Source organism: the organism of the source record quoted next, unplaced genomic scaffold, assembly GCF_019419815.1.
Source record: "Pyrus x bretschneideri cultivar Hongxiangsu unplaced genomic scaffold, Pyrus_bretschneideri_v1 Contig77, whole genome shotgun sequence".
Lineage (NCBI taxonomy): Eukaryota > Viridiplantae > Streptophyta > Magnoliopsida > Rosales > Rosaceae > Pyrus > Pyrus x bretschneideri.
Window position 1 is genome coordinate 132,939 of NW_025999817.1, and position 144,179 is coordinate 277,117.

Genomic DNA, 144,179 nt, shown 5'->3' on the forward strand with positions numbered 1-144,179 from the left:
TTCTGCAAATTAAAATGGTAGTTAAGAATGCTAATTAGCGGATTCTTTAAAAGGATATTGTTTGTGTTCCCCTCAAGGAAGAAACGTTTATTTTCTTTATCATGTGAATGACTAAAAGATCTTTAAATTGAATATTTTGTACATGTATGAGCTTTACCTGATAATAAAAAGAATGAATGGTCCCGATTATGATGTTCATACAGTAAAGATACGTTAATCGTAAGTAGGAGACAAATAAGTTTTCCACGTCAGGTGATGAGCATTATCCTCTTTACAAAGTGGAACATATGGGGAAGATTCTTTGAAAAGTAAGACACTCTATTTGTTCTATACATTGTGCTAGCTCATGGTATACGTACATTTTGCACGTGGCATGCATGTGTGTGGCTTGCTCAATCACACCCATATATATACATAGAAAAATCAACTATTTCCCTAGTTCTAACTGTATTTTAAAAAACAAAACAAAACAAAAAAAGAGAGATTAGATGGTGGCTTCATCAAGGCAGTCCATTTTTTTGGAGGTCAAGAAGGCTTACAGAGTCATTTCAGCTTCTTTTGGTCACCATCGTTGATTCACCAATGTCAAAAATTAAACACAAGAGGTGTCATGTGACAAACGGCCGGGTCTGAAATTTGTCTCCAACCATTTAACCACTTCGTGATAATTCTAGTCCTAATAGTATCAATAGTGTGTGCAGAGGTTGTTGGATAAATATCAACAATCAATAATAATTTTATGTATACTAATAAATAATAAATACGAATAAATAAATAACTTAGTATTAACAATGCGAAATAATATTGAACTGACAGATTAAATATCAAGGCTTGCGTACCGCAATGTCCTTGAAACATATATTTCGTTCCTACTCAGTGCTTGTAACTTTACGAACGTCTACCTCATCAAGATTCAACGATCTAAGTTAGAATTCCAACACCGAAAAACTAACTTCTGGCAAATTTCTATGTGGTTCTCTCAGTAAGAAGGTTTAGGATTGTAGAAGAAGAATTTGACATTTTCTGTGTTCTAAATGCTATGAAGATGAATGTACATATAATAGGTTTATACATGTTCGCAACATGTATGAGAATGAGGTGCGTCTATTGGAGGTCATCTTTCACAAAGGGGTGTTTTACTCTGCGTTCTTTCATCTCAACAGACTTCATTTGAAAAGATGAGTCTGTTGATAAAAAATTAATTAATTAATTAAATTCGAAATTAATTAAAAATAATTAATTATATATTAATTATCAATTAATTAGTACATCTCAAGGTTGAGCCTAATTTCTTTCTCTATGACCCATTACTTCAATCACTATCTATAAGAGACAAAGCCTTATAAAGTGAGGAAACCTTTTGGTAATGGTCAATGTGGAACAATAAAATTTCAACTCAAAAATTCCAACAATACCCTGCATTTGATTTGAAATTTCATTCAAACTCTAACAGAGGCAAAGCTACAGAGGAACATGGAGGATCGGCCACCCTCCCCTCCTCGGAATGAAGCCCAGGAGTGATGGTCCTGAAGTCCTTCCCTACTGCTGCGCCTCTGGATTGTTTGTAATGAAATTGAAAAGAAAGTAAAGGGAAGACGGTGGGAAGCTTACAGGTGGAGTTGGAGCGTTCTGGAATTTTTGGAGGGAAGGGTTGGTTCGGGAAGGTAGGCTTGAATTATATGGAATTTACATGGGTGCCATCGCTTTTGTTAGGTGAGATTGGTGAGTAAGTGGGTGGCATTTACATGGGTGCCATCGCTTAGTGATGCGCTGGCCGGTTGGCTTCTGTGTTTGGTTAAGAGCAACTCTATCGTAACTTATTGTTTTGAGAATAGGTAATCCAATTCTCTCTCTCTTCTCCTTAAAACATTCTAGCCCACTCAAACATTTGGACACAAGGCGAATCCGATGGAGAAGTCAGGCAATAATCGTCTAGTTCAGCACCTTGCTTATGTGACGAAGGCTGATGATGATGTCAGACACGATTTAAATTATTAAAAAATTATAGAAATTATAAAAAAAAATAATTAAAAATATAAAAGATTATACTTTTTTCTATAAATTTGTAATCATGTTCTTTCACTTTACAGTACATTTTAATATTTTCGAATACTTTCAACTAATCTTCTATTATTATCCGAAATTAAAAATAAAGTTATGTTTTATTATTTTATAAAATAAAAAATACTAATATTTTAATACGAATTGCTTGAGCTATTCAATTAGGATGAAGATACACTTGAGCAGTTATTGTTCATTGCAGGCAGTTACAATTCATTTAAGGAGATTGAGTTACCTATTACCTAGGTGCTCTAACACGTTGTGCCGGTGATTAGTTTTTAGGTTTTGCATTTAGCAAATGTATGTTGTTTGTGCTTTTGGATTTGTTGTATTGGGCTGGTCAGACGTTGTAGAGTTGTAGGCATGAGCTAATGTTTTTTCATTAGCCTCAAACAAATTTGCACTATAAATTTATGAAAAGTGTAGAATGAGATTTTTGAAATACTAATACAGTTTCCAATAAAATAAGCGTTTAATTATTTTTAAGGGTGAACTGTCAATTTAGTCTCTGAATTATCATCTAAGTGAAAATTAGGTCTTTAAACTATTTTTCAAAAAAATCATTCCTTAAACTATAAAAATCTGCCAGTTACATCCCTAATATTAGATTCAAAGCTACTATATTCAATTTTCCGTCAATTTAAGTCATGTTACTTGCATGTGATACACATTGGAGGGTAAATTGGTAATTTTTCATAAAGAAATAGTGTATGAAGTTAACTTTGGATGGTAAATTAAACATTAGATTCGTAACCTATATGAAATGTTAAAGGCTTATAGGCAAAAAAAATGACGGTATTACACTCTAAAGTATGTCAAGTGACTTAAATTGACGAAAAATTGCTTTGAATATAATAATAGGGATGAAATTAGCAATTTTTATGAATTTAGGGACTAATTTTACCGAAAAAATAATTTAGGGACCTAATTTTAACTAAGGTGATAATTCAAGAACTAAATTAGCACTTCACCCTATTTTTAATTCTATTATTTTGTCCTTAAATTTTGATTTATATATGCGATTAATGCAATTGAAATAGACTTTATATATAATTTTGTGAACAAAAATATTCAACTGGCAGTTTAACCATTATTTCAAAAATCTCTATCCACGACTGAGAAATCGTTCTACGGTGTTCTTGGTCAATAGTACCCTTTTCACCCTTCTCCATGACAATTCATGGTTTCGCCATTGAATGCATATATATATATATATATATATATATATTCACACGTACTATGTGTGGAAAATATGGAAGAGAATGTTTTTTCTCATTATGTTTCTCTACAAGATTACAAGGATATATATACATGATACAAGTGTGTAGGTAGGACAAGGTAGGACGGTTGTAGGACGGCTAGTGTGTAGGTAGGACAAGGTAGGACGGCTGTAGGACGGCTTAGGTAGGACGGCTTATTCTTCCAATACTCCCCCTCAAGCTGGATCAAGGAGGTTAATTGATCCAAGCTTGGAGAGCAGACTTTGAAACTGAGGAGAAGCAAGAGACTTCGTGAAAATATCAGCAAGTTGATCTTGGCTTCGAGTGAATGTGGTTTGAATTACCTTGGACTGGACTTGTTCCCGAACGTAGTGACAGTCAACTTCAATGTGTTTGGTGTGTTCATGGAACACCGGATTGGAGGCAATATGCATAGCTGCTTGATTGTCACAGAAAAGAGACATAGGTGTGTTGATTGAGAACCCCAAGTCCGAGAGAAGGCCCTTGAGCCAAATGAGTTCACATGCAGTGGAAGCCATGGCTCTATACTCAGCTTCGACACTTGAGCGAGCAATTACATTTTGTTTTTTGCTCTTCCATGTCACGAGGTTTCCTCCAACCAACGTGCAGTAGCCAGTAGTGGATTTTCTATCAATAGCATTCCCTGCCCAGTCAGCATCGGTGTAGGCAATGATTTGAGTATGCCCATTGTTTTTCATGACGATTCCCCAACCAATGGAGCCTTTGAGGTATCTGAGAATTCTTTTAACAACATTTAAATGAGCTTCAGTGGGTGCATGCATGAATTGGCTTACAAGACTGACGGCGTAAGTTATATTCGGTCTGGTGATGGTGAGATATATAAGCTTACCCACCAATCGTTGGTAGTAACTGATATCACTGAGAGGTTCTCCTGTCAAGTCCAACTTCAATTTGCTATCAAGAGGAGTACGAGTTGGTTTGCAATCCATCATCTTCACTTCTTGAAGTAAGTCAATCACATATTTCCTTTGACTCAAAAAAAGTCCCTTGGGGGAAGTGGCCAGTTCAATCCCAAGGAAGTATTTTAAAACTCTTAAGTCTTTAATGGCAAATTGTTGATGAAGAGAATGTTTAAGAGTGTGAATCTCATCAATGTTATCACCTGTGATGATGATATCATCAACATAGATTAGTACAACTAATTTGCCAACTGATCCTATTCGAACAAACAGGGAGGAATCAGCATGACTTCTCTTGAACCCAAAATTTTCAAGTACCGAGCTCAGTTTGGCATACCAGGCACGAGGAGATTGTTTCAAGCCATAGATTGACTTATGAAGCTTGCAAGCCATACCTGAATTCTGTGCTTGTGGATGACCCGAGGGTAGTTGCATGTAGACTTCCTCTTCGAGGTCTCCATGTAAAAAAGCATTTTTTACATCCATTTGGTACAATGGCCATTCATGGTTCACTGCAACAGATAACAAAACCCTTATTGTGCTCATCTTAGCCACGGGAGCAAATGTCTCCTTATAGTCCACTCCAAAAGTTTGAGTAAAACCGCGAGCCACCAATCTTGCCTTGTGTCGTTCAATTGAGCCATCAGAATTAAACTTGATTTTATAGACCCACCGACTGCTTACCACCTTCTTGCTTTTGGGAAGTTGAACTACACTCCAGGTTTTATTTTCATTCAAGGCTTTGAGTTCTTCTTCCATGGCTAGCCTCCACACAACTTGACGATTGGCTTCTTGAAAGTTCCTTGGTTCACTTTCATAGGACAGTTTACTGAGGAAGACTGCATGAGAGTGAGAGACTTTGGAGTAATTTACAAACTTGTGAATAGGGTACCTTGCATGGTAAGTTTTATAGTCTTGCAGCCTTGATGGTGGATGTCGATCTCGAGTCGGATTCCTGCGGGGTTGAGCTGGGATCACAATAGGTTCAGCTCCACTCTCTTCTATAGATGTTGTGTTATGGTCATGGGGAACTACTTGTGCTTCTGAGGCTTCAGTGTCGTCTCCAATAAGCAGGTTGTCATTAAGAGTTGTATGAGAGTCCCGGTTGTGAGGTAGTGAATGGACACAGTCACTTGGTTCGACTGGATTTGGCAATGGGAAGAGATCTAGGAAATGCTCCCCCTGACGATTTTGATCTGATGATTTGTTGAAATATGGTTGGTTTTCATCAAACCGTACATCTCTTGAGACAAACATCTTCCTGGAGCACAGATTGTAGCATTTGTACCCTTTTTGGGTGGAGGAGTATCCCATGACAACACACTTGACAGCTTTGGGATCAAGCTTGTCTCGGTGATGGGATTGAATATGAACATAACAGGTACATCCAAAGATTCTCAGATGGGAAAGATTAATTTTTTTGTTTTGCATAACCTCAGATGGTGATTTTGTATCCAGAACACGACTAGGCAGTCTGTTGATAAGGTAAGTGGTTGCAAGAACTCCTTGAGACCAAAACCTCTTAGGCACATTCATTTGCAACAATAGCGCCCTGGTTTTTTCAAGTAGGTCCCGATTCTTCCTTTCGGCAATTCCATTTTGCTGAGGAGTACCTACACAACTTGTTTGATGTATAATTCCATGGGTGCTCAAATAGTTAGTCATATTTTTGGATGTATATTCAGTGCCATTATCAGACCTTAGTATGTGGATTTGGGACGAAAAATGGTTCATGACAAGATTATGAAAGTCCTTGAAAGCATCCATAACTTCACTTTTGAATTTTAGGAGGTACAACCAAGTGGCTCTTGAGAAATCATCAACAAAGATAACGTAGTACCTATAACCATCAAAAGACTCTAGAGGTGCAGGTCCCCAAACATCGGAGTGCACCATTTCAAACAACTTGCTAGTCCTAGACATGGAAGAATTGAATGGGAGTCTAGTAGATTTTGACAAATGACAAATTTCACATACAAGGGAGGATTTGCATAAACTAGGGAACAACGTAGACAACATAGATTCTGAGGGATGGGCTAGGCGTTGATGCCACAACCGATGTTCTAGGTTTGAGCTGACTTGGAACCCCTTTGGAACATTGAGGTCCTCTGAAAAATAGTACAGCCCATTTAGGTAGTGACCTTCACCAATCAGCTTCTTGGTGGCTAGATCCTGAAAAACAACATTGTGGGGGGAAAAAATTGCACGACAGTTTAGGGAGTTTGTAATCCTTTCTACGGACAATAATTGAAAAGGAAAAGATGGAACATATAACGCTGTGGACTCAACAGTTTCTGAGATCAGTTTAACTTTCCCTTTACCTAGAACTGGCACACCTCTACCATTTGCTACAGAAACTAGTGATGGTTTAGTGTGGCTTTCAAAATCGTATAGCTTAGAATATTGATTTGTCATGTGATCTGTGGCACCTGAGTCTATAATCCAAAAATCATGAGAGTGACTAACATTTAGAGCAGTTGAAAGAGCACACATGATACCTGGAATGTCTCATTGAGGTACATGACCAGATTCAGCTAAGAACCCTGCAAACTGTCCAAGAAGAGCAGTTGGCTGTAAAGTTCATCGACCCACCGATGGATGTAGCAGCAGCAGCATGGTACTTGTTTGTATGTGGTCTAGCGTGTGAGCCCTTATGATCTCTTAAAGGCTTGTTCTCAAACCTTAGCTTCAACTCAGGGTGCAATATCCAGCATCGATCTATTAGATGTCCAACATTATTACAATGTAGACACTTCGGATCTGGCCTTTTTCCCTTGTATACTTTATCTCCAAATGACTTGTGATTTGTCACAAAAGCTCTAGCCTCAGACACACTAGGTTTTATGTCAACATTCATGACTTTTCTGCGTACTTATTCTCGCTGGATAGTAGTGCAAACACTTGCAAATGATTGAAGTTCGGGATTCATTAGAATATGGCTTCTAAGATCTTCATATTCAGAACCCAAACTTGCAAGCAAATGAAAGATTTTGTCTTCCTCGGACCTTTTTAACAGTACGGCAGTATCGATAGTGTGTGGTCGATACATTTCTAGTTCGTTCCACATGTTTTTCATGCAACCGAGATGATGAACAAAAGATTTATCACCTTGTTGAAGACTTGCAAGATTCCTCTTAAGCTGGAACACTCGAGCAGCATTGTTTTGATTTCCATACATGTCCTTGACTGCCTTCCAAAGAGCACTAGAGGATTCTGAAAAACTGAAAATTTCAGACAGCTTAAGATCCATGGAGTTGAGGAGCCACGACATGACCAGCTGGTCTTTGCACAGCCATGCTTCATACTCCGGCGATGCAACGTTAGGTGCTTCAATATTTTGGATGCGAGAACTATACGCGCACAAATTAAACCCTCTTTTTGACAATTGTAGTATGGATGTAAGTAGGGATCGTTCTGGACCGGGGATTAGGAGGGCTTGCTAAAACCTTCTAAATTGACTTAAGAACGTAAAAACAAAATAAAACACTAAACCAGACTCAAAGAATGCAAAACTAAAATTTAAAACATTAAGACAAACCAAAAGACTCAAAACTAATTTTGGACGAATTTAAGATTATGGCTTGATTCAAAATACTTTAAAACACAAACTAAACAGATTCTAAGCACTAAAGAACAAGAAAGTAAAAGGGGGGGAAAAGTTTTGATTTGACGAAATTTGAAATAACAAAACAAGTTAATAAACTGAGCGGAATGTAAATATGAAATTGTGATGGAATGAATGGAATGAAGGCTAGCTAAGGGGTTCTTCTCTACACATGTTATACTTGCATACAAGATTGATTCTCAGTTGGTCTTTCGATAAATTATGATACTCAACACTCCGGATTAATTAGGTCCGCTTAAATTAACCGTCAAGTTTTCCTTAAGTTAATGAATTGGATGGGTTTGCGCAACGCAATTCACAACATTCTCCAAAAGTCCTTTACGTGAACAGCACAATAAAGATACAATCAAAGATCATTAAGCATTATGAAAACTATAAGTGTTGACGAGGCATTCGTTACTATGATGAGCATGAAACTCGTGCCAAGAATATGTTTAACACGATTGTTTATAAGCAACCTCCACTACTTGTGAATATAAGTTCATAACGATTAGGTGAAATTCACTTATATTCTAGCGTCATATTTATGCATGAAAATTAAGCGCGCATTCTTAATAAACATTCATAAATAAGCTATCAATCAAACGGTTAAACAAATTGAATCCACAACTTATGAAATTCCAACGAAAGTTAATCAATTCATATTGCAAATATAAACATAGTTTCGAATCACCCCCTACCTAAAGGGGGTTTAGTTCCTCATAACCTTGAAATCAAAGAAACACCTAAACATTCCAACAACTCAAAGCTTGAATTGTATGAACGTTTAAGCACTCTTCTCTTCCATACATACAAAACAAAGAGAATTAAAATGAAACTTTGAAATCAAAGAAACACCTAAACATTCCAACAACTCAAAACTTGAATTGTATGAACGTTTAGGCACTCTTCTCTTCCTCGTTGTTGTAGCACAAGGTTTAAGGGATGTTGTTGGTGTGTTGAATGGATTGGGGAATTTATGGAAATGGAAGAAATGGAGGAGAAATGGAAGGGAAACTCACGGCCAAAGGGGGAAGAATGGATGATTTTGAAGAGTGTTGTGTTGTGAATGAGATGAAGAATGCCTTGAATGATGAGAGTGCAAGGGTATTTATAGGAGTAGTGGAGGGAACATATAGGGAGAGAATGGATGGGAGAGCATGTGAATGATAGCTAAGAGAATGATTAAAGGGGTGTGAATGGTTGGAAATGCATGTGGGTGAATTGGTGGTGCAATGATGAAAAGTGAATAAATAATGCATGTAGGGTTAGCTAGGTTGGCTTTGTTTGGGTGCATGTGAGTTAAAGAGGGAGAATGTGGTGAAATGATGAAGTAGGAAGGTGAAAATGCATGTGAGATGTTGGAAAGGAAATGGGAATATGAGTGCATGTGGGTGAATGATTTGTGGTGCAATGATGAAGAGTGAATAAAGAGTGCATGTAGGGTTAGCTAGGAAAGTGGGAATATGGTTGAATGATTAAAGGGACATGCATGTGGCTTGTTTGATTGCTTGGTGAGATGATGCATGCTTGTAGTTTAGGGTGTTGAATATGGATTTGCATGGCATTTGAATTGATTGTGGGCTTTGGAATTGGAAGGAAATGCATGGCAAAGGGCTTGGTTTAAGAGAGAATGGGCTAGGCCCTTTGTTTTATGTCCAAAGTGAATACAAGGCCTTCAAATTCGTCCAACATTTTGGCTCCAATCATATGCCATCCATTCCAAGCCCAATTTTGCTCCAAAATGCTCCAAAATGCATCTTTTTTCTTCCTTAAGCCCTTAGAACCTGAAAACACACAAAAGAAGCATAAATGACTAAAATAACTAGAGAAACATAACGTAAATGCACGAGAACAAGCCATTTAAGTCGCATGAATATGCTCCTATCATATTTCCATTGACGAATCCAAGTTTGGATCTTACTCCAAGGGCAAGAGATATTGATCTGGACCATGGAAGATAGTTAAACTCATTTAACAACACAGAACACAAACGTTGGTTTGGGTTGACTTCAGCTTCTGGAAAACTAGGGCGAAGAGCTGTGAAGCTTTCAGCTTCTGAGCCAAAAAGATTATCTTCTGCCATTATCGAAACGAATGTGCAAAAGAAGAGAAGGGACAACAATGCAGTCAGGCCGGTTAAGGTTCCGGCTCTGATACCGTGTGGAAAATATGGAAGAGAATGCTTTTTCTCATTATGTTTCTCTACAATATTACAAGGATATATATACATGATACAAGTGTGTAGGTAGGACAAGGTAGGACGGCTGTAGGACGGCTAGTATGTAGGTAGGACAAGGTAGGACGGTTGTAAGACGGCTAGTGTGTAGGTAGGACAAGGTAGGACGGTTGTAGGACGGCTTGACGGCTAGTGTGTAGGTAGGACAAGGTAGGACGGCTGTAGGACGGCTTAGGTAGGACGGCTTAGGTAGGACGACTGTAGGACGGCTTGACGGCTGTAGGACGACTTGACGGCTGTAGGACGGCTTATTCTTCCAATACTATGTGTATATATGTATATGTATAACTACACTTTTGGATTTGGAGGAGGAAGCAACCATTTGGAACCCTGAATATATCCAAGGCTAATGAAAGGCTTGACTTGTTCGTCTGTCAGTTCTTTGCTCAAATTTCTCTTATTATATGTACTTGAACCTGGACCCATGCACTTGTACTCTCCGTAGGACACAGTGCTGCAATTTCAAATTATATTATTAACTCTCGAAACTAATTATATGAAAATGCTTAATCCTGTACTAATTAACATAATTTGCTTACTTGTCACGTTCGGGGTGGTTATCATTGCTCCAACCGGCAGGGTTAACCACCTCAGTCATGCTGGTGTAAGCATACACCACCTGAGGTCTGACTCACCAAGCCCTGCCCAAATATGTGCCACTGCCTATCCCAGTTACGTTGCAATGAACAAATGAGTATCCAGTGTCCTCCGAAGCTGAGTCCCTTGCTTGTGCTGTTATCACTGTTATTCCAGTATCTCCCAGCACATGCAACTCAGTGTTCTGCACCCATCAATTATATGTTATATTATTAGTCACCAACCATCAAGAGTTCAAAACCAATATGACTTGTATAGACAAACAAAAAGATTAACTATATATATCTTCTTGTTAATCCACCCAAATTATGTTTTGAGAGGGGGAAGGGGAACAATCATGGAATGATCCACTGTTTATATGGTGAGATTCACACAACCCACTTCACTAATGTCGTTCTTATATATGACCTAAATTCATACATAATTTCTTTTACGAAGAAAAAGATAATTGTATGAGTCAACCATATTTAGCTTTTTGTTTCTCACAACATGTACGTAAAATACACCGTTATGGTGAGATCGACTCGTCCATATAAGGTTAAAATCACCGGCTTTATTTGGGAATTATAATGTTAGATAGGGATGCCTTACCAAATAGAGAGACTTTCCACTTCCCCAAATGAAATCCACAGTGCCTTCAATGTAGCAGTCCTTGAACAAATGATTGCCCCTGTCATCACAAAGGGTGTCTTGAAATCCAACCAGCTTGCAATTGTACAAGGCTGAATTGTTGCCCGACACCCTCAATGCCACTGCCTGCACTCCCACTCTTTTCCCATCTGGCCTTGGCGAAGAGTTCTACACAAACCAATCCACCAAGAGAACGTTAATGAAAAATAATTGTATGATGGTAATATCACGTGATATGACATAGTTAGTACTTACTTTAATAAGAAGGTTAGTGGCAATAAAGTAGTTAGATTCTGCAATCACTGTAGCACTGTTTACAGTTCCATACTTTTGGGCCGTACCATCAAATGTCAAATTTGGCATGTTTGTTGGAGAACCATATAAGGTGACAAATGGTTTATTTCGTGGAATCGTAATTTTTTCGTTGTACTCTCCTCCGCCAATGTGCACAATGACACGTTTGGTGTTCCCGGCCGGAATGCTATTAATGGCGTCAGTAACGGTCTTAAAGTCTCCTTTTCCATCTTGCATGACCTTGATGACTGTTTGACCAGCCTCGGCCGTGGCAACGGCAGGGTCAAGCGTGCTCTGCCGTTCTGTGTATGGCTTCACATTGTTATTGAACCATGTGTTGATTTGGGAATGGTCGGATGGTATCGGTGTATTGTCGTCCGCTGTGGCAACGGCGGCGGTGAGGAGAATTGTCATAATTAGAGCTGCATGGACGCCCATGCATGTGTTTTTTCCGGCCATTTTATTTTTTGGGGTGCTATTGATTAAAATGGTGAGTAGAAGGTTTTGATTTTATAGTCCACAAAGCATTAGGTGCTTTAAGGTAAAGTGCATGATTAGAGGGGTTATTAATCCAAAATATGTGAGACTTGGAGAACTTTCCGGATAGTTTGGATGTCGTTTATGTTTGGGATTTCATATCCACCTTTTGTGTTAACTAAACCAAAAAAAAAAAAAAAAAACCACTATCTATGGAAGATACAGCTTAATTTGAGAAAGAACATGGATAATTATGGTTTTATGATTGATATATTTATCGCAACATTCTTAAAACTCGAACGCCATCTAATATCTCTTTTAAAATTCTTTTTTCTCACACTTAATTCTCTAGAAGTATACTTCATCTCTCACTATTTCTCATTCCGTCAAAGGAATGTTAGAATAGTTTGCGATGCTATATATGTCGTTTATATTATAGAAGATTAAAATTATTTAGTTAAGATAACTACTATTGTCACTCCAAAAATCTAATCATGCACTCTTTATAAGAGTAATTTTCTTTCTAAATAAAAAAAGTTTAGAGTGCACAATTAAATCTTTAGTCCTAGTGGTGGTGTGCTGAAACGGAGGGATGGAGGAAAGTGGTGGGTCTTTAATTAAGAAAGCCCCATCGACATTAATAATTTTTGGAAAACCAGTGGGAGGTTTTGGACTCCTGCCACCGGCTGATAGAGCGGGAAACAACCAAGTTAGGGCCTTCATACTTACCATTCCACAGAAGCTCATTCCTTGCCCTCCAAATAAACCATAGGAGCATAAGGAAGCACTCGAAATCACAATTGGACGAGCTACTTAAGGTGAAGGAGACCCAATCCATACGGACACGTCAATCTGGTGCCTATCCCGTATCCAATGCAGTATTGGTTACGCGTATCAAATTAACACAATAATTATTAGATTAAACAGAAAAAGATGTTTTAAAAAAAAATTATTTTGAAAAAAAACTCTCTATCCATACAAAAACTGGAGAGTTCAAGAGAGCAATATTTGTGATTCATATATTAGGCGTATTGTTGGGATATATTAACGGTTGTATATTTTAAAATCCAAAACGATATTATTGTGAAGACAAATACAAAACACATGAGTCGCCTAAAATTTATCAAACACAAGGTATATAATCCTACTTAAATTATGTTTTTTATTTTAACAAACGATATTATATACACTAAAAAAGAGGGATGAACTTTGCCTCACAACAGACTAACAATACCGTGGTTCGGCGAGAATCGAACCTAAGATCTTTCACTTACAAGTAAAGAGGAAAATCACTAGACCGTAGTGTTAAGTAGCTTAAACTAGGTTTTATTAGAAGTCAATCAAAACTAGCTAGCCCAATGTCACATTGAAATCTTTCCAGGAACCCTCACAGTTCACATGGTTAGTCCATTTCAAACTCGATGTCTGGTTCGAATTCGATAAGATCTCGAACTTCTTCCAATCATGAATCACCGCCGTCAGATCAGCCACCTTGGCGCTTATGGTTCGGCAGCAATTGGCATGAATCGTCGTGACAGCTTTGAAGTCCTTGCTGACTTCACAGAAGCCACTGAAATAAATTGTGTCTAAAAATTTCACACTGAGGCCTAATTCTCTGAAAACACCTTCATGCATCAGGCTGTCTAAAACATCCTGCTCTTTCACTCCGGTGGAGTTATTCTTCCTGTCGTACCACTTTTCAAATAACGAAATTGTTCGGTTGTTGGATCTGACCATGTAAAAGCCTGTGTTGAGGGGGTTGGATTCAGACCATTGATCCCCATTGAACTTATCAGCACTGATTTGAAGATCCATGCTCTCATTGAAGCTATTTAGCCTTGGAAATGGATTCCTTAGCCACATCACATCTATGTCCTGGAATTGGAAATTGGATATATATATATATATATATATATATATATATATATTTAAGCTAATTATAAGTCCAAACACAAAAATAAGGTATCATTTAAATTAAAACATAATACTAATTGAATTTTTACAAGGATATGACATGTTATGATGTCAGAAAATTCTCTATATGATGATGATCAAATTAATTATGTTGAGAAAGCTTACCGTGAATACGAAACTGTAGCCCCGCTTGAGCAAATCTTTGAGGAAGAGAGTTCTCCTCCACATCATCTTAATAAATTCCTGTGACATGTAGAGTTTCTCAGCCTCAAAATTGGCGTGATCATCTGCTTCGAGTTTGTAGCAGTGAAGGTGGAGAAACCTACAACGTTCGAAAGATGTTTGGTCGACCGCAACAAGAAGTAGGTGAGAAATCAAGCCTCTTGTGTCTTCTCCAAGCCAGAAACTGATAGGAGCATATTTATGCGCCTTAGTTTGTTTGTTTTCTTGCATTTACGTTGCTAGTACTTAGTAATTTTAGTACTTTAAGCTATTTTCGTGTGTTTTCAGGTTCTAAGGGCTAAAGGAGCAAAGAAGTGCATTTTGGAGCCTTTTGGAGCACTTTTGGGCTAAGAATGGATAGCTTATGCTTGGAGCCAAAGTGTTGGACGAAATTGAAGGCCTTGTATGCACTTTAGGACATAAAACAAAGGGCCTAGCCCAATCAAACAATCCATCAAAGCCATGCAAAACCACCATTCACACACACTTCACACAAACAACATCCTAGCCGCACTCCCCCTTGCATTTCCAGCCATTCCACTTCATCATTGCAGCCACACTCTTCCATATTCCCTCTTTAAATCCACATGCATTCATCATCATTCACCCTAGCTTTAATTCACATGCAAACACATTCAATTTCAGCATCCACAAGCCCTTGCCGTGCACTCCCATCCCATTTCCAGCTTTCTCCCTTGCAATTCCAGCTTTCCATTTCATTATTGCAGCCACCATTCACTCTTTAATCCACATGCATTCATCATCATTCACCCTAGTTGTTTTTCACATGCATTCCCTTCATTAATTCAGCCAACACATGCACCCATCACCTTAGAATACCTTTGCCGTGCACTTCCATCCCATTTCCAGCTTTCCCCTTTGCATTTCCAGCTTCACTCTTCATGATGGCAGCCACATTCTCTCCTAGCTGTCATATTCCCTCTTTTAATCATTCATCCACCTATAAATAAGCATCCATTGCAGCCACAAAACATTCATTCAATTGTCATTCATTCCACACCTCCATTCACAACACAAACACACACCATCTTCCCCTTAGAACACCCCCTAGCCGTGCCTTCCCTTCCATTTCTGCACCATATCTCCTCCATTGCAGCCACTCCAACCACTCCCCATCCCTCCAAACCTATCCTTAGACCTTGTGCCACAACAAAGAGGAGGAGAAGAGTGCCTAAACGTTCATACAATTCAAGTTTGAGTTGTTGGAATTTTTAGGTGTTGCTTTTCCTCGATTTCAATGTTTAATTTCAATTCTCTTTGTCTTGTACGTATGAGGAACTAAACCCCCCCTTGGCTAGGGGGGATTCGAAATACATGTTTATGCTTGCAATATGATTTGATTACTTCTAATTACGTTTCATAAGTTGTGAATTCAATTTACTTATCTATGTGAATTACATTGATCTGTGTGTGTTGGTTGAGAATGCACGCTTAATTATCATGCATAAATTGGATGCTAGGATATAAGGAAATTTCACCTAATCGTTATGGAATTATATTCACAAGTAGTAAAGGTTGATGATCTCAATCGCGTTAAGTAAATTCTTGGCATAAGTTTCATGCAATCATAGTAACAAGTGCTTCGTTAATGCTTATGATTTTCATAGAACGTAATGATTCTTGCTTGTATCTCTATTATGCAATCATGTAGGGGACTTGTGGGGAATGTTTTGGGTTGTCGTATGCAATCATCCAATTCAATAACGTTAGGAAAATCTGAGGGTTAATTAGTGCAATTCACGGTTAATCTGGGGCGTTGAGAATTCATGGTTTATTGAAAAGCAATTAGAAATCGTTTTGTGTGCAAATATAACATGTGTGGAGATGAACCCCTTAGCTAGCTTCCCATCCATTAAATTCCATCAAATTCGTATTTACAATTTGTTTTCTTTACAATCTGTCCATTTTAGTTTAATTTCGTCAAAACCTCAATCACCCCATATTTTGTTTAGTCTTAGTCATTACAATCTATCTTATTTTGAGTTTTGCATTCTTTGAGTCTAGTACAGTGTTTTAAACTTGTTTTTTTACGTTTTTGAGTCAAATCCAAGTGATTAACAATCCCTCCTAATCCCCGGTCCAGAACGATCCCTACTTACATACTTACTAAAATTGATAAAAAGAGGGTTTAATTTGTGTGCGTATAATTCTCGCATCAGAAACCATCTAAAAACAAATCAAGCATTGGCTTGTCTCCTTCTACATAGGCCTTATTTACAATTGCAATTATCACAGTCTTGTTTGCCATGGAAACCTCGGATAAAGCTGATTCAAGCGCATCTGTATAATTTCTTGTGTTGCTCTTCAAATTTAATATGAACAGATTAATCACCACAAAATTATAGATTAAGCAAAATAAAAACAACAAAACAAAAGTAGAAAAAGATGGTTGATATTACCTGGGTAGAGGGATTACAGTATTGGCTAGACTGGAAGACAAACAGTGGTATCGATCCACATGAGGTCTGGTTGAATATAAAAACCAGTACCAAACCAGCAAAGAGAAGGCATAATATTGTAGCATGTCTACTTTCCATGTCTCAGAACCATTGACTAGCTAATTAAGGTGTGATTAGGGGCTTCTTGTATTATATGATGGCTTAATTTCTAAACATTATCACGGAATATTGCAGTCTTTCATCCTTAAAACTGAAGAATTTCACGAAACCACCGAGTCACGCATTTTGCGACTCACAGTAATTAGGAATGATATAATAGGGGGATACACTGTTTGTTTTAAATTCTGAATACGATAAACTCTAAATTTGAAAACGGTTTAGCTATTACATGAATATATATATCAACACAAAAAAGATAAAAAGAAGGGCATTACCTATCATTTTTGTATTTCTTTTCTCTCTTCTTGTGCGCAATTGAAATGTGCTCGATGAAGTACTTTAGTTGACAAGCCTTAACAGTATTCTACATTACTCCACAGTATCCTATATCCACCTTCGAAAAGCCTCTACAAATAATACTAAGGGGTTTTTGAACTTTAATCCTTCAAGAAGATTAAAATTTAATAAAAATTTGGTGTTAGATTGGATATTCATTTTAGTCCCTTAATGTGTACTTAATTCAAATTTATATTATAATTTTGTTTTGATATTTAATACATATCCTATTTAATGTCATTACATTAAATTTTAACTTTATTATTATACACATTTTAATTCATTAATTTTGTTTAACTTCCTCTAATTAGTGTTTCTAAACGTTCGTATCATAATATATTTTCGAAAGATTAACTGTAAACACATCAGAAAGAATGCAACCTGGAGTTATGGAATTAAATTAGAACCAAAATTGTTGAACAAAAATGAGCTAGAGATACTACTACATAAAGCGGCAGCAGCCACGGTTTCATGGCATGGGTCACCAAACCATGGCTTTTTTCACTCAGTAGCCATGGCTAGCTATAGTGGTGTTTGGAAGAAGTTTGTTCCTAATTGTTCATTCCGATTCACTCAATAAAAAGTATCGCCAAACACGTAGGTAGTGGCGTTCTAAGACTTAGTGGGATCAGACTTTGTTATTGTTATACATGGATTTCAAACATGGATGGAAAAAGACAAATGATACTAACGCCAAACATATATAGCTTAAACCAAATTTAGAAACTCTCTAACATGAACTACTCGATCCATTCAAATGATACTAACGCAATTTCATGAAAGCAAATGCCGCGACATGTTGATATGGTTGTATTTCTCTTCCACAATTAATGTTGGAAGTTCTCTGAGTCCAAATTTCCCTTCCCATGATCGAAAACAAAAATGCCATGACATGTAAACTTTCGTTAACCATTCGACGATGAACGTTTAATGTGGGATTATGCATGCATGCATGAACGTTAAATAATGTTTGTGGAACTGAAACTTACCCTGATCATAGAATGTATCAGTATCATCGGGATTGGCAGCAAGTGACGTAGAAGGAGCCAAAGATTTGTCTCTGAGTCGATTAGGCCGGGTTCAAAGCCGGTTCAGAACGTGATCTAATTACACCTCTCTGATCTTTAGGCATAGTAATTACTCAGTCTCTCCCTTGATCTGTCTGGACCTGGAAGCAATGTGCAGTTCCGGTTTCTGTATCAACGGCGATTTCAACGTACATTTGGATCTGGAAGTGGCAATCAAGGGGGAAAATAATTTTTATTTTTATTTTTTATTTGATGAAATACTCGATCTCTTTTTTCGGTTTTGGGGAAAATGAAAACGTTTAGAATAATAATAATAATAATACTATTTTAATTTCTAAATAACTTTGTTTTAAAATTATTTATGTAATACTGATAAACCCACTAAGGATAATATTGTTTGTCATTAAGCCAGTTAATTATAAATAAATGATTGTTGTATTTTTAAGTAACAATTTTTGTTTTGTATTCCCTTGAACTCATTAGCTCCTCCAATAAAGTATAGACTCAATGTCATTAGATCATACCAGATTTATCAAGTAATGATTTTATATATAAACGTGGAGATGAATATTGATATGAACTATCTCATTTTATGGTTGGTTATGCTATGTTCCTAGTTATATAATTTTGATTTTACTTGTCTATTCTTTATATTTCTTCCCAGTGTGGTAATAGTTTAGGACTCTAGGAGTTAGAAACATAGATTTTTTGTTTCTATTTTAATTTGGTTAGTTTATTATTTTACCTATGTTTGATAAATATTTTTTCTCAACTATTTATGAATTGGATTTTAAAACTTTGTAATGGCCTTTTAACTTTATATACTCAATTTTAAATGAGTGATGTCATCCATACACCCTTTTTCATTCCAGGTAATTTCTATCATCATTTTTTTTTTTAATTCATTTGATCCGATGCTCTAAATAAAAAGAATATATGAAAGGTAAAAAAAGTTTTGTAAATAGCACCAGACTTTTAATTAATTGAGTATCAAGAGGTCCAATCCACATCATGCCCATGTGAAGCAGTATGTGACACGTCAATTTTAATTTGGAGCCTATTACCCGTCAATTTTTTTCTACAGCATGTGACATTACTAATTTCCTTTTTCCACATTGCTGAATGCGCGACTAATAAATTCCTTTTTACACGTTGCTGACTTCTCGACTAAGAGAGGAACAAGAAGTCATCTCGCACATTTTCTCTTCCACATGAATACAGCAATTGAACAGATCATAGTCTTGCGTACGTTAATTGCCGGCGGAAAGATTTATGGAATATTGGTTAGTTAAAATGATTAGAAATTAAGTTTTGATTAAATATAAAATATTGCCGATACAGTGATTAAATATTCAAATATCAACAATATAACAATTAATTTCAACATTTGAGATTTAAAAATGATCATTACGGTGTCATAATATCAACCCAAAAAACTTTATCGGACCATTTCTTCGAACACCTAGTAAGCTCCTGCCAATTCCTGTCAACATAAGCTGAAAGCTTATGCCAACATATGTCAACAACTATTCGTATTATAGAAAACTAGATTTTAATCCCTAAATAAGATGAAATTTAGAAAAATGTCTTATACAAGATTAAAAATTGATTTTAGTCCTTAGACTCTATTAAATGCTTGCATATGTATTCAATGTCTCTCTTTTTTATTTATAATTTTATGGTGTTCATAAATTAAATTTTATGAAAATATTATAAATTTTAATTCTCATTATGCTGAGTATCTTATAAAAGAAAATATTTTCGTAGAGATTTTTCGGTACACTTATGTTTTTGCATATTTTCTTATGTGCCACTAATTCATTACAAAATATTTAGGTACGACCATTTCAATATACTGGGTTAGTATAATATGTTTAGGTATGGACATTTAGGTAACTAGTTTTATATCATACAGTTAGGTATGGAATTTTTTGTACACTTATATTTTTGCATATTTTCTTATGTGCCACTAATTTACTACAATATATTTAGGTACGGATATTTTGGTACACAAAATATTTTCGAATGTACGTTTTCCCCACAACAATTGTGCAGCGGAATCAGCTGGTACAAGTTGCAAAGATTCAGATGTTAGATGCTATGGTGATGAAGTGCATCTTGGATATCATGGTTCTACAATCAGAAAGGGAATGAATTCTTCTGTGAAGTCGACGATGATTACATCCTCGTTGATTTCAACCGTTCAGGTTTAAGAAACCACGTACCATTCTATGATTATGCACTGGATTTAATGTTGGACATTGAGTCTTCCAATGGTAAGAATCGGATAAGTCCATCAGCCAAAATTGCTTTGATGAAGATTTCAGCTTTCATTGCAATACGAAGTTATTAAATTCTTATGTAAATTCCAATGGGATCAACTGATGGCTTAACTGACGAGGAACAGAACAATCTGATCGAATCCGCGATGGAGATGCTCTACGGTTTAATTCATGCCAGATACATAGCAACTAACAAGGGATTGTCTGCAATGGTAAGGTGTTTACAATGTACATATTAATATTGCTTTATTTTCTTTCAAAATATTAGATCTCACACCCCGAAAATCCGGTCGTGTTTCGAACTGTGGCATTATATTTGAGGCTTCCTAATTTAACAGTGTGCAATTCAGTTGGAGAAGTACAGGAACTATGATTTTGGCAGATGTCCAAGAGTGAACTGCAGTAAACAACGTTGTCTGCCTGTTGGTGAGTCAGACATCCCAAGATTAAGCACTGTAAAAATCTATTGTCCCAAGTGTGAAGACATATATTCCCCACAATCCAGACACCAAGAAGGTATCCTTATGTATCACTTCGTAATTGACATGACGAGTGCCTTCTATACATCTATGAATGTCTCAGAATTATACATTGTGACACGCCCCGACCCCGATATTCCCTGAATATCAGGATAGGCACGTGCTGGCCGACACCCGAGGGTGACGAAAGCCATTTATTGAATGCAAATGCTGAAAACAAGGGGTATATAAGGCTTATAAATATAAAAGAATAATTAATATTTAAATAAGAACCGTGTTCAGAGCACACCTCTAATCTAGAACACTAAAAGAAAAATAATATAACATTGAATGAAACAAAGGAGTAGGTCCTACACCGAGAGGACTTGAAGATGCCGATGTGGAAGTGCTTGGATGTCGGGATTGTATGCCTCGATTCTAAGTCCTGAAGGGGGTGCAAAACAAACATGAGTGAACCAAGTTGATATATATATATATATATATATATATAATAAAACAGTTATCAACATACTAACCCCTAGGTTTTATGAAAACACATATATATAATGATAAACATAGGTTTTCCGAAACCTAGCATGTCGTGCACTGTCTCAAATCATATTTCGCATAAATAATAAACACTATGAATGTCCAATAACTCTTCAGGCCCCATGCCGGCTTCCCGTCTCTGAGCCGACAGTCAAAGGAAAATACACTTCAGGCCCCATGCTGGCTCCCCGTCTCTGAGCAGACAGTTAGAGGAAAGCACACTCCAGGCCCTATGCCAACACCAAACCGTCGCCCGGAATGGACCGGATCTATCCTTACGTCCCGTAGCGGAAATGACCACTAGGTAAGTACAAAACCAGTGAATATACATATATTGAAAATCAACTTCATAGTATAAAGTCATGCATCATCTATACTACAAAGAGGTATTCTAAACATGTTCTAAATATCATATCGTCATCCATCAGATATTCTATAAGAACATGGGTTATAGGAAAAATAGTAATAATTCAAACTAGCCTCAGTAAGCATGTTATCTCGTAAAACGTTTCATAAAACATAACCATCAAATCATGCTTTTCATGTATGCATTTATACTATCAAAACATGCATTTTTAGAAGGGATCCACTCACAATACTTCGACGTCGAAAGACAACGCCACTAGCGAAGACGGAAACGCCACAAATAATTGCCCCTAAGCACATAAATGGTACATTTAGTCAAAATCTACTCAAACGATTGAATTTGGGAAAATGGACATCGAAAACAGGTTCAGAACGTCGAAATTAGCCTAGGAGGGGTCCCGCATGAAAACCCAAAAAGTCAACGTTGACCGTTGAACGGTCAAAGTCAAAGCTGACCGTTGACCGGGTCCGGGTCAGCAGGTCAAACGGGTCCTCCGGGTTGGGTTGAAGGGTTTGGGTCTAATGGGTTTAGGGTTAACAGGTCGAAGGCCCTAAAAGAAACGGCCCAAAGGCCTTTAAATTAACAAAACCAAAATAAAAATAATAAAAAGGTTGGGTTGGGCTGCTCAGGGTTTTGGGCTTGGCAGGAACGGCCCGAAAGCCTGGGTGGTTTCTTGGGCTGGGTTTCACGCCGGAGAAGAAGGCCGGAATTCGGCCGGAATTTAGACAAACTTTGAACGTCTATAACTTTGTTAATACTCGACGAAATCAAGTGATTCAAAAATGAAAATCGTAGCTCTCGAAGAGACGAAGAGAATGGTACCTGAGGTCGCCGGAAAACTGGGTAAGATTCAAATGAGTATAACTTCTTCAATACTCAATGAAATTGGGTGAAACAAAAAGGAAAGTTGTAGTACTCAGCGAGACGAAGAGATTGATACCTTGCACGCCGGCCAACTCATCATGGTTTGGCCGGAAATTGCCTCGAAAGGGGCGGTGCTCGCCGAAAAACTGGGAAAATGTCTCCGAGGTGGTTTCTTCATGGTTTGACGTTCAAAACACACCACGGGGTCAGAACATAACTATAGGGATGAAAAGAAAAGCATTTGGTGTGTTTTGAGGCTTACCCAAAATGGAAGGACGAGGAACTCGTCCGAGTTCCTCTGTGCTCCACAGAGACAAAGAGAGGGAGAGAGTTGACATGGTGAAGATGGTGATGTTGTTGTCGTTGTGATGTTTGATGATAAGGGAGATGAGGGTTTGTTGGTGTGTGTGTGTGTGTGTGTGTGTGTGTTCTGCTCGGAGGGAGGGAGAGAAAGACAGAGAATGGATGAGGGAGAGACCGAGAGAGTAAGAAGAAATAAAAGAAAAGGGAAAGGGAATCGGGGGAAACAAAACAGGGGGTGGGCCCCTTGGGCTCACCAATTAAGACTAAAAAAAAACAATTTTAAAAAGGAAAGTATCCCCAAACTTAGTGAAAATACAAAAATACCCATTTTATTCCGTAAATTCCGGGACGGGTTGTTACACATTGTCTTTTAAGTGGCTCAGATTCACCCGTTAAATTTCATGGGATACATGGTGACTAGAATTTTTTACGACTACAATATGTTTTGAGTTCAGTTTTTCAATGTTTGCCTTGACAACAATCTTAGAAATTGATGGAGCATACTTTGGAACCACATTTCCTCACCTTTCCTTCTTGACCTACGGGCATCTCAAGCCGCAGAAGGCGATTCAGAACAATGTTCCAAGAATATACGGCTTGAAAGTCCGCAACAAACAATGAATCTTGCCCCTATTGGTGAAGAAAATATAAAGGGGTCCAAGCAAGCAGTGTTGTTGCCTTGTAAGAAAAGAAACCGAGGGGCAGTTCCCTTTAAGGCCCATTTCGTTGTACTTACTGAGTTTTGTTCATAGAAGTTTTTGTTTTACTTGCCCTTAGGTTGTGGATCAATGACTCTTGCAATTCTTTGTGTAAAAGTTCTTATTCTTTGGTTTTAACCGGACAGCCAAGGTCGCATTGTCCCAAACCAATCACTCGTTATCATGTTAAAAAGGTAAAATACATAACTGCACATGGTTGGTTTGGATACCATCACCGTGACGTCACAGTTGTGCAAGTTTCTCTCCATCAATCAAGGGTAGCAAGAAAGCTCAAATTTTTTTTTTTTTGGTAAAGAAGGCTCAAATTTTGCTGAAAGGAAGCTAGAGGCTAAAGATTTACCAGAAAGAGGTGAAAATAAAAATTTTACAGGAAACCAACAGAAAGTGATGTGGGGGTTGAACCCGGTCTATAAATATATGGTAATACTGGCTGATGACATTGCAGTACAGATACCTGGTGCCAGAATTTCTAGGGCTAATAGCTGTTACAAAAACTACAGATTAGCTTGGTATCACTTTCAATTCAGTTTCCGTAGACAAAGCGGTAATCAAAAGAATGCTTTCACAAGGATCACCATGCTTTAGCCAGTGTGTCATACGGCGGATGCTCTGAATGCTTTCAGTGATAGCGTCTGCTTCGGATTGCAACCTGCTAATTTCAGAACCTTTGGCTGCGTCCTCTGACATCAGCACCACGAGTTGATCCTGCAAGTCCTTAATCTGCTTAGCAACCCCACATATTATTTCATTATGTTTCTTTCTGTCTTGAGTTTGCTCCGCGATCTTGATTTGAACTTCCTTTGACTTATCCTGAACGTGCGCCAACTGAACTTTAATGTCTAGCAAAGAGTTCAGTCGATCTCGTACTGCCTTGACATCAAATCCAAACGTTTCCAAATCACCTAGTTCTTCAAAGATGCTATCAAAGAAGTCGCCAGGATCCTCAATGTTCAACTTGGAGGTCTTCTCTACCAAAGAGGCAAAGGTTAACATCTTTGCAACTGCTAATGATTCACGACTTAGCTCTCCACACTTAACTAAAGGGTAAAAATGTGGTTTTTGCGGATATCTTTTAAATGCATCCATAGATTCAACTTTCTCCCAAATTTCCGGATAAGATTTCACAAATGGCAAATCTGGATTGTCTTGTTGCTCAATGTTAACAGTGACACCAATTTCAACTTGTGTTCCTGTAACCTCATTTTGTGGGTTGGCAGTCTCGGCAGGGTTACCTACAACAAGTTTGACGTAAATCAAAATAACTAGAGTCAAAGGAAACTATTGAAAATGTTCACATTTGCTTACTTGAGCCCTCTGTAGGTTTTACAGCAGCCACCTTAAGTTCTCTTGTCGAGCAATCTACTGGAGAATCAACAGTTTCCGCCTGTCTCACTGCATCTTGAGAACTTGAAATTTTAGACAACACAAGATAAAAATAAATAGGATAAATAAGTACTACCAAATGAGGGCAAAAGGAAAACCATAAATAAGTACTGTTATTTTGCTCCGCATCCACCTCACCTGTGACAACGGTTTCAACTTGTCTTCCGTTAACCTCGTTTTGTTGGTTGGGAGTCCCCGCAGGGTTACCTAGAACACAATCTTGAAATTAGTCAAACTTGCTACACGCAAAGGAATCCATGGATTCAATTTTTTTTTCCATGAACCAAATGTGTATTGTCGTGTTGCTCCACCTCACATGTGACACCAGTTTCAACCTGTCTTCCATTATCCTCATTTTGTTGGTTGGCAGTCCCAGCAGGATTACCTAGGACACAAACTTGACGTTAGTCAAACTAACTACAGGCAAAGGAATACATTAAAGAAAGTAATGCTTGATTGTGTGGACAAATATCGTGTACATGACTGTTTATGAGGGCGATCGATATTTTTACGATGCAATTTCAGTGGTCTGCCCCTCCTATCATGTCCTAGTCTAGGTCATGGGATATCACCTTGAGATTTTTGTGGTTTGCCTTTTCTTTTAGAATGAGTTAATGCTTGATCATCCAGTCCTCCAACCTTCGCTTTCTCAATCTTCTGCAAGAGCAATGAACGCATTTTAATCAGGACCATTAGGAAACAATGCATATGAAAACAGTTGATCCCAATTATCCTTGAATGGACTAAAAGAAGGCAAGCCGCTTGGACTGCTTACTCAAGCAAAGAGGCCTCCGAGAATATGAACCTAACCTTAATCTCAAAACATTTCCATCAGGCATTATCATGCCATGCAAACCAAAGAGGCAACAGATGCCTAGTTTTTGTTGTTTTCCTTTTAAATATCATGCAGACATTTCCCCAGTAATGAGCACTAGTTAACCTTGCTCTTGGAATCACTTGAGTTGGTGAGTGTTGTCAGAATAGTTTAAGTAGTGCTGATAAAACTCACCGACTCAAGTACGATGACCGATACTGAGTGAACCAACACACTTCTCTGTGATTACAGGATTTCTTGAGTAAAATGCATAGAATATAGCAAGTTAATGAGGTTTAGAACGGGAAGACTCTGGAATCATGATTTTGTTTACCACAATGGAACACTCAGCAATAGGAGAATAAATAATTTAATACCAACAACATTTTTCTGAGAGTTCACTTGCCACGACATCAGTTACTGGGGATTCTTTGTTTTGAGTTTTAGCAGGCGTTCTGAAGCTTTTATTGTCGGCCTTAACATCCTTCACGACTTAAGTGCGGCCCACGTCCTCGTCCTTGGTAATTCAGAATTTCTGATTAACCAACTCAATGTCACTTTTCGTTGCATGAGTTCTACTTTGGCGCCCTATCCAATGGTTGCCACCTATTTGGCCGAGTCATTTGAGGGAATTACATTTGAACACATCTCGCGTGTTTGAAACACTGATGCGGACGAACTGGCACAAATAGCCTTCGGAGCACAACCCCTGGGGGGCAAACTAGGCAGGGTAATACAAGTAGTACAACGACCATACCCAACTCTGGTTAATCACCAAGTTCTCAAACACGATCGTGTGATCCCTACACCAGTCATGTCCCTACCTTAATTGTTGGAACGAGAGGTTTCTGTAGATGTCTGTGTTGTTAAGACATTACCAGACGATTGGAGAAGGCTGATTATGCGATGTCTCGATAACCCCAATGACAAACATGACCAGAGAACAAGGGTCCATGCCACAAACTACGTGTCATACTAGAATGAGTTGTATCAAAAAGGTGATGATGGTTTATTGTTAGTGTGCCTTGGCCTATAGGAGGTAGCCCAAGAAATTACATAAGTACATGATGGAATTTGCGGAGCTCATCAATCTGGACGTAAGATGCGTTTCCGCTACTTTGCCGACATGGCTATTTCTGGCTGAGTATATTGAAGGATTGTATCAAGTACGCAAGGGGATGTGTATAGTGTCAAATTCATGGGCCTATACAGAAAGTCCTAACCAAATTACTCCACTTTGTCACCAAACTATGGTCGTTCAGAAGACGGGCTATGGATGTAATCGATAAAATTACACCATCTTCTGGAGTAGCAAAACATGCATGGATATTTATGGCAACCAACTACTTCACTAAGTGGGTCGAAGCAAAATCATACGCTGAATTGACATCCAAGGAAGTTTGCAATTTTGTAGAAGTAAACATCGTGACCAGATTTGGCGTACCAAAAACGATTATAATTGACAACAGCACGATCTTTACAGTCGAAAGGTTCAAAGAATATACAACGAACTTGAAAATCCGACTTGAACAATCCACGCCATATTACCCACAAGCAAATGGATAGGCCGAAGCAAGTAATAAAGTTTTGATTGGCATTCTTGAAAAAATGATAAAAGAAAAGCCTGGTATGTGGCATTTGAAGTTGCGTGGTGGCTCGGTCCACCTTCAGCTTCTTTTTGACTTTCTCAACCAAAGGCTCATTTTCTTCGTCGATTTCTTTCTTTGGTGGATCAACCTTTGGGTTAGCTTTCTCGTCGTGATGCGCCTTTAGACGGTTGACGAGTGTAGCAATTTGCAGGTCTTTTTCTTCCACGGTCCTTGTCAGCCTTGCAATTACTTCACTCATTTGAGCCAACTGCTCTTTGATTAAAGTCACACCAGTAGTCATGACTTGCATGGTTACAAGACATAAGATGTTGCTTGAGTCGGCATCGAAAGTTAACGACTCGAAGTACCTCTTCGGGCTTTCTTCCTTTGGCGCTCTTAGTGAGGTCAGGGTGATCACGGGCTCATGGCTCGGGTGTTCTTGCTCATTCGGCAAAATGGAAGGAATAACAGAGATAACTCTTGCCTTGCTTTGGGTTGTGACGCCCAAAGTGCCACCACTTACGGCAAGTATGTTGTTTTTTGCGTTGGTTGCAGGAACAACTTGATCCTTTCTTGATGCCATATGTGTTTCTTGTGGATTTGAAGACAGAGATGAAAGGCAGAAAGATCCTACCGTGTGTGCCAAATATGTAAACATGAAAATTCTGTAACGAATGAAACGAGAACACATGTACAAAGTAGATTTGTATTGATGAATTTGTAGGGTTACAATCTTTGTTTACAATTTTCCTCTGATTCAGTCTTCAAAATTGATGTAGATGAGTAGGTTGTTGATCCAAGGGTTGCGGTGACTTGATCTCGGACGAAAGATTGAACGATTGCTTCAAGTTTTGAGCTTGAAACAATGCATAGATAGTCTTCACCTCTATGTTTGTGTATAACCTGCGGCACAGGTGATGTTAATGTGGGATTTTGTTGATTCAAGGGTCTTGGCGACTTGATCTTGAATCGAACGTCGTAACAAGTTTTAAGTTTACAACAAAGTCTTGAAGGAATCAGCACAAGTGCTTGTTGATTCTTCAAGGGAGTGTTTCGGCTTCGGTCAAAAGAAAGCTTTGACTTTGGTTGTATGTTCTTCGAAGAGAGCTTTGGCAGCGCATTAGTCTTCAAAGATAGCGTATTAGTTTTCAAAGATTTGGCAGAGGTTTTCCTTTTGTGAGAATTTCGGTCCTTCAATGTAGAAATTGTCAACCTTTATGCTTGTATGAGGACCTTGTATTTATAGACTTCTCAAAGCATGCCTTTGGATGGATTTGGCTTTGATTTGTGTCTTGATTCGTCCATGGGAGAATTTAGGCATGTTTTGTGTCTTAATTTCAGCCACTTTCCCTTGCTTGGCCGAAATATATTGGGCTTTCTTGCCTATTTTGAGAGCAATCTTCAATTCTTGCTTGTTTTGTGAAGATGCTTTAGCTTTCTTTCCGGTTTTGGGAGCAATTTGGGCCCCTTACCAATTTTAAGGAGATTTGTTCCCCTTTGCCGGATTTTAGGAATACTTTTGAGCTTCCTTTGTTTGATTTGTGCCACATGTAATTGATGACTTGTCCATTTCTGACAAGTCATATGCCACATGGAGCTTTCTGATGCATCATTTGTATGCAACGAAATTTACATGTCTACAAGCGGCTAGTGTTGGAAATGTGCCCTAAAACCAATCATATGATGATACTTTATGGACATTTCACCTGTTAAACTAATCTAGTTTAATATAAAGGGCAAAGATTATTGTTTAAAGCAGTCTCATATAAATGTTATATACTTAAACGATAAGTCCAAGGAATATGTAATTGGGAGAATGTGATCTAAAGAAGTTAGATTCATGAGATCATTCTCTTTCTTATACATATCTTAAAAGTTCCTAATCATAGGATTGCCAATTGGGTATTGACAGTCCGTTAAGATCAGTACGTGCTATGTTTTCTCTTAGGGAAAGTGACTGGTCTCGAGTCGTTAGTGTGGCTGACACCAAGACAAACATGTAGGTGCTCAATAGAGAATGAGTCCACTGAATGCGATTAACAAGGAGTTCTCATACTCATGTCACATGAGAACTCATGGTTGGGATAATGCAAAGTAGTCATTTGACATGAGGCATTATAGTTGTCTTGTGGTTAGGTCTGTGATCTTTAACTATGTTAAAGTCACTCCGTCCTAGGGTGTCCACAGCATAGTTGGGGTTAAGCCACTTAGCCATGGAGGTAAGTGAATGCACAACAAAAGATCTCTAACCTTCAAACCGTTTGAGGGAGAATACTGTATGATATGATTAAGAATCTGTCGCCAGAGTATGAAGGAGATTTAGGAAGTCGTTCCAAATCACATTCAAGGTAATCATATAAGTAAATGAATCACATTGGATAGTAGACATGAATAAACTATCAAACCAAACAATGTGGTCAAGAGTATTGTATTAAAGAAATACCGTATTGCATTGTAATCCTAAACTAAATAGGTTCCCCACCTCTTCTGATTAGCTTGGGTAGCCATGGCATACTGCTAGGTGTCACTCATGGTTTATGGAAGCCTTAAAGGTGAGTAATCACTAAAGGGAGAATTGAAAGTATGTTTCAATTCACAATCGATCATTAAGAGTAACAATCGCCCACTGCCTTGCTAAAAGGAACCTAATGGATCATACACCGTGTAAGGTAGAGATTGAAGAAACAACGGAGTTAAGTAAGAACAATTGAATGGTTTAATTGTTTACGGCTAGGATTAATTAATAAGTTAATTAATCAAACGAATAAGTTTGTTTTAGACATCGGGTTAGTTTTGGGCCTTAAGGCCCAATGGGCTTCAAATGTCATGCCCATTAACTTAAGTTGTATGACAACTTAATTTACTTGAGATTTAAAAGGGCCCAAACATCCCAATGCCTATGGTAGGCCGGCCATATGATGAAAAATATGGTTTTGTTCTTTTAGTCACTTAAGTGAAGTGACTATATAAAGAACTTTATAGCCAAATTCATGAGGGTTCTTTTTTGAGGAGATTGGAAAGAAAAGTCTCTCACTTTTCTCTCTAAGAGGCCGGCCTCTTTGGAGGGTGATTAGCTAGTAATCTCTCATCCTCCAAGTTCACTCATCTATTCTTCAAGTCACTCCTTTAGTGTGGAGACTTAGAGGTTCCCTATTTTGGGAACTTAGAGAATCCATTCTATCATCCTCATCCAAGAAATCCATGGAGCTAAGAAGTAAGGAATGAAGGCCCTATCTCTTGGGTGATTAGTCTTTTGCTTATGCAAAAAGAAATCCACAAAGGTATAATATTTCTCAACTCACTTTGTTCTTGAGTTGAGTCTTGGTTCGCCACAATTACTAGGCCTTGAATTTCATGGGTAAAGTTTTGTTTTTGAGTGTATACAAGCATGATTTCGCATTTTAATTGTTAATTGCATGTATAGATGTTGCTTAAATGAACTAGTTTTCACAAATATTTCCTTCAACTAGCCTTCATCAGATGCTCCGACCTCGCTGGACACTATCAACCCTTCAATCAACTCATGAAGAAAGACGCTATGTTTATATAGGATTACGCCTGTCGCAATGCCTTTGAGAGCATAAAAAGGTACCTGGCAAGCCCACCTGTCTTAGGAGCTCCCGTGCTTGAAAAGCCACTCATCCTATACATTGCCGCACAAGAGGGTTCCACTGGAGCACTTTTGGCATAAGAAAATGAAGACCAAAAGGAAAGAGCACTCTACTACCTAAATAGGGCTCTCACTGGTGTCGAGCTTAACTATTCACTAATCAAGAAGATGTGCCTTACCCTAGTCTTTGCCGTCCAAAAGCTAAGACACTACATGCATGCTTACACCATCCACTTGGTTGCTGAAGCCGACCTAGTCAAGTACGTTATGTCCAAACCCGTTATGACAAGACGACTAGCTAAATGGGTGTTGCTTCTCAATCAATACTAGATCATCTACGTCCCAGCTAAAGCCGTTAATGGACAAGCACTAGTCGACTTCTTTACCGATCATCCAATCCTAGCAGATTGGAAAATCTCAGATGACTTGCCTGATGAGGAGGTGTTCTACATCGACATCTTCCCGGCATGGACATTGTTCTTCAACGAATTCGCACAAACAGACAGAGCGGGGGCAGAAGTAGTATTCATGTCGCCACAAAGACAAGTACTACCTTATTCCTTCCGACTAAGCGAACTATGCTCCAACAACGTTGCTGAGTACCAATCGCTGATCATTGGACTCCAAATGATGATCGACAGGGAAATCACAACCCTAGAAGTGTATGGCGACTCCTAACTCATAATTAATCAACTCTTGACTTAATATGAAGTAAGGAAAGATGATCTCGTCCCATACTTTCGGTTAGCAACTCAACTGTTACAAAAGTTCAAGGTCGTGACGCTAAAACATGTGCCAAGAAAATAAAATAAAATAGCGGATGCTCTCACTAACCTAGCCTCAAGTATGGTGCTAGGAGAAGACAAAGTTGCGGATGTGCCAGTTTGCCAAAGATGGGTGATCCCGTTCATCACTAAAATGATACTGGATGATACAAACGTCATCTCAGTACTTCCAGTCGACACTGAAAAGTGGAGACAGCCACTAATCGGCTACTTAGAGCGTGGAAAGCTTCCAGACTATCCTAGACACTGCTCTGAAATGCGTCAACGAGCACCTCGCTTCCTCTACTACAAAGGAACACTCTACCGACGCTCTTTTGAAAGAGTACTTCTAAGATGCCTAGGTGAGGAAAAAGGCAATCAACCCATGGAAGAAGCACACTCAGGCGTATGCAGGGCACATCAGTTTGGACCAAAGCTACATTTCCAGCTCAAAAAAATGGGTTATTACTGACCAAACATGGTGAAGGATTGCCTGGAATACACCAAAATGTGCCAAGCCTGTCAATTCCACGCCAACTTCAAACATTAACCGCTTGAACCATTACACCCTACAGTTGCTTCATGGCCATTTGATGCATAGGGATTGGACGTCGTAGAACCAATCACACCAAAGTCATCTGCAGGAGAAGCCTACATCCTAGCCACAAGGGATTACGTTTCCAAGTGGGCTGAAGTTGTACCTCTAAGGGAAGTCAATAAGGAAACTGTCGTCCGTTTCATCAAAAAAACATATCATCCATCAATATGGTGTGCATTGCTACATCATCACCGACAACGGAAAACAGTTATCCAACCGACTCATGGACAAGCTCTGCGAGAAATACAAATTCAAGCAGCACAAATCTTCCATGTATCATGCTTCGGCCAACGATTTTACGGAAGCATTCAACAAAATGTTGTGCAACCTCCTGAAGAAGGTGATCAGCCGAACAAAGAGAGACTGGCACGAAAGAATAAGCGAAGCACTTTGGGAATATAGGACGACACATAGGATTACTACCCAAGCTACACCTTATTCTTTCGTATATGGCATGGAAGTTGTTCTGCCGCTCGAAAGTCAAATCCCCTCACTAAGGATAGCTATACAAGAAAGCTTGACTAAAAAGTAAAATGCAAAGTTGTGACTTCAAGAGTTGGAAGCACTCGATGAAAGAAGGCTCGAAGCTCAACAACACTTGGAATGCCACCAAGCACGACTATCCAAGGTATTCAACAAGAAGGTCTGCCCAAGGTCTTTCCAAACTGAAGATCTTGTCTTGGCATTACGAAGGCCCATCATCACAACTCACAAAACAAAAAGCAAGTTCACATCAAAGTGGGATAGACCTTATGTAATACAAGAGGTTTACACCAATGGCATGGCGCCTACTTAATCATGACGGAAGATGGCTTAAAGATCGGCTCCATCAACGACAGGTTCTTAAAGCACTATTACCCCTAAACCAAACATAAAGCTTCTTGCCTGCATGAGCCTAAACTGCACAACACAATGCTCCTTGTTCACATAATCTTAAAAGGAAACACTCAAATGCTCCTTGTTCCCATGAGCTTAAAAGGCGACACTCAATGCTCTTAGCCCACAAGAGCATAAATTGTGTACGATGAAAATCAAAATCAAAAAATCAAAATCACCATCAAAACCGTCAAAACCATAAAAAATAATACATCAGTCTCCTTGCCACAAAGAAACATACCCTGAGCGAAGACTTGTAAGATAAGGCCCCAACTTGTCTAAAGTCAACGAATCAAAACAAGTGCCAAAGTACTCACCCAACCAACCATACACATAGTGGTAGAGAAGTACTGCAACACAATCTTCGGTGCTCGCCGAGTTAGAAACAACACTCAAGCCTTCATAAATATTGGCTAAGACCGGAATAGCATGGCTAAAAGATTCATTTGCATACATCTTGCTAGCTACTTTAAAGACTCCAGGACGGATAAAGTTGACGTCATCTTTGGGGAAAACAAACCTACAAAGCCAACAAGCTAAGAAAGTGGCTAGGTAAGATTCTTCTACATGCTCTGACACTACACCAAGTTCGTCAAACATTTTCAACTTGCCAGGAGCACGGTGCTTAGCTGAACCAATGGCACCTGACAGATCTAAGTCTCCATTTGGCTTGGTTGTCTTGTTGCGGCCATTTTTCTTCGAAGGTTTCTTGTACTTCATGGTATCCCAATACCAAAATCGGATCCATGAAGAAATCTTCACGCCCGACTTACCTTGAGCCTCCTATGAAAGTTTGTAATACACTTAAAACAAATAGTGGCAACTCGTAGGCAATCCTTGGCTATTACGATGAGAAAATTCCTCCACACTAAGAACAACCTCGTCGTAAAACTTACCCTAGATCGGCAAGCCTCCTATCTTGTGGAGATCCTAAAGTGAAATTGACATCTCTTCTTGTGACGTATGAAGTGTGTTGGTCTCTGAACACCAACAAATATGCGATCATAACAAAACAAAGATGCGATCATAACTAAACAAAGATGTAATCATAACTAAATAAAGTTGCGTACACGGCGTGATAAAGGCCCATGTTGGTAAACACATCTTTAGATCGGCTCAAGACATCTTCAAGCCACTCCCAATAAAACTCAGCAAAAACAGCCTCTCCAGTAGTAGACAAGATGCTATTCCAAGTCATAGCTTCGCTATGGATTCGATCACAAGAAGCTTAAACGAAGCTGGTGAATTGTCACGAACATGGTGAGAAAGATCTCGACGTACACGCCTTCTTCTTCCTATTTGGTCAACCAAAATCTATCACCTCCCAAGATACTTCAGAAGACCACAACTTGATATGCATCGAGTTATTTTTTGCAGGAAGAACAAGCGCCTTAGGGCTAGTCAACAGTGCACAAAGCCTCAATGGCCCTTAAAAAAATGTTTCTTTCAAAAAATACGCCTTAACGGCCCTAGACAAAATTCATCATCTCAATTCAAGAAATACGCCTCTACAACCCTTGAAAAAGCAAACTAATTCAAGATCAAGTTTCAACAACCCTTGAGTTAGAACATTCACATTGCAAGACTTCAAAACACGTTTCTTACATGTGACAAGCACATGCCTACAATGCACCTTGAATCAACAAAATCCCACATCAACATCACCTTTGCCGCAAGTCATACACAAACCTAGAGGTGAAGACTATCCACACATTGTTTCAAGCTCAAAACTTGAAGCAATCGTTCAATCATTCATCCGAGATCAAGTCATCGCGACCCTTGGATCAACAACCTACACATCTAGAAAATACAATGCTCTAAGCACAAAACACATAATTGATATTCACATTAATCAGCTATGCTAGAATCACTAACCAAGAAAGACCTGATAGTAAACAGTTTTAGTTATGTACAAAGTTTGCATCTGCTGTAAGTCTGCAAGTTCTTTTGCCGGGACTGCAGTGAAGGGAAGGGAAAAAGAATTAGACTCTAACATAAAGTATTTTATAAATATCATACATTGTCATGAATAACATGTATTTTGAAATTATAGATACAATTTATACATAAATAGAGTAGACAACGGGAACTACTAAAGCATCAATATAAAAAACAAAAAGCTTTTGTGGACATAAGGCCTATGATAAACGTCAAGTAATTGACATTAAGTCAAAAAGGTATCTGCGAAAGTGTAATTAACCCAACCTAGTTTAATTCATGAACTCAACTCGATTATCCCATCATATTCTTAATAACTATCCAAACCATGAATGAGATATTGTTGGATCATCATCCAAGAACTGATTCAGATGATTCCCATCATCAAATAGATTTTCCCTGGTGCAATATAAAAGCATTGTTGAGAACCAGTGGAAGAAAATATATATGTTAACAACAGAACCATATATGCGAGGCAGGTTGGTTTGACATGAAAACAAAAAGTGAAATTGTCCGCTTAAAAGTCATGCATTATTGTTTAAGAAATATGTCAGGGCGTCCATTCTTCTAAGATAACGACAACTCATGGCCAGCTGAGACCTCATTTTCAAAGATCTCCTCTTGTAAATCAAATGTAATTTTTCTTGAAGGTAAATCTTTGGTAATAACCCATAACCCAGAACAATGTTTAAAAGCCAATTTATACACTGAAAGCTACATAACTTTACGGGTGCGTTTATTGCACTGGACTATCTTGGACTGGACTAGCTTCAAGGACTAAGCTGGACCGCCTTAGATTAGATTAAGCTGGATTAACTTAGTGAAGCGTTTGGTGCAATGTCAGACTAGGAGCAAAATAATGACAAAAAAAAAAAAAAAAAAAAAAACCATGATCTGTAACAAAATATTCTCATCTAATGAAAGTGAACCCCAACATGAAAGTTTCTGCAGAATTATCCCAGAAAAAAGCAGAACTAAATGAAATAATTCAATTTGCTATCCCAGAAAAAGCAGAACTACTAAAATCATTCAATTTGCTCAACCACTCCAAATTGCTCAAAAGCTCTAATATACCAGAAAAATCAAATCCTTCAATTTGGTATTTCACAAACAACTCACAAATCCAACCCAATTCACATAATCATTTTCCTGATACATGAGAGTTCATCTCCATCATAAGTCCTTTGTTTATTTTCTGCTAAAGTAGTTAGTTGAAGATTTGTAGTCGAATAGCTCTTCAATAACAACAACAAATTCCTTCTCGACCTTTCATCAAATACTTTGAAATCCTCCGCAGTTGTAATCCTTCGAGACAAAACACAGAGTGCCCAACCCATAATCGTTTATCTTGTTCAAAATTCAGAAACCCAATTAGGGATTCCACTCGGAAGGAAAGCCAAATCCCAGAAAAAACTAATTGAAACCTAGAAAAATCCAATCCCAGAAAAATCGATTTAAAAACCCAGAAAAATCAATTCGAAAACCCAGAAAAAGGGAAAATACTTGCAAATCAAGTCTTGCAAACTTGGAGATCTTCTGGACAGATGAGAGAAAGGTGGAGAGAGAGACAGTGGGAGGGCAAGTTCTCAGGCTTGGGGCAAGGCGAAGCAAGGGAAGAGGGGAAACGGGACTAGCAATCCCCTCCTTTCCGGGGGCTCTCGCTAAGCCTAGCTAATGAAGGATTTAGTCGGCACAAGTCCGGCTTATTCCCATTAAACTCAATCCCAGCTTGCACCAAACACAGAATAATAATCCTACCCAAATAGTCCAGTCCAATGAAACTTAAGGTAGCCAAACAAACACACCCTACGTCTCTTCTAGAAAGTAACTTTTTGTTCTAATCCATAACCTAGAACAATGTTCAAAACCCCAATCTGAAATTTTATCTGGATACTAACTTCTATAATTTCCAATTCACAAAATTCCAGTAAGGGTATGCCAAAACACAAAATCAAAAATTCAATTTCTTTGTGTACAGGACAACATAAAGATTGAGACTTTTTTTTTTTTTTAATTTCTACAACTCTACACACTTTCAAGCCCTACATTTTTCCGGAAACAAACAGAAAGTGAAAGAAGTCGTACCTGGTTCGAAAGAGCGGACGCTATTGGCGAGTTTGGTGGAACAGTGATGGCAGAGATCTCTGGTGAGAAGGCCAATAAGATGGACCAAACCATTGAACAAAAAAACCCATATTTTTAAAATTAAAATCACAAAAATTTGAACAAAAAAAAAGAGATTCCAAAAACGAAACCGAAACAAATATGTTCGAGAACTCACCAGGAAACCCAAGCTTTCTGGGTTTAAAATTTCTTCAAATCAGAACGAAGGCAAGCTTTCCAGTTTTCCTAGGTATGGTGGAGTGGAATTGGACTTGGATGAGGCGAATTCAAGGAATTTTAGTTTTGTTGTGAGGTTCACATGAACAACCCCTTGAGGAATTTCTTCGAATCGGAATGGATAGACAGCATATGTTCTAGTTCGTGCAAAATAGGGCGAGAGAATTGGAGTTCGTGTAGCAAATGGAGGACTACCGGAAGCAAATGAAAAGCCTAGCTTTGTGAGAGAAAGAAGTGGAAACGGAAGGAAAATTTGAGATGTAGGGGAAACGGAGCAGTCGACGATGATCGACGCGTGGGCAGCGTAGACAAATAAGTAAATCCATTGTGCCAAGGAGGAAAAACAATGGAGAACAAAGAAGAAAATCCATTTCACTGTTCTTTAACAGTGCAAAACAATACCGAAAAACTGGGTTTTAGTATATGTATAATTTGTTCTGTTCATGATAAATTTACATATAAATTGCATTGCCATTCGTAATTCTCTGTTTTTTCATTCAAACATTGTTTATGAAAATTGAAGCTATAAAATATTTCATATAATTTTCAATCCTGCAGCAACGTGTGGGTACAAATTTCTAGTGTATAACTTAGACTCTTTTAAGTTTTAGACTCGGTCCATTTCATGTAATTTTACACTAATCATCTCATGTGTGTGGATTTCTTTTTATGCATCCATTTAATGCAGTAGCTAATGAGATCAAAGCTTCCTTCTCTTTCTTCGAGATTGCTTTTTTGCTCATATGTATCATATTAGCTGCTCACTTTTTGTTCCGTTGCAGTGTTTCCTATTTCCAACAGCGATCACTTCTATATCACGTGGTGGTTTATTCACATCGTGGATAGCTTGTTCACTCCAATATGTGCTCAACTTGGAATCAACATTTTTGGTATGAAGTATTCTGAAATGCATTCCTTAACCATTAATTGATCGGTACATTCTAACTTACATTAGTTATTGGTCTTGGGGTATGACGTTACTGAGCTAAGTATCTAGTCCATTTTCTCTCTTCATCTAATCTTAGAGACACAAATTTTGGTGCGATAATCCGAATTCAGTAAAGACAGTTTCTATCCTTAGAGAAAGGAAATCCTCGGCCTTAGACAGTGGTTTATCAAAAGAATGCCGTTTGTTCGTCATATCTACAATGCCTGCAAGCAGATTAGTTCTGCCATATCCCTAGGTGAGCTTTATAGAAATTCCCCTTGGTTGGACTGAATGAATTATTTTGCAGAGCTATTTTGGAGATGAAGAGTTGTGCTATGTTTATGTTCCCACGAATCATCTTTACATTGGCGATGTGATCCTGGTCAACACCAAGGATGTTATCAGCCCAAATTTGTCCGTACGGGAGGGAATTGGTGAGTGAGCTTATGTATTCTACTTCAACTAGAAATAGAACGACAGGGATGAATAGAATTGAGCCCTTAGCTTGAATCTACCTACCACGTCCCAAACGTGAAGGAAAATAGTTGCTTTTATCTCCATGAAGTTGTATTTATCATCGATGCAGTATCTCATCTGCGTTTAAGTATGGTTACTAGTAACTTGATTATATAATGTCCAGTGTTGACTATGAAGTATGGTCATGCCGGTAAAATGAGAATATGCATTTGACGAGAAAGCATTGGATGCATTTGTAGGGCAAAGTATTTCTGTGAATTTGAGTGGTATTTCTCGAATCATCAAATGCGTGTCTTATATCAGTTTATTGTAATGTTAAAATGTTTCTAGGTGCAATATATCTTCAAAATTCAAAACAATTATTTAATGAAAAATCATAAGAATCTGAAAGAAGTATGAAATACTGACTTACTGATGATGAAGGTGGCGGTGATTTGTAGTCCAATAGTCTAGAAACTCAGATATGTGATGGTGAGCCTGATGATGAGCCTGATCCTGATGATGAGTTTGATGATAAACTAGCATAATCATGATGAACGTGCCTTTCCAATGCAAGGAAACCATAGGCACGCAGAAATTTCAAATTTGTTGGAAAATTAAGGATTGTATGAAGATTCTTGCATCCACTTAAATTCAATGTTTCAAGCTTTGAAATACCACCGAAGCTCGGTAGGGTATGAAGAGATGTGCATCCACTTACATTCAATGTTTCAAGCTTTGAAAGACCACGGAGTCTCGGTAGGGCACAAAGACATATGCATCCACGTAAATTCAATGTTTCAAGATTTGAAAGACCACTGAGGCTAGGTAGGATATGAAAATCATTCATTTGAAGATCCAAAACTTGTAAAGAAATTAGACGTCCAAGATCATCACCAGCTAGTCCGCAAGATGAGAGATCTAGTTCTTTTAAAGAGTTTAAGCCGTGCAACGAACTAGGCAAATGAATATTTTCAAAACGTTTTGCGAATAAACGAGTGAGAATATTCAATCCTGCTCTAGAAGGTAGTACTTGACTTAGAGATAAAAGAGTGAGATTCTTTAGTCTTACTATAGAAGGTGGTACTTGTCTTGTGGCTGTGAAATCTACGTCAAGTATTCTCAATGATACCATTTCCCCTAAATCCTCATCCAATTCTCTGAATTCTAAACAGTCAACAAGAAAAAGAGTCTCAACAGATTTCGACTTATAGAAATTCCTTGGAAGAGAAATAAGCTTGAAACAACGTGTAAGGTTCACCAAAGAAAGTTTTTTAAGATGATCAATGGAGGGGTGAATCTCCGACAAACTCTGACAATCTTGCAACATCAACTCTTCAAGATTTGAGACTTGTGAAAAGTCCAGTGATTTTTTTTAAGTTATAAGAATAACTGAGATTAATGGTTTTCAGCGTTAAAGCGATTGTTGCACAAAATCAAAGGAAAATTGAAATCAATATCCAAAGGGAAGATCGCATAAAATAAAAAAAATAAAAAAAAAGAGAAGGAATCAAAAAACAAATTGAAATAAAGCATTATCATGTGTAATTGATTGTACCTTGTAACCCTCCCAAACTTGTACCAGTTTGCTTGACTGCATGTCTAAAACAACTAATCTTGGTTGATTAGGAAAGTCATCTGGTATGGACTGCAAAAGGAATCCATGCCAGCACAACCATATTAACTCTTTGGTAAGATGATTGTATTCTCCATTGAGCTCCACGTTGTTGAGGTGAAGCAATCTCAGTTTCTTCATATTGGCAAATATTTCTGTACTGAAACTAAACTTTTCAAAGCTTCGCAAATCTAGAACAAGCCCTTCAACTTCTTCAGTTCCCTGTTAACAAAAGGTTATATTCATGTGTAAGAAAGGGATTATTTGCATATGTTTACATGTATTGTTATTCATTAGGCTAAATCACGTATGGTGAATATATGCAAGTAATATTGTTTGCTAATTGAGCTTCCCTGTGCAACCGCATATATTTACACATGAATGTTGTTTAAAGTATAATAGATATATGCTTTTCTTGTACAATGCATTAATCCAAAATTTAATTGGGAATGTACTTACAGATTTATATGTCAACACATCGGTGACCTCTCGAGGATTCCACAACCTATTACTTTTTCCAGGGTGACTAGAGAATTTTTCAGAAATGATTACTCTAGCCATTTCTCGAAGCAAATCATGCATATCCAACCAGTTGCCTTCAACAGTTACAAGGTATCGTTCACGAAGGACATTGATTCCTATTGTTGCAAAAAATCCACATCCATCTAGTACTTTTGCAACATAGTCCTTGTTCCATCCAATAAAGAAACAAGATATGTCAAGAAATATAACCTTCTGTGTATCATCTAGCCTTTCAAAGCTTATTCTTAGTGTTTTTATTATTTTTCCACCAGGAGTTCTTTTCAATTTCTCCAGTTGACTTTTCCACTCTACAATGCTCCTTTTAATAAAAGAACCTAAAACTTCAAGGGCTAGTGGCAAACCTCCACAGTAAGAAACAAACTTTTTTGAGAGTTCAAGATATTCTTTGTTAGGCCAACTATTTCGAAAGGCATGCCAACTAAAGAGCTCCAAAGCTTCTCCTTCATTCATTTCTTGAAGTTTGTATGTCTTGTCCACTTCCACATGCTTTAGTAAATGTTCATCTCGTGTCGTTATAATAATTCTACTTCCTCGACCAAATCAATCATGATTTCCAGCTATTGCATCCAATTGTTCCCTTTGATCTATGTTGTCCATAACGACAAGTACCTTTCGATATGAAAGTTGATCTTTTATTCGACCGATACCTTCATCATCATTGCTTATTTTAGACTTTAGATTCAAGATGTCAGAAATAAGTTTTTTTTGTAGATAAGCCAAACCATGTTTACTTGTATTGTCGCTAACGTCAGCAAGGAAACTTTTGAACCTAAACTTATGATGAATTTGGTTTAAAATGGCTTTGGCAGCTGTAGTTTTACCCAATCCACCCATCCCCCAAATTCCAACCATGAGAACATCATCTGACCCACCACTTGAAAGATAAGCGATAATATCTCGAACGCGACAATCGATTCCAACTTAATGTTTGGCCACATGTAATTTGTTTGTGCTAGGCAGCCATTCCAAAATATTGTCATCAATAATTCTCTTAATAAGCTTGGCTTCATGCCTAAAAACATAATACTTAAGAAAATACAAATGGAAGTGCAGACTTGCAGTGACTTATACCGGTAACACCTATTATTAAATGGGTTATTATGCCATTAACCTACACAATCTAGACAATAAAAGCTAATTATTTTCTTTGCATGTTTTTAAATATTGTATTGCGTGTTCAATAACTCTATCTGCAAGACTATGTACATTAATCTATGCATTTTGAGCTTCTCATAATTTACCTAGATTTACACTAATTTACCTATATATTATATAGATTGCATATTCACTAATTTACCTTTTTTAGTTGGTGGCATTGTGGGCTTTTTGTATTGTACAATTTGTTTTTTGAGTAATTTACCTATATATCATATTCACCTAGATTGTACAAGCAAGTTATTACCTATATCATCATATACAACAATTTATCTGGCACTAATATGTAAATTAGTATCATACAATTTTGAGAATTTAGTTTGAAAATTTCTCCCACCAATGTCCATGCACGTTAAATCAACTTGAAATTTTAATTATTATGAAATTAAAAACAATCATTAATTATGAAATTTAAAACAATCATTAATTAGCCAACTTGAAATAAATTACAAAGGGGCATTTTTAGTAGGGGTGGGTTCAGTTTCATTCGGTTCGGTTTTTTGTCAAAACTAAAATCGAACCGAAACTTTGGTTCGGTTCAATTTTCTTTCAGTTTTTTTCGGGTTGGTGTTTGTTCAGTTCGATTTCTGTACAGTTTCAATTTTTTTTATTTTATAAAACTTGATATTTTTTAATATGGAATTTAGAAAAAAGGTTTGCATTGGTAGACTAATAATAAGAAAATGGGGAAATTGGAAAGTGGGAAGGTAACTGCATATACAAGATCATATAAACCAATCATATTCTATCAACAACCTCAATTGCAAAGAAAAATGATCACCGTATCCATTCAAAAAACAAACCAATTGAGAAGCTCTTCCAAGTTCCAAAACTTCCCTCTAACCAATTAAATATTCTCCCTAATTGAACCCAATATGCTCCTTGAACAAACCCTAGGCTTAGTTTCAAACTTGGCAACAAAGTTTCACAAAGGAGACACCATGGGCATCAAAGTGTAAAGGGATTCGGTTCAGTATGGTTCAATTCAGTTTCCAAACCACCAAAACCGAAACCGAACCAATAAGACTCCGTTCGGTTCGATTTTTTCTATTTTGGTTCCTTTCTTTTTCGGTTTTTTGTTTCGATTAGGTGGTCAGTTCGGTTTTTTTCGGTTTTCGGTTTTTTGATACCACCTTTAATTTTTAGTACTGTAAAGTTAGGCATAAAGTAGATTTAATGATTTTTTTTTTTTTTGTTAAAGCCCAATCAATGTGTCTCTTCACTTAACTTCAAAGTTAACCTTGTTAACTATTATATATAAGAGTAATGCTAGGAAGACTAAATTTATAAACTAAATTTTGTAAACTAAATGATGTAGAAGTTGATGATTGGGTTATCACTTAAATGTTGATAAACGTGCTTATTTTTTATTGGTAACACATCATTAAGTAGACGGGCTCATGTCAAAGACTAGTAAAGAAATACAAAAGAGACGTGCAATTAGGGACAGCAGACCCTTGGCTGGGTTCTAAGTCCGGAAAAAAATATATGATGGGTTAAAGGCAAAGAAAAATGAGTTTTAAGGGAGAAAGATAAATTTTCAGTTTAATAATTAAAGTTGAATAAAAAATAAGGGAAAATTTGAAATAGGTCCAATTTTATAGACTACCTTTTGAATAAGTCCAATTTTTAGTGACTTTTGACTTTTGAAATAGGTCCAATTTTTAGTTACTTTGGACCCATTTCAAACCCCATAAAATAAATGGTTACCCATTGTCAGTGTTTTTAAGATCTTGACCAAACAAGTTTGCAGCTGTAGTAAGAGCCTCACTCCATTGTTGTACCCTTTTTTTCTTGGCTTCCCGTTTTTCCTCATTTTTTCTTTACAAATGCCCTTTCCGTGCTTCTTAAATATTGGGCCTAAACTACCTTCCTGCTTCCTGATGTCTGAAGCTTCAACACCATAAAAGATTGGCAAAACCTCTTGCCCCAAATTTTTCCTGCACTCCAGGATCTTCACTAACTCGAATCTGCATACCTCTTTGAGAAGACATTGATAGAGATCCTTGACTCTTCGAAAAGTTCGGGTTTTTATTTCTTCCCCTCTTTTCAGATAGTCCTCATCAATAACGGCCTTGTAGCCCTTTTCTTCCAATGCTGCATGGAGATGGCCCGTGAAGCCCTTACGTGTGACTTCGCCTCTAAAGCTCAAGAACACGTCGTACTTCCAGAGTTTTGAGGAGGATGATGAAGAGGAGGCTTCGCAGGCTGTCATGGTGATATCCACACCATTATGGCACTGCAGTGGTGCAGATTACGATTGAAAAAATGCAATGGTTGTGTTTGTGTTGCCGAACCAACGATACTTAAATATCTAAACATAAGTCGAGCTCCTTCAGTCAACAAATACAAAAGTTTATAATATACTAAAATTTGGAAGCATTTGAGAAGTAACATGACAACAACCACATAATAAACAAAAGTGATTAGAAAAGAAACTCAAATGTTAACGAATAATTAAGGGTAAAGTACAAAAAACTACCTCAACTATTGGTATCACGACACTTTCATACCTCATCTTTTAAAATTGACAATGTCATACCTCATCTTACGAATTTGTGCCAATGTCAGATCTCCGTCAGTTTTTCTGTTACTTTTTCTGTTAAATGCTAACGTGGCCAGAAACAAGACCCATTTTTATTTTAAAAAATTAAATATTTAAAAATATTAATTAAATATTAAAAAAAATTTAAAACAATAAACAATAAACCAAAAAAAACCCATCAACCCGTGTCCCCCCTCCCCAAAAACCCAAATCCCCTTCTCTAAGTTCTCCCCCACCCAACCCTTTCTCTCTCCTCTCTCTCTCCCCTCTCTCCTCTCGCTCTCTCTCTCTCTCTCCCCTCTCTCTCTCCTCTCTCCCTGCAACCTGCATCCCTAAAATCCCAAAACCCAGAAACCATTCCCACCCGAGTCATCATCGTCGGCGAGCTCTCAATCCTCTGAGCCAACGATTGCCGATTAACCCCAGACCCTTCCCCGCCACTCCCGCTGGCGTCGAAGCTCTCCTTCTGGCACCACAGATGTATCTGGTTCCCCCACTTCAAATACCACGGCAAGTTGAAATTGTGCAGAGGCTTCGCCCTCTCAGAACCCTTCGCCATGGACTTCACCTCCACTATCTCCTCATCATCCGACCCGCTTATATACACCATTTATTGGAAACTTATACCAAAGAGAGCCACTCTCAGATCACAACTCTCTCTCTCTGTTTCTCGCACCTCTTCTGATTTTCTCAGAAAATCTTGGAATTTTCTGGGAAAAACGGAGAGTTTTTCTATTGGGATTGTTGTTGTTGTTGTTATTGTTTTGTTTTTCTCTCACAAATCGCCGGAGGGGCAAACTTCGGGGGCGAGGAAGAGAATGGAATGTTGTTGTGAAGGTTGTGGCTAGAGTTAGGGTCTGGGGGCGATTGGGGTTGTGGTTGTCATCGCTGGAGTCAACGACAGAGGTAGGGTTGTCATCGGTGGGATCGAAGAGGAAGGTTAGGGGGGACGGGTAAGAAGGATTTCTAGGTTTTGGGATTTTAGGGATGCAGGTTGCAGGGAGAGAGAAGAGATAGAAAGAGAGAGAAAGAGAGATGAGAGAGAAGGTTGGGTGGGAGAGAACTCAGATGAGGGGATCTGGGTTTTTTGGGAGGGGGACACGGGTTGATGGGTTTTTTTTTTTTTTTAATTTTTAATATTTAATTAATTTTTTTTTAATATTTAATTAATTTTTTAATAAAAAATGGATCTCGTCTTTACCCATGTCAGCATTTAACAGAAAAAATAACAGAAAAATTGACGAAGGTCTGACATTGGCACAAATTCGTAAGATGAGGCATGACATTGTCAATTTTAAAAGATAAGGTATGAAAGTGTCGTGACACCAATAGTTGAGGTAGTTTTTTGTACTTTACCCAATAATTAAAAACAATTGTTTAAAATAGGCAGTGAAGAGTCAGTAGTATTTTATATCTTTATCGTAATCTTAGTATAATTTATTGATTATTTCGATATTTTGTTCTATATTTCAATTATAATACATGTGAATTTACTTTAGGCAAAAAAAAAAAAACGATGAAATGAAAGAATTTCATAGTAACTTCAATTGGAGTGGATTCATGAGTCTTTGAATATGATTGTGTCAAGATCCTTCAGTCAACAAAAACAAAAGGTTTATACTATAATATAGGGTGAAGTACCAATTTAGTCTCCGAACTATCACCTCAGTAAAAATTAGGTCCCTGAATTATATTTTCTGTAAAATAAGTCCCTAAATTCATTAAAAATTGCTAATATCATCCCTATTATTATACTCAAATCTATTTTATCCAATTTTTTGTCAATTTAAGTCATTTGACACACTTTAAAGTGTAATACCGTCATTTTCTCGCCTATAAGCCCTTAACATTTCAGATAGGTTGCTAATCTAACTTATAATTAACCCTCCAAAGTTAACACTACACACTATTTCTTTATGAAAAATTATCAAATACCCTCTAATGTATGTCATATATACGTAACGTGACTTAAATTGACAAAAAATAAAATATGGTAGCTTCGATCCTAATATTAGGGATGTAATTGGCAGATTTTTATAATTCAAGGACAAATTTTTCTAAAAAAAAATAATTTAGAGACCTAAGTTTCACTTAGATGATAATTTAGGGACTAAATTGGCAATAATATAGTGAGTTTGAGTATGGACTTGGGAAGGTGATAGGGATAAATAAAAAAATAAAAATAAAACGAAAGAAAGAACAAAGACTATCCAAAAGATTATTGGCAGTGATTACAACTATTCAACTGTCAATACTTATCAAATATGGTTTGATTATATATGCAAGTAACGATTCCAAATCTTATTGGAGCTAATTAACTAATGTAGTAAATATTTTTTTTTTTAACAAACGGTATTATTTACATTAAAAGTGAGTGAGTGGACTATGCCTTACAATGGTCTATAGTTCAAATTAGCCTTTGGCGAAAATCGAACTTAAAATCTCTCACTTACAAATAGAGAAAAATATCACTAGACCATATTATTAAATGACAATAAAATAATAATCTTATTAGACATTGAATTCCTTAGCAAGTGGTTAAACTTTTTTTTTTTTAAGTTTAGAAGTAATAGTAATTAATTAGTTGTGATTAATATCTTAAGATTTTTTTTTTCTTCATTAATTGTAACCAATAGTCTAGCAACAGTCATCATTTGTTAATAATTTGTGCTTCGGCAAGTTTGTTGCAGGATGGATTGAGGCAAGAGGCTTTTTTTTTTGTTTTTTTGTTTTTTTTTTTTTTTTGTGGCTGATTGTTGGGACGCCTTCAAAAGGAAGTATCGTCATGAACTCCTTCTTGCTTTAGGACACTTCATGTATTGATGTGCTCGAAAAATTGACCCACCAAAGTTTCTAGCCTCCGTCGAGTGTTCTATTTATAGAGTAACTCGTATTATTACATTTTAAAATTTACATCACATAACTTTGAAAATAAGATCCTTTTGTTTCCAAAGTCTACATCACATTTGTGAACATTGATAAATCTGTGTGTGCATTCAAAACAATGCCAATGTTTTCAACACTTACCATACAGTTTCGCATAAATTAAGAAGAAAATTAAGGTTCACAAAAAATAAAAAAAGAACTTACCAAAAAAATTGAAAACATACGTAGAGAGAGCCGTCATCACAAACCCTAGAAACAATGAGAGCAACCTTATTTCCCGCCACATATTCCCCCTGTCGATGTGTATGAAGATGTCGGAGCATCCATTCCACGCCCTCTTTCAAACTTTTGCAAAAGTCTCCAATTCGATTCAAACCCAACTCTCGAATCTCATCGCCCAGTCTCTCGAGCCATCACCCACCGCCCAAAAACGCATCCTCTCTTCCTCCTCCAAAGTGGCAGGCTCATCAGACAATGGCTCCACCCAATCCCAGCCTAAAGATATCCTCAGCACGAAAATGGTACTATTGCTCGTCTATAATCTTTAAACTCACTGATTTGCAGTGTTTTTGCTCTTAAAGTTGCAGCCTTTATTGGACATCCATGTTTATCTTATGTGCTAGAGATATGGGTAGTACGAAAAGTATTCGATAAAAGTCCTCAACGAGAGTCTGATGCGGATTTGTATGTATCAAATACAAATATCAATGCATGTGGCTTCTTCTCTAATTCGCATAGAGTGAATCCTATTGAAATATGATTTTTATCTGGCGCTTTTGTTCGGTGGATTGTGTACGTAAATGTAGAGTTCGGGTGAGGTTTTGTGGTTGCAGCAACTTAGGACAGCTTAATCGCTGACCGGGTTGAATCGTTTTCTTGTTATTATCATCATTAATTCTATAGATAAAGGGAAAGATGGTGTGGTTTTTTTGGGGAATGTATGCAGGTTGGGTTTAGGGTTCAGCTTCTGAGAAGGCCACCTATATTGTGACTCCTCTTTCACGTCTTGCAGTCCATAGTTAGCTTCCATGACGTTTTCAAGCCATATTATTCAGTCAAAAGTTATTTAGGATTTCAAAACGAAATTGAATTGTTGGTAAATCTGAATCGATTCCTTATATTCAGGGAAAATCGGTTTCTCCTTTGACTAAAGAAGAACTCGGAAGATCCACTTGGACGTTTCTTCACACTCTTGCTGCTCAGGTAAAGGAAATAGTTTGTAGTAATTATCCAACGTGTTGTAAATTTGTTTAGTATTGTATGTGTGATTACTCTCATCTGGGCTAGGTACCTAGTCTCAGTACTTGCTAAAAAAAACAGATTGCTAGAAAATTACCATTGTACACTGCTTCTTCTGCACTTGATCACAACACTTCTTAAACAATTAGTTGATCCACGATTTATGTTTCGTCTTTCGTTCCCTTTTCGTTTGTTTTGAGAAATATATCAATCAATTCCAATTCTTTCTTTTCTATTGATTCTTTTCCGATCGAGATGTATGGATCCATGGGTCTGTGTCTATATAGATCTTGTTCATGGATTAACGAAAATGTGCAAAAGCTCTATTTGCCTCTGCCATTCTCTGAGTCTCTTCCTTTTTGTGCATGGCATTGCAACTCCCAAAATGATATTTAGTTATTAGTTGTTTAATGTAGATTAACTTCGTTAAGACTTTTTCGAAATTTTCAGTATCCAGATAAACCGACAAGGCAACAGAAGAAGGATGTAAAGGAACTGGTATGCTACTCTCTCTCTCTCTCTCTCTCTCTCCATATAAATATACACAGAAAATTTTACGCACTCTTACATTCTTATTTCTTTTGGATGGAGTCTCATCAGAATTTTAAGTGAGTTATGCAGAGAAAAACAAAAGGAAATTTCTTTATATATTTTTGCAGACGATTTCTCGTAATACACGGGAATGTTTAGTTCTGAAAGTGATATTACACAATGTAGAAGAACTAGATTAGGCACTCGGGCCAACTCATTTTGATGGCGTTTACCATGCAGATGTCGATATTATCACGGATGTACCCCTGCAAGGAATGTGCAGATCACTTTCAAGAAATTCTGAGGTTCACAATTTCATCTTCGTTTCAACTTTGCTCATCATTTTAGTTTTAATCTAGTTCCTCGTAGTAGTTCTCAACTACGTCATAGGGTCATTCGCTATTAAATAATTAAATGCGATTCAAATGCTGCAGTCGAACGATGCCCCTCTAGTATAATTGTGAACTTATAGATGTATACGTGTTTGGCAGATCAAATCCTGTACAGGCTGGATCGCATGCTGAGTTCTCCCAATGGCTGTGTCATGTGCATAATACAGTTAATAGAAGGTAAGTTCTGTAACTGTTCTGGTTTGTAATCCCAGAAACCGGATTATGTTTATGTTCTAGCAAATTATATTCTTTTGAGATCTAATATGCGGAGTTGATGCAGCCTTAACAAACCGGTTTTCCCCTGTGAACGCGTTGATGCACGCTGGGGCAAGTTAGAGTGTGAACAGCGTGCTTGCGATCTACTAGGAATTACCGGAGATTTTGGCGACAATGCATTTTAAGTACTTTGTTGAATGATTCGAGTTGATGGTATTATTGCACAAATCACTGATTGTAATCAACTTCCGTATAAGGAATTTCATGAGTTGCAGATAAATTTCATATTTATAGGACCATTTACATCTTTTAAATCCTTTTATTTTAAGCAAACATTGTCATGCTATTATCTAGCTATGCACAAAGAATCCAACAAAGTGAGATTAATCCAACTTGACCTCGCTACATGTCCTTACAGCTGATTATAAATAGCACAACGCATACTTTGCGGTTTTTGTAGCTATGCTCTCATGGATGTGACATCTCATAAAAATGAAACTTGGTTTTAGATTGTACCCCAGTGGGGAGGTTGTGCAGGGAACTTAGATGATAGATTAAATAAATAACAAATGAATCTTTCGGTTCAAAATATTTCACATCACAGTTTCCTTGCTTATGTCTTCGTCATTAAGTTGATATTATTTCATCACCTCTATGGTTGAATTTTGCCGTTGATTTAGTGATGGCCAGCACATTTCCACCCTTAGCTGGAAGGCTAATTGGGTCGAGATGTGTCGGTTTGATATAGCGAACGTCCTCATGAACTTTTCACAAATCGGTCAAAATTATGAGCCTTGTTCATGGTCATCACGGCAGTAATAAACATTTGATAAGAACATATCTTTTTAAAAACACCTCATCCGAGACCATCTGCTAGTTCGAAAAATAACGTAACGACAGACAAAAAAAAAAGCTCCCAGAAGAGTAGTGTGACAATTTGACTTCCAGATCTAAACCCTCAGATTATGTCCCATGTTGGCTATTAAACCGTACGGAATGATGGGGCCCCGCCAAATTTCAGAATGTAGGCAGTTTCATATACAGCCCGCAGTTATGGGATCAGTTGAGCATCCAAATATGCAACACAGGAAAAACACCAGAAGGATAGGTCACTGCACGAAATGTAAACCTTGGCAAGTATTGGTAATTGTACCTATAGCTGATAGCAAGACAATGATTTGCCCGCTGATAATGCTGAAGCATGTGCTTGTTCAAGTAGCGGCTGCAGAGGACGTCCTTACAAGTTACAGCACAAACATAACCAGTTCTCATTGGGGTGCTGGCATCTAGTATAATACGAAAACTGTTCCCCAGATTAAAGACGTTAGGTATGATTCAGGAATCAGGCGCTTGGACTTTTATTAATGTAAAGCATAAAGAATCAACAGAAGCATGCTACACATCTTCGCAATTCAACTATTTCAAGATTTTATTCAATGACAAAACTTTGAAATTTTCTTTCGTTTGAAGTTCTCTTTTTATCAATGGCACTTGGAATAAACAGGCAAAGCACACTAAGTTAAGAAAAGAATGATCACCTTCAAACTAGGCCGAGTTTCCTTTCTATCCATATTACAACCAAGCACGATGGTACAAAAGTTCAAATTGGTGACATGGTCTTCTATGAAGTACACAAAGTACATTCAATGTACTCTATGTATAGAGGGTAGGGTACTAGTACATCTGATATATAATTTAAATGTGGGAATTTATCCTATAAAAAAGGAAATATTGAATGAATTGATCTTAAATTATAAGATTTTATGATTACTGTTGCCTCTAAGGAAGATACTACAGTTCATTTAAACTAGTACACCATCATGCTGTAGAAGAGGCACCTCGATCATCACATTTTCAACAATTAGCTACAAATACGGATGCAATTCCCCCTTGCTAACCCAAAAAAAAGAATGTAAGATTCCTTTTGGGTAAGAATTTTATAGTTTTTATCCTACTTTTGCAAATCTTAGGGCAATCAACTGTAGCATCCATTGATATGCTTCAGAAACAGCATATAAATTGAGAATGCAAACCCTCAAGGATGGGTTATGAAATTTTTTGAGAAAAAGTAAACACCTTGACCAAGCTAGCAGCAAAGTGGGATTGACCCAGGACTTCAGGTGCAAGAGTATATGCTATTAAGTATAAATATTAAGTGATCAAAAGCGGAATTAAGAACCGGGCAAACTTGGCACAAATCAAACAACAAACAATTTAAAAAAGATCAAATCTCTGAGAAGAAAAAAATAGGAACCTGTTGCAAGCAGTATCAGGAGTGGGAATGTGAGCGAGATCAGACGACAGGGAAGCAAGGTGATCGTACGATGTTCGGAATGGTGGGGCCTTGCCAAATTTCAGGATGTAGGCAGTTTCACAAATCAATCAACAAACAATTAAAACAAAAAAGATCAAATCTCAGAGAAGAAAAAAATAGGAACCTGTTGCAGGCAGTAAAAGGAGTGGGAATGTGAGCGAGATCAGTGGACAGGGAAGCAAGGTGATCACATGAAGTTCGGGCTGGTGGGGCCTTGCCAAATTTCAGGATGTAGGCACTTTCATATACAGGCCGCAGTTGTGCGATCAGCTGAGCATCTAAATATGAATGACAGGAATAACACCAAACGGATAGGTCACTGCACGAAATGTAAACCGAGGCAGCTTTGTAAAAATCACGCTATAGAAGTCAAGAAAAATACTTGTGGATGCCTTAGTAGAAAGCATTGTTAATTGTACCTATAGCTGAGAGCAAGACAATGATTTGTCCGCTCATGATGCTGAAGCATGTGCTTGTTCACATAGCGGCCGCAGAGGACAACCTTACAGTGCAAACATAACCAGTTCTTATTGGGGTGCTGGCATCTAGTATAATACAAAAATTGTTCCCCAGATTAAAGGCGTTAGGTATGATTCGGGAATCATGAGCTTGGACTTTTATCAATGTAAAGCATAAAGAATCAACAGAAGCATGCAACAGATCTTTGTAATTCAACTATTTGAAGCTTTTATTCAATGACAAAACTTTGAAATTATCTTTCCTTTGAAGTCCTCTTTTTATCAATGGCATTTTGGAATAAACAGGCAAAACACACTAAGTTAAGAAAAGAATGATCGCCTTCGAACTACGCCGGGTTTGCTTTCTATCCCTGTTACAACTAAGCAACTATGGTAAAAAGTTCAAATTGGTCATATGGTCTTCTATGAAGTACACAAAGTACATTCAATGTACTCTACGGATAAAAGGTAGGGTATTAGTACATCTGATACATAATTTAAATGTGGGAATTTGTCCTCTAAAAAAGGAAATATTGAATTAATTGAAGGTAAATTATAAGATTTTACGATTTCTGTCACCTCTAAGGAAGATACTATAGTTCATTTAAACTGGAACACCCTCACGTTGTAGACGAGGCACCTCAATCAGCACACTTTCAACAATTAGCTACGAATAAGGATGCAATTCCCCCTTGCTAACCGAAAAAAGAATGTAAGATTCCTTGTGGGTAAGAATTTTATAGTTTTTATCTAATTTTTGCATATCTTACCAAGCTAGCGGCGAAGGGGGATCGAACTCGGGACTTCGGGTGCAAGAGTATATGCTCTTAAGTAAAAATATTAGGTGATCAAAAGCTGAATTAAGAACTGGGTAAACTTCGCACAAATCAATCAACAAACAATTAAAACAAAACATCAAATCTCAGAGAAGAAAAAAAATAGGAACCTGTTGCAGGCAGTATCAGGAGTGGGAATGTGAGCAAGATCAGAGGACAGGGAAGCAAGGTGATCGCATGATGTTCGGGCTGGTGGGGCCTTGCCAAATTTCAGGATGTAGGCACTTTCATATACAGGCCGCAGTTGTGCGATCAGCTGAGCATCTAAATACGCATGACAGGAATAACACCAGACGGATAGGTCACTGCACGAAATGTAAACCGAGGAAGCTTTGTAAAAATCACATGATAGAAGTAAAGAAAAATACTTGTGGATGCCATAGTAGAAAGCATTGTTAATTGTACCTATAGCTGAGAGCAAGACAATGATTTGTCCGCTCATAATGCTGAAGCATGTGCTTGTTCACGTAGCGGCCGCAGAGGACGACCTTACAGCGCAAACATAGCCAGTTCTTACTGGGGTGCTGGCATCTAGTATAATACGAAAATTGTTCCCCAGATTAAAGGGTTAGGAATGATTCAGGAATCAGAAGCTTGGACTTTTATCAATGTAAAGCATAAAGAATCAACAGAAGCATGCAACAGATCTTGGCAATTCAACTAATTGAACCTTTTATTCAATGACAAAACTTTGAAATTTTCTTTCGTTTGAAGTTCTCTTTTTATCAATGGCATGTTGGAATAAACAGGCAAAACACACTAAGTTAAGAAAAGAATGATCGCCTTTGAACTAGGCTGAGTTTCCTTTCTATCCCTATTACAACTAAGCAACTATGGTACAAAAGTTCAAATTGGTCATATGGTCTTCTATTAAGTACACAAAGTACATTCAATGTACTCTACAGAGAGTAGGGTATTAGTACATCTGATACATAATTTAAATGTGGGAATTTGTCCTCTAAAAAAGGAAATATTGAATTACTTGATCGTAAATTATAAGATTTTATGATTTCTGTCGCCTCAAAGGAAGGTACTACAGTTCATTTAAACTAGTAGACCCACACGTTGTAGACAAGGCACCTCAATCAGCACACTTTCAACAATTAGCTACGAATAAGGATGCAATTCCCCCTTGCTAACTGAAAAAAGAATGTATGATTCCTTGTGGGTAAGAATATTTTAGTTTTTATCTTATTTTTGCATATCTTACCGAGCTAGCAGCCATGGGGGATCGAACTCGCGACTTTGGGTGCAAGAGTATATGCTCTTAAGTAAAAATATTAAGTGATCAAAAGCTGAATTAAGAACTGGGTAACCTTGGCACAAATCAATCAACAAACAATTGAAAAAAAAAAAAAAAATCAAATCTCAGAGAAGAAAAAAATAGGAACCTGTTGCAGGCAGTATCAGGCGTGGGAATGTGAGCAAGATCAGAGGACAGGGAAGCAAGGTGATCGCATGATGTTAGGGCTGGTGGGGCCTTGCCAAATTTCAGGATGTACGTAGTTTCATATACAGGCCGCAGTTGTGTGATCAGCTGAGCATCTAAATATGCATGACAGGAATAACACCAGATGGATAGGTCACTGCACGAAATGTAAACCGAGACAGCTTTGTAAAAATCACACAATAGAAGTAAAGAAAAAGACTTGTGGATGCCATAGTAGAAAGCATTGTTAATTTTACCTATAGCTGAGAGCAAGACAATGATTTGTCCGCTCATAATGCTGAAGCATGTGCTTGTTCACGTAACGGCCACAGAGGACGACCTTACAGCGCAAACATAACCAATTCTTATTGGGGTGCTGGCATCTAGTATAATACGAAAATTGTTCCCCAGATTAAAGGCATTAGGTATGATTCGGGAATCATGAGCTTGAACTTTTATCAATGTGAAGCATAAAGAATCAACAGAAGCATGCAACAGATCTTTGTAATTCAACTATTTGAAGCTTTTATTCAATGACAAAACTTTGAAATTTTCTTTCCTTTGAAGTCCTTTTTATCAATGGCATTTTGGAATAAACAGGCAAAACAAACTAAGTTAAGAAAAGAATGATCGCCTTTGAACTAGGCCGAGTTTGCTTTCTATCCCTATTACAACTAAGCAACTATGGTACAAAAGTTCAAATTGGTCATATGGTCTTCTATGAAGTACACAAAGTACATTCAATGTACTCTACAAATAGAAGGTAGGGTATTATTACATCTGATACATAATTTAAATGTGGGAATTTGTCCTCTAAAAAAGGAAATATTGAATTAATTAAAAGTAAATTATAAGCTTTTATGATTTCTGTCACCTCTAAGGAAGCTAATATAGTTCATTTAAACTAGAACACCCTCATGTTCTACACAAGGCACCTCGATCAGCACACTTTCAACAATTAGCTACGAATAAGGATGCTATTCCCCTTTGCTAACCGAAAAAAGAATGTAGATTCCTTGTGGGTAAGAATGTTATAGTTTTTATCTTATTTTTGCATATCTTACCAAGCTAGCAGCCAAGGGGGATCAAACTCAGGACATTGGGTGCAAGAGTAAATGCTCTTAAGTAAAAATATTAAGTGATCAAAAGCTGAATTAAGAACTGGGTAAACTTGGTACAAATCAATCAACAAACAATTAAAAAAAAAAGATCAAATCTCAGAGAAGAAAAAAATAGGAACCTGTTGCAGGCAGTATCAGGAGTGGGAATGTGAGCGAGATCAGAGGACAGAGAAGCAAGGTGATCGCATGATGTTCGGGCTGGTGGGGCCTGGCCAAATTTCAGGATGTAGGCAGTTTCATATACAGGCCACAGTTGTGCGATCAGCTGAGCATCTAAATATGCATGACAGGAATAACACCAGACGGATAGGTCACTGCACGAAATGTAAACCAAGGCAGCTTCGTAAAAATCACACTATAGAAATAAAGAAAAATACTTGTGGATGCCTCAGTAGAAAGCATTGTTAATTGTACCTATAGTTGAGAGCAAGACAATGATTTGTCCGCTCATAATGCTGAAGCATGTGCTTGTTCACGTAGCGGCCGCAGAGGACGACCTTACAGCGCAAACATAACCAGTTCTTATTGGGGTGCTGGCATCTAGTACAATACGAAAATTGTTCCCCGGATTAAAGGCGTTAGGTATGATTCGGGAATCAGGAGCTTGGACTTTTATCAATGTAAAGCATAAAGAATCAACAAAAGCATGCAACAGATCTTTGTAATTCAACTATTTGAAGCTTTTATTCAATAACAAAACTTTGAAATTATCTTTCCTTTGAAGTCCTCTTTTTATCAATGGCATTTTGGAATAAACAGGCGAAACACACTAAGTTAAGAAAAGAACGATATCCTTCGAACTAGGCCGGGTTTCCTTTCTATCCCTATTACAACTAAGCAACTATGGTACAAAAGTTCAAATTGGTGATATGGTCCTCTATGAAGTACACAGTACATTCAATGTACTCTACAGAGAGTAGGGTATTAGTACATCTGATACATAATTTAAATGTGGGAATTTGTCCTCTAAAAAAGGAAATATTGAATTAATTGATCGTAAATTATCAGATTTTACAATTTCTGTCGCCTCTAAGGAAGATACTACAGTTCATTTAAACTAGTACACCCTCACGTTGTAGACGAGGCACCTCGATCAGCACACTTTCAACAATTAGCTACGAATAAGGATGTAATTCCCCCTTGCTAACCGAAAAAAGAATGTAAGATTCCATGTGGGTAAGAATTTTATAGCTTTTATCTTATTTTTGCATATCTTACCAAGCTAGCAGCCAAGGGGGATCAAACTCGGGATTTCAGGTGCAAGAGTATTCTTAAGTAAAAATATTAAGTGATCAAAAGCTGAATTAAGAACTGGGTAAACTTGGCACAAATCAATCAACAAACAATTAAAAAAAAAAAAAAAGATCAAATCTCAGAGAAGAAAAAAATAGGAACCTGTTGCAGGCAGTGTCAGGAGTGGGAATGTGAGCGAGATCGGAGGACAGGGAAGCAAGGTGATTGCATGATGTTCGAGCTGGTGGGGCCTTGCCAAATTTTAGCATGTAGGCACTTTCATATACAGGCCGCAGTTGTGCAATCAGCTGAGCATCTAAATATGCATGACAGGAATAACACCAGACGGATAAGTCACTGCACGAAATGTAAACCGAGGAAGCTTTGTAAAAATCACGCTATAGAAGTCAAGAAAAATACTTGTGGATGCCTTAGTAGAAAGCATTGTTAATTGTACCTATAGCTGAGAGCAAGACAATGATTTGTCCGCTCATAATGCTGAAGCATGTGCTTGTTCACGTAGCGGCCGCAGAGGACAACCTTACAGTGCAAACATAACCAGTTCTTATTGGGGTGCTGGCATCTAGTATAATACAAAAATTGTTCCCCAGATTAAAGGCGTTGGGTATGATTCGGGAATCATGAGCTTGGACTTTTATCAATGTAAAGCATAAAGAATCAACAGAAGCATGCAACAGATCTTTGTAATTCAACTATTTGAAGCTTTTATTCAATGACAAAACTTTGAAATTTTCTTTCGTTTGAAGTTCTCTTTTTATCAATGGCATTTTGGAATAAACAGGCAAAACACACTAAGTTAAGAAAAGAATGATCGCCTTCGAACTTGGCCAAGTTTGCTTTCTATCCCTATTACAACTAAACAACGATGGTACAAAAGTTCAAATTGGTGATATGGTCTTCTATGAAGTACCCAAAGTACATTCAATGTACTCTACGGATAGAGCGTAGGGTATTAGTACATCTGATACATAATTTAAATGTGGGAGTTTGTCCTCTAAAAAAGGAAATATTGAGTGAATTGATCGTAAATTATAAGATGTTATGATTTCTGTCGCCTCTAAGGAAGATACTACAGTTCATTTAAACTAGTACACCCTCATGTTGTAGACGAGGCACCTCGATCAGCACACTTTCAACAATTAGCTACGAATAAGGATGCAATTCCCCCTTGCAAACCGAAAAAAGAATGTAAGATTCCTTGTGGGTAAGAATTTTTTAGTTTTTATCTTATTTTTGCATATCTTACCAAGCTAGCAGCCAAGGGGGATCGAACTCGGGACTTCGGGTGCAAGAGTATATGCTCTTAAGTGAAAATATTAAGTGATCAAAAGCTGAATTAAGAACTGGGTAAACTTGGCACAAATCAATCAACAAACAATTAAAAAAAAAAAAGATAAAATCTCAGAGAAGAAAAAAATGTGAACCTGTTGCAGGCGGTATCAAGAGTGGGAATGTGATCGAGATTAGAGGACAGGGAAGCAAGGTGATCGCATGATGTTCGGGCTTCGACCCAACCCGATTCAGCTCCATAAAACAATTCTTCCTCATTTTCTAGAAATGGGTCCTCCTGATCACATAAATGACTGAAACCCTTTGTTTCAAATTTCAAAAGAATCAAGATTTCGAGTTCACACAAAGCGTAAAGTGATAGATTTTACCTGAGCACAAGGAGAACGAGCTTGGGCTGCCATGATGAACGCTGAAGAGTTTCTCAGTGAACAGATTCGCCTTTGTTTTCAAGCAACCATTTATTTAGCTTGGGTTAATTACAGATTCGCCCTTGAACTTTTACAATATCTTTTCGTCTTTTTATATTTAGTCCTCCAAATATACTTTTCGGCTCAAGTTTGTCCTTAAACTCTTTTTAAGTATATGTAATGAGGAGATCGTTTAGTTAAAATGGTTTCTGAAATTTGTATAACTTCTCACTTTAGTTCTTATGATTTGAAATTGATAGAAGTAATCTATGAGTTTGTACATCATCAATTATTTTGGTCCTTTCATGAAAAATCTTCATTAAATAAGGCTAAAATGACAAAAATACCCTCATTTTTTATCAAATCATTTGGTCCATTGTTCATTAAATTGAGGGTATGTTTTTCATTTTGCTCCTTATTTAACATAATTTTTCATGGAAGAACCAAAATGATTGATAATAGACAAACCCAGGGACCACCTCTATTGATTTCAAATCTTAGGGACCAAAGTGATGAATTATGCAAATCACAGGAACTATTTTGGCTAAAAAGTCTAATGAGGAAAATAGTGGATTTTGCTACATACGTTGATACCCCGATCACTAGAAGGTCCTTCATAGGGGAACTAGATTAAGAGGGTTGTGAGGGGAGGGTGAGAGAAAAAATGGGTCAAGTGAGCATGATAAAGTAGGATAGAGTATTAGGTGAGCACTTTTATGTTTGGAGCTGCATAAACCATTAAACTTTTGAGGAAATTGTAGAAATAGTCCCTTAATTTTAATTCAATTGGAGCAATGGTCATTCAACTATATTTTCATGACCATTGGTCCTTCAACTCATCAAAAAGTGCAACTATGGTCATTTTCCTTAACACCGTCAATAAATCCATTAAATTCAGTCACGTGTGTGGCACATGAGATTGACTGTAGGGGCAATTAAGGAAACATATTATTTCCCAGGTTGAAGTTGATACCCATCCCCAATTGAAACTTCCTCCACGCCCAATTCTCAAAATCCCATGTATTGTAGTAATCAACTTTTAATGAAGAAAAACAACCACATAAACTCAATTTCAAATCGATTATGGACGATGTGGTGTGGAAGAGATTTACTGCACTAGTATAGAGGAGAATGAAGAAGGCTTTACAACATTGGTATAGAGGAGAACGCATGGAGGATAAGGCAGTTCACTAAACCCGAGAGCAACATGAATAATTTGGAAGCCATTGCCAATGAGGACCACAAACACTATAATATCAACAAAAGTTGCATACAAAAGAATCTCAAAAGAAAGCATGACAAAGATGAAGAAATCAACTAATAAAAGGTACATCTTCTCCTCAAAAACACCCATATAGAATAACAATTATAAAAGGTTCAAATTTTCCGGAAAACCTTACAATATTTCAGAGGATCTCCGATCCACCTCATGACATCCGACAACTCCATCGTCCTCTACTAAACTAACCTTGAAATCGAACCTTAAAACACCCAAATTTCCGATTGCAAACCCAAGTGCAATGAGTATTATCAGTTTTGGAGGGATTGAACACTCAAACAACTCATAAATAACCCTCCTCACAAAACCCTATCCAACCCCCTTTGCTACGTTCGATCGACTCCAACCCAAGAGAAATAATATGTTTCCTTAATTGCCGCTACAATCAGTCTCATGTGCCCCGCACGTGAGTGATTTTAACAGAATCATTAACGGTATTAAGGAAAATGACTATAACTACACATTTTGACGAGTTGCGAGACCAATGGTCATGAAAATAAAGTTGAGGAACCATTACTACAATTTCCTCTTAAACTTTTCTCCAATCGCATGCCTGGCGCTCATGGATGTTGTATGAGTTGGCTATGACTTAGGGCAAAGCTGCCCACCTCATCAAACTATCTATTCGAGATTATTTTAGAACGGACGATCAATAGCCGACAATGTAAAACGTATTATACATGTTAAGGAGGAAGAGATATGAGTGATTTAGGAGACCCCAATGAATTAGTTCAATTTTGAGCAGCTTATCAATTGTTATAATCAATAACTAATTATATCAATCGATTTTCTGTTCTTCCCAAGCAAATATTGATTTGAGAATGAAGAAAAATCTAACCAATGGGTTTGATTTCGACGGGTTTTCAATTTTTTAAATAAGTGACCTAATGGCTGGCCTATACCTACACTTGCATGTGATTACTACTTATGTCTACTTTTGTAATGAAAGTCACTACTTGATCTCAATTGACACTCTTTAAAGATTTTAATGACCAGTTTGAACTTAACAAAAAAAAAAAAAAATCTTTCAATGACTAAAGTGAAAAAATCCCTCAGTTTCGTGCTAAAACTTGTAACTATACCGAAAGGTGGGTTCAGGGTATGGTTATGATACAAAAACCTCCATACCGACTACCATACCAAACTTTCGGTATGTCAAATAGTTCGGTTGACATGTTAATTGCCACTTTGTTTTGTACAACCTTTTTGGGCCAAAATTTGATTTTTTTTTTTTCCAACCCAATTTAAGGGCAAGACTTTTTTTGTACCTTTATCTCATATATTATAGCCTAAATTCATATATCATTCATCATTCACAATTCACACATAATAAATCAAATGATGCATCAAGATTCATGGTGGAAATTAAGGTTACAATCCAAATAGAAATTACAAACCAAATCAAATACCAATACCATATCATAAAATTTTGGTTTGGTACAGTACTGTGCCATTGCTGATTGACACAAAATCGTGTATGGCATAGTAATACCGTGATGATGATATCGAATACCAATACCATATCATAAAATTTTGGTTTGGTACAGTACTGTGCCATTGCCAATTGACACAAAATCATGTATGGTACGGTTGATAATTCGGTTGGCACGGTAATTTGACAAAAAAATCCACCCCTAGCCCTTACTATACCATTTCTCTACAAGGTCCGGGTCGGATTGTTTAAGCAAGCTCTGACCCGGCCAGATTACCTCCGTGCTTTCTGAAGCCTAGGGAGAAAGCCTAGGGTTTTGACTCTCCCTACTATATATACCAACTGCAAACCAAAGTCCTCCTCCTACACGCCCCCTGAGTGAATCCGCTGTGACCGCCAGAGCTTCTGCTTCCGCCGACGAAATCATGGGGCACTCGAACGTTTGGAACTCCCACCCTAAGAACTAAGGCCCTGGATCCTGATGCGAACTAAGTAAGCACACAAATTAAAACCCTCTTGTGACAATTGTAGTAAAGATGCAAGTAGGGATCGTTCTAGACCGGGGATTAGGAGGGATTACTAAATCACTTGGAAACTGACTCAAAAACGTAAAACAAACGTTAAAAACACTAAACTAGACTCAAAGAATGTAAAACTAAACAATAAAATACTAAAACAAATCAAAAGACTCAAAGAATACAAAACACTTATAAACACAAATTAAGACACTTTCTAACTAAATTAGACACTAAGATAAAGGGGGATTGAGGTTTTGACGAAAATAAATTAAATGCACGGATTGTAAATTTAAGGCAGAATTTAAATATGAATGTGATGAAATATGGAATGAATGCTAGCTAGAAGGTTCTTCTCCACACATGTTACACTTGCATACACTTTGATTTTCAGTTGGTCTTTCGATGAATTATGGAACTCGACACTCCAAGTTAATTAGGTCCGCTTAAATTAACCTTCAAATTTCCCTAGAATCATTGAATTGGATGAATATGCATCGCAAACAAATTATTCCTAACAAGTTCTCTATATGAACAGCATGATAAAGATACAAGTTAGAATCATTACGTTCTTTGGAAATTATAAGCATCGACAAGGCATTTGTAACTATGAAAAGCATGATACTCTTGCCAGGAATTCAATTAACGCGATTGTTTATAAGCAACCTCCACTACTTGTGAATATAAGTTCATAACTATTAGGTGAAACTCACTTATATTCTAGCGTCAAATTCATGCATGAACATTAAGCGTGCACTCTCAATAAACATACACAAACAAGTTATCAATCAAACAGTTAAATGAATTGAATCCAACATTCATGAAATTCCAACCAAAAGTAATCAATTCATATTGCAAGCATAAACATGGTTTCGAATCACCCCCTAGCTAACTAGGGGGATTTAGCCTCTCATGTTCACAAAAAGAGAAATACAATTGAATTTAAACATAAAGCACAAAGGATTGATTACACCTAGAACGCCCAACGAATCCACTTGAATTTCTGTACGTCTAAGCCCTCCTTCTTCTTCTCCTTGCTGCGGCAGTGAAAGTCTAGGTGAGTTTTGGATGTTTTTCTAATTTTGGGATTGGGTTTATGGAGGTTTTGTGGTGCGGCTGTAGGTTCTTTTTGGGTGATGGTGGCTGCGTGAAGATGGGGGAAGGCTGGAAGTAATGGAGAAGGCACGGCAGAGAAGAAATATAGGAAATGGTGGCTGCGGCTGTGTTGTTTTGTTTTTGAAGGCTGCACGGTTTTTTGGGAGAATGAATTAGGGTGTAAAAAAAATGTGGCTGAATAGAAAATATGAATTGCCACGGCTGGAATGATTAGGGTAGAAAACATGCACGGGTTTTGGTGGAATTTATGGGATGGTGCTGCTAAAGGACAAAAGAATGGGATATGGTGGCTGCGTGAGATGGAGGAAAAAGTGGAAGTGGTTGCACGGTTAGTGTTAGGGTTTTTTAAGATGGAATACACGGCTAGGGTAGATGATGCGGCTAAGAAGAATAAAAAATGATATATGGTGCTGAAATAAGAAATGGCATGCATGGGATTTATGGGAGAATTTGGGAGAGTCTTTTTGGGAAGTCACGGCTGAGAAGAAAATATAAAAATCTAGTGGCTACGGCTTAGGGAATGAATTATGAGAATGAATGGATTCAATGGCTTACGAAAATAGGAAATTAAAACATAAATATAAAGGTGCGGCTAGGAAGGGAAATAGGGCTAGGGCCTTGGTTTTGTGTCCTAAAGTGCCTATAAGGCCGTCAAAGTGGCTAGAAAATACGGACGTTTAAGTTTAGGAAAGGTTACCAAAACGGGAAACTTAGGGTTAACTTTCCTAAAATAGGAAACCTTGTTTGAGTAGGATTCCTCGTTTTGGTAAGAATTCATCGTTGGAGTAGGATTTCGTCGTTTCTTCAAGTCTTCAACTCATTCATTCCTCTTTCGCTCCAAAAGACTCCAATTTGCATCTTCTTGCACACTTTGGCCTTATAATCTGAAAATACACAAAAGTGGCCTTAAACACTAAAACAACTAAGTAAACACAACATAAATGCACGAGAACAAGCTAATTAAGTCGCATGAATATGCTCCTATCAGATCCCGTACCTGGTAACTCATTTTTCAACCCTACTAATTTGATTCATGATTTCAACTTTCTTTGTTAGGTTTTTGAGATTTATATGTGGTACTGCTACGTATTCAGTTTGCCGAAAAGATTGTGTATTCTGGGGTATTCGAATCTCATCATTTTTGGGTTGTAAAATCTTTCATGCTGCTTTGTGGGTTGCGGATTTTGATTTTGCCAATTGGATTTAATTATCATCCCTCTCTTATGTCAAAAGAACAATTTGACAAAGTTTGATTCTGTTTTTTTTTGGTGTGGATGTGTTGAATGCTTTGAACGTTTTTTTGTGTATCTACGTTTCGGATTGAGTTCCGATTCGATGCATTTTTTGTGCATTCGTGCATTTTTGTGCTCTGATTTAATGCTTGTTTTGGGTTTGCTTTTGTTAAAATTGTTATTGAGTATGCTTACTTTGGTTCCTTTGTACAGTCACGTGTGTGGAAACCCTCATGGTTTGATCTGGAAGTACAGCCTCATGTGCTGCAGGCAGTGCTTCCGCAGCAATGCCAAGGAAATCGGCTTCATCAAGGTAAAGGCTTCGAGAACCCTTAGCTACCGATCGTGTTCTGATTCCGTTTACTGAGCTGAGATTATACCGTATCCACAATGTAATTGGGTTTCATTTTTCAAACTTTTTGGTTGCAGTACCGTTAAGTGGATGATATTCAAACATTCCAGGAGTCGATGATCTGGCCCAAGAAGAGTACTAGTAGTAGTGGTTTCTGAGTTCTCATGAAATTTTAAGAAGATATTTTTGTTTTAGCTGAACTTCTGTTGAACTTGATTTGGTTGTCAGACTAAGAATATTGTGTTATTAATGAATTAAAGTTTGATTTATGTTCTCTTTCGTGTGGCTGTTTGTTGTTTCTCTTGTTCTTTTCTTGGCATCTCGAGTTGCTTGCGTAGCATTCCTTGGTTCCGAGTAGATTTTTGCTTAACAATCTATCTATTATTGAACTTGATACTGGCCGGCAGTGGTTATCCACATTCTATGTGTAGTGTTTGTTTTGAAAGCGATGTGCGGTGTTCTTGCTATGTTCTTTAGGTTGTAGTTATGATGCAGACTAAAGTAGTTTAAGCGGATGGGAAGGCTTGAGGAAACACATGAGGATTTGACATATGATCACCCCTTGCACTTGCTTTAATTGCAGAGGAATTCATTGCTTTTATCGTTGCCTCTGCCAAAATTTAGTAATCTATCAACAGTGGCAAGATGATTGACATTACCATTTCATTTCTTATCAGATTGTTTGGTTGGAATTTTAGATTATTTGGTTGAAATTTGAAATATTTCTGGATTGCATTGGTGAAGATTTGTAGTAGTCCATAAAATGAAATACTTATTTGTAGGTAGTGAAATTAAAAAAACTGTTATGTTGATTTAGTAAGAATTGTTTTGAAGTAAGAGAAGTTGAGATTTCATGTGCTGATTTGATTTGACCAAAACAAGTTTGATCAACAAGCGAAGGGAACCCAATATGGTTCCATTGTGAAAGAACTTCATTTCACATGTTTCATAGGCACTCGAAATATGTTCTAACAAAAGAAATGTGCTTTCACAAAATTGGTGTGCATGAAATATTTTGGAGCGTCTGATAGTTGTTCAATTGATGGTCTTCCACTCGCACAAGTGGGCTAGCCCACTAACCCAAACCTAAACTTTGACCGGGAAGTTAACCCCATTTTGATCAAGGTTTGAATGTTTTTTAAGTTTTTTTGGTTTTGCGGCCGGGGGGTGAAGAGAGGGAATAGAAGCCAAATTTTGAGACTGAACTAAACTGGATTAATTATTAGTCTAGTCTGTGTTTGTTGCCTTGTAGGACTAACTTTAGTGGGACAAACGAGGACTCGCCTCGATTAAACACTTCACTAAACAGTCTTAGCGAGAGTCCCCGCAAACCATGGGACTCTTTAAGACCTTTGCTTCGTCCTACTCTCTGCTCGCCCGGCACCCAATCCGTCTACCTCTCGCCTAATTTTTTTTCCTTTTTAGTGTGATGTCTTTGTAACAATCATGATTTCCTTACACAGGCAAGCCAAGAAGCTCAGCTATTCACCCTAACTTCAGATTTTACATCGTCGTTTACAAGCGAGAAAGAAATGAATCACTGCATGATTCAGCAAGGAAACGCCCAATCACAAGCAAGATCTCAAATTCGAACCTACCTACAAGCTTCGTCATCCGATTCACCTTAGACTTGACCTCGATTTTCAACGGCACGGGCTTTGGGCTCCGTCTTTCTCTACCTTGTTGATTGCTTCATCCTCGACGAGGACCTCGTTGATAGCATCATCTCCATTGTCTGCTTCACTTTTTGGGGTTTTACAGAAAAACTCAAAAAAAAAAAAAAAAAATCGGGTTCTTTATTGAATTTTCTCTCTATGTATAATAATTTTTGTTTTGAAATTCGTTTTTCGAGAAAATTGTAGCAATGGTCCCTCAACTTTTACCCAATTGGAGCAAGGGTCCCTCAACTAAAAATTTATGACCATTGGTCCTTTAACTCATCAAAACGTGCAGTTATAGTCATTTTCTTTAACTCCGTCAAAATGAGTTATGTTGGAAGGACCATTGCTATAATTAGGTTAAAGTTGAGAGACCATTGCTTTAATTGAGTTAAAGTTGAGGGACCATTTCTCCAGTTGAGTTAAAATTGAGAGACCATTTCTCCAGTCAGGTTAAAAGTTGAGGGACCACTTTCATATTTGCCTCTTAATTCAACCTCATGTGCATGACACTTGACTCATTTTGACGGAAATTCTGACGGCATTGAAGAAAAGAACCATAGCTGCATGTTTTAAGGAGTTAAGAGACTAATGGTCATATATTTTTAATTGACAAACTATTACTCCAATTGGGTTAAGTTGAGAGACCATTGCTAGAATAAATTTTTTACAAATTTATCAGTGAATTTGGTGTTAGAATTTGTGTAAATTGTTGCCATTGTGTTGTGGGTGTGTTAGCAAAATGGGTATATATTTTGATGTGCTTACATATTCATGACTGAGTTAGATTTTTTCAGTGGATACAAACTCTTCATTAGTCAGCAATCTTTATCCAAAAGGAAATTTGTTAGGTCTATTTGATTTTTGAATGTGTGTTGTTAACTAATATGTGGTTGATCATGTTGTTTGCTTGTACTTCAAATACGTACCTTGTATATAGGTATTCTCTAATCCTAATGTAATCTTGAATATAGTATAAATAGATTGCAGCATTCAAATTGGAAGGCATGCAATTGATGTGAAACTTGCCGTCTGTTCTAAACACTTCCCAGCATTCTCGCTTGGCTCTTTTTCTCATGCGTTTACATATTATGGACACCCCGTAGCCTGTGCAGTTGCAATTGAAACACTCAAGATCTACACAAAGTAATTGAAGGGCACTGAAGAATATGTGAAGGAGCTTAAGTTTAAGCACAAGTAGTTGCAACTTATAAATGTATTAATAGCCGATGATGGTGAAAAAATATGTAGACTTCCATGTAAACGAAATTCCTTTTTCAGTTGTGTTTTCTGAGATGAATGATATTCTAAATAAAGCATTTTTTTTTCTCTTAAAAAAAGTTTTTTAGACAAGAAGGTAGAAGTTTTCAAAAGAAAATAAAAAATAAAAATTTAGTCCTAACTAGTCCACCACTGCACCAGATGTTTCACAATTCTAGTACTGCTTAGTTCATACCAAGCCAATCCAGCTGAAATTAGTCTAATCCAAAATAGTCCGGTGCAACAAAAACACCCTAAGAGTATAAAATTGTCTTGGCATTTCCTTATGTAAGATAAATGGGAAGCAAACTATAGTAAGCAAATGATTTGGGATTTTTCATGGCATGGGGCCTATTTTATTGAAAAGGAGGTGATGCAAGAGAGAGAGAGAGAGAGAGAGAGAGAGAGAATGGATAGAAAAAGGCTTAGGAAATTGTAGGATGTTATTCTCCTGTGTCAATACCTTTATTATGGCAAACTATAAGGAGAGAAAAATTTGCTCTCCAAGTAATACAAATCTAGTAGGAAAAAATCACTAGAATAAAAAGTAATCCTAAACCAAATTTACCAAGGATTTACACATGCACACTATGTGAAATATTAATTACAATACACTCACTTGAGTGTGTAAGTAGATATCAAATCAGATTCTACAAAGATAGTTGATGAAGTCGTCTCGTAGACACTTGATAAGTAACATGCAAAAGAAAGTAGGTCTCACAAAATCTGGCTATGGTAACATGTATAGAGTAAAATGAAGTTGTCTCAAACAGGGGTAATATGAAGTCGTCCTATTGATAAAGTAACATGAAGTCGTCTCAAACAAGGAACTTGCATAAGAAAGTAAGTCTTACAAAACCTGGCTATGGTAAAATCCAAGGTGGCACAAAAACTCATGGTCTAAAGAAAAAGATGAGCTGATGCAAAGTCAATAGTAAACATCTGCAAGACGTACACAAGGGTACGACCATCTTTGGATATGTGCCACATTAAAAAAATCTAGTTAGGTAGCAAAAACCCAAAAGAAAAATGCTCATAATTGTTGGGAAAAAAAAAGTACATTAAGGTAAAGTGAGCATATTTCAGAATACTCCTCTTGAATTTGACAAAATTCCAAATGAGAACTAACAATGTTGCAAATTAGAAAATTTACGCATACCAATTCCTCGAACAAGCTGTTGGAAAGTTGACTTCGGTAATGACTTGGTGAAGAGGTCGGTTAGGTTGTCTCGAGATCAAATTTGTTTGACTTCAATCTTCTAATATTCTTGCTGCTGATGGGAGAAGAAGAACTTCGGCCCAATATGCTTGGTGTTGTCTCCTTTGATGTATCCCTTCTTGATTTGGTCAATACATGCAGCATTATCTTCATAGATCGTTGTAGGGACGTCAACAACAGAAGAAAACCCACCATTGTGTTTTTTTTTTTTTTTTTTTTTTAATGCTCAACAATAGCTCTCAGCTAGAAGCATTCACGAGTAGCTTTGTGTATGGCAAAAATTTCAACATGGTTTGAAGAGGTAAGTTTGGTTGACCTCCAAGATATGCAGTATCTCCAACGGTAAAGACATAACACATTTGAAAACGTGCCTTGTGCAGTTCAGATAAGTAACATGTATCAGCATAACCAACAAGACAAACATCATTTCGAAGGTTAAGATGTGTGATCTATTCTAAGATGCATAAAGAACCCAAATTTGAAGTACTCTTGCGGTAATGAAAGATGTCTTTAACACCAGTTCAGTATTTGCGTGTAGATGTGTTGCTATACCTTGCTAAAAGATTAATAGTGAAGGAGATGTCTGGTCTAGTGCATTGAGTTAAGTACAATAAAAACGGTAATTGCACTAAGGTAAGGAATTTCAACCTTCAAAATCTCATCCTCATTATCTTTAGAACATAAAGAATTTTGTTTTGCATTTAGAGTTCTGACAATCATATGAGTACTTGAAAGCTTCTCTTTATCCTTGTTAAAGCATCACAACACTTTGTGGGAGTAGTTCAATTGATGGACCAAAATACCATTTGAATAATGCTCAAGCTCTAGGCCGAGGCAGACTCAAGTTTTCCCAAGATCTTTCATCTCAAATTCTGACTTCAGGTGCGCGACAGTTTTCTCAAGTTCTTGAGGAGTCCCAATGAGATTCATGTCATCAACTTAAACTGCAACTATTGCAAATTCGGAATATAACTTCTTAATAAACATGCATGAGCATAATTTATTGTTCACATATCCCTGGTGTGGGACCATGAATTTCCAACGCCGGAGTAAGGCGGATCGAAATATGAATACGTTAGAAGTCCGATTATGGACTCATCAACTTTTGCAGTGGAGCTGCACAGACGGATCAACGATGATGATGAACTGCTGTTTGAAGATGAGTGGATCGGGAATCTAACCCAGTGAAGAAAACGCCTACTTATTAGTCAGGCACACTAGCGCACCAAGCAAGAAAACGGCTGGATTGACTGACTAGCTCATGCAATCAACGAAAAATTCCTTTGCGTTAGTAAGCCAAGCAAAGCCAAGTTTTGTTATTCATTTTGGCATTCATTTTCAAACTGGTACCTTAGATTTGAGACAGAAGATCAATTTCTGATTTTGTTTTTCTTCTCGATCTTAAGCTCATTTCCCGGTGCTCCAGGAAACAGCATACCGTCTCTAATATCCTCTGTTCTTCTCTATGATTTTTGGTTTATGATCGTTATCAGCGTGGACTGCGGAAATAAATGATCAACCACTCGAACTATAAGTTGGCAATTCATAACTTGTATTTTGATCCTTGTACTATCATCATATTTTATATCGATCCCAACTCCTGAACCACTTTGTACATCACAACTGAGGCTATACATCTTAAATGATAGGGAGAGATCAGATCACCTAAACTAAAGAAAACAAAAGCAAAAAGTTAAGTACCTGCCTGCATAATAATCTACTTCACCAACCAACTTGATTAAAATTTCTTCTTCTCCAAGTTATTTTACAAATCCTCTTTTTCAGATCCCTTTTTCCAACGGTCGATTCTCTATCATTCAGGTAAAAGCTTCTGCAAGTCATGCGATTACTCAACCTCAGCAGTGGATTTATTCAAGATAAAAAATTAAAATACTTTCTATTATTTTTCATGTCAAACTTGTTGTACATGACTGACATGCAAAACACCCGGAGGGAATTTAACCAAGATGATGATTGAATGTAATACAATGAATGATTGTTGCCAATCATTATGAGTAGTGGGAGCATGGCATTTAAAAGAATTGGTTATACTAAAATTTAAAAGAGACAAAATGATTTATGATTTTATGATGATTCTTTCTTAGATTCTAAGAGAACTAAAATTTACATATAATACACACAAAGGGCAGGAAATGTTGCCCTAACAAAAAATTTACATATAATACACACATGTTGGATTAATATCCAAACACCACCTTAACCACACTTGTTCTAATCGTATCTCTCTTCATAATGTTGGAAAATGTTCTAATCGACTTCAAAACTCTCATTCACTGTTGATAATAAAACTATACATTGTTAAGATTGCATATAGGTTGCCCAACAACGTCCCACTACTAACTAGTTTGGAACTAATATTGTCTCTAACTTAACGACTTGCACAGCTCGTACTCCATCATATCCGCATTTTAGGGCAAAATTAGTCACAATTATTTTTTTGTTTGGAGAAGAAATGGTCACACTTGTTTTATTAGTGGGGTTGGAGAGGAAAGGGGAAGCAATGTTTTTGGAAAGCTACAAGGAGGCGCAGACAAATCATTCATTGTAGTTTATGATCACTTTCGAAACAAACTAACTAATACACTATTAAACAAACATCACCTCTAGTGGGTGTGTTACTTTTAAACTAGTTATTCAACTGGAGTGTACCTTAAGTCACATGGCTCAAAATAAAAATTTCAAAGCTATCATCATTTGAGGATATATAGTAGCCTTAGCTAAAACCAAATGATGCTATTCCATAATTGGTGAATCCGTATTCTATAGGTGACATGGGGTTCTTAACAGATTTGTTTTGTAACAAACTTGTAACTCTAGTAACTAAGAACATTTATTTATGTTTTCGAAACTATGTGTTTGATTTTCTCTTCTCAATATCGCATCTATACGAATGAAAATAAAAAGTCACGTATTTTCTTTGGTTAATCACTGCCAAAGTTACAAACCACTTTAAGTGTAAAGTCTACATTTTAGTCAACAAGGTTAAATAGTAGTGAATGCACAATTATGTACGGATCATACCACTTTACTAGTTTTTAATTAATAAAAATGAATATGATTAATAAATAACCCGATGTGGGACAGATAGAGTTCTGAATTTACAAATTGGCTTGAGAAAATATTATATCTGCCTGATGGCAAGCAAATTAATTTGATAACTAAAGTTCTAATAAAATCTTAATTATTATGCAGATGGATTAATGAGTTTCAGTGTTTAGGGTTCATTTCTTCTTCTTTCTTTTTTCCTCCTTTTCTATTTTAATAAGGAAGTCTGGATCAGTAAGATTTGTACTTGGTCGGATCACGGATTTTATTGACTTTTTATTTTTTCGTAAATGACGAAGTCCATGCATGGAATCAAAGAATAAATATTACATACGTCCCGCATTTTTTTAATAATTCCAATATAATATGAAACAGAGATGGGAGGTGTTCCGAGAGGGTAACAAAGGAGTAAAATTATGATTTGAATAGCTTTGAATTTATCTAATTTTTTACAAGGATGAATAATGATTTGACATATGACAGTTTGGATTCTTAAAATAAATTATAGATTGAGCTTTAAGAAAGTATTTCAAAATGTATGTCACAAAAATATGTGTCTCCCGATCTTAATCCTATATATATTGTTATGTTTCTAATTAAACCGTTTCGAGCCTAAACGTTTGGGAACATAAGTCATCTTCTTCCATAAACAATCTCGAAAGGCATTAGCAAACTACAGCAAAGTTACCAGATGTAACTTAACTTCTTGACCAAAGTGCAAAAGGCTTTTAGGGTTACATGGCCTCTTGACCTAAATAATTCTGCGTAGTGCATATAGCTTTACAGCCAAACTAAGTTAGATTTCATTATCAGAGTAAGAATGTTGGAAAGAGAAGTTAAAAACAACCGTCCTTGTATATAAGAAAGTTGGTTACACTAATCATGTTTTGTTTGTTGCTTTTTTCAATTTAAAAAGGAAATTATTAGGTAGTTGGGATAATTTGACCACAAAGTATTAACTAATTTCCCAATGGACCATCCAAGTTCTTCTGAGATCTAATGTAGTGCTTGTGATTTGGGATAGCAATATTTAGCCAAAAAAAGGTTAGGAAGTGGGTTTAGCGTCACAATAAGTTACTAATAATATGCTTCAAATTCGTCTTTAACGAGAATCAAATCTAAAATCTTTTACTTACAAGTGAAGAAGAATATCACTAAACTGTAATATTAAGTGGCTGAGGGAATACGTTGAAAGCAAAGGCATAACTATAAAAATAGAGAGTGAGTGAAAAAGATGTGGCAACTCTATACACAAAACTAAAAGAATTGAAAGCAAAGGCATAACTACAACAATTGAGAGTGAGTGATAATGACTTAGCTTGCAAAAATGACACAATGCTTTTTAATCATACTTTAATTTTGTTTAAGCTTAAGGCATCATTAATTGATGTCATCAACCACTTTGTTTGCTTGAATGCTGTTTTCACGGAGGTTAGCTCATTCCTATATGTATGTATATTTACCTCATGTGCAAAATTCTGCAGCTTATGTATACATTATACATTATTATTTTATAACCAATAAGGAGAATTGTCTCTATCTCTCTCCCTTTTTTTCTAATGTGAATCACATTATTATGTTATTAATTGACAATTATGAAACTTATTTTGCTCGACAAATAGATGCTAAGATCATCTCCAATGAAGAGGGTTAAAGGTTCAAAAGCCAAAAAATTGATTTGCTCAAAAACTCATATCCAATCGATGACTGGAGTATAATTATGTGGAGCCCACAAGACCATTATTTGGCCAAAAGGACATCAGGCTGACCAAATGTAACCCTCGTCTTAGCCTTTTTTTTGGGGCCCATCTCCTCAAATGCAATAATTGATTCAAATTCAATTGTTAGAATTGAAAACATCCAAAGGTAGTTTAATTAAATTAACCAATAAATTTAAAGTATAAACTTAAAACTAATAAATTATTGAGTAGACTATGTTTAGCCCTTTTGGTTGGAGATAATATATGAGTATGGTTTGATATTGGTCATTTAAAAATAATTTTTGTTAGGGCTATAATTCTGAACGGAATTATATTTAGCCTTCTCAATTAGAGATGGTCTAACTAATTGTTTTGTGCAGTTGCCTGAATCATTATGGGAGCTTTTGTTTAGTAGAATTAAAGGCCAATACATAAGGATGAGAAAAAATTAAAGCCAACAAGCATCGGCTGGAAAATAAAAGATCTTTTAATCCATCTGTCATGTATGTGGGGTTTTTCTTTAAATTGGATTTTCCACACGCATCACATCAATATATAAGAGACAAGATAGCAAAATGTACAATCTAATTGATAAAAAATAATAATTTTTTTTTTGAACGAACGATATTATTTATATTAAAGAGGTAGGAGAGTGGATAAAACCTCATAAAAAATTAATAGTAATGTAGTTCAAATTCGCCTTTGGCGAGAATCGAATCTAAAACCTCTCACTTACAAATAAAGAGGAATATAACTGAACCGTAATACAAAGTGAAATAAAAGGAAAACTATAAGATGAGGAGAATTGAAGGCCGAATTAATACATAATAAGGAAAAGTGAATGTGAAGAACTAGATTAATAATAGCAACTAGAATTAATAGGATTTTGATTCAAAACCTCTGTTGATAAAGCCGAAATTTAGTGTCACGTAACCAACCAAATATATTTATTAAGCAAAACAAAAGGACTATTTAACCTCTTCACATAAATAATTAAGGGCGATGACCATCTTTTTAGACTATATTTGTAAACAACATGATATGGCGATTGATAGTTGAATTTTTCTTTAAATCAGTACAAATGGAATCCAACTATCAATTACCACATTATTTAATTTATAAAATTTCGTCTGAAAATATAATCTCCCTATAATTTTCGAATAATTAATCTATACTAGTCGTGTTTCACTAGTTGTAACTTGTGATTACCGTATATTATGTTGCTCATCATTATCTATATGTCACCATTTTACTTTTGATCTAAAACCTCTTTGTTTAATTCATGATTTACGAAGAAGCTCTCATGCCACATCATAATTCCCTATAGTAATACTTTGAAGTTTTATACGTATGCTTGTACGCTCAAATATTCTTGTATGTTCTTAATTAGGACAATATTTTTCTTTCAATATGACCCGACCCATTAGCCGTTAAAGAAAATATATTTGAATGAATAAATAATAAAATAAAAATGTAAGTGAAATCAAAGAATTCAATGATAAGATTGTGAGATCGTATGGCTATTGTTATAGTAAGGTTTTTTATTAGTTTTTAATTAATGTAGAAGTGTGCAGAATATGAAAAAAATATACAAACGCTTGTAATGATAAGTTCTACAACTTTTATGAAAAGATCAACTCCAAAATTCAGCATCATAATCCCATAAGCCATGGATTTAAATTTTACCATTGATAGTTGTGTACATATAAGCTCCATTCTTCTTTCATATTTTCATTTTTTCGAATTTCGTTCATCTTTAGTGAATGCAAAAAAATGAAATGTTTGGATTGTTGATATCACTTTCAGATTTTTACGGTTAGTGAAAATATTGCTCGAAGTTTATAAAGTGTCTAGAAACTATTTAGCAACAACTCATATTTTAGTTAACCATAAACATCGAAAGATGAGATCAACGATCTGAACCGTTCACCTTTTGCATATGCTAAAAGATCAGGTTTTCAAAAATGAAAATTTGAAAAACGAAATCTGGTGAGAAAAATAGAGCGTAAACAACAATTGACCGTCAAAACGTCAATACCATGGCTATTGTAGTATTTTAATCTCACTTATGTAAGATAAATTCTATGTCTATTGTAGTATGGTTTTTTTAGTAGTTTAAAATTATAAAGCAAACTTTTTTCTTATCCGGCGGGTGAACCTGTTAAGAACTCATTAATAACGGATTCTTAATTTATGATCTGATAATAATCCGATTAGTTAACGTGTTGATTTGAATCTCGTCATTTTCATGTCAATTTGGATCGAGTTAATAGGTCGTGTAAGAAATTGTCAGGTCGAAAGGCATGTACTCATTAATTTAATCTGCTCTTTTATATTTGGTGTGTTAACAAATTAGTGACCAACAATAGGAGTTCCGTAAAACAAACGTCCATCAATTAAGCAGAAAATGCATGAACATAAACACAAAAAAGAAATCGGTGCTGTTAAGTAAATCTATTATATTTTGTGTAAACAAGTGTCCGTTTACACTTAATATATATATATATATATATATATATATATAATTTCATCATAAACTACAAAATAGAATGACATATATACTATGAAGTATTGGAACATAATGAAAACATGGAGAACAAGCATATTAAGTGTGTTCATTTAAGTATTCAATAAGTCTCTTACAATTTATTGAAAAATAAAATAAAATGCACAATGAAAGTTATCTATTTTGTGTTTAAGTGAGTTGCAACCTAGGTGAGTCTGGGCGGGCTAGGCATGTGCCTAGGCGGTTTAGGCGGGCACCTCAGCAGGTCTAGGTGCTCTTTCTTAATTTTCAAATATGTATGCATTAATTGGGGCGATGACCAACCACCTAACACCCAGGCGGGGCCTAGGCGGTCCTAGGTGGAGATTTTTAGAACAGTGAACACAGGAGAAAGCTTGAGTGATAGTAAGGGTCTGATTATTGAGTGTGGGTTTATTAATACATTTTAGTTTTATTGTAAGTTTTATCTTGTACTTTGTGGTAATTACTCATTCACAAACATAACTATGTGGAGACATGTTTCCTTAAGAAGGACAATAAAAAATTATAACTTATTTTTCGACAATATGTGTAATACTAATAGTAGAAGTAAATCAATAACTTAGTATTACAATCTAGTGGTAGTCAGCTTCACTTGTAACTGAGAGGACTTAGGTTCGATTCTCGTCAAAGGTGAATTTGAATCACATTATTACTAATCACTCCCACACTCCTTAATATAGATAATATAAAACAGTAGAAGTAAACCCACTAGTAAAACAAACAAAGCTGAAACCACAGCAAATCGCTGTATGAAAAAGAAAAATACTAATTTTGAAATTTTTGGCCTTGGACAAAATATATCCATAACTGTCACATGTGGAGAAAATTGTCGTAACAAAATCGATGAAAAATTGAAGTGCATAACGTAATTAAATCAACATAAACGCATAACGTTAACGTCCCTCTAGGTTTCTCAGAAAACGAATTCTCCAAAACGCGGAAAGGAAAAAGCCCCACCTCCAGACACTCTCTCATTTTTTCGCCCAGACACTCTCTCGTCTCTACTCTCTAATACCGTACTCTCATACACTCCCAAATCTCACCTCTCCCCTTTACCTACTCTCTCTCTCTCTCTCTCTCTCTCTCTCTCTCTAAACCCACAATCTCAGAGATAGCAAAGCTCGTTGCTTTTCCCTCTCTCAGATTCTCCTGCAATTTCTTAAATCTGCATTGCTATATTTGGGGAATTTACATGGCGGGTTCCCAAAAATTCAGTCTCTGAGACGCAATGTGAAGAGGATTTGAACTGCCCCTATCATGGTGGCTGCCGTTTCTGAAGCAGCTCCGACCGGCCCACCGCCCAACCCCAAAGCCTCATCGGACCACCGCTCACGGCCCCATCTCCAAAACCCATCGAGGCCTCCTCTCTTACCTTCCGAGAAAGACAATGGCTTCGTTCAGAAGCGACCCAGAGGCCGGCAAGTCTCGTCGAAATACATGTCTCCTTCTCCTTCTTCTTCTTCAACCTCGACTTCAACTTCTACGGTCTCGTCCTCTGCGTCTTCCAGAAGATGCCCATCTCCATTGCTCTCAAGGTCCATAAACTCCGTTTCGAACTCGACCCCGGTTCCGGCTCAGAAAAGGGCTCAATCAGTGGACCGGCGGCGACCCATTACACCTCGGACCTCCGGCGGCCTCCCCGAGGCGAGGCTGAGCAATGCCGGTTCTGAAGTCTCTGCCGCTACTCGGCTTTTGGTCACTTCCACTCGGAGCTTATCGGTTTCGTTCCAAGGTGAGGCCTTTTCGCTTCCGATTAGTAAGACTAAGGCTGCAGCCTCGCCGAGTGGGACTGCGGCGAGGAAAGCCACGCCTGAGAGACGCCGGTCGACCCCTGTGAGAGGAGATCAGGCTGAGAATTCTAAGCCCGGTGATCAGCACCGGTGGCCAGCCAGGACTAGACAATTGAGCTCGGGTGGGACTAATAACTTGTTGTCCAGGAGCATGGACTGCCGCTCGGACAACAGGAAGCTCAGTGGGATTGGATCTGGGATTGTGGGTCGACCATTGCAGCAATCCATGATTAATGAGAGCAGAAGAGCTTCTTTTGATGGTAGATTGAGCTTGGATTTGGGGAATGCTGAGCTTTTGAAGGATGCTAGGCAAAACCCAGATGCTAATTCGGCCCATGAGTCTTCTGTGCCATCTGATCTCACTGCTTCTGATACAGACAGTGTTTCTTCTGGTAGCACCTCAGGTGTGCAGGATGCTGGTGGTGCCGAAAAGGGTCGAACCTTACCTCGTGGCATTGCTGTGTCAGCGAGGTTTTGGCAGGAGACTAATAGCCGGTTGAGGCGGTTGCAGGATCCCGGTTCGCCTTCATCAACAAGCCCTGTGTCTAGAGCAGGAGCAAAATTCGTTCAATCTCAATCGAAAAGGTTTAATGGTGATGCCCCATTGTCATCATCTTCCCGGACAATGGCTTCCCCCACTAGGGTACCAACTCGGCCTGCTTCGCCGGGTAAACTTTGGTCTTCTTCATCATTGTCACCATCAAGGGGTTATAGTCCTTCTCGGAGAAGTAGTGTTGAAAGTACCTTGAATAGGAGTTATTCTGGTCCTGCACCTTCAATTCTCAGTTTTTCTGTTGATACTCGGAGAGGGAAGATGGGGGAAGACAGGATTGTCGATGCACACATGCTCAGGCTTCTGTATAACCGTTTTCTGCAATGGCGGTTTGTAAATGCAAGATCAGATGCTACCTTCATGGTGCAGAGGCGAAATGCCGAGGTATAATCTCTGTGCTATAAGTTGCATTGCTTTCTGTCTTTTGATTTCAGTAATGTTTGTCCAGGAATTTGTTGTGTTGTATGGTCATAGACTCCTAGATATCGTTATCCATATATACATCACTTCGTTATGTACTGAACTTTATATCCATTTGTATCTATGTAGCATGCTTGCTGTTTGTGGTCTATGTATTCCATATTAGAATGTGAAAGCATCCAACCCAAAACCAACTGGCAATAGGAGGGAGAGGCTTAAGATCATTAAACTATTAGGCAAGGTTTTAATTCCCCGATGTGGAAATTCACACTCCTCAAGCTCGCCCCCGCAAGTGTGGGGTCATTTAAGTCTAGCATGTGGACAACACATATTAGGTGACATGGGCTGTTTGGCTCAACACATGGTAGCTTGGTTTGGTACCAGAGCAGAATGTGAGCATTTAACCCAAAGCCAATTGGCATTAGGAGGGAAAATGCCCAAGATCTTTAAACTGTTAGGCAAGGGTATAATTCCCCAATGTGGGATTTATACTGTCAACATTGTATACACTCCTGATTAGTGTTTCGTTTCCCCAGTAATTACAATGAGAAGGCTAACTTCTCTTTCAGCTTAATTATTTTGTGGCAGGTCTCTTTTGTTTTTTCTTTTTCTTCTTGAGGAGGACGTCTCTTTGTTCAGCTTGAGTATGCCATTATATTAATTCATTTCTGGGTAATACAAGGAATGAAGATCAGATCTTAAATGAGGGGTGTCACTGTCATTGGTTTTCACTGTCATTGGTTTTTACTTAAAAGGGAAAAAACTGTGTTGCTGCAATTGGGAACGTGTGGAGTTAGTTAGGAAAGTGAAAATAGAAAGGTGATCTGTGTAGTCTTTGAAGTGATTTTTAGTTAACCAATTGGTCTAGAATGGAGATAAAACTATGGATGGCTCTTGCCTAGCATGCAATGAAGAATTCTCTGCTCTTTCAGTTTCATAGACTCCATGAATTGGAGTGTTGTCATGTTTGGGGCTTCATTGGTGTCCTTAGTACTTTTTGCGAGATTGATTCATATCCTAAACTTACATCAAATAAATATCTTCAACTCATGGCATCAGTTTCCCATGTGCTTTCTCATTCAGTGAAACTTTAAAAAATTTCTGTTGGATGAAGTCAAATGAAGCACTTATCTGACGATTTGTTATCGATAACATTATAAACTTTACTTCTTGGCTTGGTCATGCAAACCAATCCAGAACCAATGTCTTGTTAATAATTTTGGTTTCCGGAGAATCTTTCACTTGATTACTTCATTCTAGTAAAAGTCAATTTCGAATTGGACAGGCTTGATATTAGGAGTGGAGCATAAGGTTATGAGGTTGTTTTAGTGGTTTCCTCTGGTTCCAGCTCTTGTTAATGCTGTGAACTCATTGCGGAAGTGATTGATGCTGGTATATGTGGTTTCCTCTGGTTCCAGCTCTTGTTAATGCTGTGAACTCATTGTGGAAGTGATTGATGCTGGTATATGTATGGAGAAGAAGCAGATACATTTAAATAGGCTTGTTATTGACGATAAGAACTGTATGATTCATGCTAGAAAAGTGAAGTTAATGTATCAAATTGGTGAGCATCTGTCATATTGCATCTCAACTCATTTTAGAAACAAACAAAGTGTGATCTATTTTTTAATTGGTTTGGTTTTGGATATTTAGATCTCTGTCCTTTGCCCTCATACCCTTACATTTATTAGAATAACTTCTACAGTTTTAACTTTTCGTTTTTTTTCTTCTTTTGGATTAGGTCCCTCATGTAATTATCTTTCTGCCGATTCTATGGGTTTCTTGTACATTTGTTTGAAAATGGCGTTCATACCCTACCTGGTGAACTATTTTTCTTTTATATAACTGTTTTAACTTGTCTGACAGTTTGAACTTGGCTGAATGTAAGATTCTACAAGCGAGTATGCTCTTTCACTTCCATTTTGTGACTTCTTTGTTTCTGTATGAACCATCCATATATACATAGTGACTTGATACATTGTGTCTGGTTTTGATATTTTGACAGTTTGCATGTGTATTGTGATGAAATAAGTTAGTTGCAAAATGGTCAGGTTGGTTACTGTTTACGTAAATTTTCTTGTGTCTAAATTTGTATATTCTTGGGTGCCAGAAAAACATGTGGAATGCATGGGTAACAACTTCAGAGCTCCGGCATTCTGTCACACTCAAAAAGATCAAGTTACTCTTGTTGAGGCAAAAATTGAAGTTAACTTCTATTCTCAGAGGACAAGTAAGTTTCAACGATTTTTTTCATCTTCATAGCACTTACTTTATGCTCCAATCTAACATGTGATATTGACTGGCATCCGCAATGTAATAGTACATAATATGGTGGTGGTAGCAATTTTTTCTAATCATTTCTCCAATAGATTCATGTTTCTGAGATGTAACTAAGTTTTGTGCTGGCCTTCAGATAAACCTTTCTTCCACTTTGTTGACTCCTTATTAGAACTTTTGACTGTCTATGTTCAAAGAAGAACTGATACCATCAATGTTGCTACCTTTGCCCTCTTCTGGATTAATTCCACTCTCTTTCTTTCGTTAATCTGCATGAATGTCCAAAAAGCACTATGAAGACAGTGTTGATAAGATTGCCACTAATAAATTCTTTGCAACTTGTATCCTGATTAGTCAAGTTCAAATGATTTGTATTTAGGCATCCAATAAAAGGAATAATGTTGAAAAGAATTTTCCTCCAACTCCAAATTTCATTGTCCTACTACGTGAAGTAGCTGTTTGGATAGAACTAAACTTGGTGTTTATATGGAACCTTTTTGTATGTGTTATGTTCCAGATTTCCGATAACCAAATAGGAGGATTAAAATTTCTTAAAAATGCTCATGTTGTCATAACTTTATAATCATAATAGTATTAAGGATGTTTGCCCTTTGTAGTGAGGATGAGTTATTGTTTATGGATAATGGTGATGGTAAAAGGTGTTATCTTATTAGTTTTCTTACTCGAAACCTTATATTGTAAAATGCTTGTTGGTGAACATTACTCCTGGATAGCTTGGGGCAATTAGGTCTCTCATATAAGATGGTCTTGTTTCCAATAAAAAAAGAGATGTTTAGGAGTTGGGGCACACTACGGATGAGGGAAAGTTCTTAGTGAAGTAATATGTTTTCTACGAAGACAGTGTGCTACATCTTCAGATCTTCTGTAGGAAGACTTGCAAATCTCTTGTCTGCAAAGGCATTGTGAAAAAACAGAAAGTGAGACTTTGTTTTGGGAAAAGAAGGGCTTGCTTAGTTACTAATACTAACCTTGGTTGAGATCCTGGTTACCTCAATTGATTGCCACTAAATTATACTTATATGTTCTAGACCTTGTGTTCTTGTCAGAGCTACAGAGTTTCAAATGTCAATCTCAAATCTGGTCCATCGAATGCAGAAGATGGACACAATTAACTCATTCTACTACTATCAATGTAGGTGCTGGTGAAGGGAGCATCCAAACGTCCTCATGGATGTTCCCTGTGGGTGTATGTCTGCGTGCAATATAGTTAAATGTCTTTCCAAATAAAGCTCATCTTCCTGAGTTTGTATGTCTATTCTTACCATGAAATACTATTTATTTTCTTACCAAATGATTTCCTTGCAGAGATTACAACTGAATACATTGTATAAACCTTTGATAGCTATATCATGTAATCATACCATGAATTTGCGAGTGTTGTATTAAATACATACATCCTCTTTTCTTTTAGTGTGTCTACTGTTTGTTTTGTTATTTATCTTTTCCTTCATAATGAATGAAGATTTTTTGTGCTTGGTGATTGTAGATTAGTTATTTGGAAGAATGGGGTCTTCTGGAAAGAGATCACTCTAGTTCTTTGCTAGGAGCAACTGAAGCTTTGCAGGCCAGTACTCTCCGTCTTCCGGTTGTGGGAAAAGCAATAGTATGAACTTTTTATTTTTACCCTTAGTTTAATCAAAGGGCATGTCAAAGGCCTAAAGGAGCCATTACTGTTCAAAAGACTGACAATGCTTATTCTGTGTTAGGTTGACTTTCAAAAGCTGAAAGAAGCTGTGGGTTCGGCAGCTGATGTGATGCAGACAATGGCATCCTCGATATGCTCTCTTTCGTCAAAGGTAACCTATTTCTGTTTCTCTTGAATCTTACTTTTCTTGGTTGATGTCGCTGTTAATGTAAAACATTTCACAGAAACATTACATTAACATCCTGTTCCTCAAGCAGGTTCATTTACTTATAGGTTCTAATTATAGAAGTAAATAAGGTGATAAATGAAGTCACTGTTTCTGAACATTAGCGCCGGTTATTAAACAAAACCATAAAAAGTCGCTCTTCTCCATTGCAACACCTAGGTCATTTATGTTATTTTTTGAATTACGAAACATAGCAATTGGATTGAGCTACAACAGGTGCTTCCTGATCTGATAGAAAGTTATTGACGTCCACACCCCCACCCCAATCACTCTTGTTTTTTGACAGTGTGTGAGATTTGATTCTGGCATGTCACCTAGCCTCTATGCATGTTATCTATTGATGCCTGGTAGATGTGACTACTGTAACCTCTTTACGAATAGCTTAACAATCTGCAAAGAAGTTGAAACTGTTTTAAGGAAGTTTCTGAAGCACTTCCCTTTTACAGGTGGAGGAAATGAATTCCTTGGTGTGTGAACTTATGAAGGTTACCACGACAGAACGGGTTGTGCTTGAACAATGCAAAGATTCTTTGTCCACGTTATCTGCCATGCAGGTAATCTGCCCGTCCTTTTCATTTTCCTTGTCCTTCCAATCTCTCACTTTTATCCTCCGTTTTTCAATTGCTTTCTTATCCAACGTAACAGGTCAAGGATTGTAGCTTGAGAACCCATATAATACAATTACAACGTGTCCCAACCATCCGAAGCCTGACAACACGTGTGTAGAACTGATCTTATTTGACTACTCACTCCTAATGCTAACACATTACACGGAACCTTTCTTTTTCCACCGGGTGGATCAGCAGAGGTAAGGATTGATCAAGTAGCTAGTTTTGGCTTCTGATATTCGCATTTGGCATTTTTGGAACCTGGTTGTGGTCTTCGGTGTCAAGTATGTCGGCTCATGTGTCTTTGTATCTGAAGAATACAGAAGAGGGCTTTTCCCTCTCACTAATTAGCTGTATACAAGCACTGTTTTCTTTCCTTTGGGCCAAAAGGAAATGTATATGTATATGTGTATGTAATGTTCTCCTGATTACACTTCAGTTTGTGGTAATTCTTCATTCTACCCTCTCAATGTGCCTCTTCTTTTGCTCGTGTATTTGTTATTTCGCCAATCCCAAGAATGTGGGATCTAGTAAGAATGATTGAGATTAACTTAGGCGATGATACGCGACTGATCCTATCATTCATCTTTTCTCGAGCTCTTTTATTTAAGTAAATGCATCAACATGAGATTGAAAATTCACGAATCAACTTGGCACATGCGTTTGCCTCCATCGATGGAAAAGGGGTCAAGTTGGTAATGAGAAATGAAGAATATTATTAACATCACTCACTCACCGTTGATTGACTGAGCTCATATCCGACGCTTAAGATCGTCCACATATTCACAAATCTTCTAAAGAGAAATGGGACGATAGTAGTCAACTGGAAAGAAGACTTTGACTTAATCTGACTATTTTGGTCTACGACAGCCCTTTTGAAGTTCCTCCTAGGGATGGTTTCGGTACGGCTATCGTATCAAAATTTCCGTACTAATTACCATATCAAAATCTTGATATGATAAAATTTATTACCATTATCATATCAAACTTTTGGTATACTGAATTATGGTATTGCCAAACAGTTCAGATGGCAGGTATCGTAATAGTAATTGCTAATTTGTTTTGGGCCACTTTATGGACCAAAATTTGATTTTTTTTTTTTTCCTACCGAAGTCAAGGCCCAAGCTTTTGTTTTTTTTTTTTTCTATTTTTACGACTCATATAGTGTGGCCCAAATTGGAAAACCCAAATAGAATCCTTGCAGTAAGAAACCACAAGCAGACCACCAACACCAATCCCTGTAGAGAGTGACAGAAAATGTTGAAGAGAGACAGTGTAGAAGGAATGAGAGATAATAAAGGGTTTTTTTCCTAAATATTATTGAAATATTATAAAATCATATATATATATCATATAATATATTTATTTTTCGGTACGGTAATAGTATTGTAATGGTATTGAATACCAATACCGTACTAAAAATTTTGGTTCGGTACATGTCATTACCAATTGACACAAAATCAGTATTGTACGTTTTGATAATTTGACAATTCGACTGCATGATAATTTGACAATATATTCCAACCCTAGTTCCACCACATGAGGATGTGATGGCCAACCATTAACACCCAATTGAAAATACTGAAAGTGAAACTGTCGGTTTTATAACCTTCGACTGAGGGTTAAGAAAATCCGATTCAGATCGAGTTCAAAATATTTTGTCCGATTTAAATTCGAAATCCAAACACTCCAAGAAGAGTTTGATAGAATTGGAATGTATTTGAATATTTCAAGTTCAATCTAAAAAATTCCAAAATTTGCCCAACTGTTTTCAATTTTTTTTTTTCACATTGTGTCATAAAATTATATCAATTTATGTCTTTTATCTATTTGACTATATGATCCTCTGTTAAATTAACAATTTGGTTGACATGAGACTCGTTTCTAGGTTGCTTAGAAGTCACACTTACATCATCTAGACCAAACTATGTGATTCATTGTCGTTTTGAAATATGAAGTTGAGAAGAAGTTGAAATTCCATGATAATTAGTTTTTCTCGATGTTGTGCAAGCTTAGCTACCACATCAACTCATAAATAGGCACATGTTGTTACGCATGATCAGACAGTCAATAAGATTGAAGACATAAATTGATACGATTTCAAAATTTTATGTTGCAATATGAGAAAAATTGAACCTTCTTGACTCATTTTATTTTTCACTCCAAACATTATGAATGTAGTTAGTCTTTATAGGGTAAATTATATAAAACTACCTCAACTATTAGGTCATTAACAATTTCATATCTTGTCTTTAAAAAGTTTCAATGACATACCTTATCTTCGAATTTGTTGCAATGTCATATCTTCTGTTAGTTGTTTGTCAATTCCTCTGTTAAATGTTGATGTGGCATGAGGTGGGGCCCACTTTCTATTAAAAATAATTAAAAAAAGTAATAAAATATTAATAATTGAACCCCAAAAATAAAAAAAAAACAAAACAAAACAAAACCCAGATCCCATCACCCCACTCCCTGAAACCCCATCCTTTTCATCATCTTCCCCATCCGTCGTCTCCCCTCCCCCACCCCTTGCTTCCCCCTCCCGTCTTCCCTAAACCCACCGCGCACCCATCCCCCACCTCCTCCTCCGCACCCACCCTTGCACCCATCCTCCACCTCCTCCTCCGCACCCACCCTTGCACCCATCCTCCACCTCCTCCTCCGTCCCCTCCCTCAAATCCTTCAAAGCCTCCTTCCTCTACGACTTGGTTCTGGTGGTATTTGGGCGACTTCTCAGTCTACACTTTCGCCCTCTCTGGACTCACTTGGCTATATTTCTTCATCCTACCCTCCATTGCTTCCTTCGTTTTCTGAAAAAATTTAAAGCTTTTGGGTTCTGGGTGTTGGAAATGTGCCCTAAAACCAATCATATGATGATACTTTACGGACATTTCAAACTAATGTAGTTTAAAGGGCAAAGATTATTGTTTGAGTCGTCTAATATAAATGTTATATGCTTAAACGATAAGTCCAAGGAATATGTGATTGGAAGAATGCGATCTAAAGAAGTTAGATTCATGAGACCATTCTTTCGTTGACACATCCTAAAGGTTCCTGATCATAGGATTGTCAATTGGGCATTGACAGTCCGTTAAGATCAGTACGTGCTATGTCTTCTCTCAGGGAGAGTGACTAGTCTCGAGTCATTGGTGTGTGTGACATCAAGACAAGTACGTAGGTGCTCAATAGAGAATGAGTTCACTGAACACGATCAACGAAGAGTTCTCATATTCATGTCACATGAGAACTCATGGTTGGGATAATGCAAATTAGTCTTTTGACCTGAGGCATCACAGTTGTCTTGTGGTTAGGTCCTTAATCTTTGATTATGTCAACGTCACTCTATCAGGGTGTCCACGACATCGTTGGGGTTAAGCCACTTAGCCATGGAGGCAAGTGAATGCGCAACAAGGGATCTCTAACCTTCAAACTATTTGAGGGAGAATACTCTATGATATGATTTGGAATCTCTGGCCAGAGTATGAATGAGATGTTGGAATGCGTTCCAGATCACATTCAAGGTAATCATATAAGTACAAAGATTCACATTGGATAGTAGACATGAATAAACTATCAAACCAAACAATGTGGTCAAGAGTATTGTATTAGAGAAAGACCGTATTGCATTTGTAATCCTAAACTGAATAGGTTCTCCACCTCTTCTGATTAGCTTGGGTAACCATGATATGCTGCTAGGTGTCACTGATGGTTTGTGGAAGCCCTAAAAGTGTATTATCACTAACGGGAGAATTGAAAGTAAGTTTCAATTCACAATCGATTTGAAAGAGTTTGAATCGCCCACTGCCTCGCTAAAAGGAACCTAATGGATCGTATACCGTGTAAGGTAGAGTTTGAAGATTCAACGGAGATGAGTAAGAATAATTAAATGGTTTAATTATTTATGGCAAGGATTAATTAATATGATTATTAATCAAACGAATAAGTTCGTTGAAGACCTCGGGATAGTTTTAGACCTTAAGGCCCAATGGGCTTCGAACGTCAAGTCCATTGACTTAAGTTGTATGACAACTTAATGAATAATGATTCACAAAGGCCCAAATAGCCCAATTAATCCCCATAGGCCGGCCATTTAGAGGAGGGTAGTGAATTTGGCTTAATTGCAAGTTTGCCACTCTATTGTGAGGTGGTATAAAGACATCTTTATAGCCATTTCATCCTTAGGGTTTTCTAGGGAGTAAAGATGAGAACACAAACTTCCCTTTGCTCTCAAAGAGGCCGGCCAATCTAGAGGGGAATAGCTAGCAATCGTACTTCCTCTAGGTCACTCATTTCTTCTACAATATACCTTGGTGTGGAGACTTAGAGGTTCTCAATTTTGGGAACTTGGAGAAACCTTTTCATCCATCCAAATCCATGGATCCAAGATGCAAGGAATGAAGGCCCTCTCTTTGGGTGATTAGCCTTTGCTTATGCAAAGAGGAATCTACAAAGGTATTGATTTCTCAACTCACTTTGTTTTTGAGTTGAGTCTTGATTCACCTATCTACTAGGCTTTGAATTTCATGGGTAAATGTTTTGTTTTAAGTGCATACAAGCATGATTCCGCCTTTAATTGTTAATTGCATGCTATTGATGTTGCTTAAATGAACATGTTTTTCACAAATCATCTTTCAAGTGGTATCAAGAGCCTAAGTCTAGTAGTTGATGAATCCTTTTGGGTTTTGTAGTTCATAGTTTGTGATTTGAATGTTGTAATTGTTACAAGCTTTATTCTTGCTTCTTTGAATGTAAATTTTGTTAGAAAATTTGCCATCTCAAATGTTGTAGATGTAGTTCATATGAGCATGAATAATGGAACTAAAAGTTGGTGCCAAGTGTTTTGCGATTTTCGGCCAAATCCAAAGGGTGATTTTTTGGGTTCATGTTAGGCTTGTTAAAATGGTTTTAAAGTGCTTTTTGGAACCCCTAAGTACCCTAGGATATTAACCCTCTTTTGAGTTGTGAAAATTTGAGTTTTTGATGAAAGAAAACATCCATGGAGCTATTATGAGTTTTCATGTATGTTCTTCATATTTCTTGAAGTTCTTATCAAGAACAAAAAGTTTTGAAGTTTTGATTCAAAAGTTTTATGTTTTACATAAAGTTTTGATTATTAGTTGATGGGTGATGATTATGTTAAAGATATAATTTTGATTATTAGTTGATGGGTGATGATTATGTCAAAGATATAATTTTGAATATTAGTTGATGGATGATGTTTGTTGGTAAGAAATGATTAAATGTTTTTAATTATATCAAAGGTATATTTTCTTTTCAAACCATCCCCACCATCTTTAATCTCACCCACCAAAATCCACTTACAAAATTCTTTTTATCAAAAATCTCTATGTTACTATCCTATGGCCGGCCACCCCTCTAGTGGGGTGCTTTGTGCAATTAAATAAAGTTTTGATACTTTTGTGTATTTGTATTTTGACCCAAAAGTTTGTGTTTTTGCAAAATGGCCCAAATAGAATGAGAACAAAAATTGTTTTGTCTCTTTAATGAGAATTGGATTTTCATTATATTTAGTTCCATTTAAATCAATTCTATGGATACAAAAACTAAATGAAAATGTTGCATTCAAGTTTAATTAGTTAAAGCATTAATTAATTAAAGAAAGGGTGATTATGAACCTTAGCCTACGATAATTGAGTTATGTGAAAGGCCGTTTCAAATTTGTTTGAACCATGGGAATGTGTAGATTAAATTTTGGTTGTAATTTGATATGATCAATTGTTGTAAAAGAGCATAAGCTCTTCTTTACTTTAAAGTAATTTGATTTGATCAATTGTTGTAAAAGAGCATAAGCTCTTATTTACTTTGAAGTACTCCTTTCTTGTTTTATTCGATATGCATGAAATTGGAGTAGTTGGGTCCAACGCCCAATAAGACAACACGCCTTAATGTGATTAAACGCGTAACTAAAATCAATCTCCATCCCTAGACCGAGATTCAACACTAGGCTCGTGTTGAATCGAATCAAAGGTTCATAGTCATCCTAAGGCCCTAAGGCAACTATATAGTCCATCAATGAATGCAAACCTTATGTTAGTAGTATCATATACTCTTGCTTTAAAAACCGTTTTAAAAGCTTAGTGGGAGTATTATATACAACTAAATCAATCAAATGGACCAATAGTTGTAATAGGACCAAAATGTTTTAATTGGATTAAAATGTATGTTTATATGTGATGAGACCTAAAAACCCTCAACCAAATCAATATTAAGTTGATAAGCGAGAGATGCTTTGAATATCTCTTCGTGGCCTTCCACCGTGGTAGGCTTCAATCGTTTGTGACTTGTACACTGGCTTCACCCTATCATGGGGGAGTACAAAGTGCATGCTTACATTTAGGAGGAGTCTATACGCATATGATGAGGTGAGTGTAGGCAACGAGGATAGCCAACATCGTATCATCGTGAGGTTATTCTTGAACCCCTACACAAACTAAGCATGGTGGGAATAACTTAACTAAGTGCAATAGTGCCAACATCGTATCATCGTGAGGCAATATTCTCTAGAGGCCAAACAAGATGGGTAATTACAAACGTTGTAAATGAGTAAAGCGTTATTCTCTCATCATTATTTTTGCTAACCAACATCGTATCATCGTGAGGTGGGCTTGGTAATGGTGAGCCTCCCATACCCTACTAAGAGTTTCTTCCAAAACTCTCGAATCCCGATGAGGGATATGGAATTTGCCAAAAATAGTGGGTGGTGCTAATTGATTTAAAGACCCGGATCAAATAGCTTAAAATCAATCAATTTATATTCGTTATGTATTTGTTTACCAATATATTTGCAAACGCTATCCAAAACTTGACAAAGAAAAACCAAACGCTTTAATTTCCGGACTTAGTTCTACAATCCCATAGATTGTCTTTAATGACTTGTAGATGTAACTAAGTAGTCTCATCCTCACAATCTTCCTATTGATAATGTATCAATGGAAGAACATGTTAGCTAAGTCTACCATGAAGAGGACAATGCAAACTCTAGTGCTTATCTCTTTGTTACACGAACAAGGAACTTGAGAAGTAAGCACAAGGGCATGGACACTTTATGTGCCATGATTCTTCACTTACAAATTGTTGTATGAAGAAATGAGAGTTGCCTTGAACAACTCTTGAGAGTTTGTTGTTATGTTTAGAACATAATGGTTGGTTGACAAAAATAGTCCATTTATATGGACTTATGATGATTTTGAATCATTGAGTGTTGAAGTGTTAAACCACTTAACGAGACGGAAACTAGGCAAGGACTTCACCTTTGTGTCCCTATCCTAATGGTTCACTGAGTTTATTGTAAACTATATAGTGAACAATAACCGCACGCTCTCCAAATCGTTTGATGTGTATAACACATTTGAAATGAGTTTCAAGAGAGATAGTGGGAGTTTAGGGACCATGACTATTGTAATCAAAAGGGAAGTCAAATGAAGAAGGCAAAATAACTCCAAGGGAACAAACTTTCTTTATGAAAGGATGGACATTGGAAGGGGTATTTGCAAGAAATGTCTTGCAAGTGTCAAGAACACACCTTTCGAAGGTGTTGTAAAATGTTCTTGAAAAATTCACAACAGTTGGTTCTTCTACTTAAATGCATGATTCTGTATTAGTAACTATGTTTTACAATTGATGTAAAAGTGTGCTAATAAGAAGTAGAAGATTAATGAGAGAAGAGAAAGTACTTCACATTCCAAACGTGAATCGAATATAGATCTCTGCGAAAGCAGATTGTACTTACTTCCTCATATGAACTACCAAAGAAATTGGAAAATACTAAAGATTGTCTTTACATTCCAATTTTAAGGAACTTAAATCCGTCACTATAGTAGAGATGGATAAATGTTTTGTTTGACAAAACATTGTTCTTTATTAATCAATAATTAGATTATTGTAATTTAATTGGTTATCTCTATAGCAGAGATAATGTGGTAGTTTAACTGTTTAGAATACGATGATGCTTAAAACCCAAAAGGTTGCAAGATAGTGACTAATCCCAACTGAGTTGTGATACCTCTAAAACATAAGTTACGAGTTGGTCATAGATGGATGCTTTGGATCGTTAGATCCGGATCCAATACCTTCTTGTTAAAATTATATAGAGGCGAAATGTTCGAATCTTTATTCTTTTGGAAAGAAGAAAGAATCACAAAGTTGTTGAGGTTAATTCACTTAGATGTTAGTGGCACTTGTCCACAACATAATACTACTCATGTTGTATGACATTCACCGAAGATCACTCTCGGTTGGACTATAGTTTATTTTAAATAAACACAAGTCCGAATACTTTGCAAAAGGTTTCAAAGAATTCAAGAAATGTAAGTAGATGAGTAAGACGTCTAAAGTATTTACCTCCTTAGATTTGATCCAAGGAAAAAGTAACACTTTAGATTAATTTCCTTGAAAAATATCAAGGAAAGTAGCATCATAAGATAATGAATTTCTCCATTAGGAGAAGAATGAACATAAATAAGATTTAGTTCGTTGGACATTATCAATTACCCATATATATATGATATATACTTCTAAGACATGTTAGTTGTAAGAAAATCCATCCATCATGGATCTTAGCAAGCTAGTGGGAGCCATAAGCGTCTTATGAGAAAAGATCAATTGTTTGATTTCTCATAAAGATGTAAATGAATCTTTTGTTTACTAGGTTTACAAAAGATTAGTGGGAGTTGATCATATTCCTAAATTAGAATATATATATACATGATATATATTAATTTTGAAAATGAAAGGAATTCTTCATCGTTAAAGTTATGACTTTAAACATTCTATAATGATAGAATGTATATGGGAGACATAGTCTATATATATGGGATGGAAATCTATAATGATAGATTTCAAGATATAATTGGATTATATCAATCCCTAAAATAGACAAGAGATGCTAGGAAGTTTCTCATATGATGATAAACTTCAATTAGAATGACAATTCTAGTGAGACTAGGAAGTTGTTCTTCTCAAAGGGAATGTACCCTTTGACTCCCAAAGAAATAATGCGTAAATAGAATCCTTTATGCATACGCAGAAAGGTGATTTATGTATTTCATATTGTATGAAAACATTGATATAAGTTGTACCTAGAACGGTACAAGATGATATCAGTGCAAGCCCAAGATCAGAACCATGGCAACTGTCAAGTGAATCCTTAAGTATTTAAGAAATACTAAGGATGGATTCCTCAAGAATGAGGAAGAATTAGAGTAACGTAATGGAAGCGTAAATGAATTAGATTATGAATCTAATCCATCATAGAATATCTCTTCATTATGAATGAAGTGATAATGAGATATCTCTTTATTATGACTAAAGAGATATTTGGGTGGAAACGTTAAAAGTAATGACTTTAATGTGTTCCATCATGTATGCAAAATATATTACCATATAGAAGCTTACAACATTGTTGTTTGGATGGGAAAGTTCATTTATGAACTCTCCATTCGGTTCCAACCAGAAAGTGTATGACACTAATGGGGCGATAGCTCAAGCCAAGGAATCAAGGTCTCATCAAGGTCCGAACTCAAATGAGAGACTGAACCACATGATTGAGAATCATGTATAATGGTGACGTCGTTATTCTCAAGGTTGCTTCTATGGATAACATATAGATATCCATTGTTTAGGCCTACTACTCAGCCATTTATGAAATGAATTACAGAAGAGGTATCATCAATGATGACTAAGCTGATTGGCTCTAGTGCAAGTGGGAGATTGTTGGAAATGTGCCCTAAAACCAATCATATGATGATACTTTACGGACATTTCAAACTAATGTAGTTTAAAGGGCAAAGATTATAGTTTGAGCCGTCTAATATAAATGTTATATGCTTAAACGATAAGTCCAAGGAATATGTGATTGGAAGAATGCGATCTAAAGAAGTTAGATTCATGAGACCATTCTTTCGTTGACACATTCTAAAGGTTCCTGATCATAGGATTGTCAATTGGGTATTGACAGTCCGTTAAGATCAGTACGTGCTATGTCTTCTCTCAGGGAGAGTGACTAGTCTCGAGTCATTGGTGTGTGTGACATCAAGACAAGTACGTAGGTGCTCAATAGAGAATGAGTTCACTGAACACGATCAACGAAGAGTTCTCATATTCATGTTGTAAACACGAGAAATTCCTGAAACAAGCGACAAGAATACGTGTACAAAATATATATTTTGTATTAAAGATTTTGGGGTTACAATCTCTTTGTAATTTGGTCCTCTGATTCTATCTTCGTAGGGTGTGGGTTTGTGGATGAGTTGTTGATCCAAAGGGCCGTCGGGGCCTGATCTAAGGATGCACAGCTGATGAATGGATCTTCAAGGGGCGTTGGGCTTGATCTTGAAGGTTGATGGATGAACGGATCTTCAAGGGCTTTTGGGCTTAATCTTGAAGGAGAATTTGAAGTTCTTCAAGGGCCGTCGGGGCTTGATCTTGAATTGAACGGATCTTCAAGGGCTTCTGGGCTTAATCTTGAAGGATGAACGGATGTGTGGATTTGTTGAGGTTGTTGATCCAAAGGGGCCGTTGGGGCTTGATCTTAGGATGAACGGATCTGAGCGATGAACACTTTCTTCAAGGGCCGTCGGGGCTTGATCTTGAGTTGGTGGAAGTTCTTCAAGGGCGTTGGGGCTTGATCTTGAAGGATGAACGGATGATGAATGATGAACACTTTCCTCAAGGGCCGTCGGGGCCTGATCTTGAGTTGGTGGAAGTTCTTCAAGGGCGTTGGGGCTTGATCTTGAGTTGGTGGAAGTTCTTCAAGGGCCGTCGGGGCTTGATCTTGAAGGTGGATTTGACGAAGAACGAAGATTGCTTTCTTGAACCTTCGGGATTTGCTTGAGAGCTTTAGAGTTTCAAGGCTTCTTTCTTTCTTCCTTCCTTCCTTCCTTCCTTCCTTCCTTCTTTTCTTCTTTTCCTTTCTCCTTCCTTCTTCCTTCTCCCCCCAAATGAATGCCTTTGGCCTCATATTTATAGAATTCCAAAACTTGATTTTTGGATTTAAATAATCAGATGAAATAAATCGTTTCTGCCAGGTATTGACACGTGTCATATTTGATGACTTTTCCAATTTATTTCGATTTTTGTTGAATCACACGCTACATGTAAAATTTATGTGACACGTGAACGTTGAAATTTTAATTATTGATCAACATTCATTTCACCGAAATTTTGATGTCTACAAATGCCCCCACTTCAAGGCGCGTCGTAGGCATGTGCTTGTCACGTGTAGAAGATGCGTTTTGAAGTCCCTTAATGTAGATGTCAACCCAAGGGCCGTCGAGGCTTGATCTTGAATTGAGCTGGAGATTTCTTCAAGGGCCATCGAGGCTTGATCTTGAACTGGGCTGGAGGATTCTTTTGGTCTCCTCCGAAGGTCTGAACTTACTCCTTTTATCTGGAGTTGAATTTGATTCAAGGGTGGTGAACACTTGATTTTGAATCGGACTTGTGATTTCTTCAAGGGCCATCGAGGCTTGATCTTGAACTGGGCTGGAGGATTCTTTTGGTCTCCCCCTACCGTTGATTTTCCTTTGTGCTACTCTTGAATTGGGTAGCAGGATTCAGACACATGGCAGGCAAGCACGAGGTGGAAGTGATGACCTGTTTCTTTGTTCAATCTTTCCCCAATTCGTATTGAAGAGGGTAGATCGGAAAACTGACTCCAAGTGCCGTCTGATTGCTCTTTTCACTTTGCCATGCGAGTAATAACAAGGACAAAGGAAAGGACATGGAGAAAGCATGATATAAGATACCTTTGCTTTTGAAGAAGCAGCGAATGAATCAGCACATATATTTGTTGTGCTTGTCTCCACATGCTTTGATGTATCATTTTCACTTGTCTTACTTGCTCCCTTTGCAGAAGTGGTATTTCCTTATGCAGGTTTGGCATCTTCTCGTGTAGTATTTGTCCTCTGATGCAGGAATGGAATGCAACCTTTGCATTTAAATGGTGCTTCAAAACATTACTTCTCCGCGACGATGAGTACTCGAGAGCAATGCAAGGTAAGCAACCAGGCAAAGGTTCCAGGCAATCAGTTCCAGGTCGGAAGTTTGATTTCAGGTTCCGACTGATAACTCTATTTCCCCTTCTCCTGCATGTAAGAGCAAGGACAAAGAAAAGGACAGGGAAAAAGCATGATATGAGATACCTTTGCTTTCGCCCTTGATGATATGAGATACTTTTGCTTTTGAAGAAGCGGTGAATGAATCAGCACATGCTTCCATCTACCGTTTCCTCCTGGGTCATCTGTACCCCAGGCATCTGGTATCATCTTTGGGGAAGAGGAAAAAATTGAGTATTTTGAGATGTTTTGCTGGGAGTGTACTCTCGGAGGTGAGGAAGAGTTGAGCATTTTTTTTTCGCAGGTCTGCCTTGCCATAAAAAATGAAGGTCGACATATATAGGGATTTCCCAATAGCCAGTGGTGGTACTGTTCTTTTACCCTTGTCGACAAACGTTTTGATCCCGCAAATTCGGCTTTTTGAAATAGTGACGACTCTTCGATATTTGAATACGCCTCTTTGATTTCTGAACGACGCCTCTTCGATTTCTGAACGAGCGTCTCTTTTGACAAAGTGGCACGCGTTTTCTGAAAAGCAGAGAAAGCGTCGCCGAACTTTGCGCTCGTCAGCTAAAGATGTGTAGCTGCGATGATGACCTCCACGTGATCTTTTGACAAAGTGGCACCCGTGCTCTGAAAAGCCGCGAAAGCGTCGCCAGCCTCCACGTGTTTTCAACTTTGTCGGAGATCTTTTGACAAAGTTGAACGCGTTTTCTGGAAAGCCGAGAAAGCGTCGCCTAACTTATGCCGGAAAATCCAGCTTTTGAGATTTGCAGAGCGATGTCTCTTCACTTTTGAACAAGCGGCCCTTCGATTTCTGAACCAATGTCTCTTTGATTTCTGAGCAAGCGCCTCTTCCTTTTTATAGAGGTATTGATCACCTGTAACATGCATACTTTGAAGGTTGCTCATTCCTGAAAATCATCTCCGGCCTTTTGAGTTTTAACTTCATCCACCCATCTCTTTTAACACCTTTGAAAAAATGGCTAACCCATCGAACCTTAGCTTAGAATTGAGTCTTAGCAGTGATCCGGTTGCGCCGCTTCAAGGTAATGTATGGTGTCCTTCTTTCTTATCTTCTAACGGTCCTCTTACAGGTGAAGACTCAGTGATGCAGGACGCCACAACAGCTACAATAGTAGCTAGGAACCTCCTTACTCCAAAAGATAGTAGGCTGCTGTCAGGACGGTCCGATGAGTTGGCCGTTCAAGAGTCCCTCGCTCTTAGTGTTCAGTGTGCGGGCTCTGTGTCCAACATGGGCCAACGCCTGCTTGCTCGGTCCCGTCAAGTGGAATCATTGATGGCAGAGGTGGAAGATCTTAAGCAGGAGATTAAACAGCTTAAGTACGAGAATAGAAGTTTGCATGTGCTTGCAAATAACTATTCGTCGGGCATGAAGAGGAAGCTTGAGGAGCTTGATGATCGTCAACGGTTTGCAGCTTTCTTCCAGAGGCACCTCTTTCCTGGGTCATCCAGCGTTCCGCCAAGTATTGAGGCCTCGAATGCTCTATCTCCGATGCCTCTTGCTCCGATGCCTTCTGCTCCGAGAGTGTTGCCACGTAGTGGGGCTTCACGTACACATCCTTTGTGAAAGCTTCAACTTTTCTTCTTTTTTTTTTTTTTTTTTTTTTTTTTTTTTTTTTTTTTTTTTTTTTTGTACACATTTGTAATTTCTCGAAAATCAATGAACATGCTTTGTTTTATTTAGTGTATTATGCTAAATACAGATAAAACATATACACCACCGTCCATCATCAATTTTTTTTATTTCTTTTCTTTGCTTTCGGTGGCGCTGATCCACCATTCATTTATATATATATTTCAGATGGTGCCAGAAGCACCACCATTGTTTTTTCCTTTCTTTTTATTATATATATATATATATATTTTTTTTTTCACATGGTTCCAGAAACACAATCATTGTTTTTTATTATACATATATATATTTTTTATTTTTATTTTTTTATTATTCTTTTGAAAGATGCTTCCAGCATCATCATTGCTGCTTTTTTTTTTTTTTTTTTTTTTTTTTTTATTATTCTTTTGAAATATGCTTCCCGGCATAATCATTGCTACTTTTTTTTTTTTTTTTTTTTTTTTTTTTTTTTTTTTCTTTATAAGGCCATCTGCAAGGCTGAGTTCGTGGGTGAAAACCCAGGCCGTGTCCGAGAGAAGACGGAGGAGATCTTTGGGTGTGAGTTGACAAACTTTGATTTTGTCGATCACATTCAAAGACAGCAGCCATGGTGGAGGTGGACGGAGGAGATCTTTGGGTGTGAGTTGACAAGCTTTGATTTTGTTGATCACATTCAAAGGCAGCAGCCATGGTGGAGGTGCAGAAACAGCCAGAGCTTGAGGGTAGTGCAAAGCGTCGAGCTTCACGACCGGCTAGTCGTTTGACAGCGGTTAATGAAGCTCTTCGTTGATTTTGATCATGGTGCCCAGAATGACGAGCTCGAGGTAGTGCAAGGCGTCAAGCCTGAAGTGGAGGAATTACAGCGGCGCTAGGTGATGAGCAGAGGGCAGATTACAGCCACTGAGCACAGCCAACAGACTCCCCCTCGTGAATTCCTACCGAGCCCATGCTAACATTATGCATGTCATTCCTCCGACAGCTTCAACGCATTCAGCAATTCAACCGAGTCACACAAGCTCAAACAACTTCAACCTTTCATCAAACTCGTTGATTCGGGCTATAGTTTCAGTCATCGCACAGATCTGGTATTAACCCACCTTCAACAGACCAAGATATGCATCTGTGATGTATAAATCACCTGTTTTCTTGTCAAAGCGTAACCCCAGAGGCCTTCCGCAGATGTGCTCATTCTTCAAGTAACTCAAAGGTGCTGGCTTTGGGTTACATATATCTGACCTGTGAGGCGAAGTATAGGCGGAATCAGTCCAAGCTTGGCCATTCCAGAACAAGACTCTGCCATCAGCAACTCCGGTGTAAGGTCCGCGGCCAAGCGGGTCAAAGGTGACACTCTCAGGGCCTTGCGCTTGGTTAAGGAACTTAATCTCCGATTTCTGCAGGAGGTTCTCGGTGTCTTTGTCTTCCGGAACCAAGGACCACGGCGGGTGTCTCCACTGCGGCAGAGGGCCTGCCAGAAGTAGGGTTTGAAGCAACGGATCGGCTTTCATCACAGCCTGCAAAAGTTTTCCCTTTTCAGGCAGCGGCTTCTCAGGCAGCAGCTCCACTGATGGGCGTGGCAATGATGGTCCTGGTGGCAGCTGCTGGGTTTGCTGAATTGGGTCAATAACTGGGGAAGAAACAATGCTTTCTTCACAATCTGAGGAGGAGAAGCCATTGTTGGAGTCGATTCCTCTTCTGGGTTCGTCTTCAATGCTTGAAATTCCAGAGAGAGGAGCTGTTTGCTAATTCTGATGGGTTTGCTGGTGTTGCTGCTGCTGGGTTTGTTGGAGGATTCGAAGGGCCTGGCTTTGAAGCTGGTAGAGGAGATTGAGCCTGGACTCGCCAACGATCTGTCATGCGCCGGCGGTGAAGAGAGAGAGAGAGAGAGTCGATGAGGGAGGACTTCTGGAGCTTGGCGGTGAGGATCAAGCTGTTGTTTTCAGGTCCGTAAGCACCTAAAATCTGGAGGAGTTTCTCAATGATATTTGGTGACAGAAGGGCCACGTCATCGAACCACCACGCTCTGCTGGACGAGCTCGGCCTGATGGATTCCGGGGTGGAAGAAAGTCTGAACCCAGATCCAGTTTCCGGAGAATCCCAATTTATCTTCTGGCTTGTGTTTGTTTTGCTTGGAGATATGGCGAGTGACCTTGCTCTGAGACGCCTCGTCGGCGGCAAGATTCCCATTCGCTCGATCCATGTCACCAAATACGGCCTTATTCACACAGAGAGCGAGAGAGGGAGAGAGTGAGAGAGAGCTGGGCCTGGATTTGGGCTGCTCTTTTTGTGGACTTCAACTTCTGTTTCTTTGAGTTGGCATGGGTCTTAAGTGTAGGCAGATCCACTTTAACATGTATAATTTTTATTTTTTTTATTATTATTTTATTTTTTTAATTTTTAATTTTTTAATTTTTTTATTTTTTTATTTTTTATTTTTTTATTTTTTATTTTTTATTTTTTTATTATTTTTTTTATTTTTTATTTTTTAATTTTTTTATTTTTTTGATAGAGAATATATATATATTTTTCTAATACATAGAAACATATGTATTTTTTTTCTTAATAAAGAAAGTTGTTTTTTTTTTTTTTTTTTTTTTTTTTTTTTTTTTTTTTTTTTGAGTAGAGAATATATATATATTTTTCTAATACATAGAAACATATGTATTTTTTTTTTTTTTTTTTTTTTTTTTTTTTTTTTTTTTACAGGTCTTACTGCATTCACAAATTTCCTTGCTGCCTTTTGACGGATTACTCATATTCACAATTGGTGGCAGCTTCTTGTGAATTTGGAATTGGTGACGGAGTGAGCAAGATGTGGGTGCAACTGTACTCTTTGCCTGGTGCTTGTTGCAGTGCGCCACTTTTTACCATGTGGTGTTGTGCAAAAGACTGCAGCGGGATTTTGCTGTGTAATGCCTTTTGGTCACGGTCTTCCCTCGGCGGTGACTTTGTTGTGCACATTGACCTTACTGCTTGTCGTGGGCTCTTTACCACTGCTACTTGAAGCTTGTTCCAAAGTGTCACTTTTATCGTGTGTGGTTGTGCAAAAGACTGCAGCGAGTTTATGTTGTGTAGTGTCTTTTGGTCACAACTTTCCTCGGTGGTGACGTTGGTGTGATGCTCACCCTTGTAATACGGCTTTGTAACCAAATCATTCCTTTAAAGAAATAAAGTATTCATAGTTTGAATTCGCTTTTTTTCTTCAAAGTGTTTGTGTTTTTGTTGGTGATGTGACTGTACTTGAAGTTTTGAAGTTTCAAGTTGCCTACGTACCCTTGGTTGAGGAGGGATCAAGTCATGACGTAGTTCAAATGGGTGATGGTTTTGATGATAATTTTGCCGTACACAGTTTATGCTCTTGCGGGCCAGGAGCGTCTTGGTGCCGTTTGCATTTTCAGCTCATGCAGGCAAGGAGCGTTTGTTGTCGCCTTTTATGCTCGTGCGGACAAGGAGCTTTGGTTGTCGCCTTTTAGGCTCGTGCGAACGAGGAGCTGTGGTTGTCACCTTTTAGGCTCGTGCGAACGAGGAGCTTTGGTTGTCACCTTTTAGGCTCGTGCGAACGAGGAGCTTCTTAAATTTGTCAAACAATCTTAGAGGGGCATTCCTTGCAATCTTCATAGCAAGGAGTCTTGACTGAGTGATTGAAGAAGTCTTTGGGGAAGAAATCGCGCATCGTGATGGCAACGGACGATCTTTGTGTCATAACTTCGTCATCCTCCACACTTTCATGTAGCTTTGAAGGTTGACGGTAGTTGCTTTGCCCCCTTTCCGATTGGTGAACTTGTGGAGGAGACCCATGTTTCTTGTGCATTTTCTTTGGAGTGACATAAGTCCATCCTTCAACTTCACTTGACTTGACTGACATGGTTTTGGAGCATGCCCCCAGCGGTTGAGGTGAAGACTTTGAGTCGAAAGAGCCAGAAGTGACATCTTTCTTAGGGATTTCATCTTCAGTGCCGTCCTCTTGGGTTTGTTGGCATGAAGATTTGCCAGTGTGGACGACGATGCGCCTCCTTACCTTCAGTGGTCCTTTTGTGTCGACCTCTAGGATTGCTTGGCGCTTCATCCTTGAAGGAATCAAGCTTTGAACGTCGCCTTTTTCTGCTAACCCATCGAACTTTTCTTCCTTTGGTGTTGTCTTCCTCTTTCCAAAAGGCTTCTCATTATCTTCAAATCTTTCCGAAGCTGATGGTCGCAGAGGAGAGATAGCTGTGTTGCTTTGTTTCTTAGGCTTTAACAACCTTTCAAAAACAGAGCTTTGGGATGTTGGCACGCTAAGCCTCTTGAAGACAGAGGTTCGGCCTTGACTACCAATGCGATTAAGCGCTGAAATTCTGGAGCTTGAATGACTCATCCTATCGAAGACCGACGGCCGAGGGGCGGGTTTAGGCTCCTTTTGGTCTTGTTCAATGCTCACGCTGATGTGTTGAGCGCTAGCTTTCTTCACTTTGCTTGAAATCTTCACGGGTGCATTTGGTGTGAAGCCAAGTCCGGCTTTGTTGTTGTCAACTCCGTAACCATGCTCCTTCAACTTCTTTTGAGTTTTGGTGAGGTTAAGTTCTTTGTCATCGACGGTGTTTGAAACCTTCTTTCCAAGATTTGAAGAGGAAGCAAAGTCATGCCTAGCCTTTGACATGGGTTCGTAGGCATTTGGGTTAAAGCCTTCTCCGGTCTTCTTAGTTGGAAGAGAGCTTGGTTTCATTTTGACGCCATGCTGTGCCTCCAGACGGTTGATGAGTCCGGCGGTTTGCAAGTTTTTCTCCTCTGCAGTCCGTGTGAGCTTTGTGATTGCTTCATTCATCTGAGCTAGTTGCTCCTCGATTGAAGTTGCTCCAGTGGTCATGACTTGCATGGTTGTACTGCCGCTCGAATCAGCGTCGGAGGGTAGGGACTCTGAGTATTTCCTCAGGCTTTCCCCTCTTGATGCCCTTAGCGAGGCTAGGGTGATCACAGGCTCGTGCCTCAGGTGCTCTTGTTCCTTTGACAGAGTTAATGCAGTGGCGGAAGCCGCGGCAAAAAGAGCTCTTGCTTCACTTCGGGTTGTGATGCCCGAAATATCACCAGTTGCGGTGATAATGTTCTTGTTCTTCGCTTTGACTGCAGGAACAGCTTGATCCTTTCTTGATGCCATTTGCGTTTTTTGATGATTTGAGGATAGAGATGAGAGGTAGAGATTGTCCCACTGGGCGTGCCAAATTTGTAAACACGAGAAATTCCTGAAACAAGCGACAAGAATACGTGTACAAAATATATATTTTGTATTAAAGATTTTGGGGTTACAATCTCTTTGTAATTTGGTCCTCTGATTCTATCTTCGTAGGGTGTGGGTTTGTGGATGAGTTGTTGATCCAAAGGGCCGTCGGGGCCTGATCTAAGGATGCACAGCTGATGAATGGATCTTCAAGGGGCGTTGGGCTTGATCTTGAAGGTTGATGGATGAACGGATCTTCAAGGGCTTTTGGGCTTAATCTTGAAGGAGAATTTGAAGTTCTTCAAGGGCCGTCGGGGCTTGATCTTGAATTGAACGGATCTTCAAGGGCTTCTGGGCTTAATCTTGAAGGATGAACGGATGTGTGGATTTGTTGAGGTTGTTGATCCAAAGGGGCCGTTGGGGCTTGATCTTAGGATGAACGGATCTTGAGCGATGAACACTTTCTTCAAGGGCCGTCGGGGCTTGATCTTGAGTTGGTGGAAGTTCTTCAAGGGCGTTGGGGCTTGATCTTGAAGGATGAACGGATGATGAATGATGAACACTTTCCTCAAGGGCCGTCGGGGCCTGATCTTGAGTTGGTGGAAGTTCTTCAAGGGCGTTGGGGCTTGATCTTGAGTTGGTGGAAGTTCTTCAAGGGCCGTCGGGGCTTGATCTTGAAGGTGGATTTGACGAAGAACGAAGATTGCTTTCTTGAACCTTCGGGATTTGCTTGAGAGCTTTAGAGTTTCAAGGCTTCTTTCTTTCTTCCTTCCTTCCTTCCTTCCTTCCTTCCTTCTTTTCTTCTTTTCCTTTCTCCTTCCTTCTTCCTTCTCCCCCCAAACGAATGCCTTTGGCCTCATATTTATAGAATTCCAAAACTTGATTTTTGGATTTAAATAATCAGATGAAATAAATCGTTTCTGCCAGGTATTGACACGTGTCATATTTGATGACTTTTCCAATTTATTTCGATTTTTGTTGAATCACACGCTACATGTAAAATTTATGTGACACGTGAACGTTGAAATTTTAATTATTGATCAACATTCATTTCACCGAAATTTTGATGTCTACACATGTCACATGAGAACTCATGGTTGGGATAATGCAAATTAGTCTTTTGACCTGAGGCATCACAGTTGTCTTGTGGTTAGGTCCTTAATCTTTGATTATGTCAACGTCACTCTATCAGGGTGTCCACGGCATCGTTGGGGTTAAGCCACTTAGCCATGGAGGCAAGTGAATGCGCAACAAGGGATCTCTAACCTTCAAACTATTTGAGGGAGAATACTCTATGATATGATTTGGAATCTCTGGCCAGAGTATGAATGAGATGTTGGAATGCGTTCCAGATCACATTCAAGGTAATCATATAAGTACAAAGATTCACATTGGATGGTAGACATGAATAAACTATCAAACCAAACAATGTGGTCAAGAGTATTGTATTAGAGAAAGACCGTATTGCATTTGTAATCCTAAACTGAATAGGTTCTCCACCTCTTCTGATTAGCTTGGGTAACCATGATATGCTGCTAGGTGTCACTGATGGTTTGTGGAAGCCCTAAAAGTGTATTATCACTAACGGGAGAATTGAAAGTAAGTTTCAATTCACAATCGATTTGAAAGAGTTTGAATCGCCCACTGCCTCGCTAAAAGGAACCTAATGGATCGTACACCGTGTAAGGTAGAGTTTGAAGATTCAACGGAGATGAGTAAGAATAATTAAATGGTTTAATTATTTATGGCAAGGATTAATTAATATGATTATTAATCAAACGAATAAGTTCGTTGAAGACCTCGGGATAGTTTTGGACCTTAAGGCCCAATGGGCTTCGAACGTCAAGTCCATTGACTTAAGTTGTATGACAACTTAATGAATAATGATTCACAAAGGCCCAAATAGCCCAATTAATCCCCATAGGCCGGCCATTTAGAGGAGGGTAGTGAATTTGGCTTAATTGCAAGTTTGCCACTCTATTGTGAGGTGGTATAAAGACATCTTTATAGCCATTTCATCCTTAGGGTTTTCTAGGGAGTAAAGATGAGAACACAAACCTCCCTTTGCTCTCAAAGAGGCCGGCCAATCTAGAGGGGAATAGCTAGCAATCTTACTTCCTCTAGGTCACTCATTTCTTCTACAATATACCTTGGTGTGGAGACTTAGAGGTTCTCAATTTTGGGAACTTGGAGAAACCTTTTCATCCATCCAAATCCATGGATCCAAGATGCAAGGAATGAAGGCCCTCTCTTTGGGTGATTAGCCTTTGCTTATGCAAAGAGGAATCTACAAAGGTATTGATTTCTCAACTCATTTTGTTTTTGAGTTGAGTCTTGATTCACCTATCTACTAGGCTTTGAATTTCATGGGTAAATGTTTTGTTTTAAGTGCATACAAGCATGATTCCGCCTTTAATTGTTAATTGCATGCTATTGATGTTGCTTAAATGAACATGTTTTTCACAAATCATCCTTCACTGGGTCGTCACCAAACCCTGCAAAACACAGTTCCCCGAGCTTCAATGGCGGATTTGCTGCTCAGATCAGTGAGAAAACCGTAGAAAAAATTGTGGATTTTTGAAATGGTGGAGTAAATCAGATCGAAGAGGGAGTGTGAGAGAGTTGGAACCTTTGAAACCAATCAAGAATCTAGGTGCAGAGGAGGAGATGTAGGATGGGTGTGGAGAAGGAGGTGGAGGATGGGTGCGCGGTGGGTGTGGGGAAGATGGAAGGGGGAAGAAAGGGGTGGGGGAGAGGGGACGACGGATGGGGAAGATGATGAAGGGGATGGGGTTTCGGGGGGTGGGGCGGGGGGGGGGGAGGTGTCACATCCCAGCCCAGGGCGGATCACTTCTCGGGTCGGGATGTGACAATTTGGTATCAGAGCCTACCCCTGGCCGTGGTGTGTCGACGAGGACGTCGGGCCCCTAAGGGGGGTGGATTGTGACATCCCACATCGCCCAGAGGAGTGATCCTTTTATGTATATTCCCATCTCTACCTAGCATGAGGCCTTTTGGGAGTTCATTGGCTTCGGGTTCCGTTGGAACTCCAAAGTTAAGCGAGAAGGGGGTTAGAGCAATCCCATGATGGGTGACCCACTGGGAAGTTGCTCATGAGTTTCCAAAAACAAAACCGTGAGGGAATGGTAAGCCCAAAGCGGACAATATCGTGCTACAGTGGTGGAGCGGGCCTAGGAAGTGATCCGCCTCGGGTCAAGAGGTGACAGGGGGGTGTGTGATGGGATATGGGTTTTGCTTTGTTTTTTTTTTTTTTTTGTTTTGTTTTTTTGTTTTTCAAATTTTAATACTTAGTTAATATTTTTTAATATTTTATTACTTTTTAATATTTATTTTTTTTTTTAATAGAAAGTGAGCCCAGCCTCATGCCATGTCAGCATTTAACAGATGAATTGATAGACAACTGATGGAAGGTATGACATTGCAATAAATTCGAAGATAAGGTATGCCATTGAAACTTTTTAAAGATGAGGTATGAAACTATTAATGACCTAATAGTTGAGGTAGTTTTATGTAATTTACCCGTCTTTATATTATTACTTCCTATTTTTAAATTAAAATTCTCCTTCTTCTCATTCAAAATCGAGAATCTAGACATGTTATAAGTGGTTCAATTTTCACAATGTTATTTTTTTTAATACAAGCTATATTCTATACTAATTTATAGTAAGAGGAAGGGGGAGGGCCTTGATACAATGAGTTTAAGAGGAAAAGGGCCTAACCACTAGGGTGATCCACAATTTTTTTACAATATTTTTACTAAATTGTATTATCTACACTACGAGGGAAGATGGGTGAGCTTAACCTCATAATAGGCTAACAATAATGTGGTTCAAATTCGCCTTTGGCGAAAATCGAACCTAAGACCTCTCACTTATAAAGAAAGAAAAATACCACTAGATCGTAGTACTAAGTGGCAAATTTTCACAATATTATTAATTCACCAGACAATGTTTAAGTGCCATAAAATTGTTATTATGTTTGAGAATTAGGATTTCATACGTATATTGATATTTGAAATAAGATTTATAGAAGAAATATTGGAAGGTGAGTGACCCAAAAGTTGTAGGGAAGTTCCAATTGAATCCACTCTCAAATGTCTCATTTTATTCAGAGATGCAGCGACACATGCAAAAACCCTTAATATTTTCCCTTCTCCAAGCATACATGACCTACAATTAGGGTGGTTCAGGTTGGGATCTCGAACCAAAAAGCATAACCTGAATTCAGAACCAATCCTTTACGCGACGGGATTTGGAAAACCGAAACTGAACCAAAATTTCGGTATGGAAAAAATTAAAGAAGCTTCAGAATGAAGATATACAACATATACAAAGAATACCCATTTGAATAAAATACAAAACTAAAGCATGAAAACACAAAAAGCAATAAAATTTATATAAATAAAGCTTACAAAGTAACGGTTTGCGCAATTAATCAAACCTGAAGGCCAGAAATCTGCAGAGATGGAATGGAGTAGCGATTGAGGCAATTGTTGGAAGAGAGTAGGGGTTGTTGTAGCTGCGACGACTGGGCGGAGGAGTTGAGGCAGGTACCGGGGGCAGAGCACGCCCTAGGACAAAGGACAGTGAGGGAAGCCATTGCAGTGGCTGTGAAGCAAAGCTCGATTTTGGGTGGCGGAGGACGAGTCGAGTCGAGTCGAGACAAGACGAGAGAGATAGAGAGAGTGTGTGTGACTGTGACAGTGAGGTGACTCAAGTGAGCTCAGAGAGTTAGGGTAATGAATGAACGGTTGAGATTTAATCTCAACCAAATCCAATGGTCTACATAATTCTTGAATTTAACTTAAAATTAAATAAAATATTATAAAATATGTATCGGTTTGGTTTGTAATTGGGATCTGAATCTCATACCAAACTTTTCGAGATCAGTTCAGTTTCAGGTACCGAACAGTTTGCAGCATTTTTGTACGGTTCGGAATTCTCAGAATTTTTTTCCACCCCTAACAAGAAGTCTACAATGAAGGGAAGTGGGTTGGATTTTCAGTCTTGGATGACTAACCACAACCATAAAATGAGCTATATGAGTGCTGTCATGCCGTCCACCAACATGCCACTAGACCAATACCTTAATCATGTAGATTTTCATACGTTATTTTCTATTGCCACGTCAAGGTGATAAAGACTATGGCCCTCTCTACCCAACTCAGATGCGTTACACTCCGCGTCTCGTCCAATCGATGAACACTTCAACCGAACTCACAAATCGTTTTGAGCTGAGAGGCGAGAACCAATCCGAGACTCCGAGTAATCAACTGTTTCTTTTTTCTTTATTGAAAATATGCCTCCTACATTATACATGGGGTAAGAGAACTAGGCTAAGTAAGAAAGCATTTCTAGCTATAAGAGAGCAAAGTTACATCAACCGAACTCGTCTCCTAAGATTATTCTTCTGATTTTGACATTTAAGACTTGCATGTATAAACACCAAGCGCTATATTGAGCTTTACAACAAGAATTCCCTTACGGTGTACTACTTGTATAGTATAATACGATATATATATATATATATATATTGTCAAGAATTTCCATATTTTGTACTACTTCTATATTATAATACGATACACATATTAGTTGAGAATACCCATGTTTGCTACACTCTAATGAACTTGTAACACTACGTTCGCAAGCAAGCGTATGCTTGATTATTTTGGAATCACTAGATTACATAAAATTGTTTGTTCAATACATTTATATTATATATATATTTTATTTTTTATATGTATGTATGTATGCATGTATGTATGTATATATACACTTTTCTTCACAATTTTAGTATACATGCATGTCTATAAAAGTGTAAATGCGCCTCTTGAAGCTAATCAACGGCCAACAGCAGTAATAGTCCACTCGTCCATATTTCCCCTACCTAATTAATTTAAACTTTCCATCATCAAAATTTAGACAACCCTTGCACATTATGCCAATCACAGAGATTCAAAATGTGGTCCATGCATGTATTACATCTTCAGTCATGGCCTCTGAATATTCAATTTGCACATTGATTTCCTAAAACAAAATATGCACGGTAAAAGTAATTAAGTACTTAAAAAACTCCTAATTTTTTTAGTATTATTCCAAATTGATCTCAACTTTTTTGAACATTTCAAACAAGTACCAAACTAATTGAAAATGTTACATCCGTTTAAGCCCCAATTAACTTTCTATCAAATTAACTAGGGCTTATTTTGTCTCCAACATCAATAGAAAGTCAGGGAAGCATGACCTCCATCAAGTGACGGTCACCACCACCCCCTTTAGGCCATCACCTCCAAACCCAATGCACAACCAAGAACTCCACCTTATAACTCAAGCCGCCAACATCGAAAAGAAGGTCATGGAGGTTGCTTAAATAGTATGGATTGCCATGATACGGTCACCACCATCTTCATTCCCCACAAGAAGAACTTGAAGCTTTACTAGCTGAAAATTGGTGAATGAGGAAATCACATGAGCAGAAATAAGCTCCTGGAGACCCTATTTGAATTCTTCACCCTCTTCTTTGTTAGGAGTTTCCTGTTCTTCATTTTTATATTTCATTTTATTTGTGATTTTTTTCCATCTTCATGCTTATTATTATTATTATAGGGTCATTAAGCAAATAAGTGGGATCTATTATTGTCACATGTACATTTAACTGAAAATTTAACTGAAACTTAATGGATATGACAATATGTATTATAGGGTCATTAAGCAAATAAGTGGGATCTATTATTGTCACATGTACATTTAACTGAAAATTTAACTGAAACTTAATGGATATGACAATATGTTGGGTACTTGTTTGGAATGTTTAAAAAAGTTGAGACTAATTTAGAATGACACTAAAAGATTGGAGGTTTAAGATAATTAATCCTTTAAAAAAAAAAAAATTTCAGATCAAATGATTCAAATCTATAGTAAAAGGTCAAAAATCAACTCAATGCAAGAGTGCCTTATATGCTTATACAACCAAAGACTATTTAATAATTTGTGGAAATATTTTCTTCCCCACAGATTATTTACTCGGCAACAACAAAACGGAGGAGAACAAGGTTTCAAATGAATAACCTCAGAAGCTTTGTTCTCTCTAAATTACCAGCAGTACCTTTGTTCTCTGATGAAGAACTCCCCAACGTCGTCGTTTCCTAGTCTTCAACGGACGGCGTTGACGCTCTACAATCCCTCCGTTTCGTCCTCGACGTCAACCCAGCTGCAGATGTCAAGCAAAGATTGAGATCGGGCAGTTGGAAATTAGCCACGTCATCATCGACAGCAAAATTAGGCCTCTTCTTCTTGGTGGATTGCCGTTGTTCTACTCGAACCTGATGTTCACGAACATAATGGTTGTCACGACTATACTCGGGAAGTGGCTCCAACGCGCCGCCATGTAACACCGTCTCTATCGCCGCCTGGCACACCTCCCACTTCCCACTCAAAAGAAGCCCTCTTGCCCCATTTACAGGATTTATAGTCCGCCCCACCGCCTCAAATAATAACGACTGAAACAAAGCTAAACCAATAAAACCTATTCTCATCAGAGATCGTAGATATCTTTATAATTTGCACACACACGCGCGCGCGCACACACACATATGAACGTTTAAATCAGACGTCCACTGCATACTTAAATATTTTTGCATGCTTGATTGATCATCATGCAAAAACAACGTATTGCAGTGTGAACGTTTGTATGCACATACTTCGATTTTGATTTGATAAGGGAAAACTTTATATATACCGGGTCGTTGGGACTCAGAGACGCCGTTGATGAAAGAGAAGAGGCCGGCGCGGCCAAAGAACTTGGCCACAAAAACGGTGGCGTGGGCTTGAGCTTGGGGGTCTTCCATCCATTGTAGGCATTGCCTAAGCATGCAGTTATCACTGCAACCCTTTCTTAGAACTCGGCATCCATTGCAACTCATTCTTCACGCATTAATATATAGTAACAGATCGAATTCTGATCTTGAACGACGACGTCGACGACAACAACAGCAGGACTAGATGATCTAACCCACATGCAGGACTCGCCTGCGTTTAATTTATATTGGAAATGTGGGAGGGTGTTATAATTGGCATCATGACTTGTATATATAGTGAGTGAGAATGGGAAATGTTATCAGGTCCTGGCGTATGCAAATATTAGCTTTAAAAAAAGAAAAAGAAAAAGGGGGAGGTAGTAGGACATTCATTAACTAAAGAAGAATATCATTAGATTAATAATTTGTTGATATAAATTTACAACGTCAACAGATTAATTAAAGTATTTTATGTAAATATTGGGATTATATAAGTTTGTGATTTGTTTATATTAACAATCTAAAAACATATGTCAATATATATTACATGAATATATAATTGTTCATAATTTATGAGCATATAGTTTAGATATTACAATTAGTGTTCAATGATTAACTATTCTATTTGAACGTATGATCCAAATTAACTGCTAGATTAGTGTTTCTAATACTCCTTCCATAAGGATTTTGACATTACTATTTTTACCTGTACGTACCTACATTATAAAAAAAGCTTTTTAGTCAAAATGGTCCCTGAGATTTGCATAACACATCACTTTGGTCCCTGAGATTGTCCACCATCCATTATTTTGGTCATTCTGTTAAAAACTCCGTTAAGTGTCCCGGAGCTCTTGGCCGAAAGTTTGAGCAATTTTCAAAGCTTCGTAACTCAATCGTTTCTTAACCAAATTCGACCCATAATATATCAAAATGAAGATAGGAATGTGTAGAACAAGATTATACCTATTTGGAAGCCCAATGGTTGCCGGAGATGGCTGAAAAATAGCCTGAAAGGTGACTGGTCCGCGGGAAAACAGGAAAACTCGCCGGAAACTGGGTAAACTTTAAACGTTCATAACTTCTTTAATACTCAACGAAATTGAGTGATTCAAAACACAAATCACACTTCTTAATGAGAAAAAGAGAATGGTACCTTCTTGATGGCTAATTATCCGTGGTTTGGTCGAAAAAGGGCTCAAAAGTGGCTAACTCGAGATCAAGACAGCCACTTTCGAGCCGTTTTTCAGAAAAAATATGGCAATTTAGACATCAATAAAGATACCATTCTCTTATTCTCATCGAGAAGTATAATTTTTGTTTTTTAATCACTCAATTTCGTTGAGTATTGAAGAAGTTATGAACGTTTAAAGTTTACCCAGTTTCCGACGGGTTTTCCAGTTTTCCGTGGACCAGTCATCTATCAGGCTATTTTCCGACCATCTCAGGCAACCATTGGGCTTCCAAATAGGTATAATCTTGTTTTACACTTTCCTATCTTCATTTTGATATATCATGGGTTGAATTTGGTTAAGAAACGATTGAGTTACGAAGCTTTGAAAATTGCCCAAACTTTCTGCCAAGAGCTCCAGAACACTTAACGGAGTTTTTAATGGAAGGACCAAAATAATGGATGGTGGACAATCTCAGGGATCATTTCTATTAATTTTTAATCTTAGGGACCAAAGCGATGTGTTATACAAATCTCAGAAACCATTTTGGCTAAAAAGCCTATAAAAAAAATACTCCTTCCATCAATGTAAAAAAGGGGTGAAAAATGAACGGTTTTGAATGCACGTACCAATAGTTCAAAAAAGAGGAATGTTAAAATCGCTCGAGTTATTACTGGTTGTAGGTAATTATTAATATTAACCAGCATTTGATTTGATTAACTAGGGTTAAGTTATAGGAGGTAAAGTTGAGTGCGTGGTTGATTCGACTGTGTAATCGAGGGTTTATGGGTTGGGTTCCAAGGAACTTGGTGAGGGACGGCTGCATGTCTCCGCCCAACGGTGTGGTTTGCATAATTTCGTTCCTCCACCGTACGATAGATATACCTCTGCATGGATATTATCTAAGATCTGTGACTAGATTCTTTTTCTGTTTCTTTCTATTTCTATTTGCTTCTGGCTGTACTATATAGTTTGTACTACTCAAGGAACTCTTGCACGCAAGACCAAAATATGTTTAGTGCTGCTAGGATGATTACCATCTCTAATTAAGCATTATTTAGAACATACAAGGGAGTGGGGAGTCGAGCTGGATTGGATTTAACAGCCAATTAAGTTGGGCGTAAATGTGTATTCCATTCTTTAGGGAAACCAATTTTGTATAATAGCAACCATCCATTATTGCTTTTTCATATAATGGTAGAAGAATCCCCAACTTTCTTCCTTCCCTTTTTCAAAGAATAATAATCCCTTACATGTCAAAAGGGTGTCACCAATTGTTCTTAACCAATATAAATAAATGGTTCACATTGTATTATTTTGATTAAATTTAAGAAAGATGTTCAAAGAATTACATACAAAATTAATTTGAGGAATTTTCCTTCTTCATACATCATTACTTATTTGGAATTGATCGAAATTTATAAAATGAGGAAGTCAAGAATGTGGAGAGAAAGGAATGTGTATTAGATTATGAATTGTATTAAGGAACCAACATTTTAATTCCGTAAGTTAGAAATTAGAATAATTCCAATGATAATTCTAAAGTAAACATGCAGTAAAATTAGACTTTACGCAACCAATTATCCATATTAATCAGTAATTTGATAGCATAAGATGCCATACAATATGTTAGGGAGAACCTTATTAAGTTATTATACATAATCATATATGTGTTTTATTAGATGAACAAGTTATTTTCACTTGAAGAGTTAAGTGGGTGAGTGGCTATATTTACAAGGCGCAGAAGTTGGGAAGAAAGTGGCACACATGGGACTAATGATAAAGATGACGAAATGGACAAAGTAAAAGCATTGAAGTTATAGTCGCGACTCGGGTACGTGGCATCTTTATCTTATTAGGAACACAATTAATAATCTAATGCTACATAAAGTATATTTAATTTATTGTTAATTAACAAAATGAAGTTTGTGGAGAATGGGATTCCAATACAATTAACTTTTCACAACTCACTTTAATTTGGATTGCATGCTTCCGAATGCAAGGCCACTCGATCCCGTCACTATGGACTAAGCTAGCATATACTATTAATTAGGTCATATAGAATAAACAAGGTTCTAAAACACATTAGGCGCTAGTCAAGCGGCGAGGTGAGGCCTAGCGCCTAAGCGGGGCCTAGGCGGACTAGACGGATTTAATTAAATCTATTATATTTCGTGTAAACAAGTATCTATTTATACTTAAAATATATATAATTTCATCATAGAATGACATATATATTATGAGCTATTGGAACATAATGAAAATATAGGAAAGAAACATATAATGTGTGTTCATTTAAATATTCAACAAGTCAAGTCTCTTACAATTTATTGAAAAAAATAAAATGCAAAATGAAAACTATCTATTTTCTGTCTAAGTGAGTCGCAACATAGGCGGTCTAGGTGGGCGCCTTAATAGCTCTAGGTGCCATTTCTTAATTTTCAAACATCTAGTCATTAATCGGAGCGGTGGTGCCTAGGTGCTAGTCGGGGATTTTTAGAACAGTGAGAGTAAAAGATGAGACATCACTTCGAGAGATTTATTGTGCTCGGAACACAGGACGGAAAAACGCATGTCATTATACAATTGGAGAAAAGTTTTTTTTTTTCTCCTCCAAATGTCCCTCTAATTGTATCATGACATAGGTTCTATTAAGTATTCCGAGCACACTAAAAAAACTCTCATCACTTGGCCGTACATACAAAGCCAAAATGAGGATTCATTGGATTAGAAGGATGTCGTATTGGATGTTTCCATTTCCAATTGAAGCTATTCCAAAACGTCCCTTCTGTGGGCTAAAAGGACACGGATACTTTGGGGATAATTCAAGGCGTGACTTCCAGTGAATATACGAATGTTCCAAGTATTAATTAAATTATAAGAAGTTTCAAGCAATTTAAAGCTTGTTTTTAGTATTGCACGTACAATCTCTATACTTTTATGTGAAGATCTCTCTGTATTGGGTATTGAGATTATTAGAGCTGGACTTCTAAGTTTTAGAATCTTTCATCAATTAGTTTCACAAATGGTGTAAAGTAATGTTTCATATTTGGGAATCATATTTTTCATAGAGGAGAAACTCACTTGGATAAATAAGTCACACTTCACTAGGTCTCAAATATGTTAGAGACGTAATTAACAATGTAGTCAATAAATAATATAAGAAAAAACTAGTATTCGGTCCTTAGTTACTAATGTTCTTTAATTGAAACCTTATTAGTTTTCAGATTTTGATCAAGTCCCTATCATTAATGCAATAATGATTTTACGTAATTTTAAAAATAAAAATTAATAATTGATTTAGGATTTTAATACTCACACCTTTATTAAACTCCTAACTAATTTTCAAATTCAAAACATTTCCAAAATTATAAAAAAAAAAAAAATTAGAATAAGTTTGTACCCCTTAATTTTTTATAAAAATGTTTCCAATTTTTTAATCTTATATATACCCATTCATGTAATTTTAAAAATTTTTAATCTTAAAATGTACTCATTGTTAAATATATCAATTTGTTCTAGTAAAATGTACCCTTTTTTAATATAAAATCTATTCAATTTTTTTTCTAATCCATTTTTAAACTTATATGGGTACATTTTTTTTTCTTGATTTGAGAATGTATCCATGTCAAGTTTAATAATAAAAAAAAAATTACTAATGTTATTAAGCCTAATATCTATTATTTGTTGTGTGGTTTTGAAGAATGTACCCATATTTTGGTACAATAATTTTTTTGTTAATTCTGATGAATGTACCCATGTTTATATTGTGAGATCCCACATCGACCAACGGAGAGCGGGTGATGTGTCTTATATGTACATGCCCACATCAATATAACACGAGGTTTTTTGGGAGCTCACTGGATTTGGAGTTCATCAGAACTCCGAAGTTAAGCAAATTCGCGCGAGAGCATTCCCAGGATGGGTGACCCACTGGGAAGTTCTCGTGTGAGTTCCCAGAAACAAAAACGTAAGGACGTGGTTGGGGCGCAAAGCGGACAATATCGTGCTACGGCGGAGTTGAACCCGGGATGTGGTGGAGCCTGGGTCGGGATGTGACATATATACATACATACATATACATGTACATAATATATATATATATATATATATATATGATATAGGGTTAATCTCAGTTTACTACCCTCAAGTTACATTTGTTAAGTTTGTTGTTAAGTCATCCATTAACTGGTGACGTGGCACCCACGTGCATAATGACTAGGTGTCACGTGTCAATATATGACCCACATGAATATTAAAAAATTAAAAAAAAATTAAAAATTAAAAAAATAAACCCAATCCCATTTGAATAGGGGTGGGCACTTGGAACCGAAAATCGAAACCAAAACACGAATCGAATCGAACCGCACCGAACGGTTTGGTTATGCGGTTTTGAAACGATTTCGGTTTCAAAACCGAACTGCAACAAAGAAAACAGTTTGGTTTTGGTTTTGGGTTTTCAAAACTGCACCGAAATTGAAACCGCACCATATAATAAAATTAATAAATAAATGTTATATTTTAAACTTTTAATCTAGTTTTGCACTTCGGCTCCTGAAGGCTAAAAACACATCTTCATCTCCTTAACTCATCTTTTCCTTAACTCATCTTATTGAAAATCATCTTCAATTCTGCAACCTGGTTGCTTCTGCTTGCATCTCTGTGAGTCTGCGATAGTGCGACCTCACTACGTGCCTTGCATCCCCAGATCCCTTTCATCTGTAGCAAGCCCTGAACTTTGCAAATCAGAAGTTTTGCAAAACAGACTTGGCAAATCATTCAACTGCTCTTTGTTCCAACTAATATGGTAAGAACTTAGAACTTGTATTAGTTAGTTTAGTTAATAATTTGTAATTAAATTAATTTTACAATTAGGGTTCGTTTAAATCAAGGATTCAAAAGGGAAACTGGGTTAGGGTTCGTTTGAATCAAAGATTCAATTTAAAGTCTTGGATGTGAAATCGAAGTTGAATCCATTGAATCTTTAATCTGGGAAGAGATGAAACATGTTCTCTGACCTTTTTTTTGTCGGTTGGGGAACCCTTATAGACAAGCTGTTACATTTTCTAAATATGTGTTTATTGGGTTGGGAATCATACAAGTTTCATCATGGAGACTACACTAACTCAAACAAATATTTACTAGATATGTGATTCAAATAAGCAACTCACTTTGAGCCTAAATAAACAAATATTTACTGGGTATGTTTATTTCTGTTGTAAGCACTGAACAATGACAATGAGCATCGGTCATATTGAATTTGAGGGCGTTGGAATAACATAATAACATTAGCACTTTCTTTCTTCATATGTTTATTTCTGTTTTGTTGTTCTCTAGTAGATTATGGCATTGAATTATTTTGTTCTGTTCTATTTTGGAGCACTGGTGGTTATGGCATTGAATTCAACATGCCAATATTAAAAAGTTAGGACACTGCTTTAGTTTTTGATGTGCTGTCACGTCATTGTATTGTATTGTATCATATTATACATCTTGATTCTTGAATCTATATCCATGCGACATATGTCTTCCATTCCTATTTTGGTTAAGCACACCCATTTTTTGGTGGTTTTCATCTCTATTATGAAAATGCACCCCCATGAAAATGGCCATCTGTAAATTAAGATGTGTTGTTTAATAAAACAACTGAGGAAGTATGACTAGGTTTTTTGTTACTAGGACGACATGTGTAGCAATAACTATCATTTTTAGATTGTTGACGATTTTCACTTTTGTTGCGTTCAAAGAGGCTTTCTTTAATGTTTGTGTTGTGTGTTGTAGATTATGTGCATTCCATTCATGTAAGATAATGATCATTTCATATTTTATTTCAGTCAAGATATGAAGAATCCAGAAAGCATAGTGGGATTGGTCACTCTTCTACAGGGGACTCCCCTGAGAAGCCGGAGGATGAGGCAATAGAAATTGACTCGGAAAATGAAATTGACGTTGAAGGTGACCTTGAAAATGACGGCGAGGAATCTGAGGGCGAAGATGAAAAAGTAAATAACTCTTATTCAAGAAAACGTGGATGGGTTTGGGATCATTTTACAACATATTATATGACGAAAAAATAGCCGAAAATCAATGAAAAGGGGGAGAAATATTTGGCCGAAGTAAAACTTAAGAGAGCTAAATGTAATTATTGCCCAAAACAGAGTAGTGTAGGTGACTATGTAGCTGAACCGAGAGTTAATGGCACCACAGGCATGAGACACCACATTGAAAGATACTGTAAATTTTACCAAGGGAATAAAAGTAAAAAGCAAAAAGTTTTGGTTGGGGATAAAAAGTAAAGGTAACAATCTGGTTGTTGTTGGATTTTCACAAGAGAGTGTGTTAGAAGCATGTGTCAAGATGGTAGTCATAGATGAGATGTCATTTAGTACAGTTGATAAGATGGGGTTTCGGCTTTTTTTGTGCTGTTGGTATTCCATTGTTTAAAGTGTCTTCTAGAAGAACTCTTGTGAGAACTTTTCTCAACGAGTGTGAAGAATTGAAGGCTTGTTTGAAGAAAACCTTAAGTTCCCATAGAATTTGTCTCACTACCGACACTTGGACAAGCACAAGAAACACCATTTATATGGTTCTTACTGCACATTTTATTGATAATGAATGGAATATGCATAAGAGGATCATAAACTTTTGTGTTATTCCTAACCACTTTGGAACCACAATTGCAAAGTTAATTGAAAGTTGCTTGTTGGAATGGGGGATAGACAAAGTTATGACAATCATAATGGACAATGCTTCTGCAAATAAAGTTGCTTTGGATCAACTTATGACGAAAATGAATAGGTGGGAAAATTCATGAGCTATTCTAGGTGGCAAGTATTTACATGTGAGATGCATCGCTCACATAACCAACATAATTGTGAGTCATGGGATGAAGAGGCGTCTATTAGCTATAAGAAATTGTGTGAGGTTTGTGAGGAGCTCTCCACAAAGATTGGTGCTTTTTAGGCAAGCCGTGAATAGGGTGAAATTGACGTGCAAAGAAACGGTTTGCCTTGATTGCCCTACTTGGTGGAATTCTACATTTGTTATGTTAGATGTAGCCTTGAAATTTAAGAAGGCATTTGCTACAATGGCAGAGGATGAAGGAAGTCCCTTATTGGCTTACTTTAAGGAAGTTGAAGATGAAAAAGATGAAGATGGTGTGATTATTGTTTGCCAAACTAAGGGGAGGAAAAGGGTTGGACCATCAACGGAAGAAGATTGGTCCAAGGTGAAGGTTTTTGGCAAGTTTTTACAGGTGTTTTATGATGTGACTTTGAGGGTGAGTGCTTCTACACATCCCACGGTTCATACCAGCCTTCATGGTGTCATTAAAGTAGAGACCGCCATCAATAACTTGGAATCCCGAGCCAACATGCAAGTGGGTTTATCATCGAAGCAATTATTGAAGGCAATGGCATCCGATATGAGATCAAAATATGAAAAATATTTTGACTCATACCATGAATTGAACCCTCTTATTGTGATTGGACTTGTTTTAGATCCGAGGTTCAAGTTGAGGCATGTCACACAACTCTTTAGAAAGAAACTTTCCAACATTGAGGCACAATTGAAAATTGAAGAAATAAAAAAATAATATTGCGTGCCCTTTATGATGAATATGCACCCAATGTTGAAGGTGAAAAATATATGAAGAAATCGGAAAATTTACAATCACAACGTTCTTCTACCTCATCTAATGTGGCTATGATGGAAGATGATCTAATTGATGAATGGATGCATTTTGTTGAAGATAGTGATGAGAAAGTGGTGGGAGATGAGGTGGATTCTTATTTGTTTAATCCCTTGGTACAAATTACGAAAGAGGAGTCCACAAAGTATTTTAACATTCTCCTATGGTGGAAGGTGAATGGTAACAAGTATCCTATCTTGGCCGCAATTGTAAAAGATATTCTTGCAATTCAAGTTTCAACCATGGCATTGGAGAGTGCTTTTAGCATCGGTAGTCGAGTGATTTCGGATTTTAGAAGGTCTTTAACTCCTAAATCAGTGAAGGCCTTGATATGCATGCAAAATTGGTTGAGAGGTGATAATATTATTACTTTGGAGGATGATGCACCTTCAATTGACCACATTGAGTTCTATGAAAGTATTGAATCGGGTAAGTATATCATTTGAAGTAAAAGAACTTTCTTCATTTTCTTTTTTCAACTAAACATCAATTATATTTTTTTATTTTTGTATTGTGTAGAGTTGGCCAAATCAACTTCAAGCATTGCCTCTCTTACTCTTGATCAACAACCACAACAAGCTCCAAAGTAATCTCAAGGTTCTAATTCACAAGAACCTCCCCTTATGCATTTACAAGGTGCAAGGTCTTCACAAGCTCAAAGGCCTCTTAAACGTTCAAAGAGTAAGTGTCCAAAAGGAAAAGGAAAGGCAAAGGTTTGAAACTTGAACGATGCAAAGTAAGTTGAAAACCAAGACTTTGTTGAATTCCATGAACCATTTATTTTTTTGGTTGTACTAATGCCATAAGGCATTTTGACATTAAGCTTTGTTTGAAACTTTGAAGTTTGAACTTTAGTTGCATTATGGCAAACTTAACTTTTCAATTGGGTTGTAGTAAAGTATTGTGATTGGTGATCAAGTTGAATTTTAGTAGATGTGATGCGTAAGGATTTAAAGTTTAAACCCATTGATGCATTGGATGTTGTCTCAATTTTAGTAGTTGTCATTTGTTGCAGTTTTGGTAAAGGTTTGGTACATGTTAGCTGCTGTTTTTTGCTGCTGTTTTATACTTTTGTTGCAGTTTTTTGCTGCAGATTTGGTGCAGTTTTTGTGAAGATTTGGTGCAGTTTTTTTGCTGCAGTTTTCGTGCAGTTTTGCTGCAATTTTTTGTTGCAGTTTTGGTGCATTTTTGCGCATTTTTTTTGCAGTTTTGCCACTATTGTTTGCTGCATTGTTGTTGCTGTTTTTGTTGCAATTTTGCTGCATATTCATTAATTAATATATGAGGAAAATAAGACTGTCTTATGAATAAATATGTGTATATTTGAAATTGTATATTTTTTTTCTCAAAAGCCAAACTGAAACCGCTTGAAACCACACTGAACCGAACCAAACGGTTTGGTTTCATTTCGGTTTTGGCTTCAAAACCGCACCACAAAAGGTTTCGCTTTCGGTTGTAGTTTCACTCGAAACCGTACCGAACCGCACCGCGCCCACCCCTATATCTGAACCCTCCCTCTTGTTCTTCAATTCCCTCTCTCTCTGCCCCTTCTATCCACAACCACTACTTGTTCACTTCTCTTCTAACCCCCTTTCTCTTTGCAACGCAACCCAAACCCAGACCCAAGGGTCGAACCTTCGTCTACCGATCACGTCCCTGAAGTCCGCGACCAATCCCTTTTCTCTTTGCAATGCAACCTAGACCCAGACCCAAGGGCTAAGCCCCCTATTTATGCAGCTCACGATGGCTCCGCTCCTTTCCAAGTGGGCCCCATCAATTTTTCCACGCCCTCAGATTTGGCGTACAGGCTAACCACAACCCTCTTTTGCCTATAGTCGTGATGGCGGCGCAATGCACATCTCAGATCTACAAGCATCGGTGCACATGTCGAGCTGTGCGTATTTCTAGTGTGCCAGCCAAGGGTGTTCATGGCAGATGTGGGGCTAGGGTGTTCGTGAAGGATGAGTGCAAATGAGGGAAGGGACGGAGGAGGGAGACCGAGTCGACGATGACGAATGAGGAAGCAGGGGTCTGGGCAATGAGGTTAAGATGGTGGAGGAGTTGGAGGTTGCGGAGAGAAAGGGAAAGGTAGAAAGTAGGGGTGGGTTGGAAAAACCGAAAATCGAAAAAAACCAGGCCGAAAACCAAACCGAGATCGAAAAAATCGAACCGAAACTGTCAAACCAAACTGAACCGAATCTAATTGGTTTGGTTTCGATTTTTGAGGTTCGAAAACCGAACTAAACCGATATATAAAAATCATATATAAATCCTCAAAACCTAATGGCATGAGGATTCAAACCCCTTCCCTCCAGGTTGGGGATAGTTGCTTCAAGCCAACTTGACTATCAGTTTTGTTTGCTATAATTGTACAAATATGTTATTTATACGGATTCTAATATTTAATGCTTTATAAAAAAATTTAAGTTTACAATCCCTACCCTAGCTATCATTCGACTCACTCCCATTCTCAAACTCTCTCTCTGTTCCCTCCTCTGCCTTCTTTCTCTCTGCTTCCTCAGTCTCTCTCTCTCTCTCTCTCTCTCTCTCTCTCATTCCTCTCTTCCTCCAAATCACTTTCTCTAGTCTTCTCATGTCCTCGCGGATTCCTTCATCCAAACCATGATTTTCCCTCTTCCCTTTCGAATTGGAACCCCCTCCAAATTGGAAGATTCTAATCCGGATTTTCCGATCTCTCACAGGTAATTTTCAAATCAAAACTAATATGATTTGTATTGTGGTTTTGCTGAATTAAAATGGGTTTTTCTTTTAATTATTTTGTTGGGTTTTTTCATATTGTTCATATTTTGGGGTTTTCCATATTGTCTGTTCCTTTTCTCCAATAATTTCTAGTAGCCCACAAACCGTTGGTGTTAGGATAAATAAATTATGCAATTTATTTTGACATGAAAGCAAAAAATTAATATACCAGTGTAGTAATCCTACAAATTTTATGGAAATGTTATATATATATATGTTTACTTTCATGTGTTTAAACATTCATTTCAAAAGACAGTTGATGGATCTCGTTTTAATTTACAGGCACACCGCTTCCATTGTTGTAGGAAACCATGGAATTCGAGTGGTTGTGGCTGGGAATCATTTCGGAAATGCAAGTGGGAACTGTGGGATAGCTCCTTGTTCACATAAATAATTCTAGATCCTAGTTGCAATGATTCGTTTGTGATTTTCTACAGCTAGAAGATTCACTAACCCTTATCATTTGTGATGTTTTGAACTGAATCAATAACAATGTTTTATTAGGAATTTTTTTGCTATTGAAAAAAAAAAAAAAAAAAAAAACTAAACCGGGCCGAAACTGAATCGAAAAAAAACCAAAAAAATTTGAACTGAACCAAACAAAAATTTCGGTTCGATTTCGGTTTTGGTTTTGGCAAAAAATCAAACCATTTCGAATCGAACCCAACCCTAGTAGAAAGGGGGAGGGGTAAATTTAGGTTTAGGTTTATTTTTAATTATTGTTATTATTTTTAAATATTGCAGTGGGTCCAAATTGACACGTGGCACCTAGTCATTGTCCACGTGGATGCCACGTCACCAATTAACGGCTAACTTAACAACAATCTTAACGGATGTATGAAACTATCTCAATATTTTGACTTTAGGTACCATTATGTAATGAAAAAGACTTAATGTACCAAATGTTGAAAACCAAAAAAATTTGAGGGTACTAAACTGAGATTAACGCATACACACACACACACACAATATATTGGAGAGTAGTTTATATTTTAATAATTTTAATCCACAAATTATGGGTTTTTTTTATTATTTAAAATCTCATTAATACAACTGAAAATTTAACTTTCCCCCTCCAAACTCATTTTTTCTAGCCTCTAGCCCATCATAAAATATTTATTCGAATAAAACCCAATGATTAGGATCCAACTAAGCAACTTACCAAATTAAGTATGTATGTCCGTTTTTATATTTTTTGGATCCCTAATATACCCCTTCTAAGCTAGTATGGAAAGTTATTGTAATTTTGTTTTAATTGATCACGTGCATTGAATTTGGCAAGGCCTTGTAGCCATGAAATATGGGTCCAGATAGAGGAATTAATTTGGAATTTTTTTTTTAATTTCTACAATAAATTTCAATTTGAATATACCTAATTTAGTGTTTATTTTCAACAATATCTATTGTTTAATTTTATGAAAATAATTTACCTACTATGAAAATTAATTTTATGAAAACAATATCAATTGTTTAATTTTATACCTACAGTATAATTACATGAAAATAGTTTACTTACCATGAAAATTAATTTTTTTGAAAACAATATCTATTGTTTAATTTTATGAAATAATTTACCTACTGTATAAGTACATGAAAAAATTTACCTACTATGAAAATTAATTTTTTGAAAACAATATCTATTATTGTTTGATTTTATGAAAATAATTTACCTACTATATAATTACATGAAAATTAATGTGCCTACTTTTTAAATTTGTGACAAAATTAATTTACCTACCTCTTTTGATGGTATTAGTATACATAAATGTAGAATATATGTCCGTATATATTTGATCTAATTAGATTTTGGATTGGAGGAGTTCACACAATATAAAAAATATACTAAACAAATTAAATGTCTAGCAAAAAGAAATGTATAAGAGATTTGGTGGCATGATTTTGTAAATAAACACAAATTCATGGACATCTTTTATCTAACATGACATCATCTTTAAAATTTGGGTTTTATTTAGAAGTTATAATATATATGGGTTTTTGTCTAAAGTTTAAGAGTTGCAAGGGTTTAAATCTAAAGAACCCTTAATACAAACAACTATAAATTTCAATTTTTAATTTAAAAAATATAGTAACCTACATAGAAATAGATTATCACATTAATTTCAAGGATTTCGATAAAAATTTGAAAACCAATAAGGTTTCAGTCAAAGAATATTGATAGTTAATTAGGGACCATATCTAAAGTACCCGTAAATATAAATATATCACACAAATAGTTTTTCTCTGATAACCCTAATCATCCACTATATTAGAGAGTACGATACTATTAGGATAAATGTGGATATACGTGTAACTAATCACCCCCGCAAACTACATATGATAGTACACTCATGCGGTTACACCGAATCTTGTAAAGGTTTAACCTAGGACGTCGGAAATTACGACTTGTTTACCACTAGACCACTCGACCAATCGACCAATCGGATTAAATAGTTTAATCTTTCAATGGTAGGTTTTCCATAAAACAAAAAGAATGTACGTTTAGCTACAAAATATATTAAAAATCTTTCAAAAAACTCTCATGAGAAAAGACATTGTGATTACTTGGGATTGTACTCTTGTGACGGCAAATTGCCAATCTAGATGTCCTTCGTCATGTACGCTCCACAGGAAAAGATAAACGTGGTTTCATGGCCTGTCTTTTATTCCCCCTGTGATCCATACAATACCTCTGTGTGCACCGAGTTGTTTTTGGCAGAAACAAAGCGCAGAAACATACAAACCCTATCGATTTAAGTACAACTAAATGAAGTTAAACTTATTTTAAGCAAATATCTGCTTAGTTTACCAATATATTACGGCAACTGGTAGCCGCGGCAAACAGTATGTGACCTTTTCAGACCTAATCTTTGATTTTTCTTCTTGCTTTTTAGCTGAAAATTTGTCACCGCAGAGAGACAAAATCCAGATGTGGAAAATAGGTTCCGGAGAAATCTAAACGATCATTTCCAAGCTTGTGGGTGGCTTGTAAGAGAATTCAGATTTTGAGCGGTTTCTTTTATGCAGGAGTCATTGACTTTTGCCGTCAAAAGTTTTCTATCATTCTCAACAGATTGAGTCCCACGTTGATGAAAAGAGAGACTTTGTATGGATTTATAAGTAAGTTGGTCTACTTTTTATATTATCAATTGAGTTTACGGTGGATCTTCAACTTTCTTTATAGTATTAAAGCATGTTCTCTCACAAGTGAAGCCCAATGGCCACACTTGCTCCACGTCATTCCCTCTGTGTTGTCCACGTGTTTGGCTTGAAAATTTGTCATACATAAAGAGGGACCTAGCATGGGCTTATAAATAAATTGAGCTACTGCCTATATTATTAATTGATTTTATAATGTAACATCAACTTTTTTCCCCTATCTAACTATTAGTTTTTTAACAAATGATCACAAAATCGTATATCCTGAGGAGAGAAGATAATACTTTGAATGTGTTGATTGTATTCTTTTCATTCTGAAGTATATATAATCATGTACAATCCTACTACAATAAGGAAAGAATAATTACAAGCAATCTACAACCTAAACTAGGAAACCCAATATTATAGGAATCCCATAATTAAAGGGAAATATTATACAAGTCAACACTCCCTCTCAAGTTGGTGCATATATGTTACACATGCTCAACTTGTCCAGAGCACTGGAGAACTTGTCATTGGAACCAGCCTTTGTGAGTAAATCAGCCACTTGATCCTCGGTTCTAATCGGTGGCAATTCAATTACTTTTTTCTCCAATTTTTCTTTAATGAAGAACCTGTCAACCTCCATATGCTTCGTCCTATCATGTTGTACCAGATTATGAGCGATATTCCTAGCAGCTTCGTTGTCGCAAAATAACTTCATCGGCGAACTATAGTTGACCCCCGAATCTCGTAATAGAAATTTAAGCCATAAGACTTCACAAATACTAAGAGCTATACTTCTATATTCCGCTTCTGCACTCGAATGAGCTACTACACTCTGCTTTTTACTTCTCCATGTTACTAGATTACTACCAACAAAAATGAAATATCCTGATGTTGAGCGCTGATCATCTACCGAACCCGTCTAGTCGGCATTGGTATACCCTTTGATTCTAAAATGTTCATTTTCTTAAATAGAATTCCTTTACCTGAACTTCCCTTCAAGTAACACAGTATCCTCATTACCGCACTTATATGTTGTTCTCCTGGATCATGCATATACTGACTGACTACGCTCAAGGCATGTGCAAGATCAGGTCTTGTATGTGTCAAATACATCAATCTACCAACTAACCTTTGATATCTTCCTTTGTGTACCGGTACTTGATTCTTGTCGAGACTCAACTTCGTTTCTTCAGCCAATGGAGTTGCTATAGGTTTACAGGTTGACATCCCGGTCTTCTTTAACAAATCCATGATATACTTTCTTTGGGACAAGAATATCCCAGACTTGCCTCTTGATACCTCAAACCCAAGAAAGTATTTCAGAGATCCAAGATCTTTCATTTTGGGCTCTGTAGATAAATACTTCTTTAGAGCCGATTGTTCAACTAAGTCATTCTCGGTAACCACCATGTCATCCACGTAGACAATGAGTGCTATAATCTTTTTATCCTTTCGTTTTAAGAGCCAGGTGTGATCTCAATTGCTCTAGCAATACCTGAATGCCTTCATTGATTTAGTGAACCTACCAAACCATGCCTTTGGTGACTGCTTTAATCCATATAGTTACTTTTTAAGCTTACATACCTTACCCTTGTTCATGTCTGTTCTTGTACATCCCAGTGGAAGCTTCATATAAATTTCTTCAGTTAAATCTCCATGTGGGAATGCATTTTTGACAGCAAACTGTTGAAGTGGCCAATCTAGGTTCGCTGCCATGGACAAGAGAACTCGAAAAATATTGATCTTGGTTACTGGTGCAAAGGTGTCCTTGTAATATATGCAGTGTACCCCTTTGCTACTAGTCTTGCTTTAAAATGATTAACTATTCCATCTGCTTTGTATTTAACTATATAGACCTATTTACATCCCGCAAGTGTTTTGCCCGCTAATAAGTCCGATAGTTCCCAGGTAGCATTCTTCTTCAGCGACCTTAGTTCCTCATTTGTTGCTTCTTTCCATCTAGGATCGGCTAAGTCTTCCTACACACTGTTAGGAATATATACAGTAGACAATTGATTCACAAACGACTTATTTGATTTAGACAGGTGACAGGTGAACACATAGTTGTTTAACAGGTACCTCACTCTTAAGTTATGGGTTGGTTCGCTCACTAAATACTTAGTTTTACACTTAGGGTCTGCCTCATAAGTGGGTTTAGGAATACCTCAATTAATTCTTTCCTGGAAACTAGAGAGCAGTGGTCCATCGGCGTAGAAGACGATTAGTTATGAGAATCACTGAGAGATGAGTCAACATGTACTGTTTCTTCTACAATCGCGGGTTCTAACTGCAAGGGGGCCCAGGGGGCCATGTCTGCTATCTCGGGCTCTACAGGAAGCTATTGTGCAGCAACAACTTGCTCGAAACTTGGCTGTTGTGCAGTCAACATAGGTTCGGTGGTAGGTTGCTGTGCAGTAACCTGTTGCTAGGCGAGGGGGCCAGGTCTCCTACTATCTCAGACTTGGCAGGAAGCTGTTGTGCAGCAACAACCTACTCAGAACATGGCTGTAGTGCAGTCGACACAAGTTTAGTGGTAGGGTGTTGTGCAGTGGCCTGCTGCTCGGTGGCCGGCTGTTGCATTGTAGCTTGTTGCTCGATTCCATAATCAAACATATGAACTTCATCACCTTGAAGCTCATTCTGAAGTAAGGACTCGGAAGAACCAAAATACATCTCCGTTTCATGAAAAATGACATCGGCAGTGATAAACATTTTCTTAGTGGGAGGGTGATAGCATTGATAGCCCTCTGAGTAGTAGCATACCCCATAAACACACATCGAAGAGCTCAAGGTTCAAGTTTGTTTTGCCGTTGTGAACGATGCACGTGGACAAAAGCCATGCAGCTGAGAACTCGAGGGGAAAGGTTAGGGACTAGCGGGCAGCTAAGCAGAGACATAAGAGTCTGAAATGGTGTCTGAAACTTGAAGGTACGAGAGGGAAACCGATTAATAAGGTAGGCAGCTGACGTGAGGGCCTCACCCCAATATTACAAGGGAAGACATGTCTCAATAAGAGAAGTACGAACCATTTCTAACAAGTGTCAATTCTTCCGTTCAACCACCCCATTTCGCTGAGGTGTATACTGACATGTGGTCTGATGAACAATATCGTGCATATCAAAGAAAGAAAGGAGTTTAGTAATTAAAATACTCACCTCCATTATCACTTCTAACCACCTGAATTTTCATATTATATTGTATTGAAACCATTTTGTGAAATTTTTAAAAGGCCATACTAATATCACTTTTCGATTTTAGCAAAATACGACAAACCAATGAGCTCTACCTAGAGAGGCAATTTTGGAAGGGCCTCAAACGTCCGAGTGAACAATCACAAAAAGCACGGAACTCTTATTTAAACTTGGGGGAAAAGAAGTTTGATGGCTCTTAGCCATTTCACACACATCACACTTAAACTGAGAAACATCGTTTTTCACAAACAAACTAGGAAATAACTTATGCAAATAACCAAATGAAGCATGGCTAAGACGACGGTGCCACATCCACACATTGGACCCTTTATTATTCTCGGCTAGAGTCTCATTCACTGACAGTGCTTGAATGAGCAATCCCGAGTTACTGGAATTCAACTCGAGAAAGTATAGCTTCCTTCGTCTAATACCATAACCAATCATCTTTTACGTCCAGATGTCCTTAAATACACAAAATAAGGCCAAAACATCACCAAACAATGTAAGGAGGGAGCCATAAGAACAATATCAAGTATCATGGTATCAGAAAGGGAAACCATGCCTTTCTCAAGGACTGGGGCGGCATCACCATTAGCCACATTAACCTTGGTGTATGTAGAGTTTTTTTAGTGAGGGAACCTGTCTAGAATCACAAGTCATACGTTTAATAGCTCCAGAATCAATTATACATGTATTATTGATAATAGAAGTGGAGACAGTAAATATCTTACCATCTGTACCTGCCGTGACAATCAGAGTTGATGATTTGCTTGCTACATCTGATAGGAGCATATTTATGCGCCTTAGTTAGCTAGTTCTTATGCATTTTTGTTATGTTTTATTCGTTAAAGTAGTCTTTTAAGCTACTTTCATGTGTTTTCAGGTTTAAAGGACATATTACATGAAATGATGCAATTGGGAGCTTTTGGAGCAAAACTGAGCTGGAATGTGGTGTATGCAAATGGAGCACGAGGAATGAACGAGGTTGAAGGTCAAAGGAGCTTAAGAAATGAAGAAATGAAAGTGAAGAGCAAGGAAGTCGGAATTGGTAACCAAAGTTTCTAAAGTTGGAAGTTTCTATTCTTGGAGGTTTCCATTGTCGTGAGTTTCTATTCTTGGCTTTGGGCTTTTAGAGCACCTAAACCCTAACCTTAGCCCATTTTAGAGCCATTGCCGTGGGCTTTAGCCCAAGTCCTTTCCCTTGCCATGCAAGGGGGGGCATTTTAGGCCCAAATCCATGCATTAAGCCCTTCACCCTAATTGGCCCAAATCCATGCATTAAGCCTTCACCCTAATTGGCCCAAATCCATGCATTAAGCCCTTCACCCTAATTCTTCCTCCTAATTAGTGCATCCCACCATTCCATTCCATAATTTCCATTAGTGCATCCCACCATTCCATTCCATAATTTCCATTAGTGCATCCCACCATTCCATTCACACTTAAATGCCCATTATCCCATTTTTTTTAGCTTTTAATTCTACACCATCCCATTATCCTTTACATCCACTAAACCATGCATCCACATTCACCTAAATAAACCCTAAATTACATCCACTAAACCATCCATCCACCATAATTCCCACCATCCACACCTTTTCCCATCCACCAAATACCTTAAACAAACATCCATTAACACCCATTCTCTTCCTATAAATACCCATTCATTCCATTCACCAAATCATCTCATTTTCCATTGTAATACACAAACACTTCCCCTTCTCCATCTTCTCCATTTCCACTCCATTCCACACTTCCATCCCCCCAACCAACCTATCCTTAAACCTTGTGCTACAACAACGAGGAAGAGAAGAGTGCTTAAACGTTCATACAATTCAAGTTTTGAGTTGTTGGAATGTTTAGGTGTTTCTTTGATTTCAAAGTTATGAGGAACTAAACCCCCTTTAGCTAGGGGGTGATTCGAAACTATGTTTATGTTTGTAATATGATTTGATTACTTTTAATTACGTTTCATAAGTTGTGAATTCAATTTGTTTAACTATTTGATTGATATCCTATTTATGTATGTTTATTAAGAATGAACGCTTAATTTTCATGCATGAATTTGACGCTAGAATATAAGTGAGTTTCACGTAATAGTTATGAACTTATATTCACAAGTAGTGGAGGTTGCTTATAAACAATCGCGTTAAACAAATTCTTGGCATAAGTTTCATGCAATCATAGTAACGAATGCCTCGTCAACACTTATAGTTTTCATGATGCTTAATGATTCTTGCTTGTATCTCTATTATGCAATTCATGTAGGGAACTTGTGAGGAATGCTTTGGATTGTCGTATGCAATCATCCAATTCATTAATTTAAGGAAAACTTGACGGTTAATTTAAGCGGACCTAATTAACCCGGGGCGTTGAGAATTCATGGTTTATTGAAAAGCAATTAGACATCGTTTTGTATGCAAGTATAACATATGTGGAGATGAACCCCTTAGCTAGCTTCCCATCCATTCATTTCCGTCAAATCCATATTTACAATTTGTTTTATTTCCAAGTTTCCATTTTTAGTTTAAAGTCGTCCAAATCCAATCCCCCTTTACTTTATTGTTCAATTTAGTTAGAAATCAATTTAGTTTGTGTTTTTAAAGCATTTTGAGTCTTTTGGTTTGTCTTAGTGTTTTAACGTTTAGTTTCACATTCTTTGAGTCTAGTTTAGTGTTTTATCTTGTTTTTACGTTTTTGAGTCAGTTTCCAAGGTTTTAGCAATCCCTCCTAATCCCCGGTCTAGAACGATCCCTACTTACATACTTACTACAATTGACGAAAAGAGGGTTTAATTTGTGCGCGTATAATTCTCGCATCAAATTTTTGGCGCCGTTGCCGGGGATTAGCAACTTTGCTAATCCCTTGGTTCTTTTCTTTTTGGTTTAGTTGTTTTCGTTTTAGTTTCTAACTTAGTGTTGTTTTCTTTGTTTGTTGCTACTTTTGATAGTTGATTTAGTTCTCTTTCTTTGATGTTAGGTACTAGAGAAGTAAGAAATGGATTTTGCTAGCATTCAAGCTCAATTGGCAAATCTTACTTCTCAATTGTCGCCGTATGCCGAAGGGACCACAATGCAGAGTATCCCTACATTTGGTGCTTCATATAGGCAAGGATTTCAAGCCAATCAATGTCCACAAAGAGATTGGAGGGATCATTCAAACTCTATGTGGTGGGAAGCTCAACAAGTTCAACGTGAAGCATATTGGCAGCCATATGAGGAGTTCTATTCAAGACCTATGCAGCCACCACAACTTGATATGCAATATGTTCAATTAAATTCAAGTTCGTCAATAGATTATATTCAAATTCTTAATGAATTAAATTCTTTGGTGCAGGGGTCACAAAATCAAGCCACGGAGGCTCTACAAGAAGCATATTGGCAACCATATGAGGAGTTCTATACAGCACCTATGCAGCCACCACAACCTGCCCAAAGCAATGAAGTCCAAACTCAAAACAAGGACGAACAAAATCAAGACAAGAAGTTGGGTAAATTGGAGGAGCAAATTGAGCAGATTATGGGGTTCATGAAACAAATTCAAGAGCAAAGTGAACTCTCCAACTCAACTATTGAAAACTCGAAGGAAGATTTTGAAATCCATAATGATATAACTTTGGGAAATGCTATGGAGGTTGGAACGGACCTTAAATCAAATTACAAGGAAGATGAAAGGTTGCAATTTGAGGAAGAGGAACACACGCAACCTATGGCAAGGGTGGAAACACCTTTGCCGCAGGCACCTATTGCTCTCACGCCATCTAATTCAAGTAAGGTTGTTCCAAATTTAATTAATTCTAACCCCATTCCACTGAATGTCCCTATTCCTTGCAGGATCATGCAATCCAAGGAAGAAGAGGGTGAGAAAGGCATCTTCGAATCCTTTCCAAAGAATCAAGAGCAAGATGTGACTGGGGAATGTCTAGAAGAGGATATACTTAAGGCAAACAACCCCAAAGAAATTGAATTTTATGACACAGGACAAGGACCAATCCTCACACCACATCTGGGCGAGTGCAAAGTCCCTGAAACGTTCAAAGAAGATGTGTTTATCCTTGAGTTCTTGTCGGAGCACACAGGTAAGCCGCCTCCCCGAATTTCAATTTTCTTTTATACTAATATGTTGTTAATGATCCAGGCACCCACTTTAGAATTTGAACCATTACCGGATCATCTCAAGTATCACCCCCTATTCAGAGATAAATTCCATGTCATGAGTCCTAAATGAGCTTAAGAAGGTTTCATCCGGCTGCAAGACGTAAAAGAAAGCGCTACTTGGGAGGCAACCCAATTAAAATAAGTGTAATACGTAGGGTTTGGTCCACCATTCAAAGTAGTGGATTCCAACCCTCACTTATCCATTCTACTACACTTATCTTGAGTGTTGTGCATTTCAATTGTGGAGTTTGAATTTGGTATGAGCATATGGTGTCACTGGTTCTCGCATCTAAGTAGTAGCATTCCATTCATGAGATCATATCTAAACACGTTTAATTACTCCAGAAAGTGCATTCTTTGTTATAACCTATGTGAGTACTAGTCTTTCATGTTTACATCAATCTTCTCACATATAACTAGTGTAGGGTGTGTAGTCAGAAAATCTGAGTGAAAATTGAGTGCATAACTAGTGAGGAATTGAGGGAATTCTCTAAGGCATGTTACTACATGCAAAATGTGTTTTAATTGATTAAATGCGAACTAGTGAATGGTGACTATGATTAAGTATGTGCTTGAGGGGAAGTAAGACTAAAAGCTATGTGAGTAATGATTTTTGACATGTCATGTTTCATTGGAAATCCCTGAGGCAACCGTTGGAAGGTTTAGGTTATGTTTTGTTTATTTTGTTTCAGCTTGTTTACTTTAGTTGTTTTGTTTTGCTCGAGGACTAGCAAAAGCTAAGTGTGGGGGAATTTGATAGAAGCATATTTATGCGCCTTAGTTAGCTAGTTCTTATGCATTTTTGTTATGTTTTCTTCCTTAAAATAGTCTTTTAAGCTACTTTCATGTGTTTTCAGGTTTAAAGGACATATTACATGAAATGATGCAATTTGGAGCTTTTGGAGCAAAACTGAGCTGGAATGTGGTGTATGCAAATGGAGCACGAGGAATGAACGAGGTTGAAGGTCAAAGGAGCTTAAGAAATGAAGAAATGAAAGTGAAGAGCAAGGAAGTCGGAATTGGTAACCAAAGTTTCTAAAGTTGGAAGTTTCTATTCTTGGAGGTTTCCATTGTCGTGAGTTTCTATTCTTGGCTTTGGGCTTTTAGAGCACCTAAACCCTAACCTTAGCCCATTTTAGAGCCATTGCCGTGGGCTTTAGCCCAAGTCCTTTCCCTTGCCATGCAAGGGGGGGCATTTTAGGCCCAAATCCATGCATTAAGCCCTTCACCCTAATTGGCCCAAATCCATGCATTAAGCCTTCACCCTAATTGGCCCAAATCCATGCATTAAGCCCTTCAACCTAATTCTTCCTCCTAATTAGTGCATCCCATCATTACACTCAAGATAAGTGTAATACGTACAAAACAAAGAGAATTAAAATGAAACTTTTGAGTTGTTGGAATGTTTAGGTGTTTCTTTGATTTCAAAGTTATGAGGAACTAAACCCCCTTTAGCTAGGGGGTGATTCGAAACTATGTTTATGTTTGTAATATGATTTGATTACTTTTAATTACGTTTCATAAGTTGTGAATTCAATTTGTTTAACTATTTGATTGATATCCTATTTATGTATGTTTATTAAGAATGAACGCTTAATTTTCATGCATGAATTTGACGCTAGAATATAAGTGAGTTTCACGTAATAGTTATGAACTTATATTCACAAGTAGTGGAGGTTGCTTATAAACAATCGCGTTAAACAAATTCTTGGCATAAGTTTCATGCAATCATAGTAACGAATGCCTCGTCAACACTTATAGTTTTCATGATGCTTAATGATTCTTGCTTGTATCTCTATTATGCAATTCATGTAGGGAACTTGTGAGGAATGTTTAGGTGTTTCTTTGATTTCAAAGTTTCATTTTAATTCTCTTTGTTTTGTACGTATAAGGAATGGAAGAGAAGAGTGCTTAAACGTTCATACAATTCAAGTTTTGAGTTGTTGGAATGTTTAGGTGTTTCTTTGATTTCAAAGGTATGAGGAACTAAACCCCCTTTAGCTAGGGGGTGATTCGAAACTATGTTTATATTTGCAATATGAATTGATTAACTTTCGTTGGAATTTCATAAGTTGTGGATTCAATTTGTTTAACCGTTTGATTGATAACTTATTTATGTATGTTTATTAAGAATGCGCGCTTAATTTTCATGCATGAATTTGACGCTAGAATATAAGTGAATTTCACCTAATCGTTATGAACTTATATTCACAAGTAGTGGAGGTTGCTTATAAACAATCGCGTTAAACAAATTCTTGGCATAAGTTTCATGCAATCATAGTAACGAATGCCTCGTCAACACTTATAGTTTTCATGATGCTTAATGATTCTTGCTTGTATCTCTATTATGCAATTCATGTAGGGAACTTGTGAGGAATGCTTTGGGTTGTCGAATGATGTCATCCAATTCAATAACATTAGGAAAACTTGATGGTTAATTTAAGCGGACCTAATTAACCCGGGGTGTTGAGTTTCATAATTTATCGAAAGACCAACTGAGAATCAATTTTGTATGCAAGTATAACATGTGTGGAGATAAACCCCTTGGCTATTCCATCATCCATATTTTCATCTCATTCATATTTACGTTTTGCCTTTAATTACAATTTGTCCATTTAATTTAATCTCGTCCAAACACAATCCCCCCTTTACTTTATTGTCAAATTAGTTAGAAATCAATTTAGTTTGTGTTTTTAAAGAATTTTGAGTCTTTTGGTTTGTCTTAATGTTTTAAATTTTAGTTTTGCATTCTTTGAGTCTAGTTTAGTGTTTTATATTGTTTTTATGTTCTTAAGTCAATTTAGAAGGTTTTAGCAAGCCCTCCTAATCCCCGGTCTAGAACGATCCCTCACTTATCCATTCTACTACAATTGTCAAACGAGGGTTTAATTTGAGTGTCAAGTAATTCTCGCATGAAATTTTTTTTTTTTTTTTTTTTTTTTTTATCACTCGGAAATCAATAAACAAGCTTATTCACTGTATTGGGTTGCCTCCCAAGTAGCGCTTTCTTTTACGTCTTGCAGCCGGACGAAGAATCCATTTACTCCAAATTGGAGCCCACGGTACCCAAGAGGGTGTCATCCACGGTGTGCTCCACAAAGTTCTCATAATAGGCCTTCAAACGATGCCCGTTCACCTTAAATTCCTGTCCCGTTTTCAAGCTCTGGATTTGGACTGCACCATGAACAAAAACATTAGTAATAACAAACGGTCCAATCCACTTAGAACGTAACTTACCGGGAAACAAACGTAAACGGGAATTGAACAATAGTACTTTCTGCCCAATGGAGAAGGATTTCCCACGGATCATGTTGTCATGGAAAGCTTTGGTCTTTTGCTTGTAAATGCTTACATTCTCGTACGCCTCGTGCCGTATTTCATCAAGCTCATTCAATTGGAATTTCCGATGGCTTCCCGCTTCATCTAAGTGCATGTTGAACTTCTTGACGGCCCAAAGAGCTTTATGCTCCAACTCCACGGGAAGATGGCACGCCTTGCCATAGACAAGTCGAAAAGGGGACATCCCAATGGGGGTTTTGTATGCCGTACGATACGCCCAAAGTGCATCATCTAACCGTAAACTCCAATCCTTTCTTGTTGGCCCAACGGTCTTTTCTAGGATTTGCTTGATCTCTCGGTTGGAAACCTCGGCTTGGCCATTTGTTTGAGGATGGTAAGGTGTAGAAACCCTATGGTTGACACTGTATTTCCTCAATAATGCCTCAATGGTCCGGTTGCAAAAATGAGACCCTCCATCACTTATGATTACTCTCGGCATTCCAAACCTAGCAAAAATGTTAGTTTTCACGAAATCTGCAACCACCTTAGAATCATTAGTACGGGTGGCTTTTGCTTCCACCCATTTAGAAACATAATCAACGGCTAGCAAGATATAAGTTAAACCATAAGATGATGGAAAGGGACCCATAAAGTCAATACCCCAAACATCAAAAATTTCAACATTTAGGATAGAAACCTGCGGCATTTGGTCTCTTGCACTAATACCACCCTTTCTTTGGCATTTATCACATGTTAGGCAAAACGTTCTAGCATCCTTAAAAATACTAGGCCAATAAAATCCACATTGTAACACTTTGAGGGCCGTGCGTTGTGTGCCAAAGTGCCCTCCACATGCATATGTATGACAAAAACTCAAAATTGAATGACATTCAGAATCATGCACACAACGACGTATAATCTGATCGGGACAAAATTTCCATAAGTACGGATCATCCCATACATAAAACCGTGCATCATGCCTAAGTTTGTCACGTTGGTGCCTATTGAGCTCATTTGGAATTTGTTTAGCCACCAAGTAATTCACTAAATCTGCATACCATGGTTCACTTACCTCAATGGATAGCAGCTGCTCATCGGGGAATGTCTCTGCAATGGGTAGGGACTCCTCATTATGCACCATTCAGCTTAGGTGGTCAGCCACCACGTTTTCACTTCCCTTCTTGTCACGAATCTCGATGTCGAACTCTTGAAGTAACAACATCCACCGAATTAGCCGGGGCTTGGCCTCCTTTTTGGTGAGCAAGTACTTTAGAGCTGCATGATCAGTGAAAACAATTACTTTAGTACCAATTAGATATGATCGAAATTTATCTAAAGCAAAGACAACGGCAAGAAGTTCTTTCTCCGTAGTGGAGTAGTTCAACTGGGCATCGTTCAACGTCCGTGAGGCATAGTAGATGACATGCGGCCTCTTGTCCTTTCTTTGTCCCAAAACAGCCCCTAAAGCATAATCGGACGCATCACACATAAGCTCGAACGGGAGGCTCCATTCCGGGGGAACAATAATGGGTGCCGTGGTCAACAACTCCTTGAGTTGGTTAAATGATGTCGTGCACTCCTTAGTGAATTCAAATGCCACGTCTTTTTGTAGGAGGCGGCAAAGAGGTTGTGCAACTTTTGAGAAATCTTTGATAAATCGCCTATAGAATCCTGCATGGCCAAGAAAAGAACGGACCTCTCTAACCGAAGTAGGAGAGGGTAAGTGACGTACAAGATCTATTTTAGACTTATCAACTTCAATCCCTTTTTCTGGGATGATATGACCCAAAACTATACCTTGTTTAACCATAAAATGACATTTTTCCCAATTCAAAACAAGGTTAGTTTCCATGCATCTTTTCAAGATTAAAGTGAGATTATGCAAACAAGCATCAAATGAGTCTCCAAACACACTAAAATCGTCCATAAATACTTCAATTATCTTTTCAACATAATCAGAGAAGATACTTACCATGCATCGTTGGAAAGTGGCCGGTGCATTGCATAAACCAAATGGCATACGACGATATGCGAAAGTACCAAATGGACAAGTAAAGGTGGTCTTTTCTTGATCATCCGGCGCTATGACAATTTGATTATAACCGGAATATCCATCAAGAAAGCAATAAAATTCATGACCGGCTAACCTTTCCAACATTTGGTCGAGGAATGGTAATGGAAAGTGATCCTTCTTTGTCATGGCATTTAACTTCCTGTAATCAATGCAAACACGCCAACCAGTCACAACACGAGTGGGGACAAGCTCTTGTTCTTCATTCTTCACCACTGTGACGCCAGACTTCTTTGGAACAACCTGCACAGGTGACACCCAACGACTATCAGAAATAGGATATATAACACCACAATCAAGTAATTTTATAACCTCCTTTTTTACTACTTCCATCATAGGTGGATTAAGGCGACGTTGAGCTTCACGAGATGGCTTGGCTTCCTCCTCCAAAAGGATGCGATGCATGCACGTGGTGGGACTAATGCCTTTGATATCCGCCAAAGTCCATCCAATGGCAGATTTGTGCTCTTTTAACACCCTTATCAACTTGTCTTCTTCTTGAGCCGTGAGTAAGTTTGAAATGATGACGGGTAGCGTTTGATCTTGGCCCAAGAACACATACTTCAAGTGACTAGGTAATGGCTTTAACTCAAGTGTAGGTGGCTGCACAGTTGATGGAAGTAACTTGTTAGTCAAAACCGAATCTAAAAGTGAGATTGGAGACTTACCAGAGTGGAAGGGCAATGATTCGAGGGCAGCGATCATTTCAAGTACTTCATCACAAGGGGGCATGGCAATATGGTCAGATTGCATGCCGTGGGTTGCCAAGACTCCCTCACACTTATTTCTTGTTCCTATGCCGTGGACTAAGGCTACCTCAAGTGCATCTTCGTTCATTTGATCCAAATGCACCTGTGCCAAAGAATCAACAATATCAATAGCAAAACAAGAATGGTCCTCAATTGGATGTTTAATGGTTTCAGAAAGATTAAAATGAATAATGTCCCCATCAAACTCCATGGTCATTGTTCCCGTATACACATCAATCTTTGTTCTTGCTGTTTTCATGAAGGGACGGCCTAGCAAGATTGGCAATGATGGAGCATGGCTTGAATCTTCCATGTCTAAAACATAGAAATCTGCGGGGAAAATAAGGTGATTGACCTGCACTAAAACATCCTCAAGGACTCCCTTGGGATAAGCGTTAGAACGATCGGCCAATTGAATTATAACGCCATCTTGTTTTAACTCACCAAGGTTCATTGATGCATAAATGGAATAAGGCATGACATTTATGGATGCACCTAAATCAAGCATGGCATGTTCAAAACGATTATGTCCAATCACACAAGGAATCGTGAAACTACCAGGGTCTTTGCACTTGGTAGGTAGTTTACGTTGCAAAACAGCGGACACATTCTCGCTTACCTTCACTACCTCTTTCTTTGCCCTTCTTCTCTTTGTATTGCATAGGTCCTTGAGGAATTTAGCATACTTTGGAACCTGTTTGATTGCATCGAGAAGCGGTATGTTCACTTGCACCTTCCGGAACGTTTCAAGAATGTCCTTCTCGCTTTCTTCCTTTTTTTCTTGCATGAACCTGCGAGGAAAAGGTACATTGGGCAGATTAGGACGTGAAGTACTTGAATTTGAACTTAAATTACCTGATTTGGCCGAGTTAGGGTAATTGGGGGCCTGCGGCATTGGGTTTTTCACTCTTTCCGTGGGTGAGCTAGACACTTCCTTAGGTTGTGTCGTCTCTTCATCTACTTCCTGGGCAGATTTGGAATTGTTTGGCTTGGTCCCAACTTCTTTTCCACCCCTTAGGGTGATGGCCTTGGCGGATTCGAATCCTCCCTTTGGATTGACTGTGGTTGAGCTAGGAAGCTTTCCTTTATCTCTAATCTGTCCAAGGAACTCAGAAATCTGCCCTATTTGTTTCTTCATATCCATCATCTCCTTCTCGTTATTTTCTATCCGGTTGTTTTGATTTTGCAACCCCTGCGAAATAGAGGTTAGTAATTGCATAGCTTGATTACTTTCCAAGGACGTACCTGAATGAGATGATGTCGAAGGTTGTTGGGATTGTTGGGGTGCATACGGCTTGGAATAAAAACCAGGGGGGTTTGGCCTAAATCCTCCTTGTTGGGCAGTTTGTTGTGGCTCCCTCCATTTGAAGTTTGGATGGTCCCTCCATCCGGCATTGTAAGTGTTCGAGTATGGGTTGTTTTGATTTTGTCCTTGGAAACCAATTGCATTGGCAGATTCCCACCCACCATTCTCGATTAGTTGAGGGCACTTATCGGATGGATGCCCTTGAATTGAGCACACGCCACAAACTTGGTGTTCTTGTGCTTTTGGACCAATCACAACCTGAGAAACAAGAGAAGTAAGATTAGCAAGTTGTGATTGAATTTCAGAAATAGCACTCACCTCATTTACACTTTGTTGCCGTGGGGCTTCCCTTTGGCCCACTCCTTCATATTGTTGAGCGTTGAGCGCTCGGTTGGCTATGAGAATCTTGGCATCCCTTGGTGTTTTGTCCACCAATGCTCCTCCCGCTGAGGCATCAAGCATTTGACGTTCGATAGGAAGGAGGCCCTCATAGAAATATTGAAGGAGAAGTTCCTCCTTCATTTGATGTTGAGGACATGAAGCTACAAGGCCCTTGAAGCGCTCATGATAAGCCAGGAATGTCTCACCATGATTCTGTTGAATACCACTAATTTTTTTTCGTAGGAGAATCACTCTCGAAGTAGGGAAGAATTTCTCCAAGAAAGCACGCTTCATACTCTCCCACGAAGTTACAGTTCCCGGGGCTAGTTCGTAGAGCCAATCTTTGGCCTTGTCCATAAGTGAAAATGGAAAGGCCTTCATCTTCAAAATATTCCCATCAACATTAATGGGTGTCATGCTTGAGCATACAACTTCAAACTCCTTCAAATGCTTGTTTGGATCTTCCATGGACAGCCCATGGTACTTAGGAATATGATGCAGCAAGCTTGACTTCAATTCGAACTCATCGGTCTTGCCTAGTGCCGCCCTAGGATATTGAATACATAGGGGTGCGGCATTGTCCAATCCCGAAGCGGAAAGTTCTTTGATTGTTCGGTTGTCTGCTGCCATGTCTACTTCACCCTCTGTTGTCCTGGGTTTCTCTTCTTCAGATTCAGAAACGGACTCGGAGCTTTCACTTGATTTGCTAGGTTATGGGTTCTTTCTCTTTCGTCTCAATTCTCGCTCGAAATCGGCGTCAAAGACCGAGATAGGTTCACGAATCGGATGAGAACTCCGAGTCATAAACTAGTACCTAAAACAAGAAACAAAACAAGATTAAGAATCTGAAATAAAATAAAAACAAAAGAAAATACAACAATCCAAGAGATTAGCAAAGTTGCTAATCCCCGGTGACGGCGCCAAAATTTGATGCGAGATTTACTTGACACTCAAATTAAACCCTCGTTTGACAATTGTAGTAGAATGGATAAGTGAGGGATCGTTCTAGACCGGGGATTAGGAGGGCTTGCTAAAACCTTCTAAATTGACTTAAGAACATAAAAACAATATAAAACACTAAACTAGACTCAAAGAATGCAAAACTAAAATTTAAAACATTAAGACAAACCAAAAGACTCAAAATTCTTTAAAAACACAAACTAAATTGATTTCTAACTAATTTGACAATAAAGTAAAGGGGGGATTGTGTTTGGACGAGATTAAATTAAATGGACAAATTGTAATTAAAGGCAAAACGTAAATATGAATGAGATGAAAATATGGATGATGGAATAGCCAAGGGGTTTATCTCCACACATGTTATACTTGCATACAAAATTGATTCTCAGTTGGTCTTTCGATAAATTATGAAACTCAACACCCCGGGTTAATTAGGTCCGCTTAAATTAACCATCAAGTTTTCCTAATGTTATTGAATTGGATGACATCATTCGACAACCCAAAGCATTCCTCACAAGTTCCCTACATGAATTGCATAATAGAGATACAAGCAAGAATCATTAAGCATCATGAAAACTATAAGTGTTGACGAGGCATTCGTTACTATGATTGCATGAAACTTATGCCAAGAATTTGTTTAACGCGATTGTTTATAAGCAACCTCCACTACTTGTGAATATAAGTTCATAACGATTAGGTGAAATTCACTTATATTCTAGCGTCAAATTCATGCATGAAAATTAAGCGCGCATTCTTAATAAACATACATAAATAAGTTATCAATCAAACGGTTAAACAAATTGAATCCACAACTTATGAAATTCCAACGAAAGTTAATCAATTCATATTGCAAATATAAACATAGTTTCGAATCACCCCCTAGCTAAAGGGGGTTTAGTTCCTCATACCTTTGAAATCAAAGAAACACCTAAACATTCCAACAACTCAAAACTTGAATTGTATGAACGTTTAAGCACTCTTCTCTTCCATTCCTTATACGTACAAAACAAAGAGAATTAAAATGAAACTTTGAAATCAAAGAAACACCTAAACATTCCTCACAAGTTCCCTACATGAATTGCATAATAGAGATACAAGCAAGAATCATTAAGCATCATGAAAACTATAAGTGTTGACGAGGCATTCGTTACTATGATTGCATGAAACTTATGCCAAGAATTTGTTTAACGCGATTGTTTATAAGCAACCTCCACTACTTGTGAATATAAGTTCATAACTATTACGTGAAACTCACTTATATTCTAGCGTCAAATTCATGCATGAAAATTAAGCGTTCATTCTTAATAAACATACATAAATAGGATATCAATCAAATAGTTAAACAAATTGAATTCACAACTTATGAAACGTAATTAAAAGTAATCAAATCATATTACAAACATAAACATAGTTTCGAATCACCCCCTAGCTAAAGGGGGTTTAGTTCCTCATAACTTTGAAATCAAAGAAACACCTAAACATTCCAACAACTCAAAAGTTTCATTTTAATTCTCTTTGTTTTGTACGTATTACACTTATCTTGAGTGTAATGATGGGATGCACTAATTAGGAGGAAGAATTAGGTTGAAGGGCTTAATGCATGGATTTGGGCCAATTAGGGTGAAGGCTTAATGCATGGATTTGGGCCAATTAGGGTGAAGGGCTTAATGCATGGATTTGGGCCTAAAATGCCCCCCCTTGCATGGCAAGGGAAAGGACTTGGGCTAAAGCCCACGGCAATGGCTCTAAAATGGGCTAAGGTTAGGGTTTAGGTGCTCTAAAAGCCCAAAGCCAAGAATAGAAACTCACGACAATGGAAACCTCCAAGAATAGAAACTTCCAACTTTAGAAACTTTGGTTACCAATTCCGACTTCCTTGCTCTTCACTTTCATTTCTTCATTTCTTAAGCTCCTTTGACCTTCAACCTCGTTCATTCCTCGTGCTCCATTTGCATACACCACATTCCAGCTCAGTTTTGCTCCAAAAGCTCCCAATTGCATCATTTCATGTAATATGTCCTTTAAACCTGAAAACACATGAAACTAGCTTAAAAGACTACTTTAAAATGAAACTTTGAAATCAAAGAAACACCTAAACATTCCAACAACTCAAAACTTGAATTGTATGAACGTTTAGGCACTCTTCTATTCCTCGTTGTTGTAGCACAAGGTTTAAGGATAGGTTGGTTGGGGGGATGGAAGTGTGGAATGGAGTGGAAATGGAGAAGATGGAGAAGGGGAAGTGTTTGTGTATTACAATGGAAAATAAGATGATTTGGTGAATGGAATGAATGGGTATTTATAGGAAGAGAATGGGTGTTAATGGATGTTTGTTTAAGGTATTTGGTGGATGGGAAAAGGTGTGGATGGTGGGAATTATGGTGGATGGATGGTTTAGTGGATGTAATTTAGGGTTTATTTAGGTGAATGTGGATGCATGGTTTAGTGGATGTAAAGGATAATGGGATGGTGTGGAATTA

At 37.6% G+C, this 144,179-nt stretch overlaps 6 protein-coding genes, 2 long non-coding RNA genes and 4 pseudogenes across 18 annotated transcripts; 5 read left to right on the forward strand and 7 right to left on the reverse strand.

Annotated features, from left to right (window-relative positions):
- Positions 1–10,353: 10,353 nt before the first annotated feature.
- LOC103953814 lies at positions 10,354–12,355 on the reverse strand (annotated as a pseudogene).
- A 1,023-nt stretch (positions 12,356–13,378) lies between these two features.
- Positions 13,379–16,696, reverse strand: LOC125472916 (uncharacterized protein At1g28695-like). Its single transcript, XM_048574994.1, has 3 exons — positions 16,386–16,696; positions 14,143–14,386; positions 13,379–13,938 (listed from the first exon to the last, which is right to left on the reverse strand). The coding sequence occupies exons 1-3, from the start codon at positions 16,466–16,468 to the stop codon at positions 13,414–13,416; spliced, it is 852 nt and encodes a 283-aa protein (XP_048430951.1). The 5' UTR covers positions 16,469–16,696; the 3' UTR covers positions 13,379–13,413.
- Positions 16,697–20,012: 3,316 nt separating this feature from the next.
- LOC103939912 lies at positions 20,013–23,586 on the forward strand (annotated as a pseudogene).
- A 599-nt stretch (positions 23,587–24,185) lies between these two features.
- On the reverse strand, positions 24,186–28,053 carry LOC108866641. The gene is made up of 6 exons (XM_048575023.1): positions 27,547–28,053; positions 25,640–25,724; positions 25,384–25,452; positions 25,179–25,274; positions 25,012–25,076; positions 24,186–24,962 (listed from the first exon to the last, which is right to left on the reverse strand). The coding sequence occupies exons 1-6, from the start codon at positions 28,051–28,053 to the stop codon at positions 24,186–24,188; spliced, it is 1,599 nt and encodes a 532-aa protein (XP_048430980.1).
- A 7,190-nt stretch (positions 28,054–35,243) lies between these two features.
- Positions 35,244–37,582, reverse strand: LOC103939908. Its single transcript, XR_666220.3, has 4 exons — positions 37,538–37,582; positions 37,342–37,400; positions 35,524–35,655; positions 35,244–35,274 (listed from the first exon to the last, which is right to left on the reverse strand). It is a non-coding gene; the product is annotated as an uncharacterized LOC103939908 (long non-coding RNA).
- Positions 37,583–37,942: 360 nt separating this feature from the next.
- Positions 37,943–38,966, forward strand: LOC125472924 (annotated as a pseudogene).
- Positions 38,967–39,458: 492 nt separating this feature from the next.
- Positions 39,459–44,514, reverse strand: LOC103939909 (annotated as a pseudogene).
- Positions 44,515–47,869: 3,355 nt separating this feature from the next.
- LOC103939386 (FAD-linked sulfhydryl oxidase ERV1) lies at positions 47,870–50,401 on the forward strand. The gene is made up of 6 exons (XM_009349467.2): positions 47,870–48,245; positions 48,850–48,927; positions 49,414–49,461; positions 49,735–49,799; positions 49,986–50,063; positions 50,167–50,401. Exons 1-6 carry the CDS (start codon positions 48,024–48,026, stop codon positions 50,285–50,287), a joined length of 612 nt encoding a protein of 203 aa, XP_009347742.2. The 5' UTR covers positions 47,870–48,023; the 3' UTR covers positions 50,288–50,401.
- A 508-nt stretch (positions 50,402–50,909) lies between these two features.
- LOC103939385 lies at positions 50,910–59,324 on the reverse strand. Of its 10 annotated transcripts, XM_048575079.1 has the most exons (15): positions 59,173–59,323; positions 58,939–59,081; positions 57,951–58,076; positions 57,656–57,850; positions 56,675–56,800; positions 56,380–56,574; positions 55,397–55,522; positions 55,102–55,296; positions 54,116–54,241; positions 53,821–54,015; positions 52,836–52,961; positions 52,541–52,735; positions 52,357–52,445; positions 51,256–51,388; positions 50,910–51,173 (listed from the first exon to the last, which is right to left on the reverse strand). In XM_048575079.1, exons 1-15 carry the CDS (start codon positions 59,203–59,205, stop codon positions 51,137–51,139), a joined length of 2,040 nt encoding a protein of 679 aa, XP_048431036.1. In that variant the 5' UTR covers positions 59,206–59,323; the 3' UTR covers positions 50,910–51,136. The 10 variants fall into 10 exon arrangements, with proteins under 10 accessions (XP_048431036.1, XP_048431035.1, XP_048431040.1 ...); XM_048575078.1 differs by having other exon boundaries at positions 50,910–51,388; XM_048575083.1 differs by having other exon boundaries at positions 50,910–51,388; positions 58,939–59,097; positions 59,173–59,306.
- Positions 59,325–64,540: 5,216 nt separating this feature from the next.
- Positions 64,541–65,411, forward strand: LOC125472912. The gene is made up of 3 exons (XR_007254890.1): positions 64,541–64,553; positions 64,999–65,098; positions 65,215–65,411. It is a non-coding gene; the product is annotated as an uncharacterized LOC125472912 (long non-coding RNA).
- Positions 65,412–77,583: 12,172 nt separating this feature from the next.
- Positions 77,584–84,598, forward strand: LOC103928098 (QWRF motif-containing protein 2). Of its 2 annotated transcripts, XM_048575036.1 has the most exons (6): positions 77,586–79,315; positions 81,462–81,581; positions 83,136–83,252; positions 83,356–83,445; positions 83,967–84,074; positions 84,166–84,598. In XM_048575036.1, the coding sequence occupies exons 1-6, from the start codon at positions 77,846–77,848 to the stop codon at positions 84,244–84,246; spliced, it is 1,986 nt and encodes a 661-aa protein (XP_048430993.1). In that variant the 5' UTR covers positions 77,586–77,845; the 3' UTR covers positions 84,247–84,598. The 2 variants fall into 2 exon arrangements, with proteins under 2 accessions (XP_048430994.1, XP_048430993.1); XM_048575037.1 differs by lacking the exons at positions 83,356–83,445; positions 83,967–84,074; positions 84,166–84,598 and adding an exon at positions 82,786–82,895 and having other exon boundaries at positions 77,584–79,315; positions 83,136–83,233.
- Positions 84,599–109,763: 25,165 nt separating this feature from the next.
- On the reverse strand, positions 109,764–111,189 carry LOC125472919 (LOB domain-containing protein 38-like). Its single transcript, XM_048575004.1, has 2 exons — positions 110,785–111,189; positions 109,764–110,556 (listed from the first exon to the last, which is right to left on the reverse strand). Exons 1-2 carry the CDS (start codon positions 110,966–110,968, stop codon positions 110,192–110,194), a joined length of 549 nt encoding a protein of 182 aa, XP_048430961.1. The 5' UTR covers positions 110,969–111,189; the 3' UTR covers positions 109,764–110,191.
- Positions 111,190–144,179: the final 32,990 nt, after the last annotated feature.

Bases quoted from the DNA above. Each gene is read 5' to 3' on its own strand.
- LOC125472916 (XM_048574994.1), bottom strand. From the start codon at position 16,468: ATGGCAAACAAGACTGTGATAATTGCAATTGTAAATAAGGCCTATGTA. The intron at 14,387-16,385 runs TGGTTTCTGATG...ATATGCTCCTAT, and splicing joins ATGCTTGATTTGTTTTTAGA to CAGTTTCTGGCTTGGAGAAG. The intron at 13,939-14,142 runs GTAAGCTTTCTC...TTCCAATTCCAG, and splicing joins GCTACAGTTTCGTATTCACG to GACATAGATGTGATGTGGCT.
- LOC108866641 (XM_048575023.1), bottom strand. From the start codon at position 28,053: ATGGCATCAAGAAAGGATCAAGTTGTTCCTGCAACCAACGCAAAAAAC. The intron at 25,725-27,546 runs GTGGACCGAGCC...TTGCTCTTGCAG, and splicing joins AAGTCAAAAAGAAGCTGAAG to AAGATTGAGAAAGCGAAGGT. The intron at 24,963-25,011 runs GTAAAACCTACA...CATTTTCAATAG, and splicing joins GAGAACTTAAGGTGGCTGCT to TTTCCTTTGACTCTAGTTAT.
- LOC103939386 (XM_009349467.2), top strand. From the start codon at position 48,024: ATGTGTATGAAGATGTCGGAGCATCCATTCCACGCCCTCTTTCAAACT. The intron at 49,462-49,734 runs GTATGCTACTCT...TTTACCATGCAG, and splicing joins AGAAGGATGTAAAGGAACTG to ATGTCGATATTATCACGGAT. The intron at 49,800-49,985 runs GTTCACAATTTC...CGTGTTTGGCAG, and splicing joins CACTTTCAAGAAATTCTGAG to ATCAAATCCTGTACAGGCTG.
- LOC103939385 (XM_048575078.1), bottom strand. From the start codon at position 59,205: ATGGCAGCCCAAGCTCGTTCTCCTTGTGCTCAG. The intron at 54,016-54,115 runs GTACAATTAACA...CATTTCGTGCAG, and splicing joins TGTCTTGCTCTCAGCTATAG to TGACCTATCCGTCTGGTGTT. The intron at 52,446-52,540 runs GTTCCTATTTTT...AAATTTGGCAAG, and splicing joins CCTTTTACTGCCTGCAACAG to GCCCCACCATTCCGAACATC.
- LOC103928098 (XM_048575036.1), top strand. From the start codon at position 77,846: ATGGTGGCTGCCGTTTCTGAAGCAGCTCCGACCGGCCCACCGCCCAAC. The intron at 79,316-81,461 runs GTATAATCTCTG...CTTGGGTGCCAG, and splicing joins TGCAGAGGCGAAATGCCGAG to AAAAACATGTGGAATGCATG. The intron at 84,075-84,165 runs GTAATCTGCCCG...CCAACGTAACAG, and splicing joins CCACGTTATCTGCCATGCAG to GTCAAGGATTGTAGCTTGAG.
- LOC125472919 (XM_048575004.1), bottom strand. From the start codon at position 110,968: ATGAGTTGCAATGGATGCCGAGTTCTAAGAAAGGGTTGCAGTGATAAC. The intron at 110,557-110,784 runs GTATATATAAAG...TTATTGGTTTAG, and splicing joins CTCTGAGTCCCAACGACCCG to CTTTGTTTCAGTCGTTATTA.